The sequence below is a fragment of the Strix uralensis genome, chromosome 27 (assembly GCF_047716275.1).
Source record: "Strix uralensis isolate ZFMK-TIS-50842 chromosome 27, bStrUra1, whole genome shotgun sequence".
Classification (NCBI taxonomy): domain Eukaryota; kingdom Metazoa; phylum Chordata; class Aves; order Strigiformes; family Strigidae; genus Strix; species Strix uralensis.
In genome coordinates this window covers 2970455-3106455 of record NC_133998.1, presented here as the reverse complement: position 1 = coordinate 3106455, position 136001 = coordinate 2970455, and the positions used below count along the sequence as shown (strand labels likewise).

Below are 136001 nucleotides of genomic sequence, written 5' to 3'. Positions count from 1 at the left end.
CTTGTGTCACAAGCACAATTTAAAGGTAATGTGAAACTGTTATTGTTATAAGAGTGACTCTGTAATGGAAAGGCATCTTCAGAGGAGAAGGTTCAGGGACAGGGAAGAGATCTTACCCCTGTGCTCGGCACTGGTGAGGCCGCACCTCGATGAGTGGGTTCAGTTTTGGGCCCCTCATTCCAAAAAGGCCATTGAATGACTCGAGCGTGTCCAGAGAAGGGCAACGGAGCTGGTGCAGGGTCTGGAGCACAGGTCTGATGGGGAGCGGCTGAGGGAACTGGGGGGGTTTAGTCTGGAGAAGAGGAGGCTGAGGGGAGACCTCCTGGCCCTCTCCAACTCCCTGAAAGGAGGGTGCAGAGAGGGGGGATGAGTCTCTTGAGCCAAGGAACCAGCGCCAGGACAAGAGGGAATGGCCTCAAGCTGCGCCAGGGCAGGGTCAGACTGGCTCTTAGGAAGGATTTCTTTGCAGAAGGGGTTGTTGGGCGTTGGAATGGGCTGCCCAGGGCAGGGGGGGAGTCCCCATCCTTGGAGGGGTTGAAGAGTCGGGTTGACCCAGCGCTGAGGGATCTGGTGGAGTTGGGAACGGTCAGGGTGAGGTTCATGGTTGGACTGGAGGAGCTTCAAGGTCCTTTCCAACCGAGATGATTCTGTGATTCTGTGAATACTCTGTATTTGCCTGGTATCTTCTGGAAGCTTGGGCCACAGTCAAACTCTGTAACCAAGAACTCTTCCCCAGCTCTGACACTTTGTGACTTTCTAAGGGCAGCAGACATGACAGTTCTTCAAACCTGTGTCAAACTAAAATTATAACTTTATGCTAGTATTTGACTATTTTATTTGGATAACCTGTGTTAACACTCTAACATGGGCTGGTCATTTAGGCAATGCATTTCAATTAGGTCTGCTTTACAGAGGCAAACACCGAGGCACTCTGCTTGCTTATCTTCTCCCTTACTGTCAAATGCAGAGCTTGGCTTTGGATGTTGATCTCACGCCACAGGACACGGCTGCTTCTGCAGAGCTGCGTTGATTGGCATCAGATGAGAAACTGGCCCTGATTCCCTTTGAAGTCCCAGAGACTGAAAATGTCCATGCAGACAGTAGATACTATTATACTTTTCTTCCCTTGTCTCTCCTCTCTGTAGCCAACAAATGCACAACTAAGACATGTATTTAATGCTTTTTTTTCTCCCCCCCCCCTCCTGCCAGTATACCTATCTCGTGCTGGTTACAGTTTTGACAGCATGAAAATTCAGTACGATCACTCACAAGCCTGTGATTGGAACAACTGATACCTCCAAAGACTTTCCAGTCTTTCCTGGCCTAGCCAGCCATTGCTAAAATTCACCCCAGGCGAGTGATTCTGTACTGTGTTAAGTTAATATTTACTGGAGCGGCTCAGGCCACCTTGCTCTTGGTGCCTTGGAAAATGAGAACCCTGGGACTCCACTCGAGTTAATTGCTAGTAAATATAGAGCCAGCAAAGGCAATACTTGACAAAGGGTGCAGTCACTCTGGTGCATTTGCTTAACTAAGCTTAACTACTCTGTTTGCTTATGAAGGGCTGGGCTGTGCTATCACCGATCAGCAATAACGGTTCTTGTAGCTACGCCAAGGTATAAGCTGATCTGCAGGTAGTGAGAACGGTCCCTCTCCTGCCTGTGGCAGAGTTGCCTGAGGACCACCTGCGCTTATCTTTGCTCTTATCTAGTCCTTCACCAGTAACGAGGTCCCCTTTGGTCCCAGAACCCATGGGAGTTTTGCAGACACCGTGGCATCTACCTTGGCAGTGATACAACCTCCGTTTGATAGACAAGGACACTGGGAGCACAAAAAAGCAGCTTGCCCAGGGTAATTTGTTGGCTCAGGGCATCGCCAAAAATAGAACTGGCTACTCCTGCCACTTCAGTTAACCTTTGGGCTGTGCCACTGAACCTTTTCTTGGTTCACGGAGAGTGACGTGCCCCTTGTCAGCACAGCAGGTGTCCAAGGCGTGACCGGAGTTAAGCGGTCTGCTAAGCTTACAGATCTCACCAACCTTCCGATGTTGTTTGTATCCTTGCTCTGCAGAGTAAATTTGCCATCTGAGTCAAAATGGAGCCACGTGAGGGATTTGGACAGGCTGCAGAGAGGAGGCAGATAGAGATAGCTGGGACAGGGAGGGGAGTGCAGTGGAGCTGCCAGGGAAGGCTCAGACTGCGAGAGATGGCAAAGAGCTGACAAAGCAGGAACTCCTGGGTGCCCGGGCCTGCAGACGGCGGTGCAGGGCTCCTGGGGCCGACTTGGCACTCACTGGCTGTTGCTGTTCTGCAGCTGCAATATCCTCGGCGCTGTTCTGTCCTCTGGACCTGCTGCTGCTCCATCTGTGGCCCTGACCTTCTGGCAAGAGCTTCTCTCATGACATATTGCTTCAGTTTGCTCATCAGCTAAATGGCGTGGACCATACCCACCCTACCCTGTGGGAGTGGGGAATATCTCTGGGCGATGCAGGGAGGGAGAGAAGAATTTGCAGGAAAAACCCCAATGTTTAGGAATTCTTGGTCTCCACTAGCAAAATAGCAGCAATAATTCAACAGATACAGCTGTTTTGCTAACAGGATAAACAAAATACTGGCTTTTCTGCAACTTTATCAGCTAGAAATGACTGAGAACAGCTAGATGATCTGCCTGACCATAACCTTTAAAAAAAATAAATTAAGAAGTGTGCCTTTGGACTTCAGTTTAAATAAGGAAGACCCAGGGAGGGCAGAAGATGGTGGAGCTGGCGCCAGCCCACAGCTCCGGTAACCGTGTGCATCACCAGAGCCAGGTAACGCCGTTCACACAGATCCAGCCCGGTTCCTTCGCTGGGGGGGATCAAAACACCACAGCGCGGGGCCGGCAGCACCTCAGCGGCGAGCAGCCGTCGCTCTGAAACAAAGAGCTTCACTCCCCAGTCAGGATTGAGTGTAACTGTTCAGCAGGGATTCTTTATTCGCAGCGCTGGGGATCGCTCCACCACAAGTGCCACACTTACTAACAAAACTCTCTGACTAATATAACAAAAAGCATAAATATGCATTAGATTTCTTAGAAAAGGGAGTCTTATGCTAATGGCTTCTTAGAATTCATTTACATAGTCTGAGCATGCGTAGTAAAAATAGAGTGAGGGTCTTGTCCCCTCCTTAGGGGTCCCCACAGCCTTTCTCACACTGTCCGTTAGCAAACTTTAGGTTTCTCATGTCCATATCTGGTCATAGAGTGACCTCATCCATCCTTCAGCTCCTGTTTGTTCCAAGGAGGTTAGTTTAGACCAGCTTTCAGGCACTTATCTTGACACTGCCGTCTTCTTAGGCACTTGTTTTCTTTAGGTTCCTGCTCTTAGGGATGTACTCAGGGTAGTTTTTTAGACTGTCCAAGGTCTAAAAAGGTCTTGTTTACTCTGGAGGAGGCAGAGGGGAGACCTCATCGCCCTCTACAACTCCCCGAAAGGAGGGTGCAGAGAGGGGGGATGAGTCTCTTGAGCCAAGGACCCAGCGCCAGGACAAGAGGGAATGGCCTCAAGCTGCGCCAGGGCAGGGTCAGACTGGCTCTTAGGAAGGATTTCTTTGCAGAAGGGGTTGTTGGGCGTTGGAATGGGCTGCCCAGGGCAGGGGGGGAGTCCCCATCCCTGGAGGGGTTGAAGAGTCGGGTTGACCCAGCGCTGAGGGATCTGGTGGAGTTGGGAACGGTCAGGGTGAGGTTCATGGTGGGGCTGGAGGAGCTTCGAGGGCTTTTCCAACCGAGATGATTCTGTGATTCTGTCTTATCTTTACTAGGCAAGGAGTTAAAGGTTTCAAAACATCTTATAAGTGGGTAATGACTACAGAGGGTAGTTAGGAAAAAGTATAAATGAAATTATATACATTACAGTAAAATGCAGGAAAAATAAAAGCTAGTAAAACACAAGTGATGTCTAACATTAAAACTCAATGTCCCACTTTACAGGTCCCTGTACATTCGCAATTTCAAGTATCCTTGTAGCAGCTTCCCTCCAGCTCTGCTTCTCTTCCACTTGCTTGCGCCTCCATTTCTGGGGCGCCCACCGCTGCCGGGGGCACCGTGAGGCCCCTCACGCCTCTCCCAGCGCCCCGCGGGCGCCGCCCCGGCCCGCCTGCAGCCCGCGGGCGCTGAGCTCCGCCCGGAGAGGCCGCGCTGCTCGGCCCGGGGCCGCCGCTCGGCGCTCGGGGCTCTGCGGCGGGGCCCGGCGGGGCAACGACCGCGAGTGACCTCGGCCGCGGGAGGGGGGGCGGGGCGAGGGGCGGGGCCTCGCAGCCTTCCGACGGCCGCCTCGTCCAATGGTGAGGCCGCGCGGGGCTTTCGAGCGGGGGCGGGTGGGCGGGGCGGAAGGGAGATCGCCCCGCCCCTCTGGGCGGTGGCTCCGCCCCCCCCGCCGCGAGGGCTCTAAAGGGCCCCGCGTGGCGGCGCGCGGCCGCTGTTCTCGCGCCGCGGGGGGGGCGTGGCGGGGTCAGAGCGCGCGCGCCCGCCGGCTCCTGAGGTAACGGCGCGTGCGCGGCCCAACGCGCGTGGGGCCGTTTTCCACTCGCGGGCGGTTGCGCGTGGCGGGTGTGTGTGTGTGTGGGGGGTGGTTTCGCTTCATCGGCCCCTCGCGGTGCGGAAAACGCGGCGGCACTCACGCCGAGCCCCAGCCCGGCCCCGCGCTGCCGTGGAGTGGGTGTCCCGAGGGGGAGGGCGGCGGCGTGGGGCTGCTGCGGAGGTTGAACACGGGCCTGAGCCCACCCGCCGCGGGCGGGGCCCACGCGGCCGGAATTAGTTTTGGGTGAAATAAAACGGTTCGTTTGGGGCCGACCCGCCCTGGCAGGGCAGCCGCGCAGCGGGCCGGGGACACCCCAGGAGAAGGCCCGTCCCTGCCCCGTGGGCAGGTGTCACCCGCCCCGGGACAGCCCGTGAGGCGACGGGAGCGGTCGGGGTCGCTCCGGTACCGACCGCCGCCGGCTCCGCGCCGGGCGGGCCCGTCCAGTGGGGGGGAAATCTCGGTGTGGAAGCTGGCAGAAACACGGGTGACACGTCTGTGGAAACACCTCCCTGTGCTTTTCTTACTCTGCACGAGGGGATTTTCCCGCCTGCAGGCAAATGAGCGCAGCTGGTGTAGTGAAGCAAATACTTTAGGAAAGAGGAACTCAGCCTCCTGGTGAGTCACTTTGCTGGGGAATTCACCTCAAAGATCCCGGTGTCCTGGAGAAGCAACCGGCTTAAAATTTAGAATCAGGAGTTACGCGGTGGCCTGCGTGGCTGAGGAGCTGCGCGGTGCCTCCGGCCCTGGGGGTCAGCCCACGCCGGTGCCCTGCTCGGAGTGGGCAGCCCTGGCTCTGGCTGACAGAGCGATGTTCTGTGGGTGGCTTTGTTCGAGCAAACTTCAGCTCTGAAGGCGCGGTGGTGGAGTCAAACGTCTGTCTGCAGTCATCATTCAGGATCTCTGGTGTGGTACCGTGCTTGTAGAGGCTGGGGTTATTTTTCCTTGTGTTTTCTCCTGCATCAGGAGGGTATGGGATAATATCCCAGCCGTACGCCGACCCGTGGTCAGTGGTGCTGCTGAGGAGAAAACCTTTAGTGCTTAGGAGGTTTTTAGTGCTGACCTTTTAAAAAATTGAATTTATCGAAAAGAGGAAGAGTTGGTTGCTCAGCTGCTGTTTCCTCACTTAATAAATCTTTAAAGAAAGTAATAAAAAGGACAAGTTTCACTTTTGGAGGAAATGTGGCAAGGCAGTGAGATAATGTGGCAATCTCGTAAAGCTGATCAGCACAGTGGAAACTGGACCGGATCAGACGTGGTTCCTTTACCAGTAAAAAGAAAAGAAATCGGTGACGGGAAGCGAAGTGGGCTGTGCTGGAAAATGTCAAGATGGCTGATGAACATATGCAGTAATTTGAATTTGATCTGATGCTTTTGAAGCTCTGTGTGTGTTCTAAGTAAAGGCGTGTCCAGAGCCTCATACAAATGAAACCTTCACTCCTGTCCTGTTGACTGTCACGAGTTTGCACATAGTCAAACTTCTGTTTTGTCAGTGAAGCTCTGCAGCGGTTTCAATGAAATAGTTCACCAACTTCCAGTTCTAGGACACAGTGCTCCCTCAAAGCAGAAGATGCTTTGTATTTAAATGACTTTAGTTGTCACACTGCTTAATTGAAAGGGAGGTTTCTTTCAGCAGGTTTTTGTTTGGGTGTGTGTTCTTCGTGTTCCTGAACATCTGTGGTGCATCCACAGTGTGTTAACTCCTCTGGAAACAGCGTGGGGCAGGAGAGGGTCATTCGTGATCCTGTTTGCCCCAGTGAGCTACCGCGAGGGTTAAGCCTGGCTCTGGTGAGCTACTGCGAGCCTTCAGCCTGGCTCTGGCGGGTGTGTGTGTTTTCCAGTGGCTTGTGCAGCATAGCTGTGTTTGTAAGGAAGCGTCAGAGAAGGAAGGGGCTAGCTGCAGTGCTTAGAGCTAGTGAGAGTATATATATTGGCAAATTTTTATTTCTAACCTAAATTCGTTATATATGTGGTTATATATGGCCTGTGTTCCCAAGGAAACTTGCACAACCAGGTTGCACTTCAGCTTTCAGTCTCCTGGCGCAAGCGTACCTGCGCTCTCCAGTCGTTCTGCTGCTGCAGGAGGGTGCTGCCGCCCTCCCGGTGTTGAGGGCCCTGTGGCCTTAACATCTAGATTTTCCTTGAAGAACCCTTCCCCCTGGATGTGATGGTGACAGCGATGTCCTGCTGCATCTCCCTGGACTTTCCAGTTGTGCAACCTCATGCCCTTGATCTTTGTGCCCCCGCTTGGGAACCAAACACCTCTCAGCAGGAGACGCTGCTGTCAGGGGTCTGTCCTGTACAGGGTGACTCGGTGAAGAGTGTGTGCGCAGCGAGGGCAGAATGTGGTCATGGTTTCCACGCTGAAGCCTTTTTTCCTCTCGAGTGACTGGGGGTGATGATGCAGAAGCCCTCAGCCTACCAGCCAAAACGCCTGTCGGGAGGTGACACCTCTGCCTTGCTTTGCCCAGCGTGTTTCCAACCAACCTCTGCTACCCAAGACTTGCTGGGCTGTGCTGTGAGATAACTGGCATGAGGACACCCCACCCTATCTCTTGAAACAAGAGCAGATGGCGAGAGAAATGCTGTAATTAGTACAGAGAGAAAAGCCTCCTTCAGGATGCAGGGGAGCCTTGAACTCCTTGTTCTGGGGCGCCAGGGAGGGACGTGGGTGCAGTATTGTGAAAGGGGGTCAGGCCTGTTGACAGCTACAGTCCACTCCTCGCCTCATGCCTGGGACTGTCCTTGAGCCAGAAGAGGCGGTGGTGGCACCTCCAGCGGGCGCGACGCAGTCTGGTAACCGGCATGCTCTTCTAGATGTGGGTTTGAGTCCCTCCGGGCTGGGGAGGGAACTAAACCCAGGTTTCACAGGTCTGGGTGGCTGCTCCTAGCACTGGGCTGCTCTGTAGAGAAAACGCCCCTTTTCTCACAGCTGTCTTATTTAAAAAAAAAAAAAAAAGGCAGAATAAACTGCTCTGGTGTTTTAGCCTTGAATGGGGTGTTGGGTGACATCTGCCAATTATCTTGGAGCGTCAGAGATGGGATTTTTGGAGACATCCCTTTCTCAGCTGCTTGTGACTTGAACTATTTTTTTTTGCGCTGTGAATTGTAGCCTGTAGCAGAGCGTGGCGTGAGCAGCAACGTGTCCTTCCGTAGATGAGTAAGCAGAAGGGGGGGATGTGCTTTCCTGGGCTGGAGGCAGGTCTGCCTGCTGTGAATTGTGGCCGTGGCTTTCCCCACCCGTCAGAGGCAGAAGAGCTCGGCTGTGTCGGATTCGTTAGATAAAGGGCTCTTTCCTTTTCCTCCCGTCTGTCGTCATTCAGACAAACATGCTCTTCACGTTGCCTGCTTTAAATTGCGTCTGTCTGATGCAGGTAACAAAATAGCGTGCTAAAATCCACTTTTTAAAAAGATCAAGGATAATGAGATTCATCTCCAATCAGTTAGAAATCCCCTGAAACAATTAAAGCTCAGCCTGTCAACTCATAAGCATCAAAGGCTTTTGACGAATGTAAATGTTAAATAAAATCAACACTTCATTTAGGTGACAAAATCCCCTAAAGACAAAGTCCTGAAAGCGATGTAGGGGCCACTGAAAACAGCGCTTTTGCAGCCGTTGTGATTTTGATGAGAACAGGTTAAATCTCTGGGGTGTCCCGGGGCTGTGTCCCCCAAGAGGGACCCCAAATCCCGGTGTGCTCGAGGCTGGGGGGCAGGCACGGAGCCAGAGCTTCCTTAAGAGGCGGCGGTGTGGGGTGAGGAGCCGCTTCCAATTGCGAGGCAGGCAGCACATGACATAAGATGCTCCAGATCTGCCTCCTGGGCGCTAGTTTAAAAATAAAGGATATTACACTTCATCTTGGGCGCCCGTCCGGAGCAGCTGCGGGAGGAGAGGCGGCACAAAGGCGATGCGTTGTAAGGCTGGACCCAGAGCCCTGCCGTGGCGGGTTTGGGGGGGGGGATGGTGGTGGGTTTGGGGGGGTCTGAGAGACGAGTGGGAACATTTGGGGCAAAGGGAGTGTAAAATTTAAATTAAGCTCATGGTAAAAGCTGTCAAAGCTGTAATTGTCACGCTTGTTTTCGAATGTGGGAGTGGATGTATCGTCTACTGATGATCAGGTTTTTCGAATGAACCGAGCGTGATGCAGAGTGCGCTGCGTCTGCTGTGAGAATTTACCCTATTTCATGCAAAACCAGCAGTCTCAAGTCATGCCTGCTTTGGGCTTGCCTTGCTCGGATAGCTACATCAATGGAAGCTGATTTTACCATAGTGTTTGATTGTATTTTAATTTTTAAAACCTGTTTTTACAGGGACAATGCTGTGTGAGTCAGATGCACGTATGGCACTTGCAGAACCAGTCCCCACGGGTTATTTTACTTCAGATCCTCAAGGGAACTGTGAGGTGTCACTGGATGATGTACTGCTCAGCTCTTCAACTGGGTTTGTCTCATTTAAGCTTTGATTTTCTCTGTGGTGTACATAGGATATAGTTTGTATTCTATCATGTTTACTTAGATTAATTAAGATTTTTTTTTGGAAGAACTTTCAAACATTTGTTACTACTTCCAAAACCTAAAAGCTGAATCTACAATCTTGCTCTCTCAAAAGAAGAGGAACAGCATTAAATTTGCTGCACGTAGCTACTACACGGAGTATGGAGCTTGAAGTAGTGTGTGTTTAATATAAAGCACAGGAATGGCAGAATATTCCGTGTAGATGGAAAGATCACCTCTTAGGAAGGAACTTTGCATGGTTGTTAATTCTATGTAATTAGGAGGGCACTGATCAAATACTTAGAATACCTGGCAAATACAACATTATGTTGACAACAGAGAGGCTGCCTCTGCAGGTGATAGCTTGTGTGCAGTACCTTTGCTGATTTTTATCAAACTCCTGTTAGTCTCTCTGTAAATCTAAGCAGCCTCTTACTAAAGAACAGATCACTAGTTAAGGGCCTGTATATCACCGCAGTGTAATGGGATATAGCTGACAAAAAACTCTTTACATAATTTTTTTTCAGGCTGCATTTAAATTGCATGTAGTAAGGGGGAGAAAAAGATGATTCACTGTAAGGGAAAAAGCTGGGGTTTTTTTGCTCGTATCACTGGATCATTTGCATGCTTTGATCCTAAAAGCTGGTGGGGAAATGATGCAGAACTGTTGCAACTGAGTCTTAATCTGTGCTGAAAAATGTTCTCAATGAGGAGGAAACACATAGTTGGGAACATCTTGTAATTCTTTGGGGAAATAAAGAAAAAAAAACATTATTTACTTCCCTCTGGTTTCTGGCTTGCAGACTGGTTAGGAGAGGCAGTTCTGCTTTTGGACAGTACGTGGGAGTAGCTGTGTCAAATCTTCTCTATGCCTTAAACCTTATCATATGCCTGAAGCAATAATCATTGACTATCCCCTAGAAATTCAGAAAAAAATGTAAAATGAAGAGATTTACCCCTCACTCTGAAATTCATACAGTGCCTCGTGCTGGCTTGTCTTCTCTTTGGTCTAGTAGAAAGGGAAGAAAATGTGGGGCTCGGTGGGAAGCTGCCTAGATTAGGCTGAGGAGTTTGCACGGGACCAGAGGAGCTCCTGCCTGTGTGGTCTGAGGGGGACGGGCAGAGATGTCGGGGCTTCTTTTCACCCCAGAGCTGCCCCTGCAGAGGGTTGGGGCCCTTGTGATGTCAGAGCCTGCAGGCCTTCTGGGAGACCCAGGAGTAGGTGCTGGAGAGGAACCTTGCACCAAACGTTGCCATGGGGAAGAGTAAACCTAGCACTGGTGTGAAGAAACACACACCTTCCTGATGGACTGGAGCGAAGGGCCCCGGGAGGGTGGTTCCGCAAGGCAAGATGGAAATTTTGGCTTTCTGGAATATAATCTTGGGTTGTCTAAAACTTGGACCTTAGTGCTATGCTGATGGTCCCAGCGGGGTGTTGCCTGGGGTAGGGGAACAAATGTCACCTGCCTGGGGGTTGGGGGGTGGGATGTCCTTCTAGGGAGCAGAGCACAGGGACTCCAACACCAAATCTCACAAGGTCTGGCTTCCAGCTTGTGGTTTGACGTGGGCTTGATTATTCCTTTCTTCATCACTTAATGAGAAAGTTTGTCCTGGAAAGGGACGGAGGAAGAACGCTGTCCTACAGCGGTGGGCAGGTAGCGTTTCACCACATCTTGGCAAGGCTGAAAGGGGCAACTTCCAGCTGGCGCTGCGGGGCAAGTTCCTGGGGAGGAGTGTGGCTGAAGTACACGGGGGATGTGCCTGTTTCCATTTCTTCCCAACCAGCTGGGGGGAGCCAGATGCGCTAGCTTTATTAGGAATACCTAAGAACAAGATTTCCTGTTAAATCAATTTCCTGCTCCTCAGCTGGCCTGGCCTTTGCAGGAAATCTCCTGAGGAAATCTAGCCAGGGGGGTTGCTGCTCGGCCTAGCAGAGAGGCTGCCGGGGCCCCCCTCCCCGTTACACTCGAACGATGCAGACAGGAGATAAGCACCAGATCCCCGTGACCCTTCCTGCCCTCCTCCTCGCTGCTGTAGACTCTTTGTTTCAGGCACCTAGAGCAGACCACTGGTATTAAATTATCGCTGTTTTCTGGATGACGTGTTTATGGATTCTTCTGCAGCGCATCTGAAATGATAGCTGTAATTAGGACAACATCCATGTGTTTAAAAGCAGTGCAGGCAAAGCTTGCGCACTCTCCGGGAGGGACCTCTTTTGTTGCCATAGCCATGCAGGCTAGTAAAATTAGTAAAGTCACCTGCAGAACATCAGGAACCACTTTGACATCCAAGGACTATTATAATTAAGTGAAGGGGCAAGGATGCTGACGGTGTTGTTCTGCCAGCAGGCTAAAGCCTACTCAAGACTAACTGCTTTTGCTTTGCAGAGCTGTTGAGGTCCGCAGCACTGAGACAGCTGCAGGTGCTAAGACAGAGGGATGTCAGACAGACACGCTTGGTTTCCAAGGTAGGTAGAAAGAATTTTTAGTTACTGTGGTGTGCATAAAATTATTACTGAAATGAGAGAGGCATTTAGCAAGCCGTAACAGTGGAAGAAGAAACTCAAATTGCAGGATGGGCTGTCCAGAAGCCTCTTGAACTTTGACTTTAAAGCACAGATGTGCTTCAGGAGGTAAAATAGGTAGTGTCACCTAATGCTTATCTACCAGGTAATAATGTACTACTTTCAGTCCTCCTTAAAAAAAAAAAAAAAAAAAAAAGAAAAAAGAAAACAAGCACAGTGGCACAAGTGTACATGATCGTTATAGGAAGCTGCAACCTTACCAGTACAAGTGTTTTAGGGCAGCAAAGCAGGTTAGAGGGGGATAAGTGGGAAATGTTTTAACAAAATTTTGAAAGTGCTTTAAAGGCTTCATCTATTAGTCCTGGACTAAAATACTGGGAGTTGTACAGCAAACTTGCCAAGAATAAAAGGTCAAAAAGGGGGGTGAGAGGGGTTATATTAGCATTGCTTTGATATGTTTGATACTTGTATTTATATTTCTGTTATGGCAGAAAGTAATTTCTAAATATAAGATGCTGAACACTTTTCTTTCAAACCAGCCTCTTCACCTCCTACCTCCAGTGTGTGGACCACACGACGAGATGGAGAAGTTAGACTGAGGATGGATGAACAGGGCATAGGCAGTGAGGCACCAAAGACCGTTCATGAGCTCTTCCAGGAAGCTGCTAGTAAATATGGTGATTATTATGCCCTTGCATCCAAGAAGGGTGGCCAGTGGATAAAACTAACATATAAGATGTACTATGATGAGTGCTGGAAAGCAGCAAAAAGCTTTCTGAAGGTAAGCTTTTGTTGAATTCTCCTCATATTCAGTCAGTTTAACTGCTGAAATGGCTGTAGTCAACTGTATCTTAAACCTGCAAATCTCTGGGTGTAGGTGAGGCTTAAAGTGACAGGGAAATACCTGAACACACAATGAGCAGCTTGGTAATTACCACAGTACTTTTGTTTGAATTTCTTGCAAGTTGCTTCTGCATTCAACTAAAAAGCGTGCAAGGAAACATTTAAAGAGGTAAACAGCAAACCTGGACCATGCCCCTCGGAAGGCATGTAATTTTTAATCTTTCTAAGAAAAAACTTGAATGAATCAGACTTAAGTGTCCAAACTGACTGAACCTTTTGGCCTGTACTGTTGGCAGTTAAGACACGCAGAGAAACCAGCATTACATATCCTTACTGTTCTCATGATGAAGTCGTGCTTCTTGAAGTGAAGGCCACTCTTTTTACTCCTATGGTGGGATCTTCCAGTCTACATACTGCCTCTCTGGGACAAAACCAGAGAATGGCTGAAGATTTAAAGACTGGGACTTCAACAGCTGGAATTTCATAGCGAAGTGCCTCTGACTGTCATTATTACAACTGGAGCTTGTTGCTCTTGTCATTATTAATGTTTGACATATCTAACCTGTACGAAATCTCTCAGTAGGTGTTTAACCTCTTACCTTCTTGTTCCCAGCCTGAAGGGAACTGATAATTACCTGGATTGCAGTTTTAGAAAGCTGCTAGTGCCAGTGAGCTGGTCCTACCCAGAGCAGACCTAAGCAAATCCTTTTTTTCCTGCCTACTGATAAAGTGGGACAGTGTCTGATCCAAAACTTAACTGGTTTCATATTAGGTCTTGGGAAGCTTTTCAGTGTGAATTACCTTATATAATAGCATGAACTTTTCCCTTGACGTTGTGCTCGCGGCAGAGATCTGTAAATTAACTCTTAAGCATTCTTCAAAGGAAAAGCAACATTGCTGTAATCTCATGTCTTGTTTACAGCTGGGACTAGAGCGTTTCCATGGAGTGTGCATCTTGGGATTTAATTCTGCAGAGTGGTTTATTGCTGACATTGCTGCTATCCTTGCAGGGTAAGAATGAACGTTGTCTCTTGACACGCATTTTGTGTCAGCATTCAGGTAGTAATTTCAGTATTCATGTGAGAAGCAGTTTTTGATTTAAAAAAAAACAAGAAAAAAACCCACCAAAAAACCCAACAATACCAACTGCTTATGTTTGAATTTAATGAAGATAGCTAGAACCTAAATGCTCCTCATTATGAATTAATGAGACAAAAATTAAATTTTTTAGCCAAGTGCTTATCTCGAAATAAGATGAGCAGTAGGTTAATCCCAAAGCATGCTTACTGACACTGTGATGAAAAATATGATGGGAAGTGCCAGAGAATCACAACACTGGATTTTGATAACCGCCTTCCACCTGAGACATTTTGGTCCCTTACACCATTCTGACACGTCCCGTGCCCCAGAACAGAGCCTTTGCTCTTGGAATTAAGCCCTCCACTTCTTGTTGTTTTATGGGATATTCTTCCTAACATTTTTCCTCAGTTAAAGTTTAAATGGTCTGAATTTTGCCAGCAACTCTGCTTATCCTCTTAATTCTGTGTTTTACTTTTCTGTTTTGTTTTTCTTCCTTTTCTTTTTTAGTGGATTTGCTGTTGGTATCTACACTACCAACTCTCCTGAGGCCTGCTGTTATGTAGCAGAGAGCTGTAGTGCCAACGTTCTGGTTGTGGAAAACCATAAACAGCTGCAGAAAATCTTAGAAGTAAATATACTTTTTAAATGACTGGAGGCTACAGCATCCTACTGACAGATGTGGGAGGGTAAATGCTGTGGGAGGGTAATACCTGAGGAAAATGGTGGATCTGAAAGCAGGGGTGAACTGATGGAGCCTACTCGGTGTGCTCCCTGTTCAAGCCAGATGAGTAGTCACTAGTGCTAAATCTCATGAGAGGTTAAATGGTGGTTCTACAGCTTAGCAAAGCCTTGACCTTAAAATTTGAGAAGCCAAAACAAACAATTGAGCATCCCCCTAGGTTGGCTGGCAATGTCCCAGTCCAAATGATTACTGTCTCTAGTGAGGCTTCCCTGTTCCCTTTCATAAACACAGATGAGAGTCTCAGCTTTACTTAAAATGGCAAGTAGCAGTAGCATGTTAAGTGGTGGGTTACTTAGGCTCAAAAGGGACAAGCAGGATTTGCTCCTTCTCACAAATCTCCCTTCTTAACACAGATTCAGCATAAACTACCTCATCTGAAAGCTATTGTCCAGTATGGGGAAGAGCTGAAAGAGAAGAGACCAAACCTGTACTCTGTAAGTACTGGGCAACTTGAGGGCTCGTGAATTCTGGCTGAGTTTAGCTGATGGCTTCCCAGCCACCATCACCTTCCAGGGGACTGTCATCACATGAGCTTGTGTTGGTTTTAGCGAGGGATTGCTTGCCTTGCTGAAGCAGTAGATGTCTGCTGCTGTTCAAACCTTGATAATCCATGTTGTAAGGGAGGGTGTTAGCGTACCGACCTCTGCAAGGCAGCCTCAGGTCCCACAGTTACTCCAGCTCAGCACTCCCAGTCAAAACCAGAGTTGCTGCCGAGCTAGTGAGCTTCCTCAGGGTGGATCTGTCTCCTTTTCTGCTTCTTGCCATGCCTCTTGTGGCAGCCAGAAAACACTGTCGGGCTGACAGCACATATTTACAACCTCTTCCACGTTCTGCCAGAGGTTTGGATGTAGGAAACCGTTTCCTTCTCTTCATGTGTAGCAAAGGGTTTAATTTTGCACATGAATGACAGGCTACAAAGTGATCGAGCTCTTCTCTTCTAAATCCAGTGGAGTGAGTTCATGGCCCTTGGCAAAGATGTTCCAGATACTCAGCTCCGTGAAATCGTTTTGTCGCAGAAGCCCAACCAGTGCTGTACACTGATATATACCTCGGGGACAACTGGGCAGCCCAAGGGAGTAATGCTCAGTCATGACAACGTAAGTACCTTTCTGTACAGCTGCTCATTGCAACAACTGTGACCTTAGGTGGGTGCTGAGGGAGGGCAGAGATCCACTGAAGAACGTGTCTGATGTCACGGTCACGGGACACTGTCGGCTCGTTCTGAGCCGCGTGTGCTGCGTTGTGCCTTCTCAGAAGAGCCGTCACTAAATACTGATGTGGGGTCTTGTTACAGCTGACGTGGACGGCGGCGGCGGCGGGGCGCTTCATAATGCTGAAAGATGCTAAAGAAAAGCAGGAACTGGTGGTCAGCTACCTGCCCCTCAGCCATATTGCAGCCCAGATGTCAGATATTTGGTCGGCAATGACGTTTGGTGTTCAAGTTTTCTTTGCTCAGCCAGATGCATTAAAGGTAAAAACATAAGAGAATTAAAAATCCTACAGCCATCCACCTGCTTGTAGCTGGGGTGGGTGCTTTAAAACAAACGTGGCTGACTTATCTCCTGATTCTGAAAGCTGTTGCTAACCTGGTTTATTTGCAGAGTGACCAACTGCTGCTGTGTAAGGGTCTGTTGGTTGGACAAGTACAGCCACTCTGACCTTTGCCTTCTGTTGTGAGCTGGGATACGCTGACCGAGCACTTCACAGCTCAGAGCTTCTCAGTGTCTCGCCTGACACCAGTTCTCCACCCCGACAGCTGGGTTGAGCAACGGCTTTATATTTGCTCTGTCCACATTGCAAAATGCCACCACCATTAAATCCGTGTCCTGAGAAGAGAACGATTCTTCTCTTGGTGCTGTGTCAGTGCTGGCACTGAAAGCATCAGCCCTTGCTGTCTGCTCAAAACCGCTGTGGCCTCTGAATGCTCCTGGGGTTCCTTTCTCATGGTGGCACAGCGGCTGACACTGAGCAATTCCTCAAAATTGACGGCAAAGTCCAAAGCTTCGGCTAGCGACCGGTGCTGACCTGAAGTCCGCAGTGCAGCACTTGTAAAAACTGTATTAAATTCTGCTTTGCTCAGGGCACTTTGGTAGACACCCTGCGGGAAGTGAGACCAACTGCTTTTTTGGGAGTTCCTCGTGTCTGGGAGAAAATGGAAGAAAAAATGAAATCTGTAGGTGCAAAATCATCAACACTCAGAAGAAAAGTGGCGTCGTGGGCCAAGGGGGTCGGGTTGCAGACAAACCTGAAGCGGATGAACGGGTAATGATGAGCTACACTTAAGGGGTGTTACAGATATTAGGAGAACTTTACTATCAGATCAGGAATTAGATCCTGTGTAACAGGCCAGACTTAGGGACAGTAAAAGCCAAATGTAGCGCTTGTACCAGTGTAGGGTGAGCAGCAAGGGCTGGGAGGGGAATAATTTTTTTACTGAATAGACTAAAATAGGCTGAAGTTAAAGGAGGAAGGGGAAGAAGTTCTGCTTGGTGACTGAGCTCTTGTAACCATTTTTCTCCTACAGGTATTCTGAAGTCCCGATGAATTTCCACTTAGCCAGGCACTTGGTGTACAAGAAAGTGCGAAAGGCCATTGGGCTGGACCGGTGCACCAAGTGCTACACGGGGGCTGCTCCCATTACCAGGGAGACGCTGGAATTTTTTTTAAGTCTGAACATTCCTGTGCTTGAGCTGTACGGCATGAGTGAGAGCTCTGGGCCTCACACAATCTCTCTGCCTCATGCGTTCAAGCTGACCAGGTAAACCCCTTTCTGAGCAGAGCACTGGCTGGGAGGAGGAGCTGCTTTAAGGTTTCTCCTGCGTCAGGCATGTCCCCAGAGTTCTGCTGCCAGTAAAAAGTCACTGGGGAGCCAGTTCCTTTGGTCACATCCTGCAGATGAAGAGATCTGCCAAGGGCAGCAGCCGTGTTACTTTAAATTTAACTTGGCCTGGATCTGTAGGAACTGAGGAAGCAGCAAAGGGTTCATGGGGAGAAAGAAAAATTAGTAACTCTAGCCCACAGTTCGCTTTAAGGTCAAATTAATAGATGCAGTAAGACTGTTGTTGCTCTGAATGGCTTGTTCAGTCCCTGTGGGTTCAGTCAGCGGCGTGAACACCACCATCAGTAAGAGCTTGCTGCCAGGGACATTTATCTTCTAACGCAAAGCTCAGGTGTTTGAGAACAATGGGCGGAAAACACCAGGTGTGTGAGCACTGATCTCTCTGCAATAACAACTTTTTCTGTAGTTCCCCTTACATAAGCAGATGCCTTTTAAGTTTACAAGTTTCTTGCTGAAGCAGTTGTAATAAAAAGCCGCCTGGCTTTGTTCAAACACTTTAGCTTGAGAGGGCACTGTTATAGTCTCATTCTGCTCAGCTATTGGATTTTTTTTTTTTTAAATTCTTGTTTTAAATGCCATGGGTGTGTGTTCTCTTGAAGCTGCGGAAAGGCCCTCACAGGCTGCCAGACACTGATTCATAAGCCAGATGGAGATGGCAACGGGGAGATCTGCTTCTCGGGAAGGCACATCTTCATGGGCTACTTGAACATGGAAGAAAAAACCAAAGAGGCAATTGATGAAGATGGCTGGCTGCATTCAGGTGACCTTGGCAAGCACGATAAAGATGGATTCCTCTACATCACTGGCAGAATTAAAGGTAACGCATCCCCTGAGTTTGTCAGTACTGTGATACAGTGTGTTCAGACCCTGCTGGTTATGTGGTTGTGGCTTGCACAGAAGAATATTTAAGTACTTCTGAAGATTTTAATATGAATATGGCTGCAGCGTGTCCTGCCGCTGAGCATGTGACAAGGTGTGTGACGGGAGGAGAGGGCTGACCTCTGAAACCAGCGCGTGTTTGCAGGGGAATTCTGATTCCAGCAGCAGTAGTTGGTGCTTTGTTGGCTTGTTTTTGTGTGCCAGACGTGTCCAGGTCCAGCTGTGCGTACTGCCAGCTCCCTCCCGTTTCAGCAAGCTTTGCTACTTAAGCTGCTGCTCTCCCTTACAGGTTAACAGAGTTGTGAAAACAGCTTGTAGCAACGCACGTCTTGGGACGCCGCGTTGACCAACCCCAAACAAAATCCAATTTCATGCAAGACTTCAGTCCTCACAAAGAGATAAATGGTCACACAAAGGAGCTGCCTTAGGAAATCTGTGAAAGGCAGCCAAGAAAGGCAGGCTCGGCTCTGCTCTGCGTCAACACTGTCTAACTTCAAAAACTCTGCTCTGCCTCAGCAGATTCAGTTTCTGAACACCTGGGTACCAACTTACACGCCTTGGAGCCTCAGGTGACTGTGGCAGGGTACAAAGGCGCTCGTACGCCACACCCCGTGTTCCCAAACTGCAAACAGACCCCCCTGGAGTGTTAAAGCAGCTTTTGCAGCGCTGTGTGCGCGCAGGCCTCCGGCTCCTCTCTTCTGGCCTGACCAGAGTCCTCCAGGTTTGCTGCCTTCGCTGGGTGCAGGGGCACAGACACCCTGTTTGATCCGGTGGACACAAAGGGGTTATCAAGTTATCTCAGATGTGAAGGAAGGGGGAAAAGCTCTAAGCATCAATCAAGGTTTGACTCTTTTCCAGAGCTCATCATCACTGCAGGAGGTGAGAACATTCCTCCCGTTCCCATTGAGGATGCTGTAAAAGATGCTCTTCCCCTCATCAGCAATGCCATGTTGGTTGGAGACAAAGAAAAATTCCTTGCTATGCTTCTAACGCTAAAGGTAATAGAAAAGAGGGTGGGAATCCATCTGTGTTGCTGAATGTGTTTGATTCCCATGAGAAGGGTAATTGTTACACGTTTTTACATCGTCTTCTCGAGACGGGAGGCATCGCGGAGTATGACTTGTAGCTGAGTTGCAAAGAGCGGTTGTAACTGTACAGAGAAATGAGCATCGCTGCTTGATCAGGCTGTCGGGTTCTTCTGGGCGACTGTTTGTACCACATAGGGCAGAAAACAGAAGTGAAAGACCTAAAAATGAGACTGAAAAAAGAAACCCTGCTGCTTTTCTTACCCATTTTTAGTATTTCCTGGAGCAGCCTGGACAGTAACGAGCTGTCAGTGATTCAAGATGCTGGTTTTAAATGCCACAGTGAGGCGTCTGTGGTGGCCTGGGCTGACTCCTGGCTGGAGCCCTCACGGGTGGTGGGTTTTTGGGATGGTGGTAATTGCTCGTTAGCGAGGCTGAGGCTGATGACCTCGCCCTTGTGCAAGAGACACCCAGCCAGGCCCGGGGGTTGGTGCTGTGCTTCTCTCAGTCGGGTGCTGTATGTGTTGACTTCCTGCAGGCTGTTACGCTGTTGTGGGATGCAGGGAAGTAAACTGCAGCCCAGAAAAAAGGTCCAGAAAAAGGGGATCAGCTTGGGATAGCGCGGGAGGAGCTGGGGAGGTGAGCTCTGTCCCCAGCCTGCTCCCTGGTGCTGACAGGGCTGTGGAGCAGGCAGAGATCTGGAGGAGTTTCATTTGCATTTTGCCTCAGCGAGTTTTCATTTGAAGCGGTGGTTTGCATCAGGGGTATGAAAATTGCAGTGGTTGATTAATTGGATGTTGGGTTGATTAATTGGTGCTGGGGCGGGGAAGGAGATGGGGTGGGTCCCTGTGAGGCTCGTCGCTGGGAGGGGAACCCGGCGTTCAGTGATCCCGAGTCGCCCCTTGGGCTGTGCCTTGCAGTGCAAGTCGGACGGAGAAACGGGCGAGCCCTTGGATGACCTCGCTCCAGAAGCTGTTGAATACTGTCAGAAACTGGGCAGCAAAGCGACCAAAGTCTCTGAAATCATCAGCAGCAAAGACAAGGCCGTCTACGCGGCGATCCAGAAGGGAATTGCGGCGGTCAACGAGGGAGCGGTCTCGAATGCCCAGAAAGTCCAGAAGTGGGTCCTTCTGGAGAAGGACTTCTCCGTCTTCGGGGGAGAGCTTGGTGAGTGGTGGGTGGGGCTGCTGGGGTCACCCCCTCCCCTCTTCCCTGGGTATTTTGCAGACAACTCCCCCCCAGCACCCCCCACACCCAGAGCTCCCCAAGGCCCTTCCTCACTGTGGCTTTTCCAGGCCATAGTTTTGGGGAGGGTGGGGTGAATTCCTGGCAGAACCCACCTGAGCAGCGCTGCCCTGTCCCTCACAGGATGGCTGCGCTGTGTCTCGTCACAGGGGAAGGAAGCGGAGATTTCATTAATCACAAAGAGCAATTTAGAAACCAACGTCTGCTCACGTGTCCTGAATCTTTGTTCAGGCTTGTTCCACTCCGATACCGGTTCCTGTCTCCAGATGGTACCGTCGCCCCTAAAACCTTCTGCTGGCTTTTGCCCACAGGCCCCACCATGAAGCTGAAGAGACCAGCGGTGGCCCAGAAGTACAAAGCCCAAATCGCCCAGTTCTACGCAGAGGTGGACACACCCTCTGCGACCGCTCCTCGGCAGTAGCGCGGAGGCCTCGGACTGAAGGAAACCCGGAGGCCGATTCCCCTCCTGTGGCTCCCGTTGGAATAAAGGCAGCCCTGGTCCCACAGCCCTTCCGAACCGCTTCCGGCCCTCGTGCCGCAGTGTGGTGAGCGTGTCCGTGCCCGGTGTGTTCCTGTCTGTGTTCAGTGCTGAGGTATCCCCGAATATCTCTGCTTTGTTGGTTTTGTCTTTACATTTTTATAAGGGCAATACAACATTTACCTTAAATCCATATTATGTTTTAACCAAAGGTTTTTTTTTTTTTGAGCTGAATGTAAAACAATCAGGAACTGCAGTTTTCCTGCTGAGGGAGAAAGGCAGATTTCTTTTTATAGCAGTGTACTTCCCTCCCCCTGATGCACGTTTAACTGCATGCTGCTGCTATCTGAATTATTTTACATCTCTTTACCCACAAACTCTTCTGTCGGGTGGTGAAGGCCGTGTGACTGCACACACTGGCTCAGTGGGGATGTAGAACCTCACCTTTGCTGGGTTTGTCTGTGCAATATTTTTGAGTCTGATTTATCTTGAGGTATAATGAAGCCATAAGTTGTTAAAATAACATACCCGGCCTGTGCTCTGGAGTGCTGCAGGCAAGGGCCTAGTGCCAAGGCTGGGGGCAGGGGCTGTAGTTTAGTCCTAGAAATGCCAACCAGCACCTCCTGAAAGGGGCAGAACTGGAGGGGGGCGGGGGGGGGGGGCAGGCGTTGTAGCTGCCCCTGCAGAGCGGAGACGGTGTTGGGAAGCCCAAGCTCAGGGGTGGCTCCTTCTGAAGGTCCGTGATCGGCCCTTCCAGCACCCCTGGAGGCCCCTCACCCCAATTCACTGACCCAGGGACACCCGGGGTCGCCTTCTCCCAGCCTGGGGGGAAGCACCTGCTGCTGGTAGCTCCTGAGTTTCTTCTAACTGGTTCTGCAAAGCTCGTTCCAGTCTGCCCAGTGCCTGGAGGGACCGTTGATCCCAACAGCAGATGAAGGATTGCTTGTAAAATGGGTTATTTTGAACTAGAAATCATTACCTGAACGCAAGTGGAGCAGGAGGCAGCTGCGCTGTGAAACGATGCGGATGGGTCACCCCCACAGCGCTGCGAGGGCAGGAACGGTACCTGCACCAGGTACCTTAGGCGGGGCTTAAACCTGAAATTCAGCACCTGCTCTGGGCTCAGGGAAATTCCACTTGCACAGGCCCGGTGGGGTAACGCACTATTGTAACCGCTGCTGATCGTGCGCAAACGTTTTGTGTTCTTGGCTGAGTCGGAAGCGGCCCCGCGGTTCAGAGGAATGTCTAATAAATACCCGCTGCAGTTTGGTGTCTTAATGCTTCGGTAATTTCTGCAAACTAAGGCTCAGCTCTGCGCTGGGTCGGGGTCGCTTTGCCTGATGGTGGGGGAGCTGCAGCAGCCCTGAGGGAGGGGATGAGGGGTACAAACTCCAGCCCCAGGAAGGGGAATTAAGCTCCTGGCCTCAACCTTTGCTCGCGGCTGTTCAGGGCTTGGGACAAATCCCCACCTGGTCCGGGAGCAGCGGGGACAGTTCAAACCCCAGGGCCCCCAGATGTGAAGCAGCAACAGGATTTAAGCAACAGACCTACAACTGCACCATCTGCACGAAGATGGGGGCAGTCAGACGCGTTTCCTTTCCCTCTGCTGCTCCTCCCGTGCCCCAGCCTCTCTGTTCCCGATACAAAACAGTTTTGGGAAATCCTCGGTGCTGCCCCTGGAGAAGCAACACAACAAACAAAAAACACTTGACGTTTTACTTTTCCATCTTACTTTATTTCACTTTTTCTAGAAAATTCCTCCATAGTTCCACAAATTTAACAAAAAGTTTAAAATTCAGGACAAACAATCCTGTAACGTATTACAAACATGATTTTTTTTTTTTTTTTAAATCTTGAAGTTAGTCTTGGGCCAGCTGAATTTCTTACAGCTGAGTGAAGAATTCATTTCCCAACACAACTTTTAAAATCCTCAAGTGACAAGGTATTTAATACCTCGGCTCTAGGCAGAAATACAATTAAAAATTATCTAGAAGTTGAAGTACTTACATTTTTCTTTAGGAGTGCAAACTCATCTTGTCAGTTTTCGATGGCTATTTCCCGCCCCCAGGAAAGCAACACCGCTCGATTTTCAGCTTTTTTGAAATAATACTCGTACGAGGTGCACAAGGGTTGTCTACAGCATCGGGGCCGGCGGAGCGGAGCCTCATGCTCCCGGCCCTTCGCCGCAACGTGCAGAACCGGAGGGACTCGGGGCTCCGCTCGCAGGGAACGTGCCAGGGCAAAGCTCCGTGAGGGAAGTTCAAACCTCTCTCGCCATCAAATACGTTCAAGATCTGACAAAAAAAAAACTGCTTCTGGATTGTTGCATCAATTGCTTCGCTAGTTGCGGTGCTACCGCCGCACCCGGCGTGAGAAGAACTGGTGGCAAATCATTGCACTTCCATGAATTCAGCCTGACCACGGCACAGCCAGCTCCTGACCTACGCGTCCAATGTTCCTCGGCTGGTGTTTCGGGACCCAGCCAGCCTCACTAGCCTTTTTTTTTTTTCTTTTTTTTTTAATAGTAAATGTCAGTAATCAAAGCCTCAAGGCTTAATACGTACGCAGACCAAGACAACAGGAAAATACTCCTGACCCCTCTTTTGCCCTTTAGTACAAAGGCCAAGGCCAAAGGAAAAGCTGCGTCCTGATCTCACCTCCAGCACGATTCAACTCTCAGCAACTCTGAAAACCTTCAGCCCGTCAGCACTTGGCCGTGCCCTCAGCAACACGCCGAGGGACACTGAAAAGTAACAGAGTTCTGTCCATTTTCCTTGGAAAAACCATTATGGCTAGAAGTCAATTTTGGATATTTTTTTTTTTTCCTTTTTTTAACAATGCAAGCTACTACACATCCTCGAAGACCTGAAGCAATGCTGACAGCAGCACTGCCACCTCCTTCCTAGAGTACAATAATCCATCCATGCTCTCAAGAGTGACACAAGAACAAACACTTTATCCACAAATACCTGTACACGGCATGTTCAGAACAGCATTCAGCCAGCCTATAGAGAATCTACACAGGAACTCGTTCATATGTAACTAGAAGGGGACACAAGATGAGGCCCAAAGTTGACCATTCTTTGTTTGCAGAGTCATTCCTCCTGTGGTCCCCGACGCTACCACATACCCCAAAAAACAACAACTCTGTAGAACAACTAAGTACTTGCAAGAAACCTTTTAGTAACAAATCAGCATGTGCACACAATGGAAAAGAACTATTGCTGGGGGAACAATTCTATTTCAGGTTTTCAAGGAGATTATAAACAGTCTAAAAAAATCCATGTGTAAAATACTTCTTATAAAAACCAAACAAAATCCCTATCAATGCTCATTAGACATCACGAATAAAGTCAGTTCCAGGACAGGACGATGTCCCAGCCGCGGGCAGGAGCCCCGGGCACTTCCAGCCGAGCTCAGAACAGCCGCCGCTCCTGTTCTCGGACCGGCTGGGAGCGGCGCGGCCGCTCGGATCTCAACAGGAGCAGGGGGCAGAGGGGAGGTGGCACCTCCGATCCCTCGCGGGGCAACTCCGGAGGCTACTGACAGTCCCAGGAGAAACGCCGCCAGGACGGGCGACCCGGGTTACGCGGGCAGAGAGAGGAGGCGAAGGCCTCGGGCTGGCCCCAGCGGCCTCGGGGGCAGGACAAGGGCCCCGCGCCCCCCCGGGGAGCCGCGGCAGCGGCGCGAGGCTCGTCTCCTCCGGAGAGCCCCGGGAGCTCGCACCTACCCGCCAGGCCTAACGCAGCAGGCGGGCGAGTCCGTGGCACGCGGGGACCGCGGTGCGTCCCGCTGCCGCGCGGGAGAGAACTGCAGCTCCTCCTCTTCCCACCGTCCTCCGCCGCGTGCGTTTGCGCACAGGGTTTCTATCCAGGCTTGGCGTTGTCCATCAAGAAAGAAAACAGCTGAGATCACTGTCGTGACAGGGTTTGCACCTGGCATGAGCTTGATTTTTTTTTTTATATATATACACACACACACACACACACACACAAGACACATGAAAGATGGTACAAAGACAAAATTAATGGGAATCGGGTCAACATGACCCAACTCAAACAAGCTTATCATCATATTGCCACTTAAGTTGATTAGTTGCAACATTTCCATGATAAAGAAAGGGGTAACCCAAAACAAGGGACTGCAATTTCATCACGGAGAAGGGACAGCCAACCCTGGAGAGACGCGACCCCCCAGCTCCCAGCGGGGCTTTCACAGATCGGGGAGGTCCACTGGCAAGCAGAGGGCTCCTCCGGACCGCTGCTCCCCTCGCCACCTGCAGCCCACTTAACATTTGGCAAAAGCTTACACACTGATTGGAAAAACTGAGCAATTCTTCAAAAAAATAAAAAAAAATACTGGAATTAGGGAACAGGAGCATAATACAGTTTTGATGAAAGCTACAGGACTTTCCTCACACCCACCGAGACAACACTGGGAAGGCAAGACTAGTTTAACTAGAAATATATGAAAGATTCTGCGTTAGTGTTTACTGTTTCCTGCCATTTCTTGAACAGGCAGCGGGGCGGGAGAGGGGGGAGGAAACAAACCTGACCTCACTTGGTTTTTACATCAGTGTTTTCCAGGTGTGTCCAAAGATAAAATTCTCCCTTGTTTTGGTTTTCCCAAAGTACAGCCACTACTATAGGGGCCACTGTAGGAGATTCCTCTTTGAGAACATAGAACAAAACCAATCACGTATTTTGGCAAAGTTATTCAACACTGACAAATGAGAAGACGACAGGTGAGCCCCTTCCAGAGCACAAAATGCTTTGAAGATTGCTGTTCAGCTTTCATACACTAAAAATTGTCCACAAGAGGCATTTTAACAAACAAGTCAAATCTTATTAAGCGCCCTTCCCCTGCCATAGCCATTAAAAAACATAACAGAAAAACACACCCTTAAGATCATAAGACCCAACTAGGCCCTTCTTATACATACAGTACATACATATATATAATATATATATAAAATATACAGCTTACAGTTTTGTAGTCCTATTACAGTTAAAGCAGACTGAAAGGAGTGAGACTTTGTTTAGGAGCTCAGATCAACAAACAAGACATCTCAAAACCCCAGCGGGAGACAGCAGATTCTAGAGGCCTCTTCAAAGAGCACGAACTGTCTCTGCAGGAAGCTGAAGGTCCTGCGCGTGGAACGATGCCCTGGAGGAATCGGGAGCCAAATTACAGCAGCGCTCTGAACCGAACGGCGGCAGAACTAACTCGCAAGTGATCAAAACTGGAATCTGTCCACTTTCCTCTGCAGCAGACCAGCAGGACCCCGGGAAGCCTCCTCTGTCATCAGTCTCTCGGCTAGCTTTGTAAAAGCCAATCGTGTTACACAGCGTGAACGCTTCTTCGCAGAGCTGGAGGAAACGGGACTCGCTAGAGCTCTCCGCAGGCAGGCTGGTCCCGAGATTTTGGTGAAGAAAACATCGTCCACGCTTCTTCAGATCTCAGAGACGCCTGAAAATGTGCTCTTCAAACACAGTTTCTTGAAGGAAAACCATAAAGGTCACACTGTGCAGCTAAGTGCAGCACGTCTTTTGCTCTACTCGGGCCCTGCGCCCAAGCGTACTTATGAAGCTAGGGAGGACAGACTCAGCAATATGGGTGCTTGTTTGAAGCCTACAAGAAAGTGCAGCTGGCTGTGCATTCGTAGAGCATGGCTGTTCTCTAAGGCAGTGCTTCGGGTGAATCAAGAGAATAAGAAGGCCTAGTTCCATGGGTTCGTTTCCTGGTACCAATAAACGGGATTTCTGGTTTCAAAAGCAGCCTGCTTCTAAGGCCAAGCGTCATGTTGCTACCGCTTCCAAGTAGCTCTGCAGCTTACGGACGGTTGTCTCATCCAAGGAGAAGAGGTCAAAGTCAAAGGTTGTGTTGGTAACATTAAAATGCCCGGTTTCCTCAATGAGATTTACAATCTGTACAGAAAGGAGACAAGGATGTACACAGAGACCCCATAAAGATCACGCACAGCAGAAAGGCCAGCAGATACAGAGCAACCCATCCAGTCCTCTCCTCATCCCTTCCGAACAGCCTCAGAGGTGAGAACGTCTCGCAACACAAAGGGAATCCTCTCCCAGAAAAGCAAACCAGCTCCTGCATGCCTGACTAGCTCAGTCTGGAAAGTGATGTGGGCACATTTCTTTCCTTTTAAATCAGACCGAGAGCGCCCAGCTTTGGGACTGCTACCAGGATGGCAGAGGAAGGATGCACAAACCACACTTCTGTATCTTTTCCAACAAAAACATTGCATGCACATCCGATTTTTTTTTTTTTTTCTACATATCTTTGCTTTCAAAGCAAACCAGACCCTCTCAGGAGAGGCAAGTGAGAGGCCAAGCATCACAGGGGTCCGGCTGAGACCCTTGGACACAAAGATTACCAGAGTACAACAGCTTGCCAGAAAGCTGACAAATGATCTCTACCTGCTGTAGCACATTGCGCTCTCGTAGTGCCATTAGTCGCCTGTGAAGCTCCACTAATTCATCAGTGTAGGCCTGTAAAGGAGGCAGGAACAGAAATAGTGACATATGTGGCATGTTTGTATGACTGCCAAAGTGACTTTCTAGTGAGGATCAGAGGAACTTGAGCCCCTTTCAGACATGTTCCTATTCCCAATTTTTCCCTACATTTTTTACTGCCTCCTCCATCCTTATCAAGTGCTGGGAGACTAAAGACTTCACATAAATACGGATGGTCTGAAGACCATCAGCAAGACTAGTTATGACACCTTTAAACAAACACCTGGAACCAGCTTTAAGAAGGGGCCAGAACCTCTGAGCTTAGAGGACCTCAGCAAGGTGAAGTTCAGAGTGTGAGCTCTTCATCAGCGGGTTGTGCTAATGAACGACTCATTACCTGAAAATACCTGCATCAGTGACCGACATCGCAGCAATCTGCTGAACAATGATTTGTGTTTAGGGAGGGGAAAATTCTTTGAGTGCACTGCATCCCCAGGTAGTTTTACATATGCCACAATGGGAAACGCAGGATTGTTTACGAGCTCAACATGTTAACTGTTCCTATATAAGGGTGTTTTTTTGTTTTTTGTTTGGTTTTTTTTTTTTTTTATTTAAGCAGCCAACAAGGCAAGTTCCTGTTGGCACACTATTGCTCACAGGGGATAGATTCTTAATCTGTGAAGCTGCCCCAGAGTTGTTCATGGCTCTGTCAGCAAAACTGAACTCATTTAAGTAATTGTACCAAGGCCAAAAAAAAAAAAAAAAAAATCCCAAACTCTCACTCCCCCTCCCAAATTTGTGAAATATTCCCCTCCCCAGCATATTCACGCCGAGAAAAGCACTTTTCCCAAAACACCCAAGCAGTGCTGAATGCTATGCTTGCTGGGAGAGCTGGTATCTTTTATAAAACCTCGGACAGTTGGAAAAGCTGACGGTATTTCAGGCACTTTCTTCAATGGGACTCAAGAGCATCCCCTTCTATCTGTATTAAGTACTCTAATAAAAGATACGATGCCTACAAACCTTGCCCCAGATAAGCCATCTCAGCTACGGTTAACAGTGGAAGATTCTGTAGCTAGCAGGAGACTCGGATGCAAGTATCTCCAAGATCACACTTACACCTAACATGAAGTGATTAACCTCTGCGATATTCCCCTGCTGAGAAAGTGTTAACACACACAAGTGAGAGCTACAGACTGATTCTTTTGATTAGTGTAATCACCTTAATGATTAAGGAAAAGCATTAAGTTCCCATTTGCTTGATTTCCTTACGGAAAAAGTCACAGAGAACTTTCTGGACAAGTTGGGGTTTGGCCTTTGCTTGTGAGTTACCATGCTTTAGGAGCACGTACACTGCTCTGCCTTCCTTGGAGGCAAGGAAGAAGGGAATTTCATTGAACAAACAAAGGTTTCAACTAACCCAGCAAAGCAGAGCATCAAACAATCTTTAATTTGTAAGATCAAAGACAGATGAAAACTGCCTTTAATGAAGAGGCACTTGCCACTGCAGCAGCAGCCAGACCATTGGTTCAGACAAAGGGCAAACAAATAAAAACAATTTTAACATTTTGCATATGGAAACGACCTGGGGGTCCATCTATTTAATATACACAATTTCTGCAGTGTCACTCTCCAAAGTCTGTCCTTTCCACATCTGGTTTTCATTAGACTCAAGCTTTTAACCTGCCGAGACAGAACAATGCGAACAGGCTAGGCCGATTCCAATTGTTTTCTACACAGAAATGTTACTGAGGATCCAACAGTTCTCTGATATGCAAATCCTCAAACATACCTTGTCATATGTTCCCTTCTTCAGGATCTTCTCTGGCTTGTTACAAGACTCTGGGCTTTTTCTTCCAGATGCCTGAGGATAAAAGAAATCAACAGTAGGGACCAAAATTAGTTCAGACAACGTGGTGGTTTAATGACTTGGATGCACAGCACTGAACAGAGACAAATTACCTGTCTGATGAGGACAGTGAAATAGGGAAAATTTGGTGCAAGTCAGAGCTAACACCATGGGCTGAAGACAGTGCAGGAGCCAAGAGTGGTGCAAAGGAGCACTGTATGAGCACGTAGGATGCAATAATACCTTATTATTTGCTGGGGGCAGTTTCTGACCAGGAGGTGGCTCTCGACTTGGCAGGCAGGAATCTGCACTGTTATCACTGTCGCTGTCACTAAGGCTCAGTCTGAAAACCAAGCAGCAGAGAATTAGCATCACCAGGCAGTAGGAAGCTTGCTTAGCTGTCAACTGAACCACACGGAGTTAAGTGAAATTCTCTTCTTTATTATAGACTACTAAATTGTCTGGGAGAAACAGTCAGTCTGTAATTTCCAAGAATCCCTTCTTTCCCAGCTGACGTTGCCTTTGCCATCTTCCATGCCCTGGGCAGGCAGAGGAGGGAGTTTTAGCTGACACGTCACAGTTCAGCTCTTTCAGGCACAAGTTGCCTCAGAACAACTGAGTTAAGTACCACCTGATTTTCACAAACGGCAACTGCCCATTTTGGGGATTCACTCCAAGATCACCAAGTACCTGCACGAGAGGCTTACCAACACCTCCAACTGAGAACAGGCAAAACCCCTGCATTTAGTGTTTCTGTTGTGACCTTTGAGATTTTGTATTTATTCTCATTCTTGTGGCTCTACAGATTTATTGTACCAGGTATCCTACTTTTGATGAGCTTGAAAAACTGTTTATTACCTATCCCCTAAAGATCTAAATATCCTTCAAAGTCTCTCCATTCCTATTTAGTTGATAAAGACAGAGCGCAACAACAGATTTTTTTGTTTGTTTTTGGTTAACACAAGCATCATTTGAAATTCGCAGCTGCTATCTGGGTCAAGCATTTGGTTCCAAATATTCAGCTCAAGATGCCAGGTTTTGGCTACAACAGCGTTTCCTGAGGGTAGAAGGATGAAATTCAACCATTTCCATTGACTAAAGCAGGAAACAGCTGTTAACCAAGTCCCACAGGAGTCAAGTAACCAACTGTCAGCACGCACTGTCAGCACAGACTATGAGTTCTCCGTTTTGTACCAGTCATATGCAGCAAGAGCCCACATGCTGGCAGCCTCCACAACACTCCTCTAATCTCTGCAGATCAAAGGTGTCACACACCGTTCAGCTCAGCAGAGATCTGAGGACGACAATTAGGTGACTATTTTAAGGGGCTCAGTCACTAACACCCGCAAGCTCCACACGTATCACTTCCCAGTGGCTGTCTCTCTGAGCTCCGGTGATCTCTCCTCATCCAGTTCTGTTCTCACCCCACTGTTTTCATCAACTCCGTGTCCCCACCCCACTCTAAGTACTCCACACAGCTGCCCTTCCTCTCCTTCTCTCACACTTTCCTCTCACACACAGCCCCATCACTTCAATTCCTCCCCCCAAACAGAGGGCACACAAAAATACCAAACGTGGAGGGCAAAGAGACAACAAACATCTTTCTTCCTGATTTGTTACCACCTGGAATCCCGGCTGACTGGGTTTGCTTTGACTGCTGCCTCTTCTCCAGAGGAGCTGTCGTCATCATCTGACTCCTCTGACTGCAGATCTTCCACCATGGAGCGCAGCGGGCCTGGGATCAGAGGGGAGAAAGCAATTCAGCACCAGGACATGGGCAGCATCGCTCCATCCACGCTATCTGATCTAAACTGGGTTAGTTATTACGAAGACACGTCAAGATTTCCCAATAAGGTGTCACTGGTATTTTCGTGTTGCAAAGATATTGCTAAAAGACACGGTATTCCAGTCTCAGAACTAAAGCAGAGTTGACAAACTTTACAACTGCCGTAAAGCCACCCTGGCTTCCCCCCAAATCCTCCCACTCTTCTGAAATGAAAACAAAAGGAAACATTTTTCATGCGTTTAGGGACTATTTTAACCGTCACTCAAGAGGCAGTATTTGTAGCAACAAAGCATTTGCTAAGGTTAGAACATTTCCTCTTGCCACAGTGTATCTCTCCGGATTATCAGTGGAGGAATCTGAAAAAGAAGCTGTTCTACACTGGCAAAGTGATGAATGCCACATTTATAATTTTTAATAAAACATGTATGAGGATTGAAGGAGAAATATTCTGGTGACACTATGGATCAAGCAGCAGCAAACACATTTATAAACCAAGGCAGAAACCAAAATCAACAGGGAAAGAACCAAATCCAGAGAAATACCCTTCTCATACATTAACTGCCAAACCAAGGAAAATACTCGTTCATGATTACACCAGGACATTATTGCCTTTTCTTGCTGAAGCATCACAGCTGCAACACATGGTTGCATACGAGAAATGGTATTAGCCTTATACGTGGTGCTGGGAAAACAAATCTAATTCTCATGCGCCTTTTAAGTTTATGCAAGGAAGATTTTAACAAATTTTATTTCTTGCAACACACCTTGACTGTGGTTCTGAGATGGCTCGAAATCAGAGTCAGAGCTGGAGTCGGAGCTGGAGCTGGAGTTGGAAGGGCTGGACTGGACAGACTTAACCCCCCATAAAAGGGAAAAAAAGAAAAAGAATCTTAACCTTTCTAATCCAGAAAACCATCACAGAGCACAAAGCACAGCGAGACAGAAGCATTCGAGCACTCTACAACATCATACATCACTGAATGCAGTTCTTAGAATTACAGAAAACAAACAAAACGCAAGGTGAATAAAAACATTGATGAACACTCTGGCACGCTGTAGCTCAGCACTCCTGGGCAGCGGCAGCAACGGCTCCCACCAAAACCCTTCGCATCACTAGTTTCAAATAGCCTCAAGTGATGAAATATAGCATCTGAAAAACGTCAAAGTGAGAAAACCCGTACTTTGAAAGGTGAAAGACGACTAGCATACAACCTAGAACAATTATCAAAGCCCTCTTAAAAAGTGTATTTATTGTAACCCACCAAGATTCCCTCAGAACATCTCGTACTGATCATTAAACATGGGAAGGATGCCTATCCTAACCAGCTCACGTGACTCCAAGATTAGTTCTAATTTATTACTATCCCCTCAAAACAGTTGTTTCTACACCAGTTGGAGTGATCCACTGTACTGTTTCCAGTTTATTATGAAACACATAACAGAAACCAGCTAAGCTCTAGTGAAACCACCTCCACTGTCAGTATTCAGCAGAAATGCCAGGAGCATACTACACAGTATGAGTAAAAACACACAACGAACTACTGCTAATAACAGCATCCAGAAACAAAGTGTTAGCGCTACAATGTTTTTAACACAAAACTAGCTATTGCACAGCAATCCCATGCTTTAGCTTGAAGGACCGCGAGGTGGCAGTGAAGGCTAAATCAACTATTTCCTCCTCAATAGCGGCAGCGACTATTACAGTAATCTTAAAGGGGTTTTTGTGACTCAGTAGGATCTAGTTTAAAGATTCTCAATGTACTGTAATATTACCTTGCCTCTTTTAACGTAATTCCCTGAAAATTTAGCATTTCAGTTTCATTGCACCATTCCTGGAAATCCACCTATCACTTCCACTACCAAATCCTGATGCTAGAAAAATCACACATTCCTATTCAGCAATAAGCTTTATTACAGAAAGTGTTAATACTATAAAAACATTGTAAACAGGTAGAAGGAGGCACGTCAGCAGCTTTGGGCATTAATAAGTGAAAGCGGCGGCAGGACTTTCATCCCAGTACCATCCTTCCCTGTAATTTATCACCCAAGTATCATTAAAGAGTTTCATTTATTCAACTGTAAGAACGTTGGGAAAAATATCAAAAAGGGGTATTACAACCCTTGTGAATTATTCAGTGGCAAAGGAAAATGATTTAACAATGCCAGTATCTAATAGATTGGCATGCTGCAGCAGCCCTATTTGTTTAGAAAAATTGCACCATGAAAATAAAGAGCAGTATTTTCAAGATAAGGGAGCACAGCTCTTGTGTCTCACAGACTCAACCCTAACACCCTTCACTGCTGATAATCTAGCAGGTGTTCCCTTAAAATGACTTAACAGGACCTAAGAAACAGAAGTTGGAAGTGGTGTAGACCCCCGTCTCTCCTTTTGCCCTTAACCCTGTCAGCTATTTCAGCCGTTTCGGAGGCATCTGGCTGGACATGCTCCGCGTGCTCAGGCTGCAGTTACTGTCACTGCGATATGACAAAAGCACACGCCGACAATGGAAAAAGCAATCCTGCCCTCACATCTCAGCCTCTCCCTTTTGTCAGCACTAGCATTTAGGCAGCCAAGCATGAGGCCAGTTCAGGGAACTGGGCTTGATGGGGGAAAGAAAAAAAAGAAAAAAAAAAAAGAAAAAAAAGAAAGGACAACTAACTTTGAGCAGAAGCTGAAATGGAAGGAGAAACTCCTCTGGCCCATTGCAAAGTCACACGAGCTCTCATGCCAGCAGCACAAACGAGAGCAAGACTGTTCCTTTCAACAGCAGCCTGCAAAGATGTCAACTCAAAGCAATCGTGGAGTTGCAGCCTCGGAGCATGTTGCACAATATGTTGGCTGCAGCAGCAAAGCTGATTTAAGAGTTTCCGGGCCCGGGTCCACCTCCAGCTGCTCGTTCGCTTTAGTGATGTGGCTTACCACACAGCCCCACAAACAGCTGTACCAGTACAAACGATGGAGTAGCAAACTGCAGCGCTGGGAGCAAAAATAACCCCCCAGGGTGGAAAAGGAACTCAAACAGCCTTCTCTGCCGATGCCAATGCATTATGCAGTTATACCCTTAAGCTTCAAGTTCCACAGAAACCTAAGCTGATCTGACTGGCAGCTGCCACGGTTCCCCCCCCATCACACTGAGTATTCCTACCCTCCTTCTGGGCTAGCACTCAAATACCTCTGTCAGGCATCCAACAGACACAAGAGCTGGTGCAAGAGAGGACAGCGAAGCATACAAAGCGCGGTGGGGGCAGGACAGGGCTGCAGCAGACGCTGTGGACCCACAACCACAGTTTGTGGTTTCATGGAACAGTCTAAACAGCACTATCAGCTTACAGCTGCATGGCGAGTGCCAGGGGAGGGATGACACCGAAGAAATAATGAAGTACAAGACACTCAGGACTTCAGAGATCAGCAGAGCACAGAGCTTGCAGCGAGGGCCACGTATCTGGTACAGAAATGACGGGCTTGCTACACACTGATGCGCTTCAGGTGTAAAAGTGGAGAGGAGCTGCCTCTCTTTAATGCACAAGCTACACATTTAATCAATCTGGGAAAAAATCTTTGCAGAGTAACTTGAATTAACACTTCCCCAATAACCTCTTCTACGAGGAATCTTTTGCAAAAAAAAAAAAATCCTTTCTGAAATAAACACATCTACTTACTGTATCATGGTGCTGATTAAATCATAATACAAATTGTCCCTAGAAGATTTATTCTAGTAAGACAAATCCTTCCAGAAGTGGTCAGTAGGAAGCAGTTCAAAAATTCATGTGACATTATCCTGTGAATACTGTTAGAAGGTATATGGATTCTTTATAGCAAATATAAAATATACAAGCAAAAAGTAGTGAGAGTTTAGATTTAAGTCGTGTCTTTCTCCTCCTATTATTTTTTTTTTTGGCCTTCTTTTGGAAAACGATTTTTAGACGGCAGAGGATAGAGGAATGTTCGTAGTTGTAAAAAGGAAAACATATTTAGACAGCTTTTAAAAATAGTAGTACAGTAACATAATTTGTTTTACGTTTTACAGCACAACTTATTAAGGTTTAGTGGCATGTGGTTGTATTTTGAGCTTTAGCCAATAGCACTTTTCTTACAGGCTATGTCAGGAATAAGGTTTTCTATTTACATTTTAATACTGCTTTCTTCAGAAACAAAACTGAAATTATTTCCTCCTTTTCTGAATTAAGACCACATTCAAAGACATTATGTTATCATAAGCAGGTAGAAAGCGTATCTATGCCCACTCTAGCTCTATAAATGTCACTGCAAGGGATGAACGAGACCATAACCTTAAACTCCGACTTTTTGATAACTCTGCCTGCAGATAAATCTAAATAGAACTGCGTATCTGAAATAGGAAGCAAACCAGGTAGCAATAACGATTAATACTGATAGGGTTTTCAAAGAAGAGTTTTATTTCAGATACAACCCAGCCTAAGCATTTGCCAATCTGGTTCTCTATCTTGTCTGAGGGGATATTTCTGAACATCTATTTCATGCAGGGATTTAAACAGCATGCTTAAAAATTCTGGTAGAGGACAAATCCCTACTCACCTCTGACTTGAAAGAAGTTTCATCCTCTGAATTCGACTCCTCCATTTCCACAGGCTTTTTGATCTCCTTGGCCTCACTTTCAGATTTTACCTTTTCCACTTTGGCATTCATCTTCTCCTTGGTTTGTTTCTTCTCTGGATATGAGGAAGACGAGGTTCTGGGAGATGTCCCTAGGATATTCTTTACCCCTTTGGAGCTACTCTTTTTTTGTTTTTTGGCACTAGGCTTTGGTGACTCCACATTGGAGGGCCTCTTGCTGGAAGACTTTAACTCCGGCTGTGGCCCACCCTTTGGAGAAGTGTTCTCCAGTTTGGTCTCCTTCACGGCCAGTTTTGGTTCCTTGAAAGCAGCTTTTGGAGGTGCCTTCTCCTCCTTAGGCAGTTTGTTCTCAGTTGGTTTTCTGGAGGAGTCCTTCAAAGGCTTGTTTTGTTCTCTTTCAAGGTCTTTGGAGGAGTTTTTGCTCTCAGAGTCTTTTCTTGGCCTCTCTCTGTGTTCCTTGGTTACTTTGTGTGGCTTGGATGCCTTGCTACTTTCCTTGTTTGCATCCTAAAAATTCAGCAACAGAAACAAGCAAGCTAGGTATGAAACTGAAGCTCTGCATAGAATTATAAAACACATGCTCATAAATCACATCTTAGCATTTGTTTCATGTAGACATCCACCCACAGTTGCCTAATGTACTTATCTACCTCCGCGGTAAACATCTACATTTCCCTAAAGCTGATGGACAGAAATTGACAGTAGGCACTTAAACATCTACATTAGGACAGGATGAAGCATGTTTCACAAACGCCTGTTCCTTTCCATGGTCTATAAACATCTATAGATGTTTAGTTCAGATTTAATCTGCAGGGTTAACATCTGAAGCCAGATAAGAGGAAACTCACTCTAGCTGTGTTACACAGTTCTACTTCACATCACATTTTAGGGGGAAAAAAAAACCCCCAGCAACTAAAGAAATTTTTTTAAGGTTAAATCACATCCGTGGTAAATGCAGGTTATGTTCACAGCCTAGCCCCCAACTCACCACATCAACCACACTGCAACTTGACAAAAATACTGAATGTCCCCACAACCGTAAGAGCACCAAAGTCTCTGATATCAGTGGGCATTTCATCACCTTTAATAAGAGCTTCAAGACAGCAATCGTTAGGACCCGGCCCATCCTAAGAGTCAGGTACACATGAAGGCAAAGGAGCACTTCCCTTTGCGAATTGTAGGTGAACTGAAAACACTTATAGAAGTGGGTCTTGTGGGGAGGCACTGGAGTGTGAACGGGACACGCTGAGATGCAAACACACCTGCACCTCTGAGGGCAACCTGGAGGAAGAGAAGGAGACTACTGTCTCTTTAGCTACTGGCAATTTTCACCAGAGCTTGTGTCAGAGCCCTTTATTCCTCTTCTGCCTTCTCTCTTTTCTAATGCTTAATTCCTGACCAGAATTAAATCAGCCACTCACAGATAAGTCATCTTTATTCTGTTTCATAACATCAACATCAGAAAGCATGACTGAAGTGCCAGAAGTGTTTAGAGCCCTGAAGAAAATGGATATCAGAATTGAATTACACTATAAAATGAATTGCTGTTAATATTTGTGACTGCTCAGGCTGATAAAGTGTATATAATCTGCTTCAAAACACATTGCTTGTGGATTGTTTCTCCTGTATAGAATTATACAAAAATAGCTTCATCACATAAGCGAAAAAAAGAAAACTTAAGGTTCTTCTGAAGTTTCAAGAACTAGATACTGCTGGAGGCAAACATCAAATCTTGAAATCACTAGTTTGACCAAGCACAGCATATTTTATGTTCTTTACACCACCACCCTAAGCAGTCCTGATGACAGAGGAAGTGCTGACTCTACTCAGCCTCGCTGCTAAGAGATGCAAGGACTTGGGGTACAGCTTTACACGACAGACAGTGGAAGATCCACATCATTCACCCTCAGCATCAAGGATACAAGTCAGAACAATCAGGGAGGACTCCGTTCAACTTTATCTGCTATAGCAGATCAGGAGGAAGATATGGTTCACCAAAAATTCCAGTCTTGGACATTTAATTTTCTGTTCAAAATTTCCCTGGAGAGAAGTCTAGCAAATCATAAAAAGGCCTCCTAAATTATGCTAAGTTCCAGACCATTAGCTAGTGAACCACAGAGTACAAGGAAGAAGGTTGCAGAATTAGAAGTAGCCAGAAACAGCTGCTAAACAAGCTCTTAGTAGCAAGTCCTGAAAGCCTTCTTCACCTCAGGATGACACAAAAGCATGCTTCACCGACCTTTGACCCATGGGATGGTTTGGTCTTCTTGGGATCAGAGAAGGCAGAGAGTGGTATTGTGGGTAACATAGGATAATCGGGACTTGGCCTTGAAACAGTTTCTGCTCCTTCTGGCATTACCATTACCTAGTAATAAAGAGGAGAAAAATTTATAGAAAAAGTCGTGTGGATTATTAAGACATGATTATGTTAAGTCACTTTCTCAATTAACACACTATTATTCATGTTTTGAATGTTTTTTCCCCTGCTTAAAAGGCCATTAAAAAATATTGGCTAGGTAATGCTCAGTTTCAAGGCAAGTCCTCAAATACAGAACATTAAAACCACAAAAAAAAGAAAGGCAACATGAAATATCAAGTATCTTTCCCAAAGGGAACGCCGGTATTCTGAGCACAAGCAGGCAATAAAGCTCTGGACAAGAACTGTGTGTTCTGCTGCAAATGCTCTTACCCTGCAAAAGGGTAGCAAGATAAATCTGGAAGGAATGAGCAAGACTTCATCAGTTTAGGAGAAGCTGAATTCACTCATTCGGGGGGGGGAAAAAAAAAAAAAAAATGCAGGCCTTGGGTGTCTCCCTTGACAGGCACCAAGCACTGAGCTCCATGGAACACTTTCCTTCTTACCTCCCCTATATTGTCAGAATAATACTGTTGCAAAATTTCACTAGATGAACAGCATCAAAAGTGATTCACAGATGAAACACCTCGATACATAAAGAATACGATAACGTACTATGAAAATCCTAGAAAGCAAACGATGTTCTAGCCACCCTATGGCTGAAATAAGCACCTTCCTCTTTGTGTCCAGTACAGAAAAGTACTGGCACGCCAAGGAAGATCTGGACAGATCAGCTTGGAACACTTGCCACTCCCGAGATTTACTATTGACAAACTTCCCCATGACTTTTTTTACTTTTTCAGGCTAGAAACATGCTTTTTCAGAAGAAAATTTTGCCAGCAATTAAGACCATCTTGAATAAAGTCCTTGAACAGAACATAATTATACATTATTATCTATGGGGGGTATCTCTGAATACAGTCATGACATCCTCTGTCTGGTTAAAAACTTCATGCACTTTGTGGCTTGTACTAATTTGCTAGATCTTGCAGTTATTTGAGGATCATTTCTTTAGTCTATCACTGCATATTACTTTCCTAGAAGAGTTCATCCACTCTAGCAACCCGTATCTTACTGTGCCTTCAAGAGTGTATCTATTGTTTTCCTCCCACAACCATTTTCACTCTGTATCTAACACTTTTCCTTGATTTTTTAATTATCTAAGCCATAAGCAACTGACCTCAGGTTTAGAGGACATTTATTGACCAGGAAGCACCAAGTATTAAGCTTTCCTGTGGCAAAAATGAGGAAGGAACAGACTGGAAGCCTCTCCCTTTTCTTGAGCTTTTCTATACTGATACAGCTCATGGCACTAGGAAGGTCACAGATAACTGTAACTGCCTGATGGACAGCACGCAACATCCACAGATCTCCATTTCCAGAGGGGTTTTACTGCTTTGATATTAATGGTCACATTTAAATTGAAAATGAAGTGCCCAATCACATCAGCAATGGTTTAGTTCTGCTTCAAGTGCTGCAGTCATATAACCAGGAGTAAAAATTGGCTGGGTCATCCTTTAGATGAGTGTAGAAAACTGTAGCGTGTTGGGCTGCAGCTAAAAAGAAAGCCCAGAGCAAAACAAGATCACTACACATTTCAGCGGAACCTTTTCAGGTCTCCAGTCCCTTTGGCACTTACCCCTCCAGCCCTAATGAGCTTGCGTCTGAATTCCTTGGTGGGGTTGTTGAAAGTCAGTTTCTCACAACGAAGGTGGTTCACAGGTGGATTTCCCTCCAAATTTAAGAACAGGTCGTATGTGAAACAAACCTTTTTCGGCTCCTCCTAAAAACAAGAAAGACTTTGGGAAAACGAAGAAGTTTGGCAAGCACACTAAGTCAGAGGATTCAGTCACTCCTGAAAATCCCAAATAAACCACTGAGTAAGTGCTGCGTTCACAGTTTTTCATCATGAGATCAGAGAGCTAGAAATTAAAACTATTTGTGCCTAAAGCGCCTGAAGTTAACGCACCGTTCATCAGGAACTGGGGCACGGCTTTTCACTGCAAAAGCAAAGCACAGACGAGGATACTGACTGACAATTGTCTGGTTAAAGCTGTTCAAGTCTTCCCAGGAAAGCAGATTCACAAACTCTATCCACTATTCTGTTTTCACCGAAATTCAGATCCTATCTCCTTTGGGAAGCAACTGAACTGTAAGTATCAATATTAAGCAAAGCATAATCCTTTATTTAGAGAAGGAACAACTTCTGAACTCACAGGATCTCTGCGAGTACTGAGAAAAGATTAAATGCAATGGTAAAAGGATGACTCGTTTTGTAAAATCCTTTTCAATATGCATATTGCAGGGGCTGAAAGGGAAGATATCCTAGGCTTTTGAACTTTCCAAGGGCACTTTCATTGAAGAAATCCGGAGTTTGTATGCATGTTGGGGATCATCTGCGCCTCACTGGTTTTGTTCCACCTGCTGCAGAAGCACAGCAAACACCCTGCATTTGCAGTACAGAATGGAAGAAATCTCTTCCTTCTTTTCTCTCCTGGATTTGCAAATACTGCATACTACTAGTGTATTACAAATATCGATACGACATTTCCTGGTATTATCTTGTATTCTGCATTTCAAGATGAAAACTCAAAATGTGGCAAAAGAGACTCTCCAGCAAACCACACAGAGCCTTACAGTACATTCAGTATTTACATGAATGCATCCCACATGCCTCATTCAATGCGCAACATCAAGCAGCTGCACAGCAGTCTTTTCCACAATTCATATCCAGCAGCTTGATTTCCTGGTGTAGTTGCATTGTTGTATGGGAACAGACGCCGCAGGCTTCTAGCCCAAGCCATTAGATTTGCTGAAAATAGGTTGAAGCATCAAACAGCTTCAGACCACACTGATTCCTGCTGTTTGCTTGGTGGATACTAACGTCACTAAAGAAGCCATTTCTTGTACTAACTCTATCTCTAATAATAAAGTGTGGTAACCACACCTGGTTTACATCAAAACCAGTATCGTAAGCTCACCTGGGAGCCAAGGGCTTGGGTCCCAACTCCCCAAACTGAGAGGCACACATCTGAGCAGACACATACGATAGAATTGTCTCCCATTAACAAGCAAGAACACGCTACCAACACGAGGGTCTTCAGACCCTCTCCTGGAAAAGTCCTGAAGAATCCACACACGCTTGAAAGGGTTCAATGTCTACTAAAACACATGAATTCTAAGAAGAAAAGTACTTGCAAAATACACTGCACTGTCATTTTCCTCTTTTGCTACAACCGTTGTCATTAACCGAATCATTAGTGAGCTCTGCATGCGTGTGCTTACGCTGGAGTTAAAACAGCAGCTGTAGAGGGTCCCTCAAAGTCTAATAAACGTAAATGATGGATGAATAGAAATCCAAATGTGGCCTAAAAATTGTTTATAAAATTCCTTTCCTAGTGAACAACATAGAATAAATTGATCTTGGATATGTTAGCAAGAACAGGCTTTAGTCAAAAGCTGGTATGCCATCACATTATCCGAGCTCTGCTTTGTCATTTGCCTGTTTGCTTTCAGAGCAGGAGAGGGGCTGCAGATTCATTTCCCTTTTACCTTAGGTATCCCATTTTTTATACAGACTCAAAAGCATCAGAGGACCTCCCAAATATTTATCGTACCTCTGTTGATGAGCTTCCACTTTTTGTAAAATTAAAGACAGTTTTTCAATGTGATTTTTCTCCAACTCAGAGATCACGACCGCCCTGGGAACAGAGTCCTAGCCAAGCACCATGATCATTAAAATATCCTTTGTATCGTCTCAGCCCATCAGAAGCACCCCCCCACCCCCCAGCGAATAGTTAAGATTACAGCACTCCTAAAAGAACAAGTACAAAAGTCTCAAAGCAAAAAGCCGCAAATAAACATTCTTTCCTTTACTGCCTTCATTGACAGCTAATGATTACAGCTCAAGACACTCCAAAGCTTAACCCATCCGGCCCCCCCTAAAAGGTTCTTCCCTCCAAACAACCATCAAGGGGGGGGGGGGGGGGGGCGGCGGCAAGTTAAAAAAAAGAAAACCAAGGAAAGTCTCAATTGACCTGGACCTACACATCCTTTAACTTTACATAAAAAGCCACCCTGAGTCCACACTGCCACACTCGAAGCCTTTCTAAATAACATGTTGGGATCTACACATCCCGCTGCTTGGAGTTGTGATAGTGTAGGGACTTTTTCACCCACCAACTTAGGGCCAGGCAGTCTGTTTTCATACTGTACCACCACTTTACATACTCCCCTGCCTGAGGAGCAACTATACGTGCAAGCCAAGCTTTACTCTTAGATGATTCCACCTTCTGATATTCAACCCTTGATGTCAACAAGTAAAACTGAAAAAGGGAGAGACTTTTTGTGGATATTCTGTTGTTTTCTGAGACCACGAACTTTTCTAAAGGGCCTTACTTCCAAGAAAAGCTTTAGAAAGGATGGATCACATCCATTTCTAACTGGGAGATATTGCAGTTATTCAGATTAAAATTCAATTGTAAATTTGGATGTGAAATGGTTAACCTGGTATGGGATCTCTCAGCAAGCCACCTTAGAACCTGGGTTTATCTCTGCCCCTGAAATCTCAGGATGCCAGAGAAGTAAACTAGAAGTGTGTACCACAAAGCTAGGGCCAAGCTTTTATTTGCAGCTGCTGTAAACTTCCCTCCATCTAGTGAATCCCCCTACTCCACCTCCAACCTCCAAAGCTGAGTACATTATACTTTATTTTTACTGCTTTCCAGCTTCCTGTCTGCACTGACTGCCACTGCTCTGTTACAAACACTGAAGTTGCTTTATTCTTCTTCTGAGTTCTGAAGTAACGGGTTAAAGTTCTTTTGGCACTTTTCGTAAGAGGAGGAATTTTTCAAAGTCTTTTGTTAAAATTTCCTTGTCCTGTTTTTAAGGCAGGGTGTGCCCTTTGCCACTTAACACAAATCAAAAGAATTTCACTGGTAGCGTGCGCATAAAGCTCATAAATCACTTTTAGAAAGCCATAAAACAAAATTATCTACAAAAATCTAGCACACCAAGGAAGCAGACTCGTGGTTATTCAATAACTATAACATCTAACACTACTTCCCTTCTGCCACAGATCCAGCCTGACGGAGTCATTTATCCGTAACCGGTCCATAATGTTGGTATAAATGAAACCCCCTCTCCAGGCTTGCACAACCCGTTTGACAAGTCTTCCACCCCGCTTCCAGACAGGACATTTAAAAGTGAATAGCCCAATATTAATTTTTTGAAGCAAGTAGCCTTATCTTACGTTCTGCTAACAGCTCCATGAAACACCCTTATCTTTTTTGAAATTCTACAGGGTTAAGTAAAATTACAGAGATCAGCATTTTGGAACTCTCCCCCATCAGAAGCCTATTACTTTGTTTGAAAATTAGGAAAATATACTCATTGCTCAAAGACAAGCATTCAATAACCTACTAGCTCTTGTAAATACATGATATGGTGCTGGCACGGCTAATAGAGCTGCTACATTTGACAAGGCTTCCTTGCCAGGCACTGCAATCCATTCAGCACACAGGGGTGCCTGTTAATGTGCCACACCGAGCGGCTACTGAAACACACACACAGCCCAAATTTTCCTGTTCTGGCCAGGAAAACAGTCTGCTCAGATAGAAGAATGAGTAAACTGATAATATGTATTCGTTTATGACAGTAAAAGGTAAAATAAGATTCACCAGTCATCAGCAGCACAAAAGAATGTGCTGCAGATTTGGTAAGATGATACAGAACAGACCTAAAAAATGTGAGCAACAAATGCTTCCACTTAAAGGCTAGACAAAATGACAAGTTTTACTCCTCCTTCCACCGCTTTCAGCAACACCGAATAAACACTAACAGGTTAAATCTCCTCCTCCTTTCCTCAAACCTGTGCAAACCCTGCCCCAATAACACAGCAATTTGTTACGTAAAATCCAATGTCTCACGCAAACACTCAACAACCCTCCTCAGGAGTATTTCACAAGCCAATACCTTCCCGACGGCACAGTCCTGACACGCAGCTCTAATTGATCTCCAGTTTCACCTTCCCTGTCCTACATGCAACCCACATACAATGTCTGAGTTCCTACTTTGAAACACGAGTAATTTTTCCCTTCTCCAGTATTTTTCTAGGTATTTTATATATATCACACCTATAAATACTGCAGAAGGGGTAGAATGTTTTTATTTTGAACCTAACAGGAAAAATCAAATGGATTTCTCTGCTTTCTTTGCTTATCTCCTTTTTCACTAATAGAAAATGCTCAAGTTACATGTATCCATTATGTAAATACTGGAAACCTTTTATCTCTAGCATTGAAATTGGGAGGTAATATCTTTAAAGAGACTTTAATACAACATCTTATCCATGTTGCATTAATATCATCTGCCTTATATCAGAACAGCATGAAAGCATACTAGACCTTTAGCTTTGTGTGTGCGTGGGGGTGATCTAATTTGATTAGGATGCAAAAACGTAACGGGATGAATACCAAAGTCATACCTGTGTTACAGCCTCAAGATTACAACGTATGCCACTATGAGAGATGTATTTGGAGACAACAAGGCCATGAAAAACAGTCTCAAGACTGTTGAAATTGAGTGGGGGAGAGGGGTGGAGAAGAGCAGTAGAAAAACAGCAACACATTTATTGTACCCACTTTGTATTGATTCAAGCACCAGAAGCCACTAACAGCAGCCCTCATTATAGGAAGGAACACAAAGGATTTAGAAATAAAAATAGCATACCAACATTTTCAGCCCAACAATCCCAAATGATCCACTATCATTAGTCAACCGTGCTTTCAAAAGCTTTCTCATTCAACCTACTGAGACCTGGCATTTGTTTTACAGGTTCAGTTACAGAGGCAAAGGCTCTAGCAGGCCACCAGTATCAAAAGAGCCTGCAAGTCCTGAGGCCTGTAGAGACCACTGCAACTCTCTAGAAAGCTCAGATACACAAACTGCCCAGGTCACAGCAATATGCAAAACAGATATTCTGTAATTCAAATGACAAGTCTGAGAAAGCACCTGCTTATTGAGGAACTGAATTACAGCACAGGAAGGACAAATGCAAGCCAGCAAGGCGTAACTATGTTCATAGAGGGTAAGAACAGGCTCTTGCATCTTTTTTAATACTCTGCTGACACTTCCCTGTCTGACAGAAAGGCATCAAAAGCTTCAGTGGTGCCAACAGCGCTGACTCTCCTACTCCGAGGAGATAACAACGATAACAAGAAGAGCATGCTCCAACACAAAGGGTTAATGGGCAGTTTTTTGCAAAGTTGCCTAAAAAAAAAAAATCCCCAATGAAGTTCATTGAAACCATTCTTAATCCATTCTTAGTAAAACTGTTCCTTAGCAGTGAACAGGCCTGTGTTTCTTTAGCCAAAGCAAAGAGTACACTGGCTCTGACAACCGCTATTTATCATCCTAGTAACAAATTAGAACAGGGAAAGGAAACAGCTAAGAAAGGAGGCTTAAACTGTGGAAAAAAAAATTTCAGCCAACCCTGTCAAAGATCAACCTCCACAGATTAGTTCACTCCCCCTTGAAATCCTTTTTCTTCTCACCTTTACAAAGCTAAACATGCATCGATAAACAAATCCCAAAGCCCTTGCAACTCTTGTTTCCACTGAGAGGACACACATCAACAAACACGTGCTAGAATGTAGGGAGCATATGGCCAGAAAGACCCACCCCACTCCTCCTGCCCAGCCACCTACGAAACAGCATCTTCTACCCAATCCCTGAATCAATCCATAACATCTACTTCAAAAGAGTCACTCGAGGATGAGTCCCAAATGCAGTAATCAATTCAGGCAAATTCAGAACAATGTATGCTCTACACACAACAGCTGATCCTCACCAGCGTCAACAGGTTTACAGAGATCAGAGTGAACATATGGTCTTGAAGTAGTAAAGACTTATTTGGTGCTTTAATGTCATATTCTTTAATGCAGGAGAAAATCAGCTGTATTCTAAAGGCTTTACTATTTCCCTCCTCCTTCCCAATCTCTTTCATTTCTACTATATCCCAGTCTTTGCACTTCCATCTCTGCTGAAGTATTTACCTCTTACATTTCCTTCAACTCCACTTACTGAAAATAATCAAAGCTCTTAATATTTCAAGATGGCATTATCACTGGGCAACAGCGGTCAGAGGAGCCAAATTCTTCACATCATCAGCTTCTAAGCTTCCAGCAATCATAAGTACTGTGCTTAACTTCCAAATGTGCAGAGAATGTAACATTTGCTGACATAAGAATGGAAAAATTACTTTAAAGCAGTAAAAGCAAATTTCAAACAACTTCAGTACAGCTCATGTATTTCAAGTTCATGGTTGAACCTGGGAACGTGTCTCTGTTCAAACGATGTGCTGGAATATGGAAGCTATCACGTTTTCCTTCAACCACCGCTTGCCCCAATTTAATAATGGGAGGCGCTGTTTGAAACTCCTTAATTAGTTAATTTGTCAATCAGCTTAAAAGTGGAAATTCTCCATAATGCATGCATCTGAAAACCAGGGCAAACATGAGTATTTTGAAGATCTGTAGTTTGAGAACAACTCTGTAATTAAACCTGTTCTCCTATTTATTTTTCATGTTTCTGAAGACCAAAATGCCAAAACCAGACCGCCTTCTCCTGATTTAACTGCTACTTCCATTGTTTCCACTAACAGAGACCACCTATTTCCCTTATTTATAAAAGCCATCCTATCCCCAATGCTAGAAAGAGCAACTACACAGTCACGTGTTTATACAAACAATGAGAAGTGATGACCCCGGCGGGTGTGAAATCAAGCTATATTCAGAAAAGCTGCCAGTTCCATATTCTGCGAGGAGCATACAAATATAAGGGACGGAGAAAAAGACAGCAGACAAATGCAGACCGACAGTCAATGCAAACAGTGCACCTACAAAAAAAATACAGGAGAGGCAGAAATGAGAGAGAAGGATCTGAGGGCCTGTGAAAGACAAAGCCATCAGAGACCTGCAGGGAAAAGGCAAGCGTGAGAAAAGACTGGGTGAAAAAAGGAAAGAAAAATAAAAGGTAGGAGTAGAGACAAAACACAGTTCACTCATCACAGTCATTCAAGATTCCCCTTACAAGAAATGAGCATGGAGAAGTTCACATTTTTTGGTCAGGAATGTAAAGGTAGATTTTGAACCTGAATTAAGCCAGCATACAGTGCAGATGAAGTTTCCCGATTTCCATTCAAAACCTCAGAAAAGCCACTAGAAGTCAAACTTACTTTTAAGCTGTTGAGGGTTTTTTTTTTTTTTGCATTCAAGTCATAGTTTTCAGTGTTTGCCAAAAAGGCTGCTTCTATCAACAACTTTCATCCCCTGCTAACTGCCATTTCTCTTCACATCCTTTTGGCTTACCCCACCCACCCAAAAGAAAGCTGTGGGCAAAACGTTCCCAGGTTTAGAAGACAAGTCTTCTTGTGGTTCAGTCTCGTTATTTGAGCCTATATGAGCTTATTACTCAAACTCATAAAGTGGGGTAAGAGCAATGCGGTAGTCCAGAAAACAAAGTAAAATGTTACTTATTCACAAAATGACACTGCCAGGAGAGTATACTGTGCTAGACTGGGGCGAGAAGGAAATGATGGACAGATATGTTTGTGGGAGGTACAATGGAAAGGACGCTGAGAAGCTAAATAACAGGAGGTTGTTATGTGTGGTCTGCTGTCAACAAAACCTGGGGTAACGGCTTGTGCTGGGAGGGCTGAGAGCATACATTATAGTGGTGCGGCTTAATGGTCAAATTTTTAGTTTATCTAGGTTCCCTCTTAGGGATAATAAGCAGAATATTATTTTTTTATTTATGTAGTAATCAAAACCAGAAAGATTCGGTATTCATGTTTAACAAAACAATTTAACTGAAACTGAGTTAATATGAACACAAGTGCCCAAATCCCTATTTTCATAACCTTCTTCAAGTCACGTAGCATGTGACCTTTGTGGTAAGACTTAAAGCAAGCAGTAAATCCCAAATTTTAACTTTCATACACTTGTTGGCAATGCATCTTAAGACTTAAAATATTCAGTTTTTTCTTTGTGGAAGAGTATTGAACCAGAACAACAATATTTTTAACATAGCTGTAAATACTTGTCCTATATATGCAAGTGTTTGTCGGGCCTATACAAATTTTATACCTGTACAGTTAATTTAGTAAGATTACAAATAAAAAAATTGATTTTTTTAATATATTGCCAGTCAACACAGTATTTACAAATGTTCATAAAAATCAGTGTTTTATGCTTATTTACTTCCCTATTTGCATCAAATTTTTTAAACTGCTTTAGCAATATCCATGCTGGAGAAGCTTGTTACAAGTAGTAAAATCTGTTCAAAATCTCTAGGACCACCACACTGTCCTGATATTACCTTTCTATACTATTCCATTTCTGCCAAAAGCTTTCTTTTGAAGTCTGGCAGGAGCTTCCAACTCCCAGTTAAATTCTATTTATTAGACTAATAAAAAACACACACATAAAACAGTCACATAATTTAGAGTCTTTCTGTCAGGCAGTTTCAGGCTCTGGCACAGCTCAAAACAATTAGAAGACCAGAAATCAGATTCTACCTTATTTTTGAAGTGCACTTCAATGGGCATAATGAAGCCTGCGTAGCCAGACTCCTCCACTTTGTAAGGGGGCTCCTTGCACACTGAAAAGAGAATAGACAAACGTTAACTTTGAATATAATGCAACTTAATCTGAGCAAAAAAGGAGTGGCGAGATGAGAAATGGGCCTCTGACAACTCAGGACACGTTTAAAACGCTGACCTTTGGGGAAAAAAAAAACAAAATAAGATGGTGGTCATAGGCTTAGTTAAGAACATGAAAATCTGTTCTTAGCTCCTCCCATGGAAAGGAAACATAAAACACTCCATGCCAGAGTCTCCGTGAGATTCTCCCCCCGCCTTTTGCAGCGAGATACAATTACATTTCTGTGCTGTTCCACAACAATGCAAACTGCCAGTTAAAGCTGTCTTGCAAAAAAAAGGCGAAGACCTAAAAGGTTGGAATTGGAACAGTACGGAGAGGTAAAATTTACTTTGATGCCTCTATTTATTAATCTAAACACTGTACCATACAAGTGGATTTTTTTTTTTTTTCCTTGAAATGCTCTCCTGCAATGCTCAATCTTCATAATTACGTAACGGCCATACCACAAGCTGCTTCACCCAAACGTCCTAACAAACCTGAAGGGCAGGTAAGCACTGCTATTTATTTCACATACAAGGAAACGGAGAAAGGTTAAACCATTTGCCCCTAAGGTCACAGTGCTGCTTACTGCAGAAATATCGATTACAAAAGTTAATCGCTTCTAAGAAATTAATCTGCGTGCTTCCTGCCTCAGTTGCCCCTGTCCCTCTACCTGTTGTATCTTCATGCTACTGAATCCTTCCCATCATCTACCACTGCATTTCAGTACAGCGATAGCCAACTCGAAGGATTCCAGGATCATTTATTTGGCCATGCTACACGTAACAGCTGCCAGAAGAAACATGAGACCAGCACAGATATTCTCCCTCTCAGGAACCGGATGCACTTGCATATAATTTATGCACTACAATATATGTAAATAAAGTCAATTAAGTAATTAGAGGAATTCAGTGCAAATCTTTTTACTTTCTCTAAATAATTCCAAGTAATTAATATGATTAGGAAACAGTACCTCAAACCTAAAAAACATACAAGTTATTTTCCTTTTAATGTAGATATATTATCCACAGCTCTAAGCACTTCTACCCTCGTTAAGGTGCTAGAAAGCAGTCCTCAAAATTCAACTGTGAAAAAAGAGCCTATCTAAAAATAAGAAAAATCTCAAGACTTGCTTTAACTTGAATTTCATGTAAGAACCCTATCATTTAGGGGAAAAAGCCCAAAACCAAAGAACAGTGCCAATATGGCAGCAGGAAGCTTAAGACTATCTGCCAAGCAGCCTTTGTTCCTTTGCCACTCTAACAAATTAAAATTACTACACAAGCAATCTGCTAGCAGCACAGGCCTACCTTCACCAGTAGATTCTGCTACAAGTAAGAGCGATCCATCTGAAGAAACCCTTCAAACAATTCTAGAAATAGTATGCATATGCTGTACCATTTATGTACAACCCAGACACACTTTGGTCAAAAGCAAGCTGGCATGATGAGCAAGCTTAAAAAAAGTATGCAAAAACCTAGAGATCTGAAAAAACAGCCTCTTTAAAGGTAAATGATATGGCAACTGACTGAGCAAAGACCACGTACTATCCCAACACGGTTGTTTGTAATAAAGTAATTACACCAGATGACAAGAGTTGTAGCACAGCAGATTGTAACTTTTATTCTATAAATTAGCTTTCAGCTCAGTACTGCACTTGCTTATCATTCATCAGTTTTACTACATCAGTCTGAAGGAGATATTATTAACATACAGCCTAGATTCACACCCTTATGAGCTGAACACCTTTCCACTGTGGACTCTCACAAATAACCAGTGTAGCAGGTAGCCCTAAGACATCCTGCATGACCAGCAGTCTTCCAAATATTTCAAAGAATGCACATTATGAAGTAATTTACAGCAATACTCTTAGGCAGCCAGCGTTCCTTGTAGCACTTCATAGCTATAACGCTGCAGATGCAGTTACACAACCGTAAGCAGATCTAACTCTGCGCTGCTGCTGAAAAGGGCAATTCCTGCTCCTCCACCTCAACCTGCGTTCCTGCTGCCTTGTGCCAAGAATAAGGTTCATGTTGCTGCACAGTCAGAAAGAGCAAAGAACAGATCCAGCAGAGAATAAACACTACAATCTGTATAGTCTCCCCAGCCATGCCGACCGCACAGTGCTTGCACACATACGTGCAGCTGGAACATACAGCCACTGGTGAAGAGACAACACCACCCCCTCGGCATCACCGATTTCTGCTGAGTTAATGCCACCTGAACTGGCACCTGAGACTAGAAATTGCAGGAATCCTGATGGCTACTTAATGATCAGCGCAAAAGTCTACATACTCCAGTACGTATACGAGCCCGATATTCGAGCATCTCTCACCAGTCACATGCTTCCAGCTTGTGTTGCCAAATATTAACAAATCAAACCCATCTTTCCCATTTTGTAACATGAATTATCTTCTGCTGTCACTGTCTCGAGAATCTGCATGTACTAATGCTTAAATAAGAGGAGAAAGCATCTCACCTCCAGCCCTTTCAGCAGAAGAAAGGTCCCATTCTCCCTGACCTTCCTCAAACAAAGACAGTAAAGGTTAAAGCTGAAGTGCACGCGACATACATTTTGTTCCTCTTTAAAGAGATATTTTACAGAACAGTGACAGTCCAAGACAACCTTGACTTGCACAATTCTCTTTCATACAGAAAAGACGTGATAATGTATCTTCAAAACTGCACTCACCTCGCTTGGGTTTTGGGAAGCTCTCATGTAGCCGAAAGACCACCCTTTCCACAAAATGCTGGATGTCACACTGCTCCGGGCCACGGACAAACACCATCCAGTCATGAGTAAACCCTTCAGTGGTGGGCTTTTTCCGCAGTTGGGCTCGGTGCCCCAGCTCCAATTTTACTTGAACCGTGCACTGTTTTAGGACAGAGGTAAGACCGTAAGCAAAATGAAGCAGCTTACACGTTATGTATAATGCTGAGCCCCACCGACAGAAGATGCTAGATCACCGCAGGGGAGGAATACAACAGCCTCCACAGAGAGATTAGTCTCATTCTGAAAACTACAGTGTTGTCAACAGAAAAGGTATCATAAAAATAGCTCCTAGCAGCATTTCATACCTATTTTCTTCCTAATACTAGCATTGCAGAGAAAACAGCTTTGGAAGAGGGATAGGTTTACCTGCTTCACTTATCATATAAATTGCCAAAGTCCTAATTGCGGAATCCTTATTTCTAGAAAGTGTCAGAGACAGAACTTGATGTTCACAGTTTACAGAATTCACAACACTGACAGAAAACTAATCTGAAAACCGGAAAAATTAGATCATGAATTGGTGGTTTATGATATTCTCTAGAATATGTAATCCATTAGAATAAAACTAAGATGCTCCTTGTATTCTTTTAAATATATTTTATCAGTGCACTTTTAAAGACCAAATTAACATATAGCATGCCTGCACAATATCCAACACTAAAATGACCTAATTCTGATTTGCACTCCCGAATCCTACTTTAATCATTGAGTAAGAGGTGTATTCAATGTCTTACTCAAAGCACAAAAATCCCATTAAATGTCTTAAAAACAGATTAAACTAATTGTGAAGATCCACATATTTCTGCAGACTTCACAGTCAGAAGAAAGCAAATGAATTAAACAGATGTAACAGAGGAAAGGCAAACATGATTCAGACACAAGTTAAAGCAAGCAAATCTTAGTGCAAGATTTGCAGAGATGGAACACCTGAGGTATCCAACTACTTACTAATTTTGTGCATATATGTTACACAAACTAGACCAGCAGCACAGCAATCCGAAACCAAACCTATCAAAATCCAGCTTCAGCAACTGGAAGGTTATAAAAAAAGGCCGTTTTTAGTCCTTACCCCCTTCTTCACCCAAGACTTGAAAACAAACATTTTATTCTCTCTGGCAGTTCTCAATTACCATTGGGAAAGGCAACATTGTCATTACCTATATTACAGGTGGACACAGAGCCAAACGGAGGGCATGATGTGAGACAATGAACACGGAAAGAGAAAGCTTCCCGAGCTCTAGACAAATGTTGAGGAAAAGTATCATCCTCATTTTCCCACTGAGGAACTGCAACAAGGAGTACGACCATGATTAATGCTCAAAAAATATTTTGCACATCCAACCTGACATTTTATGGGAATGTGATTTTCAGAGCATGGTTAATACTTTCTGAAAAAGCGTTAAGTCACTCAATCTCAGTATTCTTTTCTTTGTAAAAAGATCACACAGGAGGTCTACAGGGTACCAGGCATCAAAGCTCGACCTCCCAAATTGCAGTCCAGTTCTAATTTCAACTATAAGCCTTAACACACTCTTTCAGGCAGTTATCTTTATAGCAAAATACCTTCAGCTGCCATTCAACACATCAATTACAAGACTCAGGGACAAACTCATCTAATTAATTGCTTCACTGGTATTACTACAACATTTCTTTAGGTTACCTTCCTCTGCAAGTTCTCTTGGCAGGCCATTTTTTCCCATTCTACGCTTTAGGGCTTATCTACGCTGGCTCCATCTCGCTCCTGTGCTAAAAATGAAGGTACACGGCCGTCTGTTCTTTCGTGTCATATTAAGGAATAAGAAAAAAGGCAAGGTGTGTTTCACTCGAAGCACAGCAGTCCACCGCAGGAGAGAAGAGCATTATGTGGAGGCCGTCTGACTAAATCCCAAGCTCACAGAGGAGGGTGCTTGCAGGCCTGCTTTATCTGGGATACTTCCCACAGCGTTCACGCAACCGTTCACATCAACTGAGCCAGTCTGTTCTGCAGCTTCACGTTATCGATTCCATAATTACCCTTTAAATTGTGCTACTGTTGCCAGTTACTACCCCTCTCCAGAGAAGTGCAAATGACTGCCAGTCTACAGAATTTGCCTTTCTAGTTGAAAAGGCTGAGAAATTTTAGCTGAGAAACAGATGGGACTATGTGGAAGAGAACAAAATTAAACATAAGAGAGAACTGTTTAACTGAGAGCGAAAGTTGTACTTGCTCTACTCTTCACATATCGGTCCAATTAACAATCGCTACGAATTAAGCCAGAAGTTGAAACACATTTGAAAATAAGATCTCCCAACATAACAAACATCCCAAGTTGCTCCACTGAAAATGGAGTTTTTTTTTTTTTCTCCAAGCGTGTCTCCCAACAAAGGGAAATCAGGATCCTATTCAAACAATTTGTAATAATACAAAGGAGTCTGCTTTTCAACTTCTCAATAAACATTCTGAAGGCTGCTCTGGTTTTTTGTTTGATGTGCTAATTGCCTGAAAGCCATAACCGGTTTCCATTCGCTCTCCTTTGGCTGATTATTCAAAGGATAGCGGGGCTCACCTCCTGAACCTTAGGCCCATGGGTAACCTGGGACCAGCTCGCACGCACCCGCACACAAAAGGCCCGAGCCAGCTGCCCTACATCACCTCAGGTAAACTTCCAGCATCCATCCTCGCCCGCCGCAGCACGGCAGCGGCCCGGCCGCTACCAGCCGGCTTCTCACCGCCTCCCCGGAGCAGCAATAACTCTCTCGGTGGCATTAACCCTTCGCACCGCGGCTGAGGGGGGTAGGGACGCCGGCACCACCCCTCCCCGTCAATAAGCCCGGGCAGGAATTTGCGGGAAATGCTGCTGCCACCCCCCGCCGCGGGCGAGGCTGCAGCGCGGCCGCCCATGAAGGGGCGAGGGCTGAGCAACATCCCCCCCTCCCCAAAAAGGGGGTGTGGGGAGGAGGTGTGCCTCCCCCAAGGTGGGGGGGACGATGCCCCCCAACGCCACCGGGGGGAATCAACCCCCCCGTCCTTCAGGACAGGGATGGGCACCCCCTCCCCGATGCAGGGCCCCCTCCCCCGGTGCAGGGGGGAGCCCGGCCCCTCCCACGCGTGCCCCCCGCGCGGAGGGGGGAGGGAGGGGTGGCGCCGAGGGGCCCCACCCCCGCGGCAGCGCGGCAGGGCGGGCGCCGCCGCTCCCCTCACCTGATTGTCCATGGCTGGGCGCAGCGCCGCGGGCCCCGCTCGCTCGCTCGCTCCCGCCGCGGCGGTCTCGCTGGCCGGTCGGCGGGGGGGGGTCTCTTTCCCCCCCTCTCTTCCCCCCCCTCTACGAGCGAAGCCGCTCTCCGTCCCCCCCCACCCCCCTCCCCGCCGCCTCGGCCGCCGCCGCCGCCTCCTCGGTCGCGGCCCCTCACGGCCCCGCCGCCGCCGCTCGCCTCATTGTGTGTCACTCACAGGCACCAGCCCCGCCACCCCCCCAGCGCCCGCCCCGCGGAACCGGAAACCGACGCCACCAGAGAGGCACCCGCCCGCCGCCAATAGCTGCGCCGCCTCACGCCTGGGGGCGGGGCTTCCGCCCGGGCGCCGCCGGCCTCCCCCTCCTCCGCCTGATGGGCAGCCGCTGCGCCCAACCGGCGGCGGGCGGGCTGCCGAGGGGGCGGGGGCAGGGGCGGGGCCGGCGCTGGGTCAAGCGGGGAGTGGGAGGCGGGGCGGGCGGTGGGCGGGAGTGGGGCCTCGCCGGCCCCCCCTTCCCCCGCGGCTGAGCGCTCCTGCCCTGCGGCGTGGCCGGGCTCGGGCCCCCGCCCCGTTCCCGGGTGCCCTTCTGGGGCTTGGCTCCGGCCCCCCAGGACGGCGCAGCACGGCCGCCAGCCGGCACCAAGCGCTTGGGCCTTGTTGTGCGCCCCGGCCGCGCCAACCCGCCCCTTTTCCCTCCCTCGGCCCACGCTTCCCCGCCGCTGGCGGCAGCGAATCTCACCCGTTTATTAATTTCCTACACAAATGAGCTGAGAACAAGGGAAACCACAGCTCCCAGTACAGCGGACACGGCAGTCCGGAATGGCTGGGCAGGGCTGAGCCTTGGCCGGGAGGAAGCTGGTGGCACTGCTTGCCCTCGGTTCTCCTTGTTCTCCCTCAGCCTCCTTCCTTCTCATTTTCCCTCCATCTCTCCCCCCTCATTTTCCACCGGTCTCATTTTTCCCCAATCTGTCCTTCATCTTCCCCCAGTGCCTCCCCCTTTTCCCTCTACCCCTCATTTCTGCTCAGTTTCTCTCATTTTCTCCTCTCGTTTCCCCTCATTCTCCTTCATTCTCCCTTGTTCTCATTTTTCCCTTGCTCTCCCTCGTTTTATCTCAGCTGCCCTCGGCCTCCCCCATTTTCCCCCTTAGTCTCCCACACTTGCTCTGTTTCAATTTCCCCCTTGCTCTGTCCCGTTCTCCCCCTCAGTCTCCCCCATTTTCTCTGTTTCAATTCCCCTTCGGTCTCCCCCATTTTCCCCTCGGTCTCCTTCCTTTTCCCCCCTCAGTCTCCCACATTTTCTCTATTTTTCCCCCTCGGTCTTCCCCATTTTCCCCCTCAGCCTCTCACATTTTGTCCCAGTTTCAATTTCCCCCTCACTCTCCCATGTTTTCTCCCAGTTCAATTTCCCGCTTGGTTTTGCTCCTTTTTCCCCTTAGTCTCCCCCGTTTTCCCCCTCAGCCTCCCACATTCTCTCCCAGTTTGAATTTCCCCCTCAGTCTCCACCATTTTCTCCCAGTTTCAATTTCCTGCTCGATCTCCCTCCTTTTTCCCCTCAGTCTCCCCCATTTCCCCCTCGGTCTCCCACATTTTTCTCTATATTTCCCCCTTGCTCTCCCCCCTTGCTCTCCCCCGTTTTCCCTCTCAGCCTCCCACATTTTTTCCCAGTTTGAATTTCCCCCTCACTCTCCCCCATTTTCCCCCTCGCTCTCCCCCATTTTCTCCCAGTTTCAATTTCCCACTCGATTTCCCTCCTTTTTCCCCTCAGTCTCCCACATTTTCTCTATATTTCCCCCTCGGTCTTCCCCATTGTCCCCCTTGCTCTCCCCCGTTTTCCCCCTCAGTCTCCCCCATTTTCTCCCAGTTTCAATTTCCTGCTCGATCTCCCTCCTTTTTCCCCTCAGTCTCCCACATTTTTCTCTATATTTCCCCCTCGGTCTCCCCCCTTTTCCCCCTTGCTCTCCCCCGTTTTCCCCCTCAGCCTCCCACATTTTCTCCCAGTTTGAATTTCCCCCTCACTCTCCCCCATTTTCCCCCTCGCTCTCCCCCATTTTCTCCCAGTTTCAATTTCCCACTCGATTTCCCTCCTTTTTCCCCTCAGTCTCCCACATTTTCTCTATATTTCCCCCTCGGTCTTCCCCATTGTCCCCCTTGCTCTCCCCCGTTTTCCCCCTCAGTCTCCCCCATTTTCTCCCAGTTTCAATTTCCCGCTCGATTTCCCTCCTTCTTCCCCTCAGTTTCCCCCATTTCCCCCTCAGTCTCCCACATTTTCTCTATATTTCCCCCTCGGTCTTCCCCATTTTCCCCCTTGCTCTCCCCCGTTTTTCCCCTCAGTCTCCCCCATTTTCTCCCAGTTTCAATTTCCTGCTCGATCTCCCTCCTTTTTCCCCTCAGTCTCCCACATTTTTCTCTATATTTCCCCCTTGGTCTCCCCCCTTTTCCCCCTTGCTCTCCCCCGTTTTCCCCCTCAGCCTCCCACATTTTCTCCCAGTTTGAATTTCCCCCTCGCTCTCCCCCATTTTCTCCCAGTTTCAATTTCCCACTCGATTTCCCTCCTTTTTCCCCTCAGTCTCCCACATTTTCTCTATATTTCCCCCTCGGTCTTCCCCATTGTCCCCCTTGCTCTCCCCCGTTTTCCCCCTCAGTCTCCCCCATTTTCTCCCAGTTTCAATTTCCCGCTCGATTTCCCTCCTTTTTCCCCTCAGTCTCCCCCATTTCCCCCTCAGTCTCCCACATTTTCTCTATATTTCCCCCTCGGTCTTCCCCATTTTCCCCCTTGCTCTCCCCCGTTTTTCCCCTCAGTCTCCCCCATTTTCTCCCAGTTTCAATTTCCCGCTCGATTTCCCTCCTTTTTCCCCTCAGTCTCCCTCATTTCCCCCTCAGTCCCCCACATTTTCTCCCCGTTCCAATTCCCCCCTCGCTCTCCCCCGTTTCCCCCTCAGTTTCTCTCATTTCTCCTCTTTGTCCCTCGCGTTCCCCTCATCCTCCCGCAGCTTCCCTCACGTTCCCGCGTTTCCCCTCTTCGCCCCCGACCCCCCCCGCCCGCCGCCGCTCTCCGGCCCGGGCCTCGGGCCGCCCGCCGCCGCCTTCCCGCCCGCGGCCGCGCCGTGATGGAGACCGCGGGGGCGAGGGCTGTTCGCTGCAGGGGAAACAATATCTCGTTTTCTGGTCTGTAGCGGGGGGCATTTGCAATGCAAATGGTCCCAGGGATTCCTTCAGTGGAGCGGTGGTTATCAGCCGCAGGCTCAGCTGGGTGACGAGCCCGGAGGTCACTGTCCTGGCTGAGAAAGGAGCTGCTGGCTGCGGCGGAGGCATCATTAAAAGCCGCCCGCCCTGCAAACGCGGTTTTCTCAGCACCGCCGCTGACTCTGAGCGTGACATTTGCATCTGAAAAGTGGGTTTTGTTTACCTTTTCTTAGCGCTCTAAATGACAAGTTATTGCGCTCAATTTTGTGAGCCTTTAAATTAACGCGGGACTGTCCTTACAAGTGCAATTTGTGACTGTTTCAGAGCAAATTTGCTTTTAGATGCAAGGCAGAATTTTTTTCTTCGTGCAACTTTCTTGTTTGAAATAGTTTGTTGATCTCTGTAAGGCAGCAGAAAAATACGTGTTAGCCAATAACGGTGTGTGTGTTGCTAACTGATAGCCACAGGCAAGGATTAATCGGTTCCCAAATCATTCTAAAGAGCCAGTTTACCTCATCAACCTGATAGAGGATATTAGTAAAGCAAAATGCTTAATCGCTTCAGTTAACAACAACAACAACAAAAAAGACCTGATTTGGATTCTTTTTAAGTGCCCCAGTTTTAATTTTCCATGTTTCTGTCTGATGCAGTCCCAGGAGACATCTCCTCGGACAGTCTCTTTTCTTCTCCATTGAGACGGGGCCTCTTTCTCTGGGAGTTCTCATTGATATCTTTAATTGTGGACATTATTCCCATGCACGTGACTCTTCGGTCTAAATCTTTTATTTTCGAACTCCCAATCCTAGCTATTCACTCACAGCCTCATCACAGTCCTTGGTGGTTACATGCTCCCAGGCCTGAATCTGGAAATGTCTTCGTCTTTCCCAAGTCTGACTCCAGGCTTGCTCGGTTGAATTTCCCCCTTGTGCAAGAGATGTTGCTCAGACACACAAGACCCTGAACTTTTCCCTTTCCTAAAAAATTGTCTGTTACTTCCTCTGAAACATCATTAAAATTTGATTTTTATTTTAATTCCCGTTGGTAGCAATTTTGCTGTGCCTCTGTTTTTGCCCAGCCTGGTGTTAATAGTTGTTTTCATGCTCTCCCAGCCTGGGACCCCAATTGCCATCCCACTTCAGCACACCTGTATTTACTTCCCCTGGTTTGGAGACAAGCTGCATCTCCAGTTTTGGGATCAGAGCATGAATTTAAGGCATTTCCAAGTCAGGGATGAGAAACCCCAAGTCAGGAGCCTCAGCTTCCACGGCACCAAAGGCGGGCCGTCCGATACACGGCCATCAAGCTATACTGAAGAAGTTGGGGTGCCCTGTTCAGAGTAAGCACATCATTCTATGGATGCCTGATCCCAGCCAGCACCCCAGAGCTCTGCACTGGGACAAGTAGTGAGAGAAGATTAATTTAAAATGTGCTGGGGTAGCTCTTTACAGTCAACCGCAAAAATACTCAAGGAGAGAAATTCCTATATCCAGCTTTTGCTCCACTAGCAGTTCCCAGTTCTGAACAGCTTCCAGCCCAATGACTGATCAAGCTTACCCCTGATTTTCTTTTCAAGCTTTCCCCCCCAACGCCCCCCCCTCAAAAAAAAAAAAAAAGAAATCACAGCCAAGGGTAGAAAATTTGCCAGGCTTTGTGGGAGTGCGTTGGGAGTTTCAGGTGCTGGGTAGTGCTGGGGAAGGTGGAGCCAGCAGCCATCCAGGCTCCTCCAAACTTCTAAATTTGCAAGGACATCTCAAGCTAACGAGCTGTCAGCTGAGTGCCTTCGCACCCAAGGCAGCCGTGGGCTGAGCTCCTGTTTCTTTATATCTATTCCAGCAACTTCTGGGTTTTGCAATAAGCGTCTGCAAATCCAATTAGCGTCTTTCTTTGTGGCACTGTATGCTGGCAGAGATCTGCTGTGTTGCTGCCATCTACAGTAGGGCCAGTGCCAATGGATAAGAAACAGATCTTATTTGCATATTCAAATATGCAAATGAAACATGACAGCTCTCTCTAATTTTTGTTTGGACTTTTTATTTTTCTTTCCAGAGTCTTGCTTCAAAGATCCTTGTCTTGGACTGAAAGGTGTGTGTTTAATCTGGCTTGGCCCACGGCAGGGGACTATGCCAAGGACTGGTTCTGTCCCCTGAGAGTAGGGGATGGTGGAAAATAAAAGTGGAAAAAAGACTTTGCAGTGCACTTGTCCCTGTTTTGGCCAGGTAAATCCAGGGACGGGAAAGATTTCTGGAGCATTTCCCTCAGCACAGGCTAACAGTCCTGGGAAGGTACAACACATCCTTTCTCTCTTCCGCCTGTACGCTCCGTGGGTGCTTTACAGGCCAAGCCTGGCTGTTCTTGGGGAGTATGAGTGAAGGAGGCAACAACTGGGGTGTTTGAGAAGAGATGGGTCCTAGTGCTGCGGTGGGGAAAGTCGTGACATGTACAAGTTGGGCTGGTGCAGCCCACGCTCGGGCATCCACAGGCACCTCCTGGGAGAGTGCTGGGCTCTGGATCCACAGGCACTGAATTGCGGCAGAGCCCCCCCCGGCTTTTCTGAGGCTCCATCTGGGGAGCAGGCAGCAGCCTTCAGCACTGCTTCTGGAGGCACCTCTGCTCCCCCCTCCTCCACTCCCCCTCTCTGCAGGAACACAACATTGACCCCCTCGCTGGCAGCCCGCTCAGACAGTCCCAATTGCCACGCAACCCAAGATGCTCAAAGTGCTTATTTGCCAGCCTCCGAGCAACACCTCTCATTTTGCAGCAAAAGTACTTTCCTGTCGGCTTCGCATCACTCCTTGGGGTGGTTGGCTGTACATTCCCCCTAAGGTCCTAGCATCAGTTCGAATGTGGATGTTTGCGGCTTGCACTTCCTACCCCTGGAGAAACTAATTTGTTTCACTGGTTTTTGTCATTCATTATTACTTTCTCATTCCTAATTTAGTTGCATCTTCCCTGTTTCTGCTCTTGAACTGAAGACCACAACTTCCATGGTCCGTCTGTGCTTTGGGTTGCTTGGACACCAGCCAGCCAACAAGCAGGGCTGTCTCCGGCACTTAGAGTCAGAAAAATTATCATCTTGTAATAGTCCCACAGACTTAAAGATTAAGACACAAATCTTGCATTTGAGCAGGATTTCTCTGAGAAAATACGTGCCTCCACTTTGTGTCCATATGTAACACGGCTGAGTGGAAAGACCCCGAAGTTCTCCCCTGGACGTAGGTCACTTCACTGCCTTCTCTTACCAGCTGCGAAATGATTATCATGAGCTTTGTCTACTTTCATGAAGTACATCTGACGTCAAACACTCTGTGGTTTCCAAGATGAACATACCTGCAGTCGAAACAAAGACCTGCTGATATTTTAGGTAATAAGGAGCAGATATCTTTCTCCTGGCACTTACCATGACTTTGCCAACACATGTCATGTCCTTACGTACAGCCTCAGCAAATATTCTGAACCTGGAGTCAAGAGAGGGTTCGGTTTCTCTGGTGGCACCGAGGGGAGCCGGGTGTTGCTTTGGTTTGTGTGTGGCTGGCTGTGGCCTCTGTTGTCTCTGGTTCATGGCACGAGCTCACTGCAGGGCTTGTCCGTGTTGGCTGCCAGGGAGAAAACAGACCAGGTAGCGACAGAGAGAAGCTGTGAGTGAGAAGGAGTTGGTCAGTTCTGCAGCGATGCTTGTTCTGGTGTAGCAGGGCTCCTGGTTTGCTAAGCACCATTGGGATCCCTGCAGGGAAGCGTGTTCGTTCAAATCAGCTGTTAATCCTAGCAATATTTATTCTTCTAAAAATGATTTTGCTTTGCCTGTTCTCTGCCTTCCCTTCCTTCACTTCACACTCCACACTACAGTATTCACAGCACATATTTAACACCAGGGTAGTATAGCGAAAGTCCAGATTGTTAATAGCCAAAAACTCTGATTGCCAAAAAGATACTCCTAGCAACTACTAGCTGCATCTGGGAAAAATTACAGACAGCTTGGAAATTCTTTACTTCCCTTATTAATGAAGGACTTAGTAGAAAAAAACCCCCACACTGTAATACAGTTTAGCTTAACTAAGTTCTTTTGTGCCTGAGGAAAATCTAAATTATAGCGTACTATAGCTACTGAAAAATGCAAAAATGCAAAAGGCTTTTAATGTACAATAACCCTCCAAACCAGAAGGAAGAGGGAAAATTTTCTTAGTAAGTGGGAACACAATGAGAATTTATTTTATTCTTTCTGTGTATTTAGTGCTGGTGAAAAGAGCCAGATGAATAGTCACAAATACGTCATGTCCCTTGCAGATGCAACATGGGCAGCACAAGCGTCCTCGAACTGCCCCGCCAACGTGCTTCAATTCTGAATGAGAAGGACCAGCTTTCTGGGTGAGAAAGGAGTCTGTCTCTATTCAGTCCCTGACCCCTCTGCTCAAGGCTGTTAATGAAGGGGCCTCATTAACACCAAAGGTGAGGTTGGCATTATAATGTAGCTACTGGCCCACTGCAGGCTGAATTGACACCTATCAATTCCTTTCGCCTGGCTATTGAGCAGCCGTCGGATGACGGTACCTTTCTCTTGTGCTCTACAGACAGAGGTCAGGTTTGGCCAAGTGAGGTAACGGTCTGTGTCGTGCCAAACCCGCCAGCCGGCTGGACCTGCCACGAAGAGCGTTTCACAAGCTGGATTTGTCCAACACTGAATATGAGCTGCTGGCAGAAGTGCAGGCTGGAGAAGACGGGCCCAGGCACCTTATGTGCCCATTGGAGCAAACACAATCGTGGTACAATAGGAGGGAGTGAGATTTCACTGCTGAAATTTGCGTCTGCTTTGCATGGGGCTTCTTTCGGTCGATGCCAAAGTCATTGAAAGGTGCTCATCTGCATGCTCAGACAGAGGCCACCTTCTGACTGGTGACTGTCACCCGAGACAGGATAACCTTTAGGCCACTGAAAAATGCTAGCTGGGGAAAAAAATAGGTTGACAAATACAACATGACAGGAGGAGATCAGTAGGGGAGTCTGACCAGCACCAAAAAGCCCGTTCTGAGTTGTTTTCTGGATTGAAGAGTCCAAAAAGCGAGTAGGAATTACTACTCCAGACAAATATACTGTCTGAGATATAACCTCTCCCAGGGCATTCCCAGATTTTGGAGTTTTCAGGGACTCTAATGTAGCAGGGCACTGGCTGCACACTCATGCTTGCCATGTTTCTGAGCATCCTGAGCTCTGGCTCATGTTGTTTGGTGCCTTTTCCTCTTGTGACTGGTGTTTCTGCTATTTCCAACCCCAGCAAGTCAGGTTGGTGGTTTTCAGAGCAACTGGCCATTTCCACCATCAGCAGACACCCAGCCTGGTGGTTCCATGCTCTCTATACACAGAGCAGATCGCGAGACATCCCAGAGCTGTGGAGCAGCATTTCAGAGCCTGTAACATTCAAATTAGTACGAATTTCTGATTTTTGTAGATTCTGGGTCAGCTGCTCTCATGACAGACCCAGCAAAACTGTTTTGCTGGAACGGTATGAAATGAGCTTTCACCTGTCTACACAGCAACTGGAGGTGGGGTTGCCACATATGTAAATGTATGCAAACCGCCTCTAATGTAGCTAGCTCAGGTAGGACAGCAGTTCAGATAATCCCCCACGCTGCAGGATGGGCTATGCAAACTTGCCTGTGACTCAGGGAATTTGGCTGGCCCTGCCACGCTGAAATTTATCCCACTGAAACTTAATCATGATCACTGATATCACTACCTGTGAGACAATAGTGCACCTGATTGCAGCAAAGTCATATCTTAGCAGTGTGGCACATCTCAAACACCTTGAACTTGCTTTTGTTACATAAAGGCCCATCCAGTGCAGTTTCAAGGGAGTCAGGTTGGAATGTAAAGCAACATACACGTGCGACAAATACCATTTCGACCAGCACAGGGAGAATTGAGAATTTTCTCTGTGGCTACACTGTGGAGGCAGAGCTGTAACAAATTCTTTCCCTTTGTTGCTCAGGCATCAAAATAGGGCATGTAATACATGTTCTTGAGTGAATCCATTACACATACATTTTATATGCCATCAATATTTTAGATAGATGAAGAATACAATCAATTTGGACACATCGCATACAATTTTGAAATGCATTATGTAAACATTGCAGATGCAGGCCATTTTCTTCCACTGCCTGTGCATTTTTATACTCTATGAAATCTATTTTAAATATATGCATGAAATGTGTCATGAAACATCTGACATGTGGAAAACATATTACTGTACCGTATGGGCAGTGTATAAGGTCGCTCATGAACAGCTTGAAAACAGCAATCATTTGCATATGGATATATAGCTGTTTATATGATGATACCATCATAGGGGAATAAGGGGTATGTCCCAGGTCCACGTAGGTCACTGACAACGTCGGTGCTGTTGGACCCGTGAGGAGTAAAGTTACGAGAACAAATACAAATAGCTGAAGTGGTGTCTGAAAATTTTCATCCGTTCCTCGTAACAGAGCAATTCGTAAAGTTTTGTGGAAGGTAAGGCACAGTAAGCAGGAGAGCAAAATCATGGTTTTAGTGACCCTTTGCTCTATGATATTTTGATCATTCAAAGTTATCCTTGTTCAAGGCACTTTTCAGCTGTTACAGAGCAGACCCTGTTCTCCTGTTCAAGCGTCCACTTCGGCCTGGACTGGCTTTCTGGGCTGAATAGAGTTAATACACACTGGGGATGGTACAAATGGGCTCAGACCCTGTCTTTAATCTATATGTATGTCTTTCTGTAAGGATGGTAAATGTTACTCAGTGTTACATGAGTAAATCTTTAAGTCTGATAGGATGATTCATGATGAATAACAAATTCAACTTGTTGCCATTTTTGCTCCATTTCACAGATTTGGTTTTGATTTCACTTGGCAGTGCTCTGGTGGATGTTAATACTTGGCAATATTCGGATAGTAAACATCAAAATCTCACATATATTAATTTTTGCATTTTCACATTACAGTTCTTCATTGATTAATTTTTAAATTGGTCCCAGAAAGCACTTAGAGAAATATTGCTATTTGCACTTTATTGGCATTACATGGCACTATTTCTGGCTCCAGCCCAGCAAAATATATTCTTAAATGTAAGCAAGTGCCATTGATATCAATGGAATTATTCATAATCTTAAAATTAAACATATGCTTAAGCATTTTAGTGAACTGAGACAGCTGGTCTCTTGTGGAAGGCCTATCTAAATAAATGCAGCATCGATTGCAGATTGTGAATTTTATAACCCCATGCACAATTGAATGTTGCTTTTGGTGAATACTTCAGCATTTGAGATAAATCTTTGCCTTTTGTTAAATATTTGTGACAGTGAAACTATGTGCCATTTCAGAACAACCTGATGCAGTTTTCCGTTTAATCACATTCATAAAAAAACATGTGCTTAAGTGAGCTCATGAATCGGGACCCGAGTGACTGTTCATAGAAAGTGAATTAAAACAAGTGGAGAACAGCCCTAATTGAAACCATGTTTCGAGCTGTAATGTGAAGGCACAGAAAAATTAATCCTTCCATTTTAGGTATTTTGATAGCAGCCATTACTAGAGAATTGAAGTTATTTGAACCACTTTGTCAGACAAATGTGAACTGCTTGTTTTTCTTCTGAGAACAGCAGCAAAAATGTCTTACTAAGTGGAACCAAATCATGGGGTTTTATAGAAACACCCAAACAGATCATTTGATCTTTTGATTAAAAATCATTTTTTGTCCAGTGGTTTATTTGGCTGCGCTTCTCCTTCCTGAGAAGCGACTTCTGCCCACATCTCCTCTATGATCACTGATCAAAACTGGCTCCGATTATGTGTGCAGCCACCGTGTGAGCTAATGCAGAAAGACATAGGCAGGGGACCTCAGGACCCCGGCTGCTGCACACACTGTGACAGAGTATTCGCTGAAATATGACTTTCAGCTAATCAGGACCTGATAGCTTTCATCTGTCCAGAACAGCCATCAATATCTGGAAAATGCTGGCATTTGTTTATGTCTCTATGGCTAATTTTGTCTTGTATATTGTGGATAGCAAGGATGTAGGTAAAATGGTGACAAAAACCCGAACCATCTTTCGTAGCAGTTGTGAGGTGGGTGTAACAGAATTGTCAGCCTCCAAGTTGGAAATCCTGTGTCAAACCTCAAAAGTAGCACTTTGAGTTGAAAGGACAAGACTTCTAGAGGTAATAATTCCTGGAGCTTATCTCCTTCCTTCCTGGGTTTCTTAGCCCTTTGTGTTCATAGTTTCAAACTTTTGACTTCAGACCTCGGAGATTAAAACTGAAAAAAAATCAAAGCTGAGTCAATGTTGTTTTAACATGACTCCAGCAGAGGGTTCTTTAAATCAATCGTAAAGATTTCCAGTCTGGCAATAAAATCCCAGGACCTAGCGACATCCATTCCATGTTTCAAAACTATTATCTTCTTTCTCTTTGAGACAGTTAACAAATAAAGATCTTTTGCAAAAGGCATAAGAGACACTCCAGTGAAGCAGTTTCTTCTCCTGGCATTGTTAAGAGCAGGGACTGGGTTATTATTAATTACTTTTGCATTATTTATGCAGGTCCATGAATGTGCAATGTCTTTTACAGATAAATCACTCTGCCTTGAAAAGTTTCCAGTCTGTGAGCCAAATCCTGCAGTGTAAATCTATAACAGCAGGAGGCAATTTGGTGCAGCAGAACAGGTAAGCGTTAATCCTTGATGCTGCAGGACTGGTGCGTTATCAACATTATTATTTCATTTGTGTGGCAATTGCACCAAATAGACTCAACCGATGCCGTTGTTTCACAACCTCTTTAATCTGGCATCAGTTGAAAGAAGCAGCCTCTATCCTCTTCCTCATTCCTGCTCCTTCTCTTGCCTCTTTTCTTGTGGTTTAGGCAGCCATATGGGGAGTGAAATCAGGGAAATGATCCGGGTTAAGGCTCATCTGGCAAAAATAAGGAAAGGTTTAATTTTGACCAGTCCTAACTCAGATCCCCGGGTGCACGGGTTTGCAGCTCTTCCTGCCCTGCCTGTTTTCCTGCGCTGCTCCGCTGAGCGAGTTGGCTGGTTACACCCCGAGAGGCTCTCACACGGCTGAGGGTCCCGCTGCGGGAGGTACCGTCAGAACTCCCCACGGCCTGGAGGGGTCGAGAAGGGGCCGCTTTCACCCTCTGAGGGCTCCCAGCTTTACCCGTTCAGCAGGACCCCTTTCAGCTCTGGGCAGAAATGCCCTGACTCATCCCTTTGACAGCCCTGCTCCTTTTCACGGGGTGTTTGTCAGCTCTGCGGTGCAGGCTGCGCCCCACAAGCCGGAGCTGTGGCTCCCTGGCAGGAAGGACTGAGCAGCCCCAGCAGCTCAGGGACCTTTTGGAGGTGCAGCCCCAGCCTCGGATAACCCTGCGCAGCCCCGGGGACGCCCCGACCCCAGTCACAGGCTGGTGTCAGGGCTGCTTCGCTTTCTCAGGCTACAGCCCCGCTTGGAGCAGGAGGCCCTGCCTCGGGCACTGCAGTCCTTTTAAAGCTGCTTTGTGGGTTTCTTTTCTTTTCTCTCTTTCTTTTTTTTTTTTTTTTTTTTTTTCCCCCCAGGTTCCCAGGGCTGGGGATTCAGCTTCTGGCTTCATCCAGAAATCCCTGAGGGTTTCAGATCCCCACGAGGCCTCTCAATGTCTTGATCTGCTTGAATAGGCATTTTTAACGCGGCCCCGGCTGTCATCGGGGCCTGTTACAGTCACTCAACTGCAGCAACATTGTTCTCAAGGCAGCAGTGCCCGGGACACCTCCCTTATTACCATACTGCACGGGGGATTTTGCCGCTGGATTTCTCTGCCGAGCATCACACCGGCTCCTCGGCCGAAGGCGGCCAATTAGCCCTCCTCGCCCACGCCCCGGCCTCCATCCCTTCATGGCTCTCTCAGCATCTCCAGCCCACAGGGCTGCTGGCGCCTGTCCATCTCCGGAGGTGCTGTCAGAGGTGAAGGTGACCCCCTTTTCCTGTGCCAGGCTCCCTGGCAACGCGGCCTTTCTTTGCGAGCGGCCTCCTCCACCCCCTGACGAGGAGAGGGGCTGTGAAAGCCCCGCTGCACTTTTGAACTTGCTGCTGGCGCGTTCAGTGGCTGCGCGGGGCAGTGCCGACAGAGGGGCCGAGCCCAGCGGGGACCCGGTGCAATTGCCCAGAAGTTATTAATAGGCTGTAGAAGAATGTGATGGGCTGGGGAAAGGGTGAGGCGGGGGGACAGCAAGAGGGAGTGAAGCGGGGAGGGTCAGCGAAAGGGAGATGGGGTGATGAGGGGAGAGGCAGGAGTGATGGCATGCACGAGAGACAAAGAGGCAAACAGAAGAGGAGATGGGCACCTGCATGGGCAGGCGAGGCCATACAAAAGCCGGAGCTCCGAGACCCCTTGTTCTGCACCTTGTGCAGGTGTCTCATCGGTGGCTGTGCTGGCGGAGAGGTGTCTGATGGTGGTGCTGGGGGATGGAGAGGGCAGGGGGACCAGGCCTGGGGGTTCAGTCCTTGCGCACCGCATCCCTTTCCCAAGATGAAATATCGCTCGGGGTTCATGAGCCAAATTTGCCATCTAGTGGCTCTGGGGACCATTGCAGAGGGATCCACGAGGCAGCAGCGGCCACGGGAGGGTCACGGCACAGGAGCTGGGTGGCACACTGTGCAGCACCTTCTGCCTCGGGGGTTAAGCCCAGAGTGCTTCTGCTTTCGCTTTACTCACAGGGGCCCAAAAAGCCTGTGGCCCCTGGAGTGACATTACCTTGTTGTGGCTGCCTTACAGGGAGCCAACCTCAGCCACGCTGCCAGCCTCTTGGTGCTCTCCAGTCCCCGCGGGTTGTGCGAGGACCCAGACCCACGACGTGGTTCAGCTCATCACTGTAATGCAGCAAGGCTCAGAGAAGAGGAGCGTGTCCCGTGGCCACGAGAGCAACTTCTTCGCTGTTACGCTGCGGGGAGAACCTGGAAAGCATCGCTTTCTACCCACGGCACAGCAGTGGTCTTTCTCTGAGGCTTTACATCTTCTCTTTATTCTTGCAAAGGTACCAACGTGTTTATCTAATGTATTGGTTCCTTACCTCACTCTCTGCCACCAGCCAGCCCTTTCAGCAAGCAGAGGAGTCTCCAAGTTACACACTGGAGACTGTCAGAGCTGGGGAGGAACAAGGGCCACTGGGCATTGAAGAAGGGGTAGAGCCTGGGGTAGAGCACCCCAGGACCTGGGCCAGCAGAGCCTCTTTTGGGCTGTCACCCAGGAGGATTTCTCTAAAAATCTAGCTTTTAGAGAAGCTTTGGCCACCCTGTCTGTGGGAGTGACTGGCAGGTAACGGGGGACATGGTGTAGTCAGGGGAAAGAAAGGGGCTCAGTGCAAGTCCGTGTCCATAGCTTTAATGCACAGCTCTCGTGAGAAAGACCACATACATCAATAAATAAAATTAATAATAATTAGAGCAGCCCCAACAAGCCCAGCTGCCACCAGTTTGGCTTCTGTGTTCTCCGCTGTGCTCTTGTCAGCAAGGGGTGCCGCCGCTTGACTAATGCAGAAGACACAGAAGCAGCACTGTCTCCTTCCCCTTCCCAGTGGGGATCTGCTGGAGGAGGAGACCTTCGCTTCCCCGGGCGCCAGTCTGGGCAGAGTCTTCCAGGGCACCTCCACCCTGCTTCATGCCTGGCACCACAAGGCCTCAGCTGCTCCCTGCCCCATCCGCTAGCCACACTGCCCTTGTGTGAGGAACGGGCGCGCAGCTGAGGCTTTCCCCGTGTGGACACACACGTGTGCATCACGCACCCTGTGCCCAAGGGATGCCTGAGGGCAACTGGCTCTAGCACTGCTTGTGGGGCTCCTCCAGGGCAACGTAAGGCACCACAACAGGCCAAGAGTCGCTGGGCCAATATTCCAACTTTGGCTTGAACGATGGCATCTCATAGCTGACGTCGAAGTAGATGACCAGTGGGCAGCAGTAGAGGAGGGACATGGCTATCAGCACATGCCTGGCAAGGAAACCAAAAAGACATGTGTTGGACAGTGGTAACTCCATCTGCTTCTCCTGCACCTCATAGCGGTGTGCAGCTGGCGTTGTCACCGTGAGGCTAGAGCCCAGGGGTACAGCACAGCAGGCAAAGGTCCCGGTCCTGTGATGCGCGAGGGTGGCCGGGAGCGTGTGCCCTGCAGGGTTTGTGCCTATGGGGAAATCCTAGAAGAGCTCTGTGAGCTGGGGCAATTCCTTGTGCAGAGGGGATGGGGTGATATAGGGGACTTAAGCCCCAAACCAAACCACTCATTCCACCTTGCCTGGCCTAGCCCAGCAGTGCTGGGTATCTGTCCCAGTCATCCCAGTGATCTGTGAGGATGAATCTGAGAACACACGCTGTGTGCAGCGCTTACAGCCACGCTTGGCCAGGCACTGAGATGTCTTGCCCAAGCAAATCCCCGTCTTTCAGTTTGGCTATTAAAATAACTCCAAGAACACTTCACTTCGTGCAGCTTCCCGGGAGCAGATGCAGCCCTTTGAAAGCAAGCTGCTTACCTGGAGGGACTTTTAGAACAATTTCACTTGCAAAACACTGTTTGGCTGGTGTGGAGGAGATAAGGGATATTAAGCAGTGATTAGAACCAAATCCTTGGGCTGGGAGCAGGGTGAGGAGCAGCCTCAATAGCGACAGGGGAAAAGGGGAGAGGGTTGGGCAGAGATGCGGCTGCTCCCTGGTTGAGTATCTCATCCCTGTTGCCATTTCTCCTTATCTGTGGCCCTTCAGCCCCTGAAATGTTTGGGCTGGGGTTCCTGCCTCCACGCTGGAGCCCTTACCAGAAGCTGTGGAAGTAGGGGAAGTTGATGGCCTGCCAGAGCCCACAGAGCCACCTGTCGCTTATCCAGCTGCTGATGGCCAGCACCCACCACAGGACCATGACTGCGGCCATCCGGTGAACCCTTTTGTCATTGCACCTGGAAGACACAGTGAGGGAGAGGAAGCGGAGTCGGAAGGAAAGTGGGTTTTAAAGATGGCTGGTTTCTGTCTGCAAATGCTAATGCAACAGGGCAAAACCCAGTGGGTTTCTTCTGGAGAGTATTCATCAGACCACAAGAACTGGAGAAGTGTGGCTCTGTAGAGAGGGTTTCTGACTTTCTGTGGTGAGGATGGTGCTAGGAGATGCCAAGACACTCCTGTCTTTCTCCCCAGATCCTGGTGGGTTCTCCCAACCCCACACTGGTTCCCAAATCCCTCCCAAGGGGAAGAGCTGCAGAGACGGCAGCTGGGTAGGAGATGATACACTCGTCCCATGGGTTGTCCCCATTCTGCGTGGCACCTGGGCCATCTGGCCTTCTTGTACCCACAGTCCTGCCTGTGCCTCTTCCTGGTCCCTCCCAGGCTGCCCCGATTCTTTGCAGAGCTGATAGTCCAACACGTGGCTGATGAAGACTTGGGCTTGATTCGCTGTTGTGCACAGAGTCACCTCCACGTGTGAGCCTGCCAGGAGCATGTAATGGACCTGCAGATAAACCCTCTGAGCCCCCTCCTTACTTTTTCAGCTCGCGCCATGTCAGGTACAGCAGGTGGAAGGCGATGCAGTTGAGCACGTAGGCATTGAAGGCTGGTTTGATGAAGGACATCAAGGTACTGATGACGGTGGTGACACCAGTCAGCCAGTAGAATTGCTTCCTAAAGGGAGTTGGGAGTGAGTATCAGTGCCCCCGGGGTTCACGGTATGGAAGGATAAGGATGGGAGAGGTCCTGCTCATTGCCTGAGAGAGGAAACCCTTCTCCAGCACCTCCAATCTGCACAGGGCTGACCTCAGCCTCTGCAGCAGTCCTGGCAGGAAGGCTGAGATATCTGTTTATATCTGTGTTTTGCCCCAAGCTCCCCTGTTAGGCCATGACTGAGTGGGGAACACAGCCCAGAAGGTAACTTGTGCACTATCGTGGTGATGCCAGACCAGAGAGGGACATCCAGAGGCCAAGGCATCTGGAGTTTTGCACAGGGAAGGGCTGCACAGAGGGAGTCCCAGCAGTGGCGGGCAGGGGCTTGAGCGGAGCAAACATGCAGATGTGGGCTGACTGAACAACAATAGGGCTCAGAGGGGCCTTTCACATGCAAATCCCTTGCCAAGTCCCTTCCCCTCTTCCCCGACCATGTCTCCACAGTGAACTCCTGGTGACCTCCTCTTTGGCATGGGAAGAGCAGACTTGGAGCAGGCCTTTTCAAGACTTGGAACGGGGATGGCTCAGAGGGCTCCAGCGAGCCAGGATGGGACCATCCTTTGAGCAAAGCCCTGCTGGGTTCCTCTTTCCGCTGATCCATGCTCACCCAGCATCCCCATCCTTTCTGCTGAGTTCCTCTAGCCCAGCCAGCCCTCCTGCAAGCAACCTTGGAAATGTGGGCTGTTAACTTGGACCGGTTTGTCCTATGGGAAACCTCATCAGCCTTCAGGGAAAGCTCTTTGTGGATAGCAGGGGATGCTGTAACAGTCTGACAGCATGGGTAATTGAATGTCAGTGCTCAGAAACGTTTAATTTCCTAATTAATTTTGAAATTCTCCATGCAAAGATTCCTCTGCAGCTTTGCAAAGGCAAAGAGCTCCAGTCAACAGGAGTCCAGCACAGCCCTTCCCTGACTCTTCCTCTGTCAGCACGTCCACCACTGAGTGATGGAGGGTCTGGTCCCAAAGCAAACTGCAGTCACCTCAATGCTGACCCCTTGCAGGGGAGCTGGCTGGGGGTTGGGGGGGGCTCTGTGGATCACATGTATCAATGTCAATGTCCCATCCCTCCCCTCAGAGCCTGCAAACCCTCTGAGTCGTACCTGCTCTTGATGCACCTGGGGAAGTAAATCCTTGGGTACCAAAAGGAATATGCCACAGCCAGCGTCCAGAGGATGGAGAGCTCATCCAAGAGTTGTCCCACATAGCTCAGGGTCATGTGAAAGTACGTGGAGAAGATACCTGCAAGGAGCAAGGACAGCTCGTGTCACCAAAGCTTCGTCCTTGCACAAGCCTGTCTGGCCTGGGAAGTTCTTGGGCGCCATTTCTAAAGACACACCGTTCCTGAAGAGCAGGGCATGGACCTTGGCATTAATGGAGGCCTGAGTGAGTTAGTCCACACAGCACCACGGGGGTTTACTGGGCTGGAAGCTGTGCATCCAGAGCCAGCAGGAACCACGAGCTGCAGGGCTTCAAACAGACATGGCTGTTCACTTTCCCACCCCAGCTTGCCCTTGTGCTTTGGCCACTAAGAACCAACCTCCAGAGGTATCAGAAATGAACAGTCAGGTGCTCTGGCAATCTGTCTGGTCTTTTCACAACCTTGGCACCCACCTACACAGAGGAGCAAGCCAGAGACGATGTACATGGGCAAGGCACGCTGCTGACGGTACTGCCGGTTCAGGTAGAGCAGGGCAGGAGAAAGGACAAAGAAGCTCACATTGCTGATCTGAAACACAAGAGGCACATTCAGCTTGTTGCATGATCTTGGGCAAGTCCCGTCCCACCACGTGCCTCAGTATCTCCATGTGTGAAGAGGATACTGATCTCTAGTGGAAAGCATTGTGTGGAAGCAGGTATTACTCTTGGCACAGGGAGAAGGCAGAGGCGTTTCTCGAGAAGCGAGGCTGGAACTGGAAGGACAGCTATTGCTGTGACAGCAGTGGCTGCAGACATCTGGGCTCTCACTGCAGGTACCTCTGGGGCCAGCAAGCCCAGGGTGTGCTGGTGTGGCCCTTCGGGGTGATGGTTTATCTTCAGCTGCCCGGTGTCTTCAAGCAAGCTGCCAAAGCTCTTCTGTTTGCAGCCATCTCCCTCTTCTGTCAACCCAGACCTGCCAGAAACTCCCTGGATGGCTTCTGCCCCTTTTGGCCAGCAGCCACCCCCCTGCGAGGGGCTGGGTGGGTGTGAGGAGCTAGGCCACCACAGCAAGCCACAGTCAGGAGTGAGGGTGCAGTGGAGAGCAGCAGGATAAGCTGGATATTAGTAAATGGGAACAGGCAGGATTGAGGTGACATCCTGTAGTGTCATGTGCAAAACCACCTGGCCTGCGGGGGGGAGGTATTCTGGACACTAGTAATTACATGAAGTCATAAACCTCCTTTCAGCATACCTAGCAAATGAATGCAGTGAAATGACTCTGCCCTGATTTCCAGCTCCACAAAATTGCTGCATTGACAGACTTTGATTTGTCTGGGGAGGAGGGGATGGTACTGGGGCTCAGCCCGTTGCTGCTGCCTGGGCTGGTTGAAAGCGCCAGTGCTTCAGGGAACGGCAGATGCTGATGGGCAAAATGTGGGAGCTGGGGAGGAGCAGCAAGTGCCCAAAGCCTGGCCCTGTCTGCTGGATCAGGCCTGCTCCACCCTGCAGCTACAGGGGAAGGAAGTTTGAAATAATCCCTACCCTCTACAGGTTCTTACCCTGGCTTTTTCACCTGATTTTGTGAACTCAGTAAAGGGATATCACAGGGAAGTACAGCCTCCTCAAGGAAAATCTTTCTTGCTCATGAAAGGTTGGGACTGTGGTGCTACGTTCTACCTGCCAGACAGCTCTCTGGGGTGTTAGAAGAGCAGGGCAGAGCCATCTGCTAAAATGCCATTTGGCACAACACCAGGGGGACTTTTATCTCACCCTGACAATCCTTTTCCTTTCATCTTCCAGCTAGATACTGACCCAGACCCCAGGCCTGGAATCTGACCTCCACAGCTGGAGTCTCACCCCTCAGCAGCCCTTACATGCACCAGGTAAACTGTAAAATCGATGCTTGGCTTGTGATGTCCCGTGGGATCTAAGTTTATGGTAACAGGGCTGCAAATCACAGGGATGTTGTCATATATGTGAAACACACCCTCTCGTATTCCAGAGGGAAACACAATTCACACTTAATGTAAGGTCTCTATTCCCTTTAACACCTGGAGATTAATCTTGAATTTCACCAAGGCTTTCATGAAGCAAGTTGATGCTCCCATTAACAACAATTCTCAGGCCAAGTGGAGTGGTTTTCTATAGGTGCCTAGAGCCAAATCCAGGCATGTTCCCGTTCCAGCTATGAAAAGAGAAGTGCTGGTCCCACTTGCACACTGAGGTCAAACTGTTCGGAAATGATCGAGAAACCAAACGGCGTGTTAAAATAGCAACTGTGTTGCAAATGTTTCTTTTCCGGTGAAATGGTTAAAGAGGCTTTTGGAAGACAAGCAGGGATAGCAAGAAGAGAGAAAATGTTTGCAGAAGAGGCAGCGGTATGCAAGTGCCAGCATGCACGTCCAAGTGAGGAAACGCGGGAGTTTGAGATTGCGCATAGAGAGGTCTGAGTCCCTGCTGCAGTGGGCATTGCAACAGTGCCATTAATTACATAACAGCAATGTTATCACTTCATTAATTCAGTGTGAGATGTGCAAGATCAGATATCAGAGGGGAGGGATTATCAGGGGAACCGTGCCATTAGGGTTGAAAAGATGGAGTGATTCCTTACAGAGCAGCCAAACTCAGAGCTTAGGGGAGAACCACCACACAACTGCATCTGTGGGGACATGGGATCTTCATCACTCATCGGATCCAAGCCCTGAGTTGTAAGTGCTCTCTTATATCTTCCCTCTAGGATGTGGCAAGCTCCATCTGAAACGTGGTTAGGAGGGTTTTGCTTCCAGTATTCCCATTAGGAAGTTTCTCTAGAGTCTCTCCTCACACTGACCCCCCCCAGCATGGCTTCTACTTATACCTACCTGGGCCGTACTGGGCACGAGGCACCAGCTCCCTCTGCCCAGGATGCCAGGGAGATAAGAGAGTGGTGATGGAGCCGAGGTGTGATTTGACCTGTGAGAGTGACTCAGCCCTGTGGTTTTCCACTGTGTGAGCTCACAGCAATGTCCCACTTCCTAACAAGTGTGAGTTATTGCTCCAGGTGCCTAAGCCGAGCCCGCCTGCATTGGCATTTGCTTCTTTCACTAGGAAAAAAGCAAAACTGGGAGCAGCAACATGGCTCTAATCCTGGTGCATTAGCAGGATCATGGGAAAGGCCCCAGGCAGGACTTCTGCAACTCAGCACTTTGCAGCCTGAGATGGAGGGAGAGAACTGCAGAGAACCTGTTTGCATCTCCGTCCGCGACAGAGTGAGAAGAAGCCCCTGGTACGGATTGGGACGGGAGATGCTGGTTTGCAGAGCTCTGCCTGGCTCTGTGAGCACGGCAACGGTGCAATAGCAGCCAAGGCGTGTGCTGGTCCTTACTCAAGGCAGGCATTTTCCCCAGTGAAAGGAGATTTCTGCAAGACTCATTGGAGTGCTTTCATTCACTTAAAGGCCAGCGAAACAGCTTTAGCTGACAGAAGAGCCCACAGGGCCAAAGAGAGAAGTGAATACCTCAGAGGATCTCCAGACCTGCAGAGCAAGTTCCTAATAGCCAGGCCTGTGTAGCAGAAGATGAGGCTGCATGTCCTGACATCCCAATGTCATACCAGTGCTTTGGGGCAGGAAACAGCTGTTTGTTTAGTGTTTGCAGAGTGCCGGGCAGGGAGCTGCCATACTCCTGCAGGCGACTTTCTGGGCAGACAGGAGAGCGATGCCTCTGCGATGCCGCGGGGTTACTGAGCCCGTGTGAAGGGCCGGGGCACACGCCACGGCTCTGACACGCTCTGAAAGTGAGTGCTTCTCTGGGCGTATCTAGGTAGTTTGCACCTGCAGTTGAGCTTATCTCCACCAATCGATGAAGCATCCGGGAGCTCTGGATATATGGCAGTGTCAGAGCTCCTGCTGCTTTGCTGGAGAGACTGCTCAGGATTTGGGTGTCATTACCAGCATCCTGGATCAGTCATTTCAGGAAAGAGATGAGGGTAGAAAGACAAGTCCCTGACTGATGACCCTCATGTAGCACAATACAGTTCTCCTACAAACAGCCAGAAGACAATAAATTTCTGGGTCACTGAGTCACTATAAATAGTTAGTGCTTTGTGGCTGAACTGCCTCCAATCATGAGCCACCGTGTATTATTAGGTACTTAAAGATACTGTTTACATTCTTTTCTCATACCCTTGGTGCTTATTTCTAATAAAAAGCATCCAACCCAAGCAGACCCGAGAGAGAATGTGGCTGGCACAGAGGAATTCTCAGCAGCACATTGCTGCTGCTGGCACAAAACTACCCTGCTTGAGCCCCGGGCAGTGTTGGGAAGAAGGCAGTGAAGAGGATGCTCCACTAGGAGCTGATTTAGTGCGGGAGGCTTGGGTGGGAGCTGGCTGGATTCCCAGCTACTCTACAGCTCTGGCAAAGTGACACTGAAGTCAATATTGATATAATTATCTCAGGGCAGGCCAGTGAGATAAGGCCCATAAACCTTGCCACAGGGAGGATGCAATCTGAATATGGGGAACAAATGAATGGAGGAGAGGAGATCCAGGCTGTTAGAATCACACCTGAGACAGTGCCCTGAGCCCCAGCTGGATGTGGAACATGCTGCCAGGCAGCAGGGATAGCTAGGGATGGATCTCAGTCTGCTCTGATTTCTGTAGTCCCCCCTTTAGGGCACATCGCAAGGAGCCTGATCCTGTGGGAGAGCCCAGAGTGTGAAGAGGGCTCCCCTGGTGCTGCTGCAAGGGGTGAGGGCCAGGCAGTGCCAGCCAGCGTGTGCAAGCTGATGAAGAGGTGATGCCCACGTCAGTGATGCTCCCACCCACTTTTGGTTACAAGGTCTGGCCCTGAGCACGGTGCAGCCTTTGGGACTGTTGTCAGATGCTCAGACAGCAGCAGTTTTTAGGAGGGTTTGCTCTTTTGTCTCCCCTTGTTTGGACAGGAGGTCGCATGCCAGCCCTGATGCAGGCAGCTGTCAAGGCAGGTTTAGACCTCTGCTGCTTCCTCTAGACAGGAATCACACCTGAAGACAGAAACCGCAGAGGAGGTTCCCTCTGCCTGCACAGACACTCGGCTGAGCTCTGTGGGCTGGTAAAAGCGAGCCTGGGGAGAAGGAGATCAGTACAGGGACCAAAAAATGCTCTTTCTCTGCTGGGAAATATGTGCCTTGTGTTGCCATAGAGAGATGAACAAGGGCTAGTTTAATCGATGGAAAAAATCCTGCAGGGTTAGCTCTGCCCACATCTCTCTGTGTTCCTTGGTATCCCACTAGTTTGCATCTGTGTGGAAACATGCATCGGAGAAGTTTTCATCTCCTGGAAGAAAGCTGTGTCTGAGTCCTACTCAGTGAAAATTCATCCCAACAAAGCCCAGTGCCCTGAAGGTGGTGTAGTATGGAAACACGGGAGATGGCTGTGGCTAGTAGGGACCTCAGTCCAAAACGAGGCACCTGGGTAAGATTTGCAGGAATAGCTACATAACTTAGAAGCCTGTACCACAAAACAACCTAGGCAGCTAAGAGTTAATGTTTTATGGGAATTAGAGGGCCTAAGATAGTTATGCATCCGGCCACGCCAAGTGATGTCTAGCAGTGTGCTGCAGAGAGGTTAGACACACAGGGTTCTTGGAGAGCTCCTGAGAGACTTCTTGGTGTGTTACGGACCCTGAGCCACTTTGACAATCTGGGTGTAAATGAGGATCCTTGTGAAAACGGGGTCTCACCTCCAAAGACACATTTGACAAATGCTGCCTAGGTACTAATCTAGGAGGCGAGGCAAATTTATCTCCCAGAAAGAATTCTTCTTAAAAACATAACTTTCAGACTTTCTGTTCTTTGTGGAAATCAGCCCCTCTCCAGTATTGCCAGTGACACTCCAAAACAGAGGCTTCTGGCACCTCCAGCTACATCTGAAATGCTGATATAAGTGATTTTTGTACCTCCTTGCTAGCTCTGCCTCACTGCAGCTCTGAGCCCATCCGACGGGGATGCGGTGCCAGTAAACAGGCAACAGCACAACACATTCAGGTGGTTGCCAGAGGGAAGCAGGATTTGGTCTGGACTGGTGGATCTTTATTTGTTAATTGTCTCAAAGAGAAGTGACTATATATAGCCTGAGCATCCCTCCTTTGAGACCCTGGTTGGGCAATTAGAGCTGGGGAGCCGCGGGACTCTGGTGAGGGGATTATTGTTATTATAGGCAATTTATTAAAAGCAGGAAATGCTTTAGAAAAAGAGGAAGAGACATTTCCATGAGAACAAGAACTTCTAGTGTTAGACCGTAATTGCTAAAAGTTGTAAACAAGGCCTTTGGAAGGTTGTAAATCCGCATGCCTCACACCCCTGCTAGCCTGTAATTGCACTGAGGTAGAAGGACATGCTGGCAGAGGCTGGTTATCTACCGAGTCCTCTGCTGAGGATCCTACGGATGCTTCCAGCCATGCTTAAGCCAGGAGGCTGCATTCAAGGAACTGGCACTGGATGGAGCCTGAATTTTATAAAGGATCATAGGAGGTGAAACTGGCTCATGCATCAGCTTTCCTCTGCCTTGAGTTCTGGATTCCCAACCTGCCCAACATGGTTCATGCAAGTGCTGTCTCTCATTTTGCCACTCCTGTACATTTAGCTGGAATATATGAGCCCTGTGTGGGACTTACCCCAGTTGGCAGGAGAGCTGCAGGACTGGTATAACAGGATCTCACAAATCTGGGCTAAGGAGCACTGCCAGAGTTTTCTCACTGGGAACTCATCCCCACACGTGCCAGAAGTACCCCTGACCCCAGCTCGTTTTGTGAGCAACTGGCTGTTGTAAGAAATGACAGTCCCATGATTTACCTGAAGCTCAGACAATGTTCCCCGTAGCAGCACCCTCCAACACCAGGAAGTTTAAAGGAGTGAGCAGGAGGAGAGAAAACAAGGTTGTCCCATCTCATCTCCCAAAAGCAGCTCCCGGGTGCCTGGAGCCGGCTGCCTTCGCGCCCCAGCCTGCCCTGCGATGCGCCCGCACTCACAGTGTTGTAGTACTCCGCGATGACCGTCGAGCGCTCAAAGTTGCCTTCACACCAGTCGACTTCGGCGCTCTGGTAGGAAAATATGCTCGGCATTGCTGGGCCACCTTTGCAAAAAGGGAGAGGAGCGGGTTAGTTTTGCAGGCGGGGAAGGAGTGTGCTGCACAGACGGAGGGAAAGGGGAGAAGAGCACTCTGCCTGCCTGCCCCTCGCACACACGTTGCACCAGCCCGCTCGAGCACAGCATCCTTACCCTGCTACAAAAGACTCATCCTCTTCCCAGCACACATCATATTGCAGAATATTTCCGCTTCTCTCCCCACGATGCAGGAGTGACAAATCACCCTAGGAAATGTTCTGGAACTCTGAGCCTGGGAATGGTCGCCACAGCCCCCCCCCATGACTTTAACATCTCTCATCAGGGGTTGGCGCTGCCACACGATGCTTCCCCGTTTCGGCCCTGTCCTGTCACCCTGTCTTCTCCCTTCTCTTCACTTTCTTTATGACTCAGAGCTTTCTGCCAAGAGGACTTCCCTGTACTCTGTGGGATGTGAGCTACCTTTTGGGAGTGGACAACTCTACAGGGTTTATTGCTCATTTGCTCTGTTCTCCTTGGTCATTTCTCAGCATCTTCCTGAGGGCTGGAGCTCACCTTATGCAAGTTCAGCCCTGGAGCACCGGCACAGACCCTGGGTATTACTGGAGTCCTGGGAGTGCAGAGCAAAGGCACTGGGAGGGGTCTCTTTGCTGGCAGTGATTTCACTTTGTATGCGCTCCCATCCAAACCCGTCCTGGTATCCCAGCGAAAGGTGTCAAAGCTTCACACCTCGAGTGGGCTTTCCACTGCCACATCCCTCAGCCTGACCTCTGGCAGCTGCAAAAGCTTCTGTTACAAGTGGGATTCTAAAAAAAAATCTAACCTTTTGCCTGTTTTTCTTCCTCATGCTAAAGACTTTCCTATCCTCAGTGTGAGCATCATTTCTCAGCCCTCTTTTATTCATTTGAAAAAGTAGAAGTTCTGATCAAGTTTCCTATTTGGCACGTTTTGTTTCAAATCTTTGAGACTTTGAAGCTATTTTAGAAGCTGATAGATGGCTGTCAACCTTAGAGGTGTTTGGAAGCACCATCCAAACCCTAGCAGCTGGGTATTTGGTACACAAGAGCCACAGAAATTCCCTGGAGCTGAGCAGCTAAGTCCCTGGATGCAGTGTTGAACTAACCTGTCCGGCTGTGCTTGCCTAGCTCTGCAGAATGAGCAGGTACCGGGGTGACACCAAGCACTTCAGTAGCATCTCTGAGCTCCCAAGGCACTGGTGGAAAACAGAGCTTTCTTTTCTTTGAAAATCTTTTCAGCTTTGGGTCTAGCGCAGGGAAGGGAAGTTTATCTGCAAACCACTCATCAGTTGATCATGTTCTTGCGGAGAAACAGTCAAGTCCCTGTTGACACCGGTGTCAGCTGAGCAACACCGCCGAGTTCAACAGTTAGTGTAGGTGTGCAGTGGTGTGAAGCTACCACAGCTTCCTCTGCTTCTCTTCCCAAGAAGAAGTTCAAAGGGAGAAAACACGGGAGTGTAACACTAATACAAACAAGCTCTTCTGTAACCTCCTGCTCCAACCAGATAAACTGACTTGTGGATAAACCTCCACCATTCTTTTACAATTGCAAGTTAACGATGCCCTCTCTTTAATCCAGGCTGACTGCATCCCCAGAGCAGGTGAGATCACAGCTACAGAAGAAAAATAAAATAGATGGCAGGCAGATTGGTTTGAGGTCTGCCTCTTCGTGATCTTGGGTTTCCATGTGCTCATTCACACCACAGTGACTCTCTCCTGATCCCCGGTGCTCTGCATTATGCTTTTACAGCAGTGCAAGTGGTTGCATATGGTAGAAAAAGAATCAGACCCAAGCTGGTAAATCCTTTCTCCTAGCTGAACAGATGTCAGTTGAGAGATGGTGAAGGGATGGAGGAGACACAAGACAGAAGAAGAAGAAGGGAAGAGAAGAATCGAAGCAGCAACCAGAGTGCCCAGTGTGCTGGCTTGCTGCTCGCTGCTCGCCCAGCCTGGCTTACCTGTGTTCCCTTGAGACAGACCAGCACTGCTTCCACACGGCGAGGCGAAGGGTCGGGAGCTCCAAGGTTTCTAGCAAAGCTGGAGCAGTAACCTGCCCTGCCGCTCTAGCTCTGAAGGAGTGCCCACGGTGTGAGCTCACCGGGAGCAGCCGCCAGGAAATACCCTTGCTCCGTCTCTAGGGAAAGCGTTGGGATGAGACAAGAGCCATGCGCACCCTCCAGGCAACCCTTCCAGTCCCCCAAAGGAAACATATTGGCTGGAGGGTTTATATCTGTGCACCCAAATGGGCAGGGGCAGAGAGGGAGGGCAGAGAAGCATGAGCTGGAAAGATTGGAAAAGCGGGTAGAAATGCAGTCTGAAATCATCAGTGTGCCCCTAGGCAGGTTACCTGCGCACGCGCACACACCCCAATCCTAACCCTGTTTTTCCCAGGGGAGGGACTGATCCATACAGCCTCCCTTACAGAGCTGCTTAAAGACCAACAAAGCAGTTTCCACCAAAAAACACGCGGCAAGCTGCTGCTGCCTCGTTTTTGAGCCACTTTTCAAATTATCCCCAACTACTGTTTTATTATTAAAAATAATTTTATTATAAAAATAAATCACACTTCTAGTTAGCTAATTTTGTTATTTAGTTAAAGAATTGGCTGAATAGGACACTTTAGGGTGACTGCTTTGCAAGGATTTTCCTCCTGAACCCCATTCAGGATGTCAAGAAAATTGGCAGCAATCAAACTTTTCCCAAAAAGCAACATTTTTTCCTCTATGTAGGGTTGGGAAAAGAAGAAATACATTGCTTTCTTAAACATAAAAGCTTATTGTTTGGACAGCTCTTCCTTTTGGAGCAGAGGAGACACCACGTTCAGCATCACAGGGCAGGGTCAGACCAAGATCCAAGGTGTCCCTGTCCCTGTTCCATGTGCTCCCTGAAGAGCAGGGATCAAACAGCAGCTTCTGCTGCGACACTTCAGCTTTGCCCTGGGGACTGGCTCTTTGGGAAGCTTAGCCATTTATTTTGATACTTCTATGAAAAGAAGTGTACCCGGGAGACCTGAGCTGTGCAACACCTCCTAAAGATGCCTCACAAATCCACATGCATTTTGAAACGAGAGGGTAATTAACCACTGAAGCAGCTTATACTACAACATGGTGGAGCCTCCATTACATGCAGCTCAGTCAAGGCTGGGTGTCTTTCTAGGACAGACAATGCAGCTTGAAGCAGAAGATCAGAGGCGATCCCCGGTGAGCTGCTCTCACCCCGTGGGTGGCCGCACTGCGGCGTACACGCTGAGGAATTCTGGGGGGAATTTGCTTCTTATTCACTTACAACTCCTGAATGGACTGTGCGAGGAGGAGACTGAGTTCTCATGGCGAAAGAAGGTGCCCGGTTCCCCAGGGGATCTCGGTGAGAAGCAAGTGGTGATGCCCATCCCACTGCGAGGGGAGGCAGGTGAGGTACAGTGTCAGCCAGGGAAGGTGGCAGAGGTGGGTTTGAAAATAAGACAGATCATTGCCCAGATACGAGATGCCTGGCCTGTATGAACATCTTTGAAAAGAATGAGCTTTTTCACCCCAAAACCTCTGGCATCCTTGGCATGAGCAAAGCACCCAAGCATCACTGATACATCCTGTGCCACACGGTGAATAAATTACTAGGGAGGATGTCACGAATCTGCATCTTCCCTGATTCATCAATAAGTAGCATTCAGGTCATAAAGAGAGGCTGATTTCCTGGTGAGTCCTCCTGCCCAGCTCCTCCTAATGGTTACATCCTCCTGCCTGTGGTCAGAAGGGCCTGGGATGCTGAGGATGCTGACATGGGAGTGGGCCAGGGAGATGGAGGTGCCCAGGGGTGAAGCTTTCTGGGCCTCATGTGAGAGTTACACAGAGAGATTCCCCTAATCCTCCCTGTATCTGAGACTTCTTTCTCTCAGAGCTTCACCCAAAGTCCTCACCTCCTCGCTAAGACTTGCTGCCTCCTCTCCAGCTTTCTTCTAACAGGTGACATCTCGGCTTGCTCAGATGTGTCTCTTCTGCACCAGGATCTGCCAGGAAACCTCATGGATGAGTTTTGCTCCTCATCCTGTCCCCTTAGCTGTTACATTCCGGCTCCCTGGGACTGAAGCCGTCTTACAAGACCCCACATCCCAGGCAACGTCCCAGGCCTTGTGATGTGGGACATGCTTTAATCTGGAGAGCCTCCTCCTGGCTCCTCTCTCTCTCTGTCACCCCTTGGTCAGGCAGCAGGGTCCGGGGGTGTTGCACAGAGCCAGCTGAAGGCAGGCAGTGGAAGGGGCAGGGGCTTTCACAGGAGCCAAGCCTGCAGCCTCGAGGCCCAGCTGCAAGTCTTCTGCAAGCCTTTTCTAACTGTGTACTCACAGGCTGTGGTGAGGAAGCAGTTCTGCTGCTGCTGCCACCAAAACAGGGAAGTGGGGACTCTGGCACGCAAGTCTGGGGGAATCCAGTTGCTTAACCTGAGGCTGGTCCTACCTGCCTTGTGCACCTTGGATGGACGCTTCTACCTGAGCTGCTGCTGACGAGGGATTTTTTTAAAAAGCCCATTTGGAGAAGCTGTGGCTCAGAGGCACGTGTCTTTTATTGCCTTGGCTGGTGTGGAGCTGTGACTGTGGGCAGAGGGGCAGTAACAAACAGCCAGGGCAGGGAGGATGAGGTGGGAGTGCTGGCATCCCGCATCCCACATCCCTCCTGCTGTTTGCTCAGCAAGCGTGAGTCAGAGCCCTGGGGTGGAAGGAGACGAAATGACTTTGCTCCCTTCTCACAGCAAGGCAGTGGGTGAGTTGGGAAGGGAACCCAGACATTCTGGCTCACCAGTGCCCTGCTGCATCGCTCTGCCTGTGTCCAGGAAGGCCCTGAAGCAGCCTGGGCAGGCTCCGTCCTGCTGCTTTTGGTACATGACTTTAGCTCCAAGGCTGCAATTTCATGCTTCCAGGTATAAAAACACAGGCAGGTGACCTGGGAGCCTTGCTAATGCTGAACAGTTAGATAATCCCCATCATTCATGGCTCCACAGGGCAGGAATCGTGTCCTCTGCTTGGTTTGGAAGCTGTTTAGCAAATTGCGGTCTGGAAGAAATAATAACAGCAGCAGGAGACATGCTAAAGCTGGATGTGCTTTACACAGCCAGATGAAAGCATTTGTCTCCATTGCTGCTGCATAGCCTACCGGGAGCAATGTACCCGTTCTTATTCACATCTGCAGAGCTCTAAATGTCTGTGTTTCTCCCCCAGGTAGGGCAGGGGCTCCAGGCAACCAAAAAGCATCAGTAGCAACAGCAAAGACAGATAACACCCCACGCGAGGTGTGGCTTTAAAGATTCAAATGTCTGAAACACCTGCTCTTTACAACATCGTGGCCCCGGTACTTGTGCAAGTCAGCCTCCAGAGGAGCAGACACAAGCTGTGTCAGATCCCAGAGGCTTGGTCTCAGGGTCCAAGAGAAATTCCCCACCAATCCATCATCATTGAGCAATCAGGCAGGCACTCTATTATCCTTACTGCAGGCAGGATGCCATACCAGTTAACCCAATAGTCTTTGCCAATCTGACCACCTCGTGCTTGTTTTGAAATACAGACAGGTTTAAAACAAATGCCTTAATTGCTAATCGTAACAGCAATAACAGTGATAATTAAAGGAAGTTCTCCCAGTGCTGTCATCTGTCACATGCACCTCTCAGTGCAGTTGTGTATACGCTGCAGACTTTGGCTCATGTGACTCAGCAGGAGCTGCTGGATGTGCAGGGGCTAAGCAGAGACTTTTCTCATTCTCCCCTTCTTGTAGATGAAAGTATAAGCTATCTAAATCAGGAGAGAGAAAAATCACCTTATTCTTGGCCGTGCTGTAACAGCACAACCAGGGCTCTCCCACTTAGGTGTGGGCCAGAGACACAGCGAGGGCTGCCCCGAGTCCTGGACGGTTTTGAATGTAGCAGACACAGAGCAGGGAGGCACCTCTTGCCAAACCAAACCCCAGCATCGAGCAACTTTTCACCCTTTCTTACTTCCAGGAATCTCGACTCTCAAGAAAGGAGTGAAAATGGAAGAAGATGAATCACAGAATCGCAGAATCATCTCGGTTGGAAAGGACCTTGAAGATCATCTAGTCCAACCGTTAATCCAGCACTGACAGATCCCAACTACACCAGATCCCTCAGCGCTGGGTCAACCTGACTCTTAAACACCTCCAGGGATGGGGACTCCCCCCCTGCCCTGGGCAGCCCATTCCAATGCCCAACAACCCCTTCTGCAAAGAAATACTTCCTAATATCCAGTCTAAACCTTCCCTGGTGCAGCTTGAGGCCATTCCCTCTTGTCCTATCACTCATTACTTGGTTAAAGAGACTCATCCCCCCTCTCTGCACCCTCCTTTCAGGGAGTTGTAGAGGGCCATGAGGTCTCCCCTCAGCCTCCTCTTCTCCAGACTAAACCCCCCCAGTTCCCTCAGCCGCTCCCCATCAGACCTGTGCTCCAGACCCTGCACCAGCTCCGTTGCCCTTCTCTGGACACGCTCGAGTCATTCAATGGCCTTTTTGGAGTGAGGGGCAAGAAGAGAAATTAAGAGAAAGTTCCTTTTTGCTTGGGCTGAGCCTGCAGCTTTTCATCACAGCTGGCAGGAGTTTTGCACCCAGGTAGATGTGTTTATCTAACGCTGCAATCCTTTCTGAGAGTGGCGCAAAGCTTTGGCAGGAGAAAGCGATGGTTTGTGCAAGTTCTGCGAGACTTAATTGCGTCACCCTGGGAACCAGAAACTTTTTCATTCAGGGCTGTCTCTGAGTACTCAAGGGGGAGAGCCCCCGGCCCCTCTTTACTCTGGGTGGAAAGCAGGAGCTGCCGTCTCTGTTTCAGGAAGGGAGAAGCTTCGTCTCGGTTCATGGTGAAGGATGGGGTAGAGCCTGGGGAATTAGTGCCTTCGTTAAAACTTTTAATGCCTAAGGAGGCAGACCACAGGTTTGCCTCAGACCCTGTCAGTGGTAGTATTGGTCTGTTGGAGGGAATATAAGAAGGAACACAAGCAGGAAATAATCCTGCCCCATCTTCTGGTGGTCAGTGACTTAATACTTCCTTAGCTGGAGGTCCTGGACCATCACGTTTAACCAGTCAGAACAAACCAATCCTGCATACGTTTATCTCAAGCTTTTAAAGGTTTATTTTCTTAGGTCATATCCTATGGTAGTGAGGTCCAGTTTAATTAGGTGCTGGGTGAAAAAGTACCTCCTTTTGCCCATCTACTGCCTGGTGGCTGCATTGGGTGCCCTCCAGCTGGGCCACTTCTGGAGTGGGAAATCATGTGTAGCTGTTCCCTGCTCCCGTCCTCCAGGCCCCTTCGCTGCATCTCCCTGCAACCTCCCCGTCCCACCCCAGTCGTTCCCAGTGCTCATCCCTGTGCCTTGTCTAGTTTCCCATCTCTATTCAAAGAAGCACGTCCCATCCCAGATGCTTTGAAACCTCTGTCTGCCTACAGAAATAAAGGGAGACGAATATTTAACACAGTCTCTCTGTGTGTATTATTTTGAAAACAGAAATTGGTGTGAGTGCCTCCTAGGCAGACAAGAGGGATTCTTATAACAAGGACATGGTGACGCTTAGAAGCACCACTAGAAAAACCTCTTGGAAGAGCTTGTCACCTGAAATAGCAAAGCCTGAGAAGGGCACAGAAACACCGTCAGCAGCCACAGAGCAGATCCAGCAGGGGTGGAGCAGGGGCCGTGTCCCACTCTCTTCATTCTCAGTTTGGCGCCTGGGCTCTGAGACCACAAGGAAAAATGTCTCCATCCTGCTGCAGCCACCGCCTGGCACAAACCTCCCTCTTATTTCTGAGAGCAGATGAGATCTGCTCATAGCAGAGAGTGTCCCTTGTGATTCAAACTCAAGCCCTGCAGATAACAACCGGTGCTTGTGTCCTCCTGCGAGCTACTTACCAGCCTCTGTCTGAGTGCCCGTGCCCAGGCAGTGGTCTGAGCACAGCTGCCAGCACAATAAAACGTGTTCACATCAAGACCACCCCACTATCCTGCAGATCCTGTTCTTGGTGGCCTTAACGCAGAGCTGGAGGCACCCCTGAAGACGGCTCCTGCTCTGTGGTCTGCTCCGCAGGAAGCTTCTGATGCCATTTGATGGGTTTTGCCAGCGCTGATCTGTTGGTGGCCCCAGGGACACTGCTGGCAGTCACCAAACATGGACAACTGAGGGGTCAAACTCTGGGGAGAAGCTGGTTGGGAACGCACCTTCCATTGAACATCCATCCCTTCCCACAGAATCACAGAATCGTCTAGGTTGGAAAAGACCTTGAAGCTCCTCTAGTCCAACCATTGACCTAACACTGACAGTTCCCAACTACACCAGATCCCTCAGCGCTAAGTCAACCTTACTCTTAAACACCTCCAGGGATGGGGACTCCACCACCTCCCTGGGCAGCCCATTCCAACGCCCAACAACCCCTTCTGGAAAGAAATACTTCCTAATATCCAGTCTAAACCTTCCCTGGTGCAACCTGAGGCCATTCCCTCTTGTCTTATCGTTCATTACCTGGCTCAAGAGACTCATCCCCCCTCTCTGCACCCTCCTTTCAGGGAGTTGGAGAGGGCCAGGAGGTCTCCCCTCAGCCTCCTCTTCTCCAGACTAAACCCCCCCAGTTCCCTCAGCCGCTCCCCATCAGACCTGTGCTCCAGACCCTGCACCAGCTCCGTTGCCCTTCTCTGGACACGCTCGAGTCATTCAATGGCCTTTTTGGAGTGAGGGGCCCAAAACTGAACCCAGACATCGAGGGGCGGCCTCACCAGTGCTGAGCACAGGGGTCAGATCCCTTCCCTGTCCCTGCTGGCCACACTATTTCTGATGCAAGCCAGGATACCATTGGCCTTCTTGGCCACCTGGGCACACTGCTGGCTCCTGTTCATCCGGCTATCAATCAGCACCCCCAGGTCCCTCTCTGGCTGGCACTTCCCACGCCGGCATAGACATCTTTATTCATTTAATAACTCCCCATTTCTTGACTGTTGTTCACTTTTTTAATTTCCAGCTTTCCCTGGGAACACAGAGGGACTAAAAACTGTCTCTAAATAATAAAACCAACTAGTCCTGAGAGTTTAAGAGTCTGCAGGCAACTCAGAGGTGAATCTGAAGGGCCCAAAATAGCCCCAGGTTGGTGCAATTCTCTTGACTTCCTGCTTGCATCAGGGCTGAGTTTGGCTCCAAAATAGCTCTGAGGTGTAAAATCGTCCCTGCCTGCCTCCGGCCTGACCTGACCACCCTGTCCCATCTCCGAAGGCACGCGAGGCGTGCGAGGGGCCAACACCGTGCCGTCGTGCGGCCGCAGCTGGGGCATGCGAGGCTGCAGCGTGTGCCCGGCACGGGGCGAAGGAGGGAGCCCGCGGGGCTCTCCCGTGCTTCGGTGCCGGTGCAGAGCGGTTTCCCAAGCTCAGCTGCACCCCAAGCAGCACCCACCTGCGAGGGTTTCTGCCCACACCCTTTGCAGGGAAGGTGAGAGGGTTGCACAACAGTCAGTGATGGAGGAGGAGGCTGTTCTGGGAACGCAGCCTCCAGGCTAGGTCCTTGCCGATCTCCCCAGTGCAGCCCTGTCAAGACTGGGAAACTGGAATGGGAACTGGGGAGCGATCCCACCCACAGCACGCCTCTCCCGGTGGCACCCATGGGACTATTTCCCAAAGAGCGGAGTTTCCCAAATCCTATTTTCATGCCCTGAAATCTCACCGCAGCCTGTGAGCAGAGCACAGCGGCCCCCTCATGCTCTGGCATCGCGGAGGTGATGAGAAGGAACTCCAGTTCATCCAGGGATGCTCTAATTGTGATGTTACTCCTGCAAATAACCAGAATATTAGCACAAACTTTGCAAATTATGGGCAAGTGCAGGTCTGACTGAGCAGCGGTGTGATAACAAACTGAGAAATCCTGATTTTTCCTGCCTGTTTGCAGAAATTCTCCAAAATAGGTGGAGGCGCGGGATTTTTAAGCCTGTAAGCAGGAACTTTTGCAGCATCAGAGCTGGGAGGTAGCGAGGTGTGTAAGCCCAGACCGGAGAAGGGTAAGACCTCAGGGTTCACCCATCGATGCCCACGCTGCATGGAAAGGTCATGAGCTGGCTGAGACCTGAGGCAGTTGAAGCATAATCTGGGTGGCAGGAAAATGATGCAGAGATGCCATGAGTCTTGGTGATATTCTGAAGGAGGAGGCAGATATTGTTTCAACTGTGTATATTTGAGATACGAAGCAAAGAGGGGTGGCATTTGAGAACCCTGCACACAAAGTTTGTGCCTGTTTGCTTCACGTGTTGTCCTTCTGGACTGAAGTGTCCGCTGCAGCTCTTGGGGGGGATGCGGGGTGTTTCATGGGGTTCCCTGGAGGTGTCCATCCCAGCAGACCCAGCATTGCTTAACCCTAACATCAGGGGTGCATCCTGGGGCCTGAGGCACCTGAAGTCCGTTTCCCACCTGTCACATGCTTTTTGTAAGTTCCTTGGGACAGATTTTCTCTGTGGTAGTTCCTTGGGACAGGTTTTCTCTGTGGTCTCTCTGGGTGTTGGCTCCTGCACAGGGGATCCAAAATCCTGCGGTAGTGCAAAGCAGTAACAGCCGTGATGGTAGTTCCTGGCGCTGTTACTGCTTGGTCCAGCTGAGCTGGGAGACACTGCAGAGCTGGTAAAAACAGTCATTATCCACCATCCTCCTTCTTTTTTTATCAAATATTGCAAAGAGCCTGGGGGGTGCTGGGGCAGCTTGGAGGTGGTAACTGCTCGTGGGGGTGAGGTGGGGACAGTGCCCGCCTGGCCAAAGGCAGCCCCATCTCCCCAGATCCCACCCCAGGTACATCCCCTCTGCCCTGGGGCTGCAGCTGGACCCACCCCCACCCCGTGTTTCCAAGGCACTGACTGCGATGGAAATGATGCTGAGTGTATTTACTGGGAGAAGCTGGTCCAAAGGGCACTGGGTCTCTGCAGGGTGATGGTGGATAAATACCTTCCCCGCTACACAGCTCAGCTTCCCTGTCGGAAAGTTCAAATAGCGATCTGCGAGGTGCCTCCAGATCTGCTCTCAGATAGGAGCTGAGTGTTGTTATATGGTTACGCTGCATAAAAATGCCAGTATCCGCAGCTAATTACTGCAGGGCAAAGATAACTACTGCAGAGCAGAGAGAACAAGCCACCCTGGGCTGAGGAGCCCCTGGACTGGCATAATGAGCCCCATATTCAGAGAGTCCGAAGGAACCTGCCTGCCCCTTGGGTGTTTCAAACCAGGTACAGACTGGCATGAGGGACAGGACACGACGGGCAAATTCCAGGGAGAATGGTTGGAGTTTTTTTTTTCGATTCCTGGCTGGCTGATAAAATATTAAGGTGCAAACTACACGGCTTGCGAGGCCCTTGCTGTGCAGAAAGCTCAAAGGAGACAGGCTGATATCCCCGACGCACTGTTAAGAGAATCACCAATAAAGCAAAAACACTGCAAATATGAGAGAATCATGACTTTATCTTACACTGGGGAAATACTGTGCGTAAACTGGAGTGCCAGCCCCATACCTCTCTCTTTGCTTGGGTACTAATCCTGGCTCTCTCTCTGGTACTAATCCTGCACCCTCTCAGAAAGGCAGAGGTGAACGCAGACACATCTCTTTCTGGAAGTGGTTCCTTTTCCCTGCTGCCTCTCGTGAGCCCCCAGACAATAACTCCTGTTTCTGGCACTTCTACCAGGTGCCTGGAGGGAGGCTGTGCCATCCAAACCCTTTGGGCGCCTCTGTCTTGCCCCAAAATATGAAATATGAAATGCTGCCTGGCGGTCGTGCATCCCCTGGACAAGGGTTGCGGAGCCCAGGCGGGAGGCGCCAGCTCTGGCTTTACCCCAGGTCAGCACCACTTTGCCCGGCGGCACCTCGCGGACTCCAGCCACGCTCAAGCTCTTCTTCTGCAGAGGTGTTTGCTCCTGCCCCCGCTTCCCCCGCTCCGGATCCTCCCCAGGACCCGTCAGGGCCGGGCTCCAGGCTCCAAGGGGCCCTGACCGGGCCGCCGGGGCCCCGCTCCCCGCATGGCCGGGGGGATGCTTCCCTCTGCCGGCACCGGGGCCACTCTGCAGCGGGGACAGCCGCCGGGGCTCGGGAAGCGGGGAGACGGGAGGTCCCCGGGAGCCCAGCACACCAGGCCCTGCAGGTTTTAGATCCCCGATTTCCACCAGCGAAACAAACAAGCCAAATTCATGGGAATTTCTTCTAAAGGCTACCGAGGGCTGTGTTGACCTTATTTGCCTGGTGTTTGGGGGGTTGTTGGGGTGCGTGTGGGCACTGGGGTTTTTTTGGTCTCCCAGGTTGATGCCTTATTGGCTTGTAAATCTTCAGTGAAATTGCCTGATCACATCTTCCAGCTACGGGAGCCCACCAGACATCCAGTTGAGAAGTGGTGGCTGCCCCCTCCTTGGAAATGTTCAAGGCCAGGTTGGACGGGACTTTGGGCAACCTGGGCTAGTGGAAGGTGTCCCTGCCCCTGGCAGGGGGGTTGGTACTAGATGATCTTTAAGATCCCTTCCAACGCAAACCAGGCTATGATTCTATGATCCCCAAACCTCCCCGAAGGTCTCTGGAGCAAGTCACCTTGGTGGAACAGCTCAGCCGTGCAGGGACCAGCTCTGGCCGGGGGCTTGCGCAGCTCCTGGCTCCCGCCAGAGAAGCTGCTGCAGCTGATTTGGTGACCCCCATCGCAGTCCTGCAGCCGGATCCCAGTATATCCCAGCAGGATCTACAGCCACCAGGACATCCGGGTCAATCTTGGCACTGTTTTGAGGACAAGAAAGTTCAGCCTGGTGAGAAGGTCCTTGCGGCACAGACAGCAGTAATGGCCCGTTTATGCAGGATTCACTTTCAGAAGGCACTGGGCTAGGAATGAAGTAGTTAAAGCAGTGCAAAACACAAGCAGATAATATTGTGTTGTATAATAGACAGATAATATATTATTCCGAGCATCTGTGCTCCAGCTTGCGTGAAAAGCTCCAGACCTGAATTTCAATCCATGTCAGCATTTACAGTCCAGCCTTCCAGTCGCTGTCACTTGCACAGTAAATTACCAGCTTCACGTTAATCTGCCCAAACATAGAAAATCTAGATCAGTTTAAATGCATCTACCAGACATCAAATACCAGACGCAGCTTTAAAATCAATTCGGTTATATCAGAGCAGGGTTTTGTATTTTAAGACAAACATAAAGCTCAGCTCTCGGGGGAGTGCAGCCCACAGGAGGGGAGATAAAGCCACCCTGGGACGGGCGGGGATGGGGGGGGAGCATTGTTTTCTACAAAGAACAGGAAACGAGCCTCAAAGAGTACATGAAAGAGACCTTAAAACAAATGCAGATCAGCAAGGGGGGACCTCTCCGCTCATCTCCCAGCTGCTCTGCCCAGGGGCAGCCTGCTGAAGCTGCTGCTGTAGCCAGTGGGGGGCTCGGAGGGGGAGATCCGGGGACCCCTCGGGTGCCGGGACCTGCTCTTCCCTCCCGGATAGGTCTCGGTGAAGTCAAAAGGGTCAGACGAGCCTGGGTTCACCCTGCAAAGGAGGGACGCCGTTACGGTTGGACTCAAGGATCTTAAAGGTCTTTCTTTTCCAACCTCAATGATTCTCTGATTCTCTGACCCGCTTGCTGCTTCAGCCTTGGGATTGTGTTTGACCCAGACAGGGCAGTAAGAGGATGCTCTGAGCCTCGCAGAAGGCCCGTCCCTGCCATCGCTGCTCTCCTGGCTCCTTTAGAGCCCCCGCCACGCGTCTTGTCCTCCACAGCATCTGCCCACCTCCTCGCAGCCCCAGTGCTGGGCATTTCAGGGGGAGCTCCTTCGGGGCACACCGAGAAGAGGGGTGACTGGTGCGGTGCCCCGCGGGCTGCTTGCCCCACGGCAGAGCACCGGGAGCTCTCTGGCATGAAGCTGGGCTGGAGAAACTGAGCGGTGGTCAGTGAGGGAGCAGGGGGGATCAGAGAGATGCAAAAAATGCACCGATGTTAAAGGCAGTTTTTCTTCATGGACATGTCCCTTATCTACTCTTAAAAAACCCCCTGGGTTTGGCCCCTTTGGAGCTTAAACCCCTCTGCTGAATGTTGCTGTTTCATTTTGCTACTCCTAATAAAATAAGGCTCATGTTAGAGCCAACTGGCAAAAATTAACTGCAATGTACCAGAAAGTCATTTCCTCCCATACAAGGCAAGCCAGTGGCCTGCTGCCAAAGGGGACAATGAGGGACTATGAGGCTGGTCCTGCGAGCCCTCGTGTTCCTGTTTACTTGGAGGCTTGGTCGTTGATCAGAGAGATTTCTCTGGGTATTTTTTAAGATAATTTTTAATGAAGTCATTGCCAGCAGTGCCCACATCCTGCAGGAATCCTCCTGCGTGGGGTCCCTGGGAATGGTGGCACGGTGTCGTGGTGGGGGACCTTCCCCAGCCCTGTGCAGCGAGTCCCACCAGCTCCATTGCACCTTTTAAACACAGCTGGGCCTGGCAGCCCCACCTGGGCCAGGCGGTCCCGCAGCCATGAACCTCCCGGGCTGCCGGGCTAACCCTCGCCTTGCCCGGCTCATGATGGTGGAATTCCCAGCTCGCTGTGTTTGCAGCCGGAGTGAAGCCCTGGCCAGGGCGAGCCACAGGCCTCTGTGGGCTGCCCATCAGATGAGAGAAAGGAAAAACATCATCGTAACCCTCCCAGTGACGAGGGAGTTCCCACTGTTATCTCGTCCTTCCGTTAGCAGAAAGTCTGACCAACACCCCAGCTTTATCTGCCTCCCCGGCCATGGCACTGCTGGCAGGCGTAGCCTCAGCAGCGGCTGAAAGAGGAGGCCTGGGGATGGGAACGTGGTGTCTGGGGATGGGAATATGGCTCCTGGGGATGGGAACGTGGAGCTTGAGGACAGGAGTGTGGCGCTGGAGATGGGAACATGGTGTCTGGGGATGGGAATATGGCTCCTGGGGATGGGAACGTGGAGCTTGAGGACAGGAATGTGGCGCTGGAGATGGGAGCGTGGTGTCTGGGAATGGGAATATGGCTCCTGGGGATGGGAACGTGGTGTCTGGGGATGGGAACATGGTGCTGGAGGAGGGAAAATGGTGGTTGGAGGTGGTAGTGTGGTGCGTGGGGATGGGAATGTGGTGGTTGGGGATGAGAACATGGTACTGGAGAAGGGAATATGGTGCTGGAGAAGGGAAAATGTTGCCTGGGAATGGTAGTGTGGAGCCTGGGGATGGGAACATGGTGGCCAGGGATGGGAACGTGGAACCTGGGGCTGGGAATGTGGTGGTTGAGGATGGGAACGTGGTGGTCAGGGATGAGAACATGGCGCTGGAGAAGGGAACATGGAGCCTGGGGATGGTAGTGTGGACCCTGGGGATGGGAACATGGAGCCTGGGGATGGGAATGTGGTGGTTGGGGATGGGAATGGGGAGCCTGGGGATGGGAACATGGTGGCTGGGGATGGGAACGTGGAACCTGGGGATGGGAACGTGGTGCCTGGGGATGGGAATGTGATGGTTGGGGATGAGAACATGGTGCTGGAGAAGAGAACGTGGAGCCTGGGGATGGGAACATGGAGCCTGGGGATGGGGACGTGGTGGTCGGGGATGAGAACATGGCGCTGGAGAAGGGAACATGGAGCCTGGGGATGGGGACGTGGAGCCGGGGGATGGGAGCGCGGTGGTCGGGGATGAGAACATGGCGCTGCAGACGGCAACATGGCGCCCGGGGCTGGGGCCGCGGCACCGGGTCGGGGGCGGGGGGGGTGGGGGGGGGGACGACGCCCCAGCGCGGCGGGGCGGGGCGGGCCGGCAGGGGGCGCTGCCGGGAGGGCGGGGGCGGCCGGCAGGGGGCGCGGCGCGCGCCGCCTTTGTTGCCGTTGGCGCCTTCCTCTGCCGGGCGGCGGCGGCGGCGCGCGCGGGCTCGGGCGGGAGGCGGCGGGAGCGGGGCGGGGCGGCGGGAGCGGGAGCGGCGCGGGGAGCTCGGGGCGGCGCGGGGAGCTGGGCTCGGGGCGGCGGCGGGAGGATGGAGATGAAGAAGCGGTTGACGCTGGAGCTGCGTAATAAGAAGCCGGGCGAGGTACCCGCGGCCATAGAGCGCGTGGCGGAGGCGGGAGGAGGGGGGGAGGATGGGGACCGGGCCGGCACGTGCTGCGGCGGGGACCGAGGAGGGGTTGGGGCGGCCCGCGGGGGTCCCGCACGGCGGGGAGGGGGGGGTCTCTGAGGGGGGCGGCCGTTGGGGGGTGCGGAGAGCGGCGGTGAGGAGCTTTGCCCCCCCCCCCCCCCCCCCCCCCGGCATGGCGGCGCGCACGTGCGCGGCGGGGCCCGGCCCGGCCCGGGGCGGCGGCCGGTCCCGGCCCGTCCCGCCCCGCAGCGGGGGGCGGTGGGTGGCGGGGTGAGGAGGGGGTGGGCGGCCGGGCCGGGCCGGGCCGGCTCCTGCCGCGCCGGAACCGCCGAGCGAGGCCGGGGCGGCCCCGCGCAGCCATGGCGGCTCGGCCATGTTAGCGGCCGCCCGGGCCTGCCCCGGCCCGCCCCGCCGGGGCCCGGACTCCCCGCGGGGCCTGCTCCGCCCGGGGGAGGCGGACCGGGCCGGGGGCTCCCCCCCGCCTCCCGGAGCTCTGGGGGCCGCGCTGTCAGAGCCGCCTCCGCGCCGGGCGGGCACGGGGTGTCCCGGCGGGCAGCGGCGGTGCGAGGCCCGAGCAGGGCCTGCCCCGGAGGCCCGGGGCGGGGAGGAGCGGGGTACCGGGGCGCGGGCCCGGAGAGCGGAGCTGCGCTTCCCCCTCGCTTGGGGAAGGGGTTGAGGTGGCGGCCGAGCCGCTCTCGCCGCCCGGGCCCCGCGGCCGCCTCGCCTCCGCTCGCCGCCGCCCGCTCCCCTCAGCCGTGGGGCCAGGCCCGGGGCTTCGCAGCCGCTCGAAGCGTTTCGCTTCATCCTTCAGGGCCTGCGCCCCGGGAGCGGCTCGGCCTCGGAAAAGCGGCCGCCCCTTATCTGGGCCGGGCCGGCGGCCCCGCTCGCCGCCTCGCAGGAGATGGCTGGTGGCTGTCACCCGGCCTGTGGGGGCAGCGGGCGGCCGTGGGCGGCCCGAAGTCAGGCGTGAGGAAAAAGGGTTGGGAGTGGAGCTTTTGGTAGAGATTAAAGCTGCTTTGCGGATAGCAGAGGGATTTGCAGGACGAGAACAATTTGAGGCCGCGAGCTGTGGGTCTTCTCTCGTTCGACACCGGGAATTTGAGGGACTGACAGGCTGCAGAGGCGAGCGGGGCCGGGGCGGGCGTGCCCTGGGACCACAGCCGCTGTGAGCCAGCGTTCCTGCTCGTAGGAGCCGTCCTGGTTGCTTCGTGCTGCTGCAGAGCTTGCTCCGCGATGCGGGACAGGGCTCTGGGCCGGGTTAAAGCTGGTCTCAGCCAGGTTAGTTCATAACCTGGTGACATTCAGGCTCGCCTCTGCGCCCGCACCAGCACAGCAACAGCAGCAGAAGGCTGGCTTGGGCTACCTTTCCACCCACCGTGCTGAGTCTCGGTTCAGTTGGAGGCTTGTCTGGGGTGTTGGGAGCAAAATGAGCTCAGCTACAAAACTCCTGGCTCAGCCTGTTTGCTGCTCAAGCGAGCCCTGACCAGTGATGCCACTTGTGGAGTTTTAAGCATTAATTTGTCTGGAGCTTCTGCTGTGAGGATGGCACGGCAAGCCTGAAACTCAGCTGCCAGCCAGGCAAAGTGGTTTTTAAAATGACTCCCTAATAGTTGGCTGATCTGAGCAAGAGAGGTAGAATGGGAACACTGTGAAGGAGGATTTTGGAGAGCGTCACGAGCCTTCTGGCCAAGGCTAATTTTTGCATCCTGCTGTGAAGAATGTGTGGGGTAAAAGTAAGTTTTGGAAGTGGCCTGTGAGAGCTGGGGCTTGAGCACTGACCTGAGCTTTGGGGGAGAGGGAGATGTTTACCCTCGGGTGTTTATAGGGGGGGAGCAGTTCTGTGCTGGTGCTTCATGGTCCTAAAGCCACAGGGGGGGTTATTTTTGTGCTGAATTACCAGGTAGCGATGGCTTCTGTGTGTGTAGTCTGTGCTGGGCAAAATATTAGATGCCATTAGTGGATCTGCACTATGAGCCTGAGGTTTAGCTCATCTGCTTAGAGACCTGCCTAGGCAGATGTGTCACCTCTGCGTGGAGACAGTCACAGGGAAATGAATCGTCTGGAGGCAGGTTTTCCAGCACCCCAGTGGCGGTGAGGGAGAAAGTTGAAGGGGACAAAACCAGATGACCTTGTTTGGCCCCTTGTTAGTGAAGCCTGAAGCGTGACTGAAAGCTTTTCGATGCCTTGTGCGTGAAACGTTCTGATGCAACCTCATGGTTCGGCTCCTTAGTGCTTCTTAGCAGAGAAGGTGGACCTTGACTGGAGCCACAGGGTGTGGGGTGGTGCAGCAGTCGCATGTTACATGGCTCGTGCTTAAAGGGTGAAGACCCAACCACCGTGAGGGATTCTCACCTTGTGCCCTCGCAAAAGTTACTTGGCTTTAAGATCTTGTGTGTCCCTTGATGCGAGTAAGGGGGACCTTCAGACACACGTGCTGCTTTGAAATGTCCGTCCCTCTGCCTGGTGTCAGCTTGCCAGGCTGGAGGTGAGGCTCAGCCGGGTGGGGTGACAGCTGCTGGGTGTCTCTGTTGGCAGGTGAAGGAGCTGGTTCTTGATAACTGCCGTTCGGACGATGGGAAGATCGTTGGTCTCTCTTCAGATTTCGAGAACCTGGAGTTCCTCAGCATGATCAACATCAACTTGTTGTCCGTCTCCAATCTCCCCAAACTCAGTAAACTCCGGAAGGTGAGTCAGACCTGTGCTCCCATCTGCAGCAGTCCTTGCTCTGAGACTGCTGCTGCCCTGTCCCTGGTGACAGCTGTTTTTCCTGTATTTGCCAGAAAAAGGCCATTTGATTTTGCTTTTTCCTCTGTAGCCTACAACCTGAGCAAGTGAGAGATTTTTTTTTTGTTTTTTAGTATGCAACAGAATGCTTTTGAGCTCATGGTGTGTTTAGGGTCCTTTCTCTCTTGCCGTTGTGCTACTGTCAGAAGCTTCAGTAACATCATAAATATTTTGGGTTTTAGAGCATGTGCCCGTGTCCTGCAGTACAGAGGTGGCTGGGAGTGCTGTGTTACCACAGGAAAGGGCTTCCAAGTGAAAACTTGAACTGCTGCTCTATCACGTGGTCTGATGAACAGGGCCTGGAACTTGGGTGCTCATTGTAATCCGGTTCTCAGGGCAATTTTATTCCTGTGTCACAAGCTGAGACACTTTGTGACTATGTGATATTCCCTCCTGGCAGCTGGAGCTGAGTGATAACAGGATTTCTGGTGGCCTTGAAGTTCTAGCAGAGAGAACTCCTAACCTGACACACTTGAATCTAAGCGGCAACAAGATCAAAGACATCAACACCCTGGAGCCCTTGGTGAGTGGAAGGCTGTGCTGGAATCTAAGGGATGAGGTTGTTTCCTTTGGGGAGCGTGTCTGTGCAGCAGAAGTCCAACGTCTTGGTAACTGTTCCAACAGCACTTCGTGGTTCTGATGGGAACAGATGAGTGGGTCCAATTTGAGGCTGGGCTAATAGTTAATGGCTCCTCTGTATGGAAAACCAGCAGCCAGTTGCTAAAAGAAGCATGAAATTGGGCTGGATGAGTAAAACTGTGGATGCAGTGCTCAGTGTCCATCTGAGAAAGGACCGTTAATGGGTCGGATGCAGTTTGAGGTAGGTGGCACCTGGGGTGTCATGGAGATGAGTTGCTGGGACACCAGTGAGGGTGTCTGCATCAGTCCCGAGGTGCTGTTGTGCTGGGCTGGGACCCTCTCACCCGGGGTGCTGTCACAGCACGCCTTGCAGCGCGTTCCCTTGCATCTGAACCGCCCCAGAGGCGGCTCTTGCCTTGTGATCCTGACTCTGTAGCTGAAAGGTCTGAACTAGGGCATTTGCCTCGTCAGCTGTTGCCTTTGGTCCCTCCGTCCCCTCTGGGAAGAGCTTGGATCTGTTTTGCTCCTCCTTGGCTTGACCTGGTGTGCGGTGCGACGGCCTGAGCGGGGCAGCTGCTGTGGCTGCGCCGGAAGGCGCTTGGGCGCAGTCTGCAGGTCTCCCTGAATCGTGCTTTTGGGTATTTTGCCTGATGTTTTGGGCAGGATGAGTCCGGCTCAGTGATTCCTCCTGCTGAGGCAGCTGGACTTTCTGTGCTTTGTTGCCCACCTCATTCAGAAGGGAGTAAGATTTGCAAATGGTTTCACAGGGAGCTGGCTCCAAGGAGGGGAAACTAGGACAGAGGAGCTGAAAAGAAATCTTTGCAAGAGCAATAACTTCTCTCCATCTGAGGAGCAGCACATGGTGCAAATAGTGCATGCAGAGACACTTCTGTACTAGGTCTGGGTAGCAAACCAGCTGTCCTCTGATGGCTGCCTGATCTTCAAATAACCCAACAAATTGATCTTTGCAGAAAAAGTTGCCAAACCTCCATAGTCTGGACCTCTTCAACTGTGAGGTGACGATGCTCATCAACTACCGGGAGAGCGTGTTCACCCTTCTGCCCCAGCTCACCTACCTGGATGGATTTGATGCTGATGACCAGGAAGCCCCTGACTCAGACCCTGAAGCAGATGGGGATGGACTGGAAGATGAGTATGAGAACGGGGAAGGTGAGGATTTTCTCCTCTTGGTTTTCTCACCGGAGAACAGCCCCTTTTCCCCTTCTGCGTGTTGCTAATTAAATGCTGATTGTAACTTGCCACTAGAGCAGGGGCTGGCTGGGTAACCCCGCTCCCTCCTGTGGCAGCCTGTGTAAGGAGTGAGACCTGCCGCAGGCTGACGGGGCTTGTTGCTGGCGCTCCCTGTGTGTGCTTGTTCTCTGGTTTCCTGCCCATGGCTCGCGTAGCGTGGGTTGGAGGTGCGACTCTTTGGGAACCGTAACACTTACCTCCCTCTCCTTTTGGTAGAAGGTGAGGAAGAGGACGATGATGAGGAGGAAGATGATTTGGATGAAGAAGTCATTGACGATGAAGAAGATGAAGATGACGATCTGGAAGGTGAAGAAGAGGAGGATGGAGTAGATGATGAGGTGAGGCTTTTTGTCATCGCTACAAATCTGCAGCACCATGTTGCTATGGTTGGTGGCACGTTTGTCCCTTAATCTGGTGACATCTGGCCGGGTGTCACAGATGCCTCTTGGTGGGCAGATCCGAGGAGTGCCGCCACGCACCCTGCCTTTTCCCGTACCCCTTTTGACTTGGGGTCTGCAGTTTGCCAGTTCAGACTTGTTTATTGCTTGGCCTGGGACTTCCGTGGCTTCAAGCCAGACAGTCCCCTTCATAGGGATGCAAGAAGCTGTTTCGGAACCGGCAGCTTCTCCCTGCTCGGCTGGTACCTGTCACCTGAGGTGAGAGCAGGGCGGGAGCAGAGGTGAAGGAAGATGTTGCTGTGGAGTTACACCTCGCTCATGGGATTGTGGTTCTTGCAATAAAGCATCTTGTTTTGACTCCAGGAGGAAGATGAGGAGGAAGATGGTGAGGATGATGAAGAAGATGAAGCTGATGATGGTGAGTTGAATCCTAACAAACTTGCCTCAACGGTCTCACACATTTGCTGGTTTTGTGGAGCTTCCCAAGCTTCAGGGCAGCGCTGTTGTTGCCTGCAGCTTTTCCCTGATAGAAAGTGCCACGTTTCTGCTTACGGGCACCGCTGAAGCTGTTGCTAATGCCTAAGCTGACTGTCGAGCAGTGGTTACAACCAAAGGGGCACACAGTGCTGATGGGGAAACAGGTTTCAGTGCCTCCTAATGCCAACCAAGCTGGGTGAGCCTGCCAAATATTAGAGACAAATTGCCTGGAAGACCAGTTATAAGTAGCCTGAACTGGTTGTCCGTGCAGGAGCCGGGCTTCTGTCACAGCAGCTGGTGTAAGCAGCGTGTGTGCGAGGAAATGCTCCTGCAGACACGTTCCTTTCTCCTTGGGTGCAGAGAGGGGGATAGATCTGAGCTTCCTCTCGCTGTAACTCCTCTGGTTATAACAAACTATGAACACCTGAATGAATGTTGATAGAACAGTGGCTGCTGTGACTTCAAATGATCTTGTATGAGCTTGGTCAGAAGTGATTGAACTCTGCAGATGCTCCGTTTTTGGGGGTGCTCAACAGAAAAAGCCCATTTTCAAGTGGCTGTTGAAATGTGGGATGCTTGGAGGGCACAGAAAATAGTTAAGTCTTGTGCTAGTCCAGGCTTTTCTGGGTGCCGTGAGAAACTGGGCAGGGTGGATCTCCGCTCCGTAATGGTGCCAGTCTAGTCTGTGCTTGTTCACCAGCAAGCTGCGGCTGACGCGGCTCGAAGCCGCCGTTCAAATGCTGTTCCGCAAGGCTGAGCAGAGCTTCATGCTTCACCTCTTTTTGCAGACCTTCCGCGAGGGGAAAAGAGAAAACGAAATCTAGAGGATGAAGGAGAGGAAGATCCAGAAGACGAAGAGGACGATGAGGATGACTGATCCCAGCGAGCCAATCAGTTTTACAGACTATGACTGTGCTTGTCTTAACCTCCCCGTTGTGTCTATGTGAGACTGTAAATCCCCGTCTCCCACTCCTCCCCCCTTTGTATGGCTGCAGCGTCCACAATATATTTTTTTAAGATGTAGAATACTGTAGGCATTCAGGGGAATCTTCCATACAAGGCTCACTTTCTCACAAGTATCTCATGACCAAAGGCTTTCTCCGTTCTGTGGTTTGTGCAGCAGTTTGCAAAAAAAAAAAAAAAAAAAAAAAAAGAAAAGAAAAAAAAAAAAAAAAGAAAAAATTTCCTCCTAGGGTATCTTTTGTGTCTGAAATCAGCCTTGCCACACTGGACCCAGAGCTCCAGCTCGCCACCCTGCCTGCCAGCCAAGAAGGCGTGTTTGCTCTGCGCATGCCCTCAGACCAGCTTTCTGAAGACGCTTGAGCCATCCTGAGCAGTGGGTGCAAATCTGGTTCATCTAAATGGACTCGAAGCGAACGGTCGCTGAGGTCTCTCTGATCAGAAATCATGGTGATGTGATCTCTGGAGATGCTTGAAGATACTTTAGTGCTGGGGATGTGGGGTGCCTGGGGTCTGGGGGAGGGGGGTTGGCTGCTTGCAAGACCTGGTACCTCTGATGATGCACCTTGCAGTAGCCCTGCACTTGCTTTCCTATTTTTTTTTTTATAAACTGGAGTATTTTTCCTGGTGGCCACCTAATAACTTGGATCTCCAAGTCAGTCTGATTTTTTTTTTTTTTTTTTTTTTTTTTTTTTTTGCGGTTGTTTGCTGTGACGAGGCTTCTTGTCACCCCGCAGCAGCCTCTGCCTTGAGGAAGAGGTAGGAAATAGCAGGTGAAGGGATACTGCACTTCTGTCAAACTCCATTTCGCACTGTACAGAACACGTTCAACCAGTATCACTGTGATGCACCTAACTCGGCGTTCCCCGGAGACCGTGTTAGCCTCTATATTCTCAGGGTCCTTCTGCTCGCCAGTACCGGCTCTGGACAGTTGCCTCGGTGCTAGCCTGGTGTACGCATCCTCTTTTCCTTTTCAGCGTGAAGAGAAGTGCATCGATCAGAGATCCAGCTCGCTCCCCCTCGTCTTTACGCTCCGCGGGAGCACGGACGGTGCCGCGGCCGCGCGTCCCCCCCAGCCCTGCGGTGGCTGGAAGGAGGAAGGGGGGCACCCGAAGGGTGTAACTCTCCGCCGGAGGGTTTCTGACCCCTTGCCTGCCCTCCCCTTGCCCGGTGGTGCCCAGCCAGCGCATTCTGGGGAGAACTGGCCCCGTGGCACCCGAGGGCCGGCGGCTGCTCAGTGCTGGGTGCCGGCGAGCTGCGCTGGGGCGGAGGTCACCGCTGTGTGTCCGTCCCCTCGCCCCCCCCCCCCGCTGTCGAGTCTCCGCACTGGCACTTTGTGGTGGGCCCGGGGGGGTGCTCTGGGCGATCTGTGGGCACCCGGCGCTCGGAGGCGAAGACTCGCGGCGGTTCCTTCAGAGCAGCGGTGTGTGTCGCGGCACAGCCGAGTTTCTGTCGCTTTGTTCTGTTCTTGCTGTCGTCTCTTGCATTGTACAGTAGCTGTAACCATTCGGAGAACTAGTCCTGTAAAATGCAAACTGAGTAACTTATAAATGTTAAAGGAATTTTTAAAAGAAATTTCAGAGCAGCAGTTACTTCTAATTTTTCCCTGCATTTTTAGCAGATTGTATGGATTTTATATTAGCCTAGTAACTGTCAGGTTTTTGATTGGTCAGACTAGTCCCAGAAATAAGAATCTCCAGCCCTTTTGTATCTTTTGTTACAAAATTTGGATAAAACTTTTAATAAAGATTTCAGTTTTTAAAAATCCATTGCAATGAACGTTGTCCTCGCTGCCTCTGCCCTAGGAACACCCCTGCTGCAGCCCAGCCTGCAGGAACACGTGGTGGGAGTTTTGGGGCGGTTTTTCTTGAGTCTCTCCTGGGAGCGGTGACTGTCTGGTGCCCCCAGCACGGCCTGGTTTTGCTCTGAGCCCCCCCCCAGGCTGGGTGGATGTTGGTAAGTGCAGTGGGGGCTGGTGGGGCTGATTTGGGCACATCGGGGCTGCTCGAGGGGTGGGGATGGAGCAGGGGCTCTGGGGTGGGGTGGCACAGACTGCGCGCTCTGCATCTCCCCTCTGGTTGGGGATGGGTCCCACTGCCGGGTTTTAGGGTGGGCACCCATGCTGCCCTGGGGGAGGAAGCTGGGTGTTTGGGCAGCTGCCTTGGGGCTGGAGGGGTCCAAACTGTGCCCAATGCCACGGTGCTCCCCCCTTGTTGAAGGCTGGAGGGGTCCCTCGACTTGCTGGGGCGGTGTGGTCCTGCTCTGGCCCTGTAATGAGTTGCTGCTCCATCAGGTCTCAGCAGCTGGGGGGCTTCAGCTCAGGCTTCTTTCTTCAGCCCATCTGTCCCCCTGCTCTGGGCTGGGGGTGAGGGGGGGTCTGTGCTGGACCAGGGCAGGGGGCAGCCCCAGAGCTGGGAGGCAGAGCAGCGCCGTGGCCGCTCCCAGCCCCTCTCCTCGCCCCCCCCTCGGGGGGCTGCTGCACCCCAGTCCTGCCCATGCTGCTGCCCTGCTTACCCAGCCCTCCTCCTGAGGTGAGGGCCCCCCATTTCACACACAGCCTCGCCGCCCCCTCCCCTCCCAGATGGGTGCCTGCGGGGCTGCCCCGCTGCAGCCAGGAGCCCTCCCGCTCGCTCCCGTGCACGGAGGCAGCGGCGCTGGAGCTGCAGTTGGTCTGTCCGGCCTGGTCTGTCCGTCCAGCTGGGTCTCTGCTTCCCCCGCTTTGTCTCCATCCAGGGGCCGGTGACTCCCCCGGGACGAGGCCGCCCAGCACAGGGGTGCAGACAGGAGGGAACTGCGGCAGCGTGGGATGCTGCTCGCCCGGGTAGCGGGAGGAAGGCACGGCCACCCCAGCCAAGCGGCCCTCAGCCCCCTCCTGACCCCCACCACGGGGCAGAGCTGTGGGTGCTGGGGCTCAGCTCTGTGCCCCCCTGCTTGGTTTATCGGGGGGGGGCCGCAGGCAGGGGAGGTGGGAAGGCGAAGCCCCCCGGCAGGACCTGTGTTCCGGGGTGAATGTGTCTGGAAAAAGGGCAGCTCCAGGGGCAAGAGCCAGGGCTGAGCTGGGGCAGGGTGGGGGGGGAATTCCCCTGGGGTTTGTGGCCCCTCCCGGGGCTGGCGGCAGGTGCCCGATCAGAGGCCGCGTGGGCCCGGGCGTGCGGCAGCACGTCTCTGCTCAAACCAGTTGGGAGCAAACTCTTCACCTCGCTGGGATGGGGCCGGCACCTACGCAGGCAAAGCAGGACCTGGGGGAGCCCCAGGGCGGGAACGCTTGGCTCCCAGGGCGGGGTGCAGGGGGTTGTGCAGCCCCCGGGGCTGGGGACCAGGGCATGGAAGAGCCGTTGGGGTGCAGCAGGGCCCCGATTCTCCACTCGCTGCCTGGTGCTGGAGCCTGAGGTACGGCCCCGGTTTGGGTGCTGGGATGCAGTTGGCAGAAGCTCCAACTCGGCTTCTCAGGAGCCCTTCATGCTCTGGGATGTGTTGATGGGGGTTAGGAAGCACCCCTTCCCCAAACCTGCCCAGGACAGGACCAGGCTGTGACTAACCCCCTGCCCCCCCCGATGCTTTGCCCCCTCCTTTGGGTAGGGGGGATGCTCAGGGGCAGCACTGCTCCCCCATGGCCCCCAGCTGCTGCAGGGACTGACAGAGGCTCTGCCGGCTGCTGCTCCTGTACAATTCCCATTTATTATTTTGAGACCTCATTCCAGAGAAGTCCACTAACTCCTGAGCAACCTACCGGGCTCCCCCCAGAGCCCCTGGAGCTGAAGCAACAAAACCTTTAGGGGAAGGAGACACGGGGTTCCGGGTACTTAGAGTTTCCGAAAATAAAAGGGAGGGTAGAAATTCAAGAGGAAAAAAAAACATCTGCCCCTCTGCCACCCCATGCTGGGGCTGGGGGATGCTCCTGGTACCCAGGAAAGGGTTTCTGTCCCAGCGCAGCGGCACGGGGCTGTGCGGTGTCCCCCTGCCCGGCCGTGGGGGAGGGATGGGGAGACGCAGGATCAGTCCCGTGGGAGCTGGGGGCATCAGAGCTGGGAGTACAGGGAGTTCTCCATCTCCGGCGTCAGCTTGGCGTGGAAGGAGGCGAGGCCCACCCCGAAATCTGGAGGGAGAGGGAAGAGAGTCGTCAGCACTGCAGCTGAGCCCCTTGCACCCTGACTCCTGCGGGAGGCTGCTCGGGGGCTGGCACCCAGTGTGGGGGGGGGGTATGGGGAGGGCACATGGAACCCCCCGAGGCATCAGTGCAGGCTGGGGAGCCAGGAGCTGGAGCCTAGTGCCCACCGCAGCGGCCAGTCACCCCCCTCTAGGACAGCGGGGTGGTGTCTACGCGGGGCAAGTTGAGCCCACTCTCCACAAATATCCCAGCAGTTGGGGGTCCCTCCCGCAGCCCCCCCCGCCCCGGGCCGTACCCATCTCTGCGTCCAGGCGCCCGGGCGGTGGGGGGTTCTTGCGGTGGTCCTCGATGTGCAGGGTCATCTCCTCCCGCGAGGCGGTGGAGTAGGGGCACTGCATGCAGGTGTAGCGGCCCCGCGTGTGCTCCCACACGATGCGGCTGTTGGAGGAGTGCCCTGCAAGGACGGGCGAGGAGGGAAGCACAGTGCTCGCCCACCGGCCCCCCCTCCCGCCACGGCCCACAGAGGGGTGGGTGGGGGGGTTGGCTGTGCCCAGGCGTCCCCCCCCGCCGGTGGGAGCCATGCGAAGCGGCAGCGCAGGGTGCAGGGCAGGCGGCCCCGGGTGCCGGCTGCATCGTGCTGGATGCCGTGGGGCTCGGCTGGTGCTATGGGGGGCAGGAGCCTCCCCGCTCCGAGCCCCACATGCACGGAGGTCCCCATCCCAAGGGAGGAACCCCAAATCCGGGAGCAGGGAGCGAGGCTGTGCTCCCCGGCCCCCACCTCCCTTTGCCTGTTGCCCCTCTGCACCCCATGGAGCAAAGGGCAGTGGTTTCCAGCCCAGCCTCGGGGCTGGGGCAACTCGGGGGACTCCAGCTCAAGCAGCTGCTGCAGCTCCTTCTCCTGCTGCTTCTGCCCTCGGGTGCTGGAGGAACCAGGCTGGGCGGTTCCTGGGGGCGCACAGCTGGCGACCCCCCCCCTGTCTCCGAGCCTACCTGGGTGGCATCCCCTCTCCGCGTGGCTCCCGAAAATGAGGGAGCCCGCCCTCCCCCTCTGCTCTCCGGGGAGCACCGCGGCGCCCCGTGGGGCCTCTCCCATCCCCTGCGGTCCCCCCCCACCACCCTCCACCCCCCCCAGTGACAGAAAGCAGCCCCCAACCAGTAGGTGCCAAACTAACCTGGAGTCACTCCTGAGCCAAAGCATGGGAGGAGTGGGCTGACACTCACACCTGCGGAGGGAATCGAGGGGCAAGACAAGCATTAGGTCTTCCCCTCCCTGGGGGGGCACACGTGGGAGGGCAGGCCTGGCCCGGCCCCCCGCCTCGCACCCCCAGCACGCCGGGGAGCAGCAGGGCTGGGAAAATTTGGAGGCTTGTTGTTTTGGTGGTTGCTAGTGCTTTCTCCAATTGAGCATCCCTGCGGGTGGGATGGGGGGGGGGGCGGAGGTGGGATGGGGCCAGGGTGGGGGGCCGGGGCGGCCCCGCGCAGGGCCGGGAGGAGGGGGATCCTCGGCTGGCCGACGGCGGGTCCTCCTCTGGGAGCTGCTGGTCAAGGCGGGAGCAGAAGAAGGTTTGCCCGAACGGCCCCGCACGCTCACCTTGGCTTTTCTTCCAGACGGCGTTGGAGACGGGGGGGCCGTGGCCCGGCACGTAGGGCCGGAGGCGATGCTGCGCCGGGGGCTGCGGCAAACTGTAGGGCGAAGGGTGCACGTAGGACAGGAACGGCCCCGGCACCGAGGTGGGGGGTGGCCCTGAGAACCGAGTCAAGGACGACGGCCCGAAAAGGCTGGGCTCCAGCAGCGGGAAGGGGTGGGGGGCCGGCGAGACCAGCGGCAGCGCCTCCAGCGAGCCGGGCAGCTCAGGGAGGCTGGTGGGGAGCGTGGCGGGGGCCGCCGGGGCAGAGTCCGTGCCAGGGAGGATGGCTTCTTTCTCCAGGGGCCGGATAACGCTCGGGAGTTTGGGAAGCCCCTCGGGCGGCTTGGCCGGGGGCTCCTTCTCCAGGGCAGAGGTAGCAGGCAGGACAGGCTTGTCAGCTTTGGGGGGCGGCGCGGGGGTGCTGGCGCTGTCGGAGCAGACGTGCAGGTGCTTGAAGAGCGAGCGGTGTGTCCGGAAGCGCAGCATGCAGTTCTCACACCTGCGGGGCCAGGGAGGCAGCATCAGCAGTGGTGCTCCCCCCTGCATCACCCCCCTGCCCCAGCCCCGGGGTCTGTTGCTGAGATGGTGGTGGGGGGGGGAGGTTTGCAAAGGTGGGAGCCCCTGTGCTCGGGGCTGTTTGGGAGCTGCTGGGTGCCCCCAGATAGTGGGAGGTGGCTGCAGGGAGATGGCAGGGTGGCACAGGATGGGGACGGGGACCGGCGGGACTCACTTGAAGTAGCGGTTGGGCTTGTAGTGCACCTTCATGTGGGCCATGAGGTCCTGCATGCTGGGGAAGGTCTCTGTGCAGCCCAGCGTGGGGCACTGGAAGGTTTTGCCTGAGCAAAAAAATAGGGCAGAGATTCAGCAACAGCCCGGCTGCGCTGCACCCCCCAGGGCTGGGGGCAGCCCCATCAGTGGGTCTCCAGCACTTCCCATGCTCTCTCCACTCCCGTCTGTGGCTGTGCAGCATCTCCGGGAGGTCCAGGCACCACAACCAATGCTGCCTCAGCTTTGAGCCACACTTTGCCACCTCCCAGCCAAAAAAGGGCACCCTGGAGCGACGCAGGGTGTCCCAGCCTTACCCTCGAGGGACTGCGTGGGTCTGTAGTGGACCTTCAGGTGGTCCATCAGCTCCTGCATGCTGGGGAAGGCCAGTTTGCAGCCGTAACTTGAGCACTGGTAGTGCTTCCCTGGAAGGAGACACATCCGTTGGCCTCATTGCCACCCCAGCCATTGCTGTCACCTCCCCGGGACAGGGCTGAGGCCCAGCTCACCTGGGACAGGTCTGCGCTTCAGTGGCCGCAGGTCCTGGGCTGGGGTCCCTCCGCTCCCTGGCACCAGCATCGGGCCGCCGGGCAGAGCCGCTTCGCTGCAACCTGCCGGGGAGAGGCCGTTAGGCAGCTGGCACCAGCTCGCCCCTAAGCCTTGGGCCCTGCCTAAACCCCCTCCCTCTCTGCCCTCCTCCCTACCCTTTACAAACAGGGGTGCAGGTGAAGGGGAGGGTCTGGCTTGGAAGGGGTTGGAGAGGCAGGAGCCCTCCAGGGTGGTTAGAAACGGGGTCTTTGCTCTAGAAAAAGCTGCTGGTATGAAGGTAAAGCCTGCTGGTGTCTTGAACACGCTGGGTGACGCCACGTGCCCACCCATGCACACCCTCAGGGTGCTCCCAGCCACCCCTCTGGGGTGGGATTCGGCCAAAGGGCCCTCACAGCAACAGGAGCAAAGGCTCGTCCTGCCCCGACTCCTCTCACCAACCCCCCCACGTGGCACAAGGGACTCACCTGCCCCCTCTCCGGTGTATTTACCCCCCAGGGAGAAGGTGGGCACAGCCTCATCCTTCTCTGTCTTCATGGCCTGGGCAGTGGTGGGCACAGGGTGAGGTCCGCGCTGCCGATGGCGGCTTCTCCCGGTGATGCTACACCGAGCGCAAGGGTGAGACGTTAAAGCCCGGCACGGAGCGATGGCGACTGCCTCCTCCTCCTCCCTCCTCCTCCTTGTGTGCCCCGTGGCAGTGGGACCGACCCTCCCACCTGGGGATCTCCAGGGCCAAGCGGGCAGGAGATTCCACCTTGACAGGGGCTTTGCAGCATCTCTGCTGGGGGGGACACGCTGCAAAGGCAGCACTTCACCCTGGGGGCTTCGTGCGTGGCCCCCCATCGTGGGGAGCAGCAGCTGAGTTTTTTTGAAGCCAGAACCTTCCCTTCCCGCTTCTCCCGCCCCAGGGGTGGCCCACAAAGCCTCCGAAATGTCCCCCCAAGCTTCCATCCCGCACAGCCTGCCCCACACATCGCCAGACTCCCGCTTTGTGGTAAGGTCCAGCCTACAGCATCTATAGGCAAAAATCCCCGCCACAACCCACAGGACCCCCTCCTCGCCAAGGCGACACAGCCCCGGCGCCGCGAAGCAGCAACTGCAGGAGCTGCTCCAGCCTCTCTTGCTCCCGGCTGGGGCCGGGGTCTTGCTGGATGCTCCCCCCGCCCGCCCCCAGCCGCAGTTTCAAAGGATTTTCCAGCCAGGAGGAGCAGCAGGTCCCGTTGCGTGACTGGGAGCATCGGCAGCAGGGCCCGATGCCGATGGGCGTGTGGGGACAGTTCCTTCATGTAAGCTACATCAGATGGTCCCCAAAATTAAATCAGCTTGGCCTCACAGAGCCTCGGCACGAGGCTGCGACGTGCAAAAGCCAAACACCAACTCCGAGCAAAAAGCATCTGAAAAGTCCCTCATTTCAGGAGATTTCTCAGTAGTGTCTTAACGTCAAAGTTAAGAATAATGATAATAAACAATAGTAAAAATAATCAGTGCTAGGGCTGTGGAGTGGCTGCAACACGCACATCTGCAGTTGGTTACGAGGGTTAGTGTTTGCCCAAGAGCTCCAAGACGCCCAGAGCAAATGTCCCTGCGGAATCTCCCCGGGGATGGGCCTAGTTGGGTACAACCAGGTTCACCCGCATCCACCCCACCCCTCCTGGCCTCGCCAGACCTGCCCCTTAGTTTCTGTTCAAGAGGCATTTTCCCAGGTTTTCCGCCCCAGCCGGTCGCACAGAGCCCGGCTTTAGCTCAGCAGCTGTTACTGCAGCAACCGGCGGCGCTGGGATTGCAGCCCATCGGGCAATAAATCAGAGGAGGGGGGAAATCCAGGCCGGATTATTTCTCCGGCTGCCCCCAGGCTTGTGGCTTTGTTTGGGGGTTGCATTGGGGGGTTTTTGTTGTTTTCTCAGCTTGGCAGCTTCTGCCGGCGGTGTGGGATGCAACTGCGCCGTGGCTGGGACTGGCTGGAGGGTGGGTCAGCCCCAGAGCGGGGGTCTGGGGCAGGGCCAGGGGCTGATGGAGTCCTGGGAAGGGGAATTCAGCCCTGGCTGGAGGGGTTGGTTTGCTCGGGTCTGCACAAAGCGGCACAGCCTGGGGGAGGTAAACGCCACGCAGAAAGTTCACAGCAGCTTTGTTTTATCAGGAGGGGGAAATGCAGTTTTTGATGGGAACAAAGGTCTCACTAATTTCCTATTGAGGAAGAAAGCATTAAAAGGGTCAAGGCAGGGCTACGTCTTCCTGCTCAGCCCCTTGTGCATCATCCGAGTGGCACTGCCACGTTTCAGTGGCCGTCCCTGAAGCAGCGGAGCTTCGGTGCTGCCGGAGCATTTGCTGGTAGCACGAGTCCTTGAGACTGTAGTGAACCTCCCCCAGGTCCCCACTTCCCCGCTGGAATCACTGACTCTGCATCAACCCTCGATGCCACCGCCTGTCCCCAGGGCCCGCGGACAGTCCCCTGGGGACCAATGGGCTCCGATGTAAGGAGCATCCTCTGCACCAAGAGCTCAGCTGGAGCACAGGCAATTTTTTTCAAGAAACCACAAAATTATTCCTCAGCAACATTGCGATAGGTCTGTCAGCTCCCAGGGCAGGGATCTCCCCGTGCTCCAGGGTCAAACCCAGCTGCACATTCGGATGTTACGGCTCATGCTGACACCTCCCACCTCGCCCTCACAGATGCGCCAGCTGATGCTGCTCTCCATTTCCCAGTTGCAGGCGGCACCCCAGTGATAGGTTTTAAGCTGGTTTTTTTTCACTGGAAAAGCTGGGAAAATGCCTCTGGAGCAGATGCTAACGGGCAGGTCCGGAGAGGGCAGGCGGGACGGATGCAGGCAGAGCTCACTGCAGCCTGCACCCAGCTCACACCCCCACCAGCGTCCCGCCGGAGCGAAGCCGACCAACGCGGGTGCGTTTTCGGACATGACAGCAGCACCGCAGCATCGCGGTCTGCTCGGCCCAGGCCCTGGTTTTCAGGGAGCTGGTGGCACCTGTATCATTTTGCTGTCATTTGTCACCTCCCGCGGGATGGTGTCCAACACTTTCCATTCCCCAGGACCCTCCGTTCTGCAACCCTGAGCACGATGCTCAGGCCCAGGCGCCACTGATCTGCCACTGTCCCCACCCCCAGTGACCCTGCGTGGCCATGGGAGATGTGACTCCCCCCGTGCCAGTGCAAACCCTGCCCTGGAACACCAAATCCCAGAGCCACTGCAAATTTGGTGTTGCTTTTTGCAAGGTTTTTCTGCAGGTTCAGTCTCCCTGAAAACCTGCTGGCACCAAACTCCCTCGCTCGGGCCCCTGCGGTGAACAGGGACCCCGGAAAAATCCTTTTGGGGGGCTGACAGCAACGAGGGTGAGGAGGAGGGTTTGCAGCTACTGGTCACCCAGAGCAGCCTTGGGTGCTGATTCAGTTAATAATTAATACAGCTCATCTCCCTCAAATGAACCAGGGGGTTTATACATATCACCAAGCACAGAAGACTTTTCCAAACCCACCCCAGGAGGATAAATGGGACAAATAATCCTATTTGAACATCTCTGCGTGGTCTATGGGCAGAGGTTGCAGAAGCTTCCCAAAACGCAGCTCCTCAGCGTAGGAGATGAGAGACAAAGGCTCCGAACAAGGGGCTCATGTGATCGCTGAGCCGGTGAGCGCCGAGGCGGAGGGAGGAAGCACAGGCTGTGACAGCAGCACGGCTCCTGCCAGCCCAGCGAGCCCCCCGCCCGCCCCGGCACACGCTCCGGCCACCGGTCACGGGGTTCAAATGCATGTCGTAAATTAAAATGCGTGTCGTAAATTCTCCTGTTGCCTTCAGACATCACAGGGAGCTCTGCAAGAGTTGGGGTGTGTGTGTGTTGGGGGGGATGATGCTCCGGGCATCTGTGCCGCCCGGCAGCCCCCGCCTCACAGCCAAGGGCTTTGCACCCCAATTTGGGTGCCCTAATCCCAATCTGGGCTGGAGCAAAGCTGCTGCCTCCATGTTTTACCCCTCCACCTCGCTCCGAGGGCTGGCTCCCTGCTTTCCAACTCAGAAAATCTGCCCGGAGACCCCCGCGGAGCCCACCCCAAGCCCCACCGCAGCTGCTGCCGGTGGCAGCGTGGGCACCCAAGGGGGCGAGCGCTGAGCCTCGCAGGCAGCCACGGGGCCACGTCCCACGGCGGGTGCGGGGGCAGCTCGGCCGAGGCCCTTCAGCGGTTCCTTGGGAAACACCTTTCAGTGTTCCCTGCAGAGATGCCCTGGGCAGCCCAGGGGTCCCTGCTCCAAGCCAGCGGTGACCCGGGTGCCATGTGGAAACGGGGAAGGGACGTGCTGCCATTTCCCCATGTCCCCGCAGCACCCCGGTGCCCACCTTTACCTGCCTGCCCCTGGCCGGCCGATCTGCTGGGCTACCTCAGCTCTTCAGCTGGAAAAAAAATCCCTCTTTCCTTTCGGGAGCCATCTGGGGAGGATGGACCTTCCTCCCTGGGCTCGGACAAAGCTGCCCCCCTTGCAGGCAGCCCTGGCCATGGTCAAGTTCACACCCTGGTCAAGGCACAAGAGCCCCCTTGCTCCAGCAGCAGCTGCATCCCCAGTCCCTGACAGCAACAAAGCGGCTCCCACGTGTGTGGGAAGATGGAGAGACCCTGGGGAGACCCCGGCGGGTGCAGCCCCGGGATGCTCAGGGTGGCCAAGCGGGTCCCGGTGCTCCCACGGGCCTGCAAAGACCAAAGGCTAAAGGCTCCCGTGGCTAGCTGTCACTGTGCTACTAGCCCCACAGGTGGTAAACCCCATAGCTAGCAGCACCCCATAGGCAGCATCCCCATGGCTAGTGGTTTCTGTGGCTAGCAGCCCCCCTTGAGTAATACACCCGTGGCTACTAGCCCCTGTGGGTAGTCACACAGCCATGGCTAGCACCCCCCCATGGCTAGTCGCCCCATGGGTAGTGCCCCCCATAACCTGAAGCCCCCGGTGGGCAGCAGCCCCACGGCTGGTGCCCCCCCCACGGTCAGGGCGGGTTTGCCCCCGCCCCCCGCAGCCCCCTCTGCACGTCCCGGCAAAGCCCCCGGTACCGCGGTCCCGGTTCCCCCCCCCCACCCCCTACCGCCGCTACCTCGCTGCCCCCGGGGCCGGTGCCCCCCCGGGGCCGGTGCCCCCTTCCCTGTGCCGGTGCCCGCCCCTCCCGGTGCCCCGCCGGTCACGCTCCCCTCCCCGGTGCCCGGGGCCGCCCCCCCGCTGCCCCCTCGACCCCGCACGTACCGGGGCTGCGGCGGGGCCGGCGCCGCCCGGAGCGCGCATCAGCGGCGGCGCGGCCGCGGGGCCATTTTCTGCGCGGAGCTGTCGCGAGAGCGGGGGGGGAGGAGGAGGAGGACGGGGGGGGGGGGAGGAAGGAGCGGTGCGGAAGGGGGGGCGGGGGCCGAGGGGGGGCGACCCGCTCCGGCCCCGCCCCGGTGCCCCCCGAGTGTTTTTCCCGGGTGTTTTCGGAGCGCTCCCCCCCCCCGCCCCCCGCGCCGCTGCCGGCAGCGGGAGCGCTCCGCACCCCAGCGCGGGCGGCTGGAGCATCCAGGGGCCTTTGGAGCATCCCGGGGGTCTTGGAGCATCCCGGGGGTCTCGAAGCATCCCGGGGCCTCGGAGCATCCCGGGGCCTCAGAGCATATCAGGCACTTTGGAGCATCCCGGGGGTCTCGGAGCATCCCAGAGTCTTTGGAGCATCCCAGGGCATCGGAGCATCCTGGGGGTTTTGGAGCATCCCGGGGGCCTTCACAGCATCCCAGAATCCTCAGAGCACCCTGAGCTCCTTGGGAAGCCCTGGACCCCTTAGAGCATCCCAGGGCACCCCAAGCCTCTTGGAGCTCCCCAAACCCCTCAGAGCACCCTGGAGCACCCTAGGGTGCTATGAGCACCCCAAGTTCCTCAGAGCACCCTGGACTCCTGGGAACACCCCGAGTCCATCAGATCACACATGGCCCCTAAGAGCAACCCAAGCTCCTCGGAGCCTCCCGGGACCCTCAGAGCAACTGCAGCCCCTCAGAGACTCCCAAGCCCCTCTGAGCCCCTGGAGCCCTTTGGAGCACCCCAGGGAATGCCTGAGCTGGCCCAGCTCTCACCTGCCAGCGGGGCTGAGGGGGGGCACCCCGCTTGCACAGCACCCACTGCTGGGGTGCTGCCCCCCCCCAGCCCCAAGAAAAGGCTGGAAGGCACAGGAAGGAGTTTCCTAAATTCCCAGAGTTTCCAAAGCCAATTTTTTTCATTAAAATGAAAACAGAGGCTCTGCATGCTTCCCCCCCACCAAACTCTGCAGGGCAAGGACTCATAAAACCCAGTGATTTACAGGAAAAAACACCCCAAGGACCACAGAGGTTGTAAAAACCCGTAATGGGGGGGCCCAACCACCATTGCAGTGTGGGGCCGTGGAGGACTTCACATCCCGGCAGCCTCCCGCCCTGTGCCATCCCCACCCTGGAGGAAACGGGGTGCCCTGAGCCCCTCTATCCCCTCCCCATCTCTGGGACAGGGGGTCTGCCTGCGGGGGGGGGCAGCCCTGGTGGGGGCTGTGGAAGGGAGGAAGAGGAGGGCTGGGACGCGAGGCTGAGGCAGGGCTGTGCGGGAGCAGGCTGTCGTCACTTCCTCCGGCCGCCCGGCGCAGGGCCCGGCGGGGGGAGCGGGGGGCAGGCAGGGATGAGCCCCGACATGTCGGCACCGTTCGTCCCTCTCCCTGCTGCAAACCTCCAGGAACAACCCTGGGGCAGACTCAGAGCCCCCCCAGCACCACCACTCCCCCCCCCCCCAGCCCTGGCTGTGCTGGGGGGTCGGGGCAAAGAGGGTCCCCCCCAAATCCCGGAGACGGTGCAGCCGAGGACAACAGTTTCCACCCCACGCATAGACCCTGGCTCCCCGCGGATGAGACCCCCCCACCCTGCAAACCGGGGGGGCTCCAGCAGCCCCTCTGACCACCATCAGAAAAAGCTACAACAGCTCGGTGGGCTTTGGCCACGCCGTCCTCACAGCTTTTCCTCTGAGAAATCAGGGAACGGCGATGGTGTCACAGTCCTGCTGCGCCCCGTTCCCCGCTTTGCCTCGCGGCTGCGCCGGCAGCTCCCAGCCGGCCGTGCCGAGCGGTCCCGAGTCACGCTGGGATGTGGAGATGCCTGAGCCGGGTTCCTGGGGGAGGTTGTTTCTGTATTTGGCATATTCTGGCGGGTTCAACGTGGGGGAACGGGGCTGACATGACATCCTTATGTGGGGACATGTGGGTACAGGGCTCTTGTCACGGGGCCAGCGGGAGCCACGGGCCAGCATCAGGGTGAAATGCAAACTCTGGTGCGGCTGAGTCTGATTATTTAACATAATTATTAACAAGAATTCTATTTATACCCCAGAATCACTGGAGCAGTTCCACTCCCAGGGTATGAACAAGCAGCAAAGAGCCGGTCTTTGCTGCAGGGAGGCCACCAAAAGCAGCTGTAGGCTTCAGTGGTGGGCACCGGCACAGCCTGGCAGCCGGCCCAGGCCAGGGGGGCTCGCGAGGAAGCGCTCACTCAATGCCAGCGTCGGTGGAGAACCACCACGGAGCCGCCACCGGCCCCTTCGGCACGGCCTTGGCCTCGGTGGGGTGGGCGGACGGTGATCCCCTCCTTGCCTCCGGCCACGCGGCCACTGCGCCCGGCTCAGATCTTCTGCACGTAGTTCCCAGGGAAAAGCCCTTCCTTGCCGTGCAGCCGGCCCTTCCACCAGCCGGAGATATCTGGGAAAAGGGGGAAAAAAAGGAGCTGGGTCAGGTGTGGTGCTGCCACAGGGCACAGCGGGGAGAAGCTGGGCAGGGCAGAGTCCGGCAGAACCTTCCAGCAGGATGTCGATGATGTCCCCCACGTTGAAGCTGAGCTCGTCCACGTCCTGCCCGATGTACTGGTAGAGCGCCTGGCAGCGCGGCACGGCCACCTTGGGCTGTGGCTTGGGACGCCCGGCCGGGGGTGGCCGCTGGCTCAGGCTTCGCCGGCGCTGCATGCTGCGGGGCCGGGAGAAACCACGTTCAACAGCGGGGAGGGTGCGGGCTGCGCTGCTCCCTCCTTCCCATCCTGCTCTGCCCACCAACGGGATGCTCCCTGCCTGCAGCTCAGGTGGGTCTTCCCAGTGCAGGGACTGGGAGGACTGGGCTGGGCAAGAGCCTGGGAGGTGCTGTCCTGCCAGCAGAGCCAGACTGCCCAGACCTAGCCGGGCTGTTGCTCGGTTGGAGAAAGAGCATCTCCTGGGGCTGGCAGCAGTGGGAGGGGAGGATGGGGCGGGGGGGGCACATGGGTGCCAGTACAGGACCTACCCAGCCACCCCCTGGTCAGGCACATTGAGGAAATCCATGTTGTGTTCAGACGGGGGCCGTGTCTTCGGCTGGCGACTGGCGTTTCGGGGGGGAAGCGCCGCAGCTGGTGGCCCCCGCGCCTGCTTCTGGGGTGCTGTGTAGGTGTCTCGTTGCGCCCGGCCGTCGCTGCGGGGGAACTGGGGTGCCCCGTTCCTGCAGGCGCCTGGAGGACCCCGACCTGGGATGGTGCATTACAAGGGGCCCACGCTCAGTCTGCACCCCCCCCGGTGAGCATGGCGCTGGCTGGAGCCAGGCTGGGGTCCCCCGTCCCTGGCACCCCCCCCCCCACCTTGGCATTGCCCTCCTCACCTCTGGGTGCTGGTGGGGCGTTTCGGGAGGGTGCCGGCCACCTGCTGCCACCTCTGCTCTGCGTTGCCCCCTTCCTCGTGGGCTCTGGGGGGACACCAGCCCCCCGTTAGGTGATGGTCCTCAGAGCCAGCTGGGGGGGGCTGTCCCCGCAGTTTGTACCCAGCTGCCCTTTTCCCTGAAACACCCCGTGCTGCCCCATCACCCGAGCAGAACCGGGTCCCTCCTGGGTGAAACGCAAACCCCGCAGGGCTGGGGCACACACTGGCTCACCCTGGTGTTCCCAGGTGTCCAGGTGTGCCCTGAGACCCTGGTGCTCCTGTCCCCCCTCCGTCACCCCCCGGGTGCCCTGGCACTCACTGGCATTCCTGGGGAGCCCATCCCCGATGCTGACCGTAAGGGTTTTGCCTCCGGCTTTGAGGGCAGCCACGTCGCCCTGTCCTCTGACGAAGGTGACGTTGCGGGTGCCGCCACCGCCCCAGCCCTCCTTCTTCACCCGAAACTGTAGTCTAGGGGAGAGAGAGGCCGTGAGGCCATAAGGACAGGACCCTGTCCTGCTTTGTCACCTGTCCTGGCCTCCATCCTTACGTGTCCTTGAAGGAGAGGCGCAGCTTGCTGTGGGTGAGCTCCTCGTAGCGTTTGCACAGCAGGCTGATCAGCTCCGTCTTGAAGATGGACTCCAAGAAATTGTCGGCATCATTCTCGTGGAGGATGAAGAAATCATCCTGCTTGGTGCTGGAGGAGCAACCCCGGTGCAGGGGCATCAGTGGGGGGCAAGGCTGGTGCCAGCTGGTGCTGGGGGGCAGCTGGGAGCCCCATGGGCCTGGGTCCACCCCGAGCAAATTTGGAGGGTAGTTTAGCTGGAAACCTCCCTGGCCTCCAAAGTCCCATCTGCAGAGCTCCCTGCCACGGCCCAATGCCCTGCTGCCTCCGTGGGTGAGGGGCTGGGGCCTGGCTGGGGTCACCAGAGCATGGAGAGGCTGGTGGGGGTGACGGGTGAAGCCTGGCTGCGTGAACCCCCCCGAGCAGAGCCTGTGCTAAGGGACGCACCTCAGCGAGATGCTGTTCACTGCCTGGAGCTCCACCTTCTTCTTGAGCACCTCCTTGATCTGCCCCTTCTCAGGACCTTTCTTCACCTTCTCCCGTCCGATCAGGTAGAAGTACTTGGGGGTGAGGATGAAGTCCCGCTTGATGGGCTGGGAAAGGGCAGAAGCAGGGGGTGAGGGGGTGCACAAGCCCTGCACACACATCCCACCCAAGGGCAGCCACCACGAGCCACAGCTTGGCCTGTCCCAAGCCCTGGGTGCGTCCGTGTACCTTGAACCTCCGGTCGTACTTAGTGATGGAGTCGGCGAAGTCTACCCGCTCCCGCTTGGCCAGGAACTGGCGCAGCTCCGGCCGCTCCTCCATGCCCAGGTAATCGCCCACAAAATTCCTGTTGATGCTGTTCCTCCTCCGCTCTTTGAAGTTGTAGAGGATGTTGGAGGCTGTGAGAGACCCCGAAGCAATGCCGGTCAGACAAGGCTCTGTGCTGGCAGCTCAGCCCTTGGCTCAGCCCTCAGCCCCTGCCGGCCTGCCTGGCCGGTGCCTGCCCTCCCAGACTGGCTGTGGGAGCTGTCACATGGATTTTGGCAGCAAGATGTGGGGCTCATTTTACGTCACTGGAGGAATCCAAGCTGCTTGAACTTGCCTGGCTTTGAAACCCATTAACTGCCTTCAAAAAAACCTTGTGCTGTGGGAAGGAGGGAGGGAGGCAGATGCTTTCTGGGTTTTCTCCCTTGATTTTTCACTGCACGCTTGGTGGGAAAACCCCCGCGATGGGGGCAGGTGGTGGCCACTGGCCTTTCCCATCCCTCTGCAAATGCTGATTCCCAGCTACTCCTCTGTGGACAATGAAATGCAGAGCGCAAGGATCTGATTTCTGTCCTACAGCCCCTCCCAGGGCTGGAAATAGGAGCAAGAAGTCCAAGCCCTCTTTTAAGATGTAGGAAATGACCCCAGATATCTCATGGTCTGGTCTTCCTCACCCCCCTCCTCATTACTGCCACAACTAGGAGCCAGGCTGCCACCCTCCTGCTGCTCTGGCAGCTGGGCTGTCCCCAGCAAAGGGCACCCTAAAAGGGGTGCTGGAGTCCCCATCCTTGCCTGTCCTTACCCTCCTCTCGCATCTGCTCATACTTCCGGATGGCGACGTGCCGGCGCCAGGCCTTCTGGATCACCCGGGCGAAGCCGTCGAATTTCCGCTCCCGCATCTCTTCAAGGAGGAAGAGCTGGGAGGGATAAGGGGTGCTGAGCACGGCAGGCCACCACCCAGCCCCAGCTGCATTGCTTCTCCTGCCCATCGGCACCCCAAAACCTCCCAGCAGTGCCCAAAGCGATGCTCAGCTGCATGAAGCATCCCCCGGGGATGCAGGGCTGCGGGGCGAGGGGCAGAGCCAGCCCACCTACCGATTCGGGGTTCTTGACAAAGACCTTGCTCCGCCCCATCTGGTACTGGTCTGGCTCCATGTTGACGGCGCGCAGCAAGTGCTGCACCCCTTGCCGTTCATCCCCGCGCCACGACGGCCACGTCTCGGGGGTGAGGATGGCGTAGCTGTGGGGAGAGGGGGACGTGAGTCAGGGCTGGGCTGTGGGGACCCGCCGCCCCCCCATCGTGGTGGTCGCTCACCGTTGCAGGAATTTGTGGAAGAGGCGACGGTAGGCGAAACCTGCCCGGCGCACCCGGATGTTCTCCTTCAGCCCCAGGTACTCGACTTGGTGCTTCACCCTGCGGAGCCGGGAGGGACGCGCTCGGTGTGGGATGGCAGGTTGGTGGGGGACCTGCCCGGGCCCTTTGGCTGCTGCTTTGCATGGGGATGCCCATGGCTGAGCACGTGGGATGGAGCCTCTGGGTGATGCATGTAGAGGGGGGGGGGCTGTCCCCTCCTCAGTACCCACCTCCTGCTCCCCTGGCTCTGTGGGCAGCACAGAGGAACCAGCCCAGGGGTGCAGTTTTTAGAGGAAAGCTGGTCCTGGCCACATCTCCATGGCCGGGTTGTGTTCCCTGGTCTCTGTGAGCTCCTTGATACACCATGAGGGGCCTCTGTTACCTGCTCTCCTCCCAGTCCCGGGGTTTCTTGGTCTCGTTGGGCTTGATGCAGCGGATGTAGTGTGGTGTACACTTCATTAGCGTGTTCACCAGGTCGTTAGCCTGCTTCTGTTGCAAGGATTGACCTCTGTAGCATTGAAGGTGTTGGTGGGAGCCCATCACCCTGCCACTGCCCCAGGGGCAGCTACTGTCCTGCAGCCTCTGGGACGTACCTTGATTTTGGAGCCTGCAGTGGTTGGTCGTCCCTTTTTGTCAGAATCAAGCTTTTCTGGGAAAAGCATCCGGATGAAACCGCTGAAAGGCAGGTGACAGTCCCCGGGTGAGAGCTGCCAGGCTCCCCAGGCTCAGCACGCGCTGAGCTGGGACCAGCTCCAGCCCTGCTTTCTGCTACTGGGAAATCCTGCACCGTGGCTAAGCCTGTCCCCCTCCCGACCGCCCCCAGGCTGAGCAGGATTGGTGCTGGTGGGTGAGCACCCCTCTGCCCATCCCTGCAGCCCCTGGATGCTCCTGTGCTCCATGGGGGGATGCTGCCAGTGCCCAGGGGGTGATGCAGGATGCTGAGCACCCCAAACCGTGGCTGTGGCAGAGGCAGAATCAGCAAAGCTTTATGGTGTGGATGATGAGGATGCTGCCCTCTGCCCCAGCCCATTTGGGGTGCCCCCCCCCGGGACCGCAGTGCTGCCAGGACTCACTATTCACTGCTCTGCATCAGCTCGATCAAGTCGGTGAAGAGCACGTCCCGGTTGCGCTCGCAGAAGCCGTTCACGTCGTATGAGACCTGGGGACAGGAGGGGAGCTCAGCCCCGTGCCGCTGGGGCCAGGGCCGTGGGGTGCAGGGTGCAGGGTGTGGGGTGCTGTACCTTGCCTGCGTAGTGGTGGATGACGAAGCCCGAGCTCCAGCTGTTGAAGTGCTCGTGGGTGCCCACGGCCGCCTGCAGCTTCTGCAGCAGGGTCTGGTCCGCGCCCTCGCCGGTGGCATGCATGGTGGCACAGACATCGTCCAGGACGCTCATGATCCCGGGGGGGTTCTGGGGGAGGGAGAGCGAAGCCAAAGGCTGTGGGAAGGGCCCAATCCTGCATCTGGCTCTGCTCCAGGGCCCCACACCGGTCAAAGCTGCTTCAGGTTAAGGGCGCAGAGCTGCTGCTCTCCCAGGGATGCTCCCCGGCTGGACCAGCTTCTGCCACCCATCCTCGACAGCACCCAGCCCATCCAGCACCCCCCTCCCTGGGTGCCTCGGCTCCCCAAGAAAACCTTCCCCAGAGGAGGGGACCCCACTCACCAGCTTGTTCTCTATCAGGTCGCACACCACCTTGTTGTTGAAGTACTGGATCTGGGTCCACTTGATCCCCTCCTGCACATACTCCTCCTGGGGAAGCGCAGGGAGAGCCGGGTGGGCCCCTGACCCGTGGGATGTGCTGCAGCCCCCCTGCTCCAGCTGTGGTGCTGGGACCGGCCAGTGGTGAGGGTGCAGGATGCAGGAATTGGGGTGCTGGTGCAGCCCCGCAGTCTCCCAGCCCAGCCCCTCTGTACCTGCTCTGCCTTCAGGGTCAGCTCTATGAAGATCTGCTGCAGCTTCTCATTCACAAAGTTAATGCAGAATTGCTCAAAGCCATTTTTCTGCAAGATGAAAGAGAAGATGGTGTTGAGTTGACTTCTGCTCCTCTCACCACACTGGGGGAACCCCGAAGAGCAGAGGTGCTGCTCCAGGGACCCTTCTTCGGGCCATTGACTGCTGACAGCCCCTGCTCCAGCCGCTCTCCTTGCTGCGGGAGCAGGGAAGGACATTCCTCAGCTGGGCTCTGACAGCACAGCAACACATACCTGGAATATTTCGAAGCCATAGATGTCCAGCACCCCAATGCTGTACTCCTCATGCGGCTTCTGCATAGCCCGGTTGATAGACTGCAGGGAAAAAGGGGACAAGCCACCTCCATCAGGGGCGTAGGGCGGTGGGGACGGGTGAACATCCCCTCCGTGCTGCAGCCGTGCTCGGCCCAGCCCGCCGGGACCACGCACCTCCACGAGAAAGTCGAAGACGCGCGCGTAGAGCCCCTTGGCCAGGGCATCCCGGGTGTAAGCCGCCTGCTCCACGTTGAGGGTGACGGTGATGGACTCGGAGCGGCCACCCCACTTGCTGTCCATTTTCCTGCTGGTGACCTTCTCGTTGAGGCGCTCCTGGTCGATCCCCAGCAGGTAGGCAGGGAAGGCCAGGGCTGGGCAGAGTGGTGATGGTGGGGGGTCAGTGCTGCCTGCTCCCCGTATGCCCCCCGCACGCTGCCCGCAGCCACTTCTGGACCCCCCAACCCCATCTGAGTGCAAAGGACAATAGTGGTGCAGTGACTGGGGACGTGGGATGTCATCCTCCCTCTGCTAAATCACAGCATCTGTCCCCTTCCTAATTAAGCTCTGGTTGTGCCTCAGTTTCCCCATGTCTAACATAGGGAAGATGATGCTGCTTCTCTGCTCTGCCAGGGGATTTGTGCCACGGAGAGTTTGCAGTTCATTGCCAAGTATCTCTGCGAGTGTCCTCACTTGCCCCCCACGGAACAGGCAGAGTTGGCTACTCACAGTCAGCATTTTCCACCCGCGCGTAGTTGCCTTCCTCCCGAAAGCTGATGTTTCCCAGGTGAAGGATCCCCGCCACGATCTGCAGCACCAGCTGCTGGTCCTCGCTGCGGATGCCGATGACCTGCATGGCATTCTGGGGGTGTGGGGAGCCCGTCAGCCCCTGCCCAGCCTTAGCTGGCTTTGGGGACTCCCCCTCCCGGGCACTCACCATGGTCTCATGGAAGTCGCTGCGGTCGTCCGTGCCCTCCACCTGGTACGTGTCCGACTGGTTCAGGTAATAGTAATAATCCGGGCTCATGATGCCCAGGTTCTGCCGCTGCTCTTGGGATGCCCCTTCGATGAGCTGGGAGAGAAATGGGAGCTGCGGTTACCCGGCCCCTGACCCCCGTGGCAGCCTGGCTGTCTCCAGACCCCCCCACCCCGTACCTGATAGTAGATGTGGAAATTCCTCTCGCACTCATTCTGGCTCACCACCCGTGACTTCTCCAGCAGAAAGTTGGAGATCTTCCCTCCGTCGGGTTCACCGCCCCGGCTGAACTGGATCTCGAAGTACTTCCCCTGCCCCAGCACAGCTCCCGCTCAGAGCCATGGCCCTGGCCGGCGGGACTCCTCACTCCCCTCGGCCCCAGTTTCTCTCCCCCTTCTCCCACCATGCCAGGAGCACGGCTGGGACGGATCCGGGCTGCTGCACTGACCCTCCACACCTGCCCTGGCGACTTACAAAGCGGCTGGAGTTGTTGTTCCGGACAGTTTTGGCATTTCCAAAGGCTTCCAGCAGCGGGTTGGACTGCAGGATGATATCCTTCACGTGCTGGGGGCAGAGGAGGGAGAGGGATGAGCAGGGGGGACACACGCCTGCGCCCCACGGAAGCAGCCCTGCCTCGGGGCTGGGGACAGACCAAAGCTTTGCGTGTCCCCAGCCCTGGAGCTGGGGCTGCTCCGTGTGCCCCCATCAGATGGGGGTGCAGGGGGCTGGGGGGTGATGGGGAGCGGTTGGGAGGTGAAGTGATGTGTGGTGGTGCGGGGAGGGGACGGACATACCTGCACTTTCTCGCCACCCCCGGACACTTTGGAGATGTAGCCCATAATGTATTTTGCTGCCACCGTTTTCCCAGCCCCGCTTTCTCCGCTGTGCAAATGTCAAAGCAGACGAGACATGAAACGGCCCCGCCGGGGTCCTGGGGTGCTTTGGGGTGGATGCTGGAGCAGGGCCGGGGGGTGATGGCAGGTGATGGGGGCTTTGACCTCCCTCCTGCTGCATCTGCTGAGCGTGTGGCAGCGCTAACACTGGGGATAGGGTTGCCCGGGTGCTCTGGCGGGGCTCTGGGTTATAAGTGGGGCCGGAGCAAGGCTGGGTGAGGAGCTGCTCTAAGAGGAGACGTTGGATTTCATGTTGCTGGATTTTGGAGGGGAGGAGGGAGACTTGAAAGCCTCGAGGGAAAGTCTCTGGCCTTGCCCCACATCCTGACCATTTCTCTTGCAACACTCAGCCGGAAAGGTGCATTGCACAAGGCTTGGTCCCTGCCTGGGACAACCCAGTCACAGCCCCAGCTGGTGCTCATGGCCCAGGACAGCGGGTCCCCCCCAGGCACCCCCATGCACTGGGTCCCCCAGGACCCACCGCTGGGCTCCAGCCGCTGCCCGGTTGCTGTGTTTAGCTGCGATGCCCCCAGGGTGTGGGGAGAAGGGGTGATGGGGGCAGCTGGCCCCGGAGCGGTGACACGGGATCCCTGGCTGCGCCCCGCGCACCCCTCACCTGATGATGACGCACTGGTTCTCCCCGTCGATCAGCATGTTGCGGTACATGTTGTCAGTCAGGGCGTAGATATGGGGGGGATTTTCATACTGAGCCTAAACAGGGGCCAAGGAGAGCAGTGCTTAGCACAGAGCCTCAGCTCCCAGCCCTGAGCCCCCACCCCAAATCCCCTTGACTCTGCCCATGCATTGCACAAGACACCGGCACACAGCAGGGATGGGGAATTAGTCTCTTGCCACAAACACGAGCTAATCAGCACCAGGTCAGATGTTTTTTCGACTCTCCCCTCCTCCTTGGGAAGCTCGTAGTGGCAGAGCTAGTCACTTGGGCTGAATTTTACCATGTTTGGGTTGCTCTGGTGTGTCTTTATGAGCTGAATTTCCCAGGAATGTGGATTTGCTCCTGAGTCTCGTTACTGACTCTCCATCAGTGTGTTTGGGAGCACTGATCCCTGCAGCACCCAAAGGGCTGGGGAGGACAGGGACACTCATGGGACACCCCCCAGGTGTTTTGTACCAAATTAAACCCAAAGAACCCTTGGCCAAGCCCGCGCACTGGCATGCAGCAGCCTCACCGCTCCCTGGTACAGCTCGACCTCCCGGTCGGTGAAGTACGGCATCTGCTTGAAGGGGTTGACGGAGATGAGCACTGGCCCGATGTAGGTCTGAGGGGCAGGTTAAGGTCTGTGTGTCCTTTTCCGTGTCCCCCCTTCCCACTGCCCCTTCCTGCCCCGGAAGCAGCGTCAGAGAGAGCAACGGCAGGAAGGAGGTTGGGGTGGTCCCTGCCTCACCCTGGAAGCTGCACCAGGAATACCACGAGGGTTTTCAGCTCAGGTGCAGGCAGAGCTGCTGCTGTGACTTGGTGTTCTCCCGGCCACGGGCCCCCAGTGCTTCACTCCCTCGGCCCTGGGGTGTGCTCTGCGGTGTGACTGGCACAGCGTGCAGCAGGAGCATCCCCTCACCTCCCTGGCCTCTGGCTGAGGATCGGCTCCAAAAGCGACATTTCCAGCATCCCACAACCTCCTGGAATTCACCCCCTGCTCAGCTGCTCGTGCTCCATCCATGGCTCTTGCAGCAGGAGACTGTCTCCATTTTACAACCAGGGAAACTGAGGTACAGAGAGGAGAGAAACTGCCAGCTCCTGCCTTTCCCCAGCCACCCAGCTACTCTGCCTCCCTCAGCTCCTGCCTGCAGCATCCCTGAGTCACCCGGGTGTGGGCAGGGGAATAGAAAAACGGGAATTGTGCCTGGAAATGATGCAACAGCAGGATGGGGATGAGCCCCAGCACCCCAGGGCAGGTGCTGGGGAGATCGAGGTTGGGGACAGAGCAGTGCCAGTGAGGTTACCCCGAGCCCTCGATGTCCTATTTTGGGCCCACCTGACAGCAGGGCAGGGGAAGAGCAGCCCAAGGACAGGACGAGGGGGGCTTTTCTGGGAAATGCAGAAGCGTAGGGTGTTGAGTCATGGCTAGACAGGGGCCCTGCACGCAGCAGCAACACAAAAAAAGGAAGAAAGAGGCTGCGTAGGGTATTTTTTTCCGGAAAAAAAAAAAAAGCCAACCCTAAACCCAACCCCTAAGCACATTTAAAGCCCCAGGGCTGCCGAAAGAGCGGGCAGGATGGCTGCGTCACCGCCAGCCTGGGACAGAGCATCGCCTTGTAAGGACAGAGCTGCATCTTCAGGGAAACCACAGCTGCTCGCAGCAGCGTGAGCAAGCGGCTCAGCCCCATGCTCAGCACCGCTGCCCACCGAGCCTCCGCCATGCCCTGCTCTGTACCTCAGGGATTTGGTCCTCTTCTCCACCAGAGCCGGCCGCCCACCGCAGCTGGGGTGCAGGCGAAGCATGTGCCACGCTGCCGGGGTGCTGAGCCAGCCATGTCCCCAGGCAGGTGTGGGACGAGCAAGGCTCAGGGCTCCAAATCCGTGGGGTTGGGGGTCATGTCCCCATCTGCACCGTGGAGCCTGAGAGCTGCCGAGGCTCGTGCACAGTGCTCAGCAGTGTCAGCTCTGTGATGGGAGCCAGGGACTGCAAAAGCCTCTGGGTTGGGAGATGGCATGGTGGGGGCAACACTGGGCAGGGTGGGAGCTTTGCACCCTGCGCGGGCTTGATGGTATTCCATGGGGCCTGACACCCATGAAGAGGGAGGGGTGGCACCTCCTCTCTGTGTCTGCAGGGATGCTCTTGCTCCATCCAGGGTTTGCTTGGATTTGCTGTGGCTGCAGAGCAGCCAGGGCACACTGTGGGCATCGCAGGGCTTGGGTGACAGCAACAGGGGACGACGGCCACTGCTGCTGCTGGGCTCTGGCCCCCTTGGCACAGGCAGGCGGGTCTCCAGTGTGCAGGAGCAGTGGGAGGCAGCAGATGAGAGGCTTGGCTCAGTGCTCTTTGCTTAGGGCTGTGTGGCCACAAAGGGAGGACCAAAGCGGATCCTGGGGCATGGCAGGATGGGGGTCACGGTTGCAGTGTCTCTGACAAGTGCAACTCAGCTTGGGAATGGTGGCATTCCCCCAGCTGAGCCTAATCTTGTGTGGGGACAGGACACTGCAAGCACTGAGGCAGCCCGTTTGGTCCACGCCCTGGCAAAGCCTTGGAGCACAGCCCTGCTGCTCCCTGGCCCTGCCCCACTGCCCGAGGAAGGATACAAAGATGTAATCGTCCATAAAACGCTTCTTGAGGTTCTCCACGATGGCCTCCTCGGAGATTTTGGACAGCAGGACCATGTCGTCCACGCCGCTCTGCTTGACATTGTGGCTCTGCCAGTGGAAGCGCTCCTTGCTGCCCTGTGGGGAGAGGGCCACAGCGGCTGCACCGGGGCCACCACTGATGGGAGTGGGGCTCCGGGCCTGGACCTGGCCCTGAGTACCCCTGAGCTGCTGGTGGCTATAACTAGTCCCTGCCCGGGCTGTGGCTCCAAAACAGGCACCCTCAGGTGGTGCAGAGGGGTGTTCTGGCCATGCTGGGAACTTGCAAAGCTCAAAATCCCAGGGCTGCTGCACCTGGGCTTGCGTCACTGCAGGTCTGCTCCCCCAGAGAGGAGCAGACGGAGCACTGAGACTGTCTGCATGTTGGTAACATCACCCCTGCTCGGTATGGAGGTCACCAAGGACTAAGGAAGCAATTGCTGCACAGGTTCTGCTTATGAGTCAAAGGGGCAGCAAAAATAACCCAGGGGAAGGGCAAAAAATTGCAGCTGTGGGTTGTGATTTCACAGAATCACAGAATCATCTAGGTTGGAAAAGACCTTGAAGATCACCTAATCTAACCATTAACCTCACACTGACAGTTCTCAAGTACACCATATCCCTAAGCACTATGTCAGCGTGACATATTTAAGCCCTTGTGGGGGCTAAACACAGTCCTGGGCTGGGAGGGGAGGGTAAGATTTCACTGTGCAAAAAGAAAACTACTTAAAGGCCCCTTGTCCTCGATGCTGCAGAGGAAACTTGCTGAGCAAAACCGTGATGCCCGTGAGGTCCCTGGCTCGGTGCCTGGGAGGGGACACCCCACCTGGACCTGCCCGTGGCTCCTCTGCACCTGTACCACAGCCCCCGCGGTTCAGCTTTCACCCCAGCGCTCCCAGCATCGATTTCACTTCTCCTCCCCCAGTCGCCCCCGGCCTCTTACTCTTTCCATTTCCCTTTTCTTCTCTTCCCCTTTTGCTTCCTTTTCCTGCTGGCTCTCAGGATTTCAGGCCTCTGGACCCCAACGCCTCTGCATCCTCCCATCTGCCCCTGATTTCCACAGGCTGTCTGCAGCCCCCACACCCACTCTCAGATACTTGGCACAACCCGGCACCATCGCGATGGGGGACGGAGGGACCATCAGGGAGCGTGGAGGGCCTCAGCAGCATCGTGCTGCTCCCCCCAGCCACCTCCCTCCCCACTGGGCTGCTGGGCTTTACAATCCAAAATACCATCCATGCCCCCCCAAACTCCAAGTTCAAACTCAAGCCCCCATAGCTGACAGAGGGGCTTTTGGCTTGGTTGTCCCACCACCTTCCCTTCGGGTGGACCTGGGTCTGCTCAGGGGGTCCAGGGGGGATCGGGGCTGCTCATGCAGCCTGAAACTCTTCAGGGAGCTTCTCCTCTTCCTGATTGTTGCTTATGGCTTTTTCCTTGCCTTCCTCTTCCTCCCCTCCATCCTAGTGAGCCCCTAGAAAAGCCACCCGGAAAAAATGCAGGCAGGCTCAGTCATCGGCTCCGGGCCACCATCCTGTCACCCAAGGAGCTGTTGTTGACCCCAGGAGCTGCCCAACCTGGCCAAAATTTTGTGGTTCAGGTGGAGAGGAGCCGGTTGGAATGAGCCCATGGGGAGCCCGGCACCTTGATTCCCTGTCCCCTGCCTCCATCGCCCTGAGCACTCTGGCATGGGCACCCTGGGCTTGCATGGCTGGTTATGGCACCAAATTAAGGCAAATATGAGCATTTCCTGTATTGCAAGCTTGGTGCTTTTGAGCTGACACGCGGAGTTTCTCCTTCAGTCAAAGGACTGCACAGAGCTGTCGGCGGTGAGCGCGTGCCATCATGTCACCTCTTCTTCCTCCGGGCACAGGTTAGGTGCTTTCCTGGCTCAGCTCGGGGACCTGATGCAGCACAGCTGCAGGAAAAACACCAGCTCACTTTAAATGAAGGTTTTGTCTCCGATATCTGCAAGGCTGTGGGTGTTTCTGCCCTGTTTCTGGGAGCACAAAGTCTTCATGACTTTCCTTAGCAAGTCTCGAGAGGTGGCACAAGGGGTTTGCAAGGCCAGGGCTCATTAAACTGGATAAAAGTCTTGTGGAGAGGATGAAGAGGAATGTTGCTCTCTCAAAAGCGTGGCATTGCCCAAGCTCAGTGCCTAGCAAGCCCTCGTGGGATGGGGGCTGCAGGCAGCATCTGTGGGGGGAGCAAGGGCACAAACTGCATTTGCTTTCAGAGGTTTGGGGCAGCGGTTCCTCAGTGCCCTCCTCTGTCCCAGGCCAAAGCGAGGGATGAACCAGAGATCAGAGGTTCAAGAACCACCACTGCGGGTTCCCCAGCGAAGGGGACTGATGGGAGGCCTGGACAAAACACCTCGTGAGTCCGTTTCATCCTCAAGCTGAGTGGGGAGCAGCTTTTGGCAGCCGTGGGCCTGGGCTTCCAGGTGCAGTTTGCAGCCACTTTGTGCCAGGGACTTGGCTCTGACAGTGGTCCCATTCATGATGGGTACACACGTGGGGAGCCCCATCAGGACCCCCAGGAGTACCCCAGCCAAGGGCTGCGGGATGGGGACTGTCACCATCACAGACACTGCCCATGCCCCGGGGCTGTGGACGCATGATGGGATCGCTGAGGCAGCGGGGGAGGGGGGGGGGGGGGGGGGGGGGGGGGGGAGCAGCCCTGCAGCAGCAATGGCAAAACATCATCTGTTTTTCTTCAAAGCTCAGGCCTGAGCCACAAGAAAAACCCTGCAAACCCCGAGCGGGGAGTAGACGCAGCCCAAGGTGGCATCTTTTGTCTCGAGACAGGACAAGCCCAGATGCAGCCAACACCTTAAAACCACCGGAAGCCTTGAGAAGAGCAGCACGGGGTGTTGCACGGCTGTCACAACACCGCCAGCTCCCAGGCACCGGCAGGGTTTGGGGATGGGGCGCTTCCCCCAGAGTTTGGGGCATGGGGAATGGGGCTGGCCCTGGAGCTGGGCCCTGGCAGGGGTTGGGGTCGTGGCTGCACAGCCCCACAGCCCTTCGCAGAGACACAGAACATCTTCGGGTCCTGAGTGGCGGTGTGGAGGGGACTGTTTGTGTCTTGTGGGAGACAGCACCTGAGCAGTCTCTCAGAGGTGGCAACCGTGACCGCGGGTGGGAGAGGGCTCTGCTTCAGCCTGGCCACTGTCCCCTTCCTGGCTGGGTGGAAATGTCTGGGGCAGCATCACTCTAAGACATGGAAGGAGCAGAGCTGTGGGCTGAAGGACGTGGCTGTGGCCACACTCTGCAGAGCCTTACTCCATAACTGAGCATCCCCCTCATTTGGAGAGCTTTTGTCTTCCTCTTCTGCCTCCAGATCCGCTGCCAGATCTGGCCACCGCCCTTTCAGCAGCCCTGTGTCCTGCCCGCAGCCCCTGTGCCCTGAATGGGCCAAGGTGCAAGGTCCAACCCTGGGCACTGACACCCAGAGGGTCCTTCCTGGCTTGAGCTGGCCTGGGGGCTCTCGGCAGCCCCCGCCACCCCCCTCCACTCTGCCTGCACCACACTCTGCTCACAACCAGCTGGCACGACGAGGCTGAAACCCGCTGGTGGGAAGTTGGGCCAAGAGGAACACAGGGGTTATCCTGTTGGTCCCGCACCGGCGACAGCAACAACCAAACCACTTTGTGTCAGTCCAGTCTCACCGCCTGGCGCCCTCCATCCTGTTCAGGTCTGCGATCCGGGGGCACCGACCCTGCACCCAGCACCCAGCTCCCATCCCCGGCTGCTCCCCACCACTGTACCCTGTGCCAGTGCCTCCCCCAGTCCCAGCTCCGCTCCCTGTCCCCAAGCCTGGGCAGCGCCATCCCCTCTCCAGCGGGGACACTGGGCAGGCTCCTGGCACCTCCTGGGAAGCAGCAAGGGACCACGATGGGTGCAGGAGAGCCCTGAGGTGGCAGAAGAGAGGGTGACATCCCCAGGGTGCCCGAGGGAGACAGGGTGGGGGGAGCCCTGCCAGGGCCCCGCTTGCACTCACCATGGTGTCCCTGCGTCTCACCCCTGGGAACGGGGCGCTCGGGGCTCCTGTCACCGAGGGCCCAGGGCCATCCTGAAGCGCTTTGCTTTTGTGTTTCTGCTGCAACTACAAGTGCAACTAATTTCTTTTTTCCGCCTCCCACTTCCTCATTTCGTGCCGGTTTGCCGGGGGTGGGGAGGATGAGGGTGGCTCTTGGCTGCTGGGGGGGGCCTTGGGGTGGCTCTGCCCAGGGTGACCCCACCTCTGCTTCAAACGGGTGCTCTGGTTGAAGGGGGTCACCCACCCGGGCAAGCGGGTGGATGCTGGGTAGAGTCTGGCAAGGATGCTCAGAGCCTCCACAAAACCTTTCCTCCTGCTCTGAGGTGACAGTTTGCTGTGCCCCACCCCACGGGTAGCCAGGCAGTGCTGGGGGATGCTCTGCTTTAAGGTGGTTTTAGGAGTAAGATGCTGCTTGTTGCTGCTTTTTCTTCAGGTCTTTTGAATAAAAAAGGCCATGCTGAAGGAAACATTTTGGCTGCAAATGGGCCCAAGCCGGTTCTGAAAGATCATCGCTGAGGCGGGGGCGTCCCCACCGCGCTGCAGAGCCGATGCTCCTGCAAACCCTGCGCACACACGGACTCGTCTGCCGGCAACAGCCCTGGCGTGCAAAGGCAGGTGTGCAAGGCCTGGCTCAGTGCGATGGCCCGGCAAGGCTGAGGCCAGGCTGGGCTTGAAGGAAGGAGCCCAGTCCGGCCCCACCCAAGACTCTGTTGGGGGGGGGCCCAGCTCCCTGACAGTGGTCAGCCCCCCAGCACAAAGCAGCCAAGAGCGGGCCAAGTAAACAGCAATTGCTGCAACAGGAAGCCGAGGACTGAGCACAGTTCTCCACCCCCACGTCCCCACTGTCCCCTGCAGAGCTGCCACCCAGAGATGGCCCCTCCAGCCCACCCAGAAGGGCAGTGGCAGAGCCCACAGGCGTGGGAAACGCCACCTGTGGGGCTCAGCCCGCCCTTACCCAGCCGGCTCCAGGAGCTCGATGCCCTTCGGGGCTCACCGGCTCTGATGTGGGGCTCAGCGGGGCTGTTGCACCCTTGGGTGCCGTTTTGCGGTGCCCCCTGTGCTGCCTCCCCCTCCCACACAGACACAGACAAGTTCTGAATAAAAGAGATTTTAATGACAAACAAACAACAAAGAACATCCCATCAATACTACTCTAATCCTAATTTCTCCCCCCCAAATACACGAACATCCCCACCCACCCCCCCCAAACAACCCACCCTCGACCCCCCACCCCCCAAATACAATAACATACCCCCCCAATACACCACCCTCCTCCCGCACCCCCCAAATATCCCACCCTCATCACCCACTGCACCGCTCCCCACATCACTCTCTAGTCCCCCCTGGCCCCCCCGGGCTGGCTGTGACCGCCCTGCGCTTGCTGGGGGGCAGTGACAGGGTGCTCTGCCCCCGCTTCCAGCACCACTTCTCCAGCACGGCTGGCCGGGACGGGGGCAACTCCATCCCCACATCCCCCCACTGCTCCTGGGCCTCCAGCCCCATCAGAAAGTCCTCCAGGCCCAGGACGCTGTCGATGGTGTCGGGGATGGTGAAGTCCAGGCAGAGCAGCTCATCGGGCAGCTCAAGCAAGGAGGAGTCACAGGGGGGGATGGCTGCACCGTTGTCCCCAGGGTCCCCAGGCGTGGGGCTGCTGCTCTGACCGTCCTGGCTGATCCCCACCGAGTCCAGTGACCAACCAAAGAGGCTCAGGGCCTCTTCGAGCAGCATCTCATCACTCAAATCAAGGTCTTCTGGTGTGCCCCCAAGGTCTTCATTGTGGGGGACAGCATCGGGGCTGGTGGGGACGTCACTGCTGGGGGGGATGTTGCTGCCTGGGGCTGGCCTCGTGGGGGTGGCTGTGTTGGAGATGTTGGTTCCCGGTTGCCCCTGGACATCCTCGTAGGTGGGGATGGACGTCGGCAGCACTGGGGAGCCTGGGGCCATCGCTCCCCCCTCTTCCCTGGTGACTCCACTGTCCCCAGGCGTGGGGCCGCTGCTGGGACCATCCTGGCTGACCCCCACCACATCCAGGGAGTGACCGAAGAGCCTGAGGGCCTCTTGCTGAAGCATCTCTTCGGTCACAACCAGGTTGTCCGTCATGTCCCCAGGTCCTTGGCTGTAGGGGTCAGCAGTGGGGCTGGGAGGGACGTCGCTGCCTGGGGCGATGTCAGTGCCCAGGGGTGCCCCCGCGGAGGTGGCCATGCCGGTGATATTGAAGGGAGCAGATGGCCCCTCGACGTGCCCGTAGCCGGAGATGGATGTGGATGGTGGTGGCATGTTGGTCCACTCATAGCCAAACACACAGGGGTCAAAGCAGCAGCTGCATGGAGCCATCAGCAGCTCTGTGTGGGTGAGAGGGAGCTGTGCTGAGCCGGGGGCACCCTCTGGGGACACCCACCGAGCCGGCCCCCATCGCCAACATCCCCCGGCTCTGTGCCAGGCACGTGGGGAGCTCGTGGCCGGGGAGCTGCCCATGGGGTGAGCTGCTGTGCCAAAGGGACGGGGTCGCAAATCGGGGAGGAGACTGGCTTCTCCGAGGTGAAAGTGGGAGAGATGGCGCCAAGTATCTGGTAAATTCTCTGGCCGTGGGCTGTACTGGGCACACATCAGCCAGGCAAGGGCAGGGACACTCGCCCGGGCTTGCCGACCCCCTGTGTGAAAACTGCCTGGCGAGGGGGCACGGGAGTGATGGGGGCACTGGGATGCCCGTGGTCGGGGGTGCTGAAGGTGCCGAAGGTGCCGGAGTGCCAGAGCAGAGAGGGGTGTCATACCTGCTGGAGGGGCGTGGGGTGCCCCCCCGGTGGGGTGCCCAGGCTGCGGGGAAGGGCTGCTCCTGCCCGGGCAGTGGGCACAGGTTGGCTGAGCCAGGAAGAGAGATGGGAGCCATGGCCGGCGCTCACCTCCGCTCTGGCCCCCAAGAGCGTCCCCGGGCTGCAGGGGTTGGGGTTGGGGTCGGTGCCTACTTTGGGGGGAGATTTCAGGGAACAGAGAGAGCCACAGGAACCGGGGCCCAGGGGGGACCCAGGAGTCACGCAGAGACACCCACCCTGGTGGCAGCGCCATGGTTTGTGGTGGCTGTTGGCTGCTAAGGACTCTCTGGGGTGTCCCGGGGCGGAATGTTGGGGCTCCCTGGGTTACGCCCCGCCCCCAGCAACCTCCCCAGTTCCACCTGGGGAGGGAAAGGGTTAAAAGGGGCCTGTGGGTGCAGGTGCCTTGGGCTGGAAGCCTTGGTCCATTGCCAGAGCTGGGAGAGCCTTGGGATCAGGGGGACTTGGTGGCAGGAGCCCCCGCCTGGAGTACTGGGCTGGAGGGGGCAGGCAGGGCAGGTGAGGGGAGGGCTGGCAGGTGATGTGAGGGAGAAGTGTGATGCTGCAGGCCTGACAGTCAGTGAGGATGTGGCTGGGAGCCTCCGGGTGAGGATGAGTGGGATGGAAAACAAAGCAGATGTCCTAGTGGGTGTCTCCTGCCACTCGCCCAGCCAGGACGCCAGCACTGCGCAGTTCCTCTGGGGGCACTTGGAGAAATGTCTGGAGCGCTGACCCTGGTCCTTGTGGCAGCTGCCACCTCCCCAGTAGCAGCTGCTGGGAATCCCATCCTGCCGGGACGAGCAGGGCTGGAACAGTCCTGAGCTCTGTGGGAGAGAACTTCTTGTCACAAGGAATCGGGGAGCCAACTAGGACAGATGCCCTCCGAGACTGGCTTGGAGTGAGTGGAGAAGGGCTGGTGGGACATGGGGTGGGAGGGGACTGTCTTGGCCAGAGCGATGACAGAATCATTGAGTTGAAGCTGGTCAGTGGAAGGAGGGAAAAAGGGCAGCAGAGCTGCTCCTGTGGATTTTGAGAGAGCAAGCGTTACGCTCTTCAGGGAGGTACTTAGCAGAGTCCCTGGCAATCTGCAGTTGAGGCCTCAGGAGTCGACGAGTGCTGCTCACGGTTGAAGAAGCACTTCACAACTGAGGAGCTCGGGAGCAGGCAACTGCCCTGTGTCAGGCATCAAGCAAGTGGGGCAGAAGGGGGCTTGGCTGAACAGGGACTTGCTCACTGAGCTGCAGAACCACGTTCTTTACATTTTGTACCATATCTTGGCCTCTGCCTGGCGGAGCAGAG

General features: G+C 52.4%; 6 protein-coding genes across 17 annotated transcripts; 2 read left to right on the top strand and 4 right to left on the bottom strand.

The window, feature by feature from the left end:
- The first annotated feature begins 4417 nt into the window (after positions 1-4417).
- ACSBG2 (acyl-CoA synthetase bubblegum family member 2) lies at positions 4418-21979 on the top strand. 4 transcript variants are annotated; one of them, XM_074851484.1, is made up of 15 exons: positions 4418-4516; positions 8864-8993; positions 11434-11513; positions 12110-12351; positions 13336-13424; positions 14001-14121; positions 14589-14669; positions 15183-15332; positions 15530-15706; positions 16316-16497; positions 16760-16993; positions 17674-17891; positions 18812-18951; positions 19899-20145; positions 20535-21979. In XM_074851484.1, exons 2-15 carry the CDS (start codon positions 8869-8871, stop codon positions 20642-20644), a joined length of 2196 nt encoding a protein of 731 aa, XP_074707585.1. In that variant the 5' UTR covers positions 4418-4516; positions 8864-8868; the 3' UTR covers positions 20645-21979. The 4 variants fall into 4 exon arrangements, with proteins under 4 accessions (XP_074707585.1, XP_074707586.1, XP_074707587.1 ...); XM_074851485.1 differs by lacking the exon at positions 4418-4516 and adding an exon at positions 4868-5170; XM_074851486.1 differs by lacking the exon at positions 4418-4516 and adding an exon at positions 5440-5458.
- Positions 21980-22414: 435 nt separating this feature from the next.
- On the bottom strand, positions 22415-54560 carry MLLT1 (MLLT1 super elongation complex subunit). Of its 5 annotated transcripts, none has more exons than XM_074851331.1 (12): positions 54411-54553; positions 51149-51329; positions 48333-48415; positions 39396-39539; positions 37640-37765; positions 35363-35907; positions 31571-31668; positions 30644-30755; positions 29264-29363; positions 28964-29035; positions 27136-27207; positions 22415-26628 (listed from the first exon to the last, which is right to left on the bottom strand). In XM_074851331.1, exons 1-12 carry the CDS (start codon positions 54420-54422, stop codon positions 26500-26502), a joined length of 1674 nt encoding a protein of 557 aa, XP_074707432.1. In that variant the 5' UTR covers positions 54423-54553; the 3' UTR covers positions 22415-26499. The 5 variants fall into 5 exon arrangements, with proteins under 5 accessions (XP_074707432.1, XP_074707433.1, XP_074707436.1 ...); XM_074851332.1 differs by having other exon boundaries at positions 31571-31658; positions 35362-35907; positions 54411-54551; XM_074851335.1 differs by lacking the exon at positions 37640-37765 and having other exon boundaries at positions 54411-54558.
- A 14878-nt stretch (positions 54561-69438) lies between these two features.
- On the bottom strand, positions 69439-79534 carry ACER1 (alkaline ceramidase 1). Its single transcript, XM_074851646.1, has 6 exons — positions 79442-79534; positions 72928-73042; positions 72417-72555; positions 71138-71275; positions 70423-70560; positions 69439-69607 (listed from the first exon to the last, which is right to left on the bottom strand). Exons 1-6 carry the CDS (start codon positions 79532-79534, stop codon positions 69439-69441), a joined length of 792 nt encoding a protein of 263 aa, XP_074707747.1.
- Positions 79535-95435: 15901 nt separating this feature from the next.
- Positions 95436-103851, top strand: LOC141935330 (acidic leucine-rich nuclear phosphoprotein 32 family member B). Of its 2 annotated transcripts, none has more exons than XM_074851453.1 (7): positions 95436-95590; positions 98171-98320; positions 98820-98942; positions 99970-100168; positions 100469-100587; positions 101011-101065; positions 101913-103851. In XM_074851453.1, exons 1-7 carry the CDS (start codon positions 95537-95539, stop codon positions 101999-102001), a joined length of 789 nt encoding a protein of 262 aa, XP_074707554.1. In that variant the 5' UTR covers positions 95436-95536; the 3' UTR covers positions 102002-103851. The 2 variants fall into 2 exon arrangements, with proteins under 2 accessions (XP_074707554.1, XP_074707553.1); XM_074851452.1 differs by having other exon boundaries at positions 100466-100587.
- A 1892-nt stretch (positions 103852-105743) lies between these two features.
- ZNF414 (zinc finger protein 414) lies at positions 105744-114469 on the bottom strand. 2 transcript variants are annotated; one of them, XM_074851692.1, is made up of 9 exons: positions 114363-114469; positions 109599-109732; positions 109095-109196; positions 108903-109010; positions 108551-108656; positions 107784-108319; positions 107365-107415; positions 106488-106646; positions 105744-106180 (listed from the first exon to the last, which is right to left on the bottom strand). In XM_074851692.1, exons 2-9 carry the CDS (start codon positions 109666-109668, stop codon positions 106104-106106), a joined length of 1209 nt encoding a protein of 402 aa, XP_074707793.1. In that variant the 5' UTR covers positions 109669-109732; positions 114363-114469; the 3' UTR covers positions 105744-106103. The 2 variants fall into 2 exon arrangements, with proteins under 2 accessions (XP_074707793.1, XP_074707794.1); XM_074851693.1 differs by lacking the exon at positions 107365-107415.
- A 1965-nt stretch (positions 114470-116434) lies between these two features.
- On the bottom strand, positions 116435-131980 carry MYO1F (myosin IF). 3 transcript variants are annotated; one of them, XM_074851491.1, is made up of 28 exons: positions 131857-131980; positions 127819-127956; positions 125750-125839; positions 125176-125270; positions 124461-124548; positions 124141-124230; positions 123846-123977; positions 123628-123762; positions 123420-123540; positions 122868-123064; positions 122673-122753; positions 122382-122468; positions 122131-122217; positions 121711-121878; positions 121543-121628; positions 121063-121144; positions 120852-120958; positions 120431-120529; positions 120211-120355; positions 119918-120032; positions 119080-119249; positions 118813-118958; positions 118351-118497; positions 118123-118271; positions 117766-117849; positions 117418-117634; positions 116942-117108; positions 116435-116847 (listed from the first exon to the last, which is right to left on the bottom strand). In XM_074851491.1, the coding sequence occupies exons 1-28, from the start codon at positions 131857-131859 to the stop codon at positions 116771-116773; spliced, it is 3303 nt and encodes a 1100-aa protein (XP_074707592.1). In that variant the 5' UTR covers positions 131860-131980; the 3' UTR covers positions 116435-116770. The 3 variants fall into 3 exon arrangements, 2 of the variants coding, with proteins under 2 accessions (XP_074707592.1, XP_074707591.1); XM_074851490.1 differs by having other exon boundaries at positions 123420-123552; positions 131857-131979; XR_012626549.1 differs by having other exon boundaries at positions 116831-116847; positions 118157-118271; positions 123420-123552.
- Between the last annotated feature and the right edge of the window lie 4021 nt (positions 131981-136001).

Excerpts from the sequence above, each read along its gene's own strand:
- ACSBG2 (XM_074851483.1), top strand. Across the intron at positions 8,994-11,433 it reads CTGCTCAGCTCTTCAACTGG|AGCTGTTGAGGTCCGCAGCA; the intron begins GTTTGTCTCATT and ends TTTGCTTTGCAG. Across the intron at positions 11,514-12,109 it reads AGACACGCTTGGTTTCCAAG|CCTCTTCACCTCCTACCTCC; the intron begins GTAGGTAGAAAG and ends CTTTCAAACCAG.
- MLLT1 (XM_074851331.1), bottom strand. Across the intron at positions 37,766-39,395 it reads AGCTCATTAGGGCTGGAGGG|GTAATGGTAATGCCAGAAGG; the intron begins GTAAGTGCCAAA and ends CTTTATTACTAG. Across the intron at positions 35,908-37,639 it reads AACCATCCCATGGGTCAAAG|GATGCAAACAAGGAAAGTAG; the intron begins GTCGGTGAAGCA and ends CTGAATTTTTAG.
- ACER1 (XM_074851646.1), bottom strand. The coding sequence starts at position 79,534 with ATGCCGAGCATATTTTCCTACCAGAGCGCCGAAGTCGACTGGTGTGAA. Across the intron at positions 73,043-79,441 it reads TCGCGGAGTACTACAACACT|ATCAGCAATGTGAGCTTCTT; the intron begins GTGAGTGCGGGC and ends CTTGTGTTTCAG. Across the intron at positions 69,608-70,422 it reads CCCTACTTCCACAGCTTCTG|GCATGTGCTGATAGCCATGT; the intron begins GTAAGGGCTCCA and ends TTTCCTTGCCAG.
- LOC141935330 (XM_074851452.1), top strand. The coding sequence starts at position 95,537 with ATGGAGATGAAGAAGCGGTTGACGCTGGAGCTGCGTAATAAGAAGCCG. Across the intron at positions 98,943-99,969 it reads TCAACACCCTGGAGCCCTTG|AAAAAGTTGCCAAACCTCCA; the intron begins GTGAGTGGAAGG and ends TGATCTTTGCAG. Across the intron at positions 100,169-100,465 it reads TGAGTATGAGAACGGGGAAG|AAGGTGAGGAAGAGGACGAT; the intron begins GTGAGGATTTTC and ends TCCTTTTGGTAG.
- ZNF414 (XM_074851692.1), bottom strand. The coding sequence starts at position 109,668 with ATGAAGACAGAGAAGGATGAGGCTGTGCCCACCTTCTCCCTGGGGGGT. Across the intron at positions 109,011-109,094 it reads GAAGCGCAGACCTGTCCCAG|GGAAGCACTACCAGTGCTCA; the intron begins GTGAGCTGGGCC and ends GTCTCCTTCCAG. Across the intron at positions 106,647-107,364 it reads TGGCTCAGGAGTGACTCCAG|GGCACTCCTCCAACAGCCGC; the intron begins GTTAGTTTGGCA and ends CCGTCCTTGCAG.
- MYO1F (XM_074851490.1), bottom strand. Across the intron at positions 121,145-121,542 it reads CTGATGCAGAGCAGTGAATA|CGGTTTCATCCGGATGCTTT; the intron begins GTGAGTCCTGGC and ends CCTGCCTTTCAG. Across the intron at positions 116,848-116,941 it reads CATCGACATCCTGCTGGAAG|ATATCTCCGGCTGGTGGAAG; the intron begins GTTCTGCCGGAC and ends CCCTTTTCCCAG.